This window comes from Quercus robur, chromosome 5, assembly GCF_932294415.1.
Source record: "Quercus robur chromosome 5, dhQueRobu3.1, whole genome shotgun sequence".
NCBI lineage: Eukaryota > Viridiplantae > Streptophyta > Magnoliopsida > Fagales > Fagaceae > Quercus > Quercus robur.
In genome coordinates, this window is record NC_065538.1 from 12956176 (window position 1) to 13079041 (window position 122866).

General features: G+C 34.5%; 3 protein-coding genes and 1 pseudogene across 30 annotated transcripts; all 4 read left to right on the forward strand.

Moving 5' to 3' along the window:
* Positions 1-5260: 5260 nt before the first annotated feature.
* On the forward strand, positions 5261-5787 carry LOC126729013 (probable histone H2A.3; annotated as a pseudogene).
* A 5340-nt stretch (positions 5788-11127) lies between these two features.
* On the forward strand, positions 11128-11649 carry LOC126727821 (uncharacterized). Its single transcript, XM_050433732.1, has one exon. The coding sequence runs from the start codon at positions 11128-11130 to the stop codon at positions 11647-11649; it is 522 nt and encodes a 173-aa protein (XP_050289689.1).
* A 17403-nt stretch (positions 11650-29052) lies between these two features.
* LOC126725191 (mannosylglycoprotein endo-beta-mannosidase-like) lies at positions 29053-97215 on the forward strand. 28 transcript variants are annotated; one of them, XR_007655347.1, is made up of 7 exons: positions 29053-29232; positions 30343-30401; positions 31412-31460; positions 31777-32007; positions 40189-40268; positions 40681-40760; positions 40958-43821. XR_007655347.1 is itself a non-coding variant. In XM_050429758.1 (6 exons), the coding sequence occupies exons 1-5, from the start codon at positions 29185-29187 to the stop codon at positions 40222-40224; spliced, it is 423 nt and encodes a 140-aa protein (XP_050285715.1). In that variant the 5' UTR covers positions 29053-29184; the 3' UTR covers positions 40225-40268; positions 96637-97215. The 28 variants fall into 28 exon arrangements, 20 of the variants coding, with proteins under 20 accessions (XP_050285715.1, XP_050285713.1, XP_050285699.1 ...); XR_007655349.1 differs by having other exon boundaries at positions 41353-43821; XR_007655351.1 differs by lacking the exons at positions 31412-31460; positions 31777-32007; positions 40189-40268; positions 40681-40760; positions 40958-43821 and adding exons at positions 82848-83974; positions 84062-84266; positions 85884-86545; positions 86659-86844; positions 96557-97210 and having other exon boundaries at positions 29053-30401.
* On the forward strand, positions 46640-48984 carry LOC126725193 (uncharacterized). Its single transcript, XM_050429760.1, has 3 exons — positions 46640-46920; positions 48048-48144; positions 48619-48984. Exons 1-3 carry the CDS (start codon positions 46712-46714, stop codon positions 48781-48783), a joined length of 471 nt encoding a protein of 156 aa, XP_050285717.1. The 5' UTR covers positions 46640-46711; the 3' UTR covers positions 48784-48984.
* Positions 97216-122866: the final 25651 nt, after the last annotated feature.

Sequence of the window (122866 nt, forward strand, 5' to 3'; positions counted from 1 at the left end):
TCAATAAATCTTAAATGATAAGTTATTGTTAGTTTTATTTTATTTTTTTAATTTTTTTTTATAGAGTTTCAATTTATAGTGTCTGTTTCTGATAACTATAATCTTTATCATCAGACCAAGACATGAATCGATTTTTAATGTAGAAGGGAATCAAACCCCAGTCGCTTGTTTAACCATTAAAAACTTTACTAATTAAGTTAACTGAAACTCACTTATTGGTTTTAATTTAAATTCATAACTTAAATTAGTTTTTTATCCACCTGTAACAGCAATAATAACCTGCTACTTAAAATTTGTTATAAAAATGTTGTAAAAATATTGTTAACAAAATATTTCTTTTATTATTATTATTATTATTATTATTATTGAGAATACCTTCTGTCCGGAGCCGGCAGAAAATTGTTTGTTTACGCCACCAATCAGGAGCTGCCACGTCAGAAATTTAATGAGGAAGCAGTACACTCTATAACGTAGGATTATAACCCAAACCCATCCAAAACATTCTTCTCAAAACCATGCAAAAAAACGCAGGTTTGGAATGGAAGAATGAAGAGAGATAACATCGGTACAAATTTCACTTGCAATGTGGCTTTTAAGATCTTCCCTGACCCCACTGCTCAGTGCTCACCTTTACCATCTTAGTCAGGGCCCAGGGACCTTTCCACTATTTAATTAATTGATAGTATCATTACTAATGTCTCTCTTGTTAAAGTAACTCCAAACCTACATTCACACAACAAATCTAGGGACACATCCAAGATTTCTGTAGAAAACTTTGGGGAAATAAAAACCCATGAAAATACCAAAGAGAAAAAAGCAAAATCCATATAAATCAACAAAACTCACACCAATATGAACATATTGATATCCAAAAAATAACCCAAACCCATCAAAATTTTGAAACCTAAATTTTAGGGAAAAAACTAATCAAACAATAAACAAAAATCAGCTCAAACCTTGAGGTTGGGTGCATCGGCGCCGGCTCAGAATGATGCCACGGCGGCTCCAATGGCGGAGTAGAGCTCCGATGGTTAGAGGAGAGAAGGAGATGGCTTGGTTAGGCATTGGTAAGGTATTCTCCAAGTCTGCTTCTGAATACGTGTTTGATAATTTTAGATGAGTTTGGGTTATAATCCTATATTATAGAGTGTACTGCTTCCTCATTAAATATCTGATGTGGTAGCTCTTGATTGGTGGCATAAACAAGCCATTTTCTGCCAACTCCGAACAGAAGGTATTCTCATTATTATTTAAGGGTTTGACACCAAAATGAAATGAAGAAGTTATTTTTGTTATTTCGACATGGATTGAGATCCTCTAGAGTTCCTAGGATACTCTACCATGTAGAGTTCTATTAATCTTAACCATTCATTTATAATAAAAGGTCCATATTTTTCCAAATCATTAATCCACTAACAAATCCTCTAAAATAATGGTTTAAAAAATAACTACTCATAAATGATAATTATTGCCTTACCTCTTTTACCTAAATCAGGTCTCTAAGAAAACGTGAAGTCATCTTCTCCTTCCCCTCTTCATTTTTCAATTTGTTCCACAAATCGTTTTGGTTGTTAATTTCAAAGCATAGGCTTGACTGAAATGGGACATAGAAAAATCGTATTTTATGATCCTAAGTGCCAATCATGTACTTGAAAAGAAAGAAATAAAAAACATGTATATGCTTAATTTTAATAAAATTTATAGAAGACTAAAAAAATTGGAATGAAAACTCAGGTATCTCTGCCATTCATACATCATGTATATATATATACACATATATGCTTCTTGGCCTATGTGCATAATAATCAATTTTCTAAATAAGCAAATTTCTTTTGCATTTAATGCTGCAATGTCATAGCCACTATTCGCATTTAAGGTAATAACTATCATTTATGAGCAGTTATTTTTTAAAATCATTATTTTGCTAGATTTGTTAGTGGATTAATGATATGGCAAAATCTAAACATTTTATTATAAATGAAAGGTTAAGATTAAAAGAACTCAACATGGTAGAGTACCCTAAGAACTCTAGAAGATCTCAATCCATTTCGACATATATAAAAGAAAAGATTAATTTAGTCCAGCATCGTCTATTGGAAAAGTGGAATACCTGCTTTTTAATTCAATAAAATACAAATATCCAATATCGCAAATTGCCAAATGGGCCTCTTGATTTGTGCCCATGATATTATTGAGATGGACAATAATCTTAAACCTAATCCTCCATTTTCCCAAAAGAAAACGATTTTTTTTATTTAAAAAAAAAAAATCAGAATCAATAAGGCACTAATGCAGGCAGGTACGACACCAATAGGTGATAATGCCTGAATTAAGTGGGATCTTATAATATTCAATATCAATCATTATATTCAATAAATAAATTAAACAATACTATGAGAAAAGCAATTTGGATTACTCCTTTTGTTTTTGTTGTTGCTTTCTTGGATACGTGGAAATCAGAAGAGAATCTAAGTGATTAAACAGTGTGGTGTCATGCTCATGCATGTTGCTTTACGTGACACCCAACTGCATTAGATGTATACGGCCCATTCAAGTTCACGGGGACATATATGGACCGTTTTCAACTTTGTATTAATTTGTGGTTGCTGTTCTCTTTATGGGACATTTCTTGCGGAAAGTGGAAACGTTCGGTCGAGGAAATTAAATGGGCAAAAACAATGAGCACACTCACACGGCTACACATTTCACATGTCCAAGTGTGTCACACACCATATTCGTGAGTGTCATAGTCATATGTTCTTTTTTTTTTTAGTGTCATATGTTCTAATTAGTAAAGTTTGCATGTTTTAGTATCTTATATATGTTCTATTAGTAGAGTTTCTCGAGTTAAATGAAGAATTTTAGTTCAAATTTCTGTCTACATTAAAAAGTAAACATTATCAAGCGAAAGTTAGAGGTTCAAATCTAATCTTATAAGACAAATCTAATCTAATTTTATATTATTTATTAAACTAGTCAAAAGTTCAATAAACTTTTCATATATAACAAATTTATGAACAAGGTTTATTTCATTTTTCCAAGTTTAATTAGAATGGATATTATAGGTTTAAATATTATTATATGGGACAAATCTAATTCAAACGTTAACTATCAAAATTTTTGTAAACTTTGAATACAGGCCAAATCTATTAAAAAGTTTTTTTTTTTTTGAGAAAAAATATATTAAAAAGTTAAAAGACGAATTTACAGAGAAAGTGTCTATTTCCTGTTTTAAATTAGATATGCCAAAATTAAAAGGGTAACTAGTGTCATATCGATGATATCATTTAAAATTTTAAATAATTTGATAATCTATATATTAGATCCATGAAATAAAATCTTAATTGCGATTGAAATGGACCCTTTCTACTTCTCCTTCCATATAACAATTTACACTTGGAAAAAAATTCAATGAACTATCATATGGAATGAAAAAAGAAAAAAAAAAAAATCAAATCAAATCAAATGGTTCTTTGTCGCTAATTTTCAGTATTTTAATTTCTTTCTTATGAATTTATCCCCTGATAGCCAAACGTATCTACTTGAGCAATTGGCTGGGTAATTTGTGGTCCAAGTCTCTATTTGATCAACTTTGATTTTAGCAAGTTGTAGCATAACATAACATTCTTGGTTACCTATATCATGAAAGGATCTGACTGTAAAATATGTTCCAAGTTCGGATCCTTGAGCTGATAAGATCATCACTATTACTTGACCTTTTCATATCCCGTTCCTAAAAAAATAAAAAATAAAAAAAACCAGGCACTAGTAGCCTTATATTTGTCCAAGCCATGTTAGGACCCATTTAATTAAATTGTTTAAATAGTCTAGTTTGGTCATAGGCATTTGCAAAAACTTAGCATTATTGGTTTAGGGATAGAAGAGGCAACATGCCACTACTTGACTTGCCCATATTACGTGGTAGGATAAAGTTTGAGTTCAGTGCCGCAAGTGTGTGTACTGGACCCATTATGATGATCATACGTAACTAAAAGTGAATAGATGTATATCATCATCACAATGAGCTGGACTACAACAAATCCTTAGTGGTACCATTCTAATTGAAGTTACTATATTATTTGGCAGTTTAATCAAAAGCTTGATTTTTAATAATTCTCTTCCTTCACACAAATGAGTTGGTTCCATGGTGGCCTAACTTGAACTAGACGAAATTCACCTCTATTTGGGCCAATAGGTAACTTGAAAAGTGGCTAAGACTTCACAGTCACACTCTTCCTTTGCTATTCCCAGCTGCAATATTCCATTGACAAGTATTTTAAACCAGCTAATGGATAGCCATAGACCATTTTCTTTATCTCTACACTCAAACAAGAGCACCGATGCTATTCTCTTTCGGTGGGTGCCCTGTTTGCACATGCTCCTCAGTTAACATATGAAATGAAAGGCCTATCTTGTGTGGACAAAAACAAGATAATTGGGCTTGCACCAAACTCTGTGCAAAACAAAAAGCAAGATTAAAAGGGCCGAAAAGAAGTGTGGAAAATGTGAGATTGAAAAGGAAGTTGGGTCGTACATGACACATCAAGCGTTTTAGTGGGTTCTCAAATCATGGCCATTTTGTACATCTTAGTCTTAACCCTTACCGAAGCTTCTAATTTTAGCATTATTGCACATAGTGGGCAAGCATCATATCATAGTTTAGCTTCTTCTTATTTTTGGGGTGGGAGGGGTTGGTATAAACATATATAAAATGAAGGCGAAACTACACTATTAGTCCCTGAAGTTTACCCAGTGTGCGTAATTGGTCCCTCAAGTTTGAAGCGAGCACAATTAGTCCCTTAAGTTTTAAAACTAAGTTGTATTGGTCTTTTTACTAACTGCTGTTAACGTGTTACTTACATGGCTAACGGAACAATGACTTTACATTTTTTTTAAATGATGTGGCATGTTTTTAATTAAAAAATAAATAAAATAAATAGTTTCCACATGAAATTGAAAAATCATATTTACTGGATTAAAAACAAATCTGATATTTTAAATTCCTATCAACAATCAATCCACCATCATCAAGCATAGCCACTGCATTGTAGGCGAAGGATTTGCTCCGGCGGCATCATTTTGGCTGGCCGGAATATCAGATTGAAGAAAGGATCTGAGATTGAAGAGAAGGATCTGAGAGCACCCCAACTCATCTTCTCTCACATTCCACACTATTCAAAGAAACTCACACACGCATCCAGTTCCCTCTCAAACCTTCTTCGATTCCCAAAAGTCCATTTTGTCTCTCTCGCTTTCTTCAATGGTCGGAAGAGGCAAATCTCTCGTCGCAAGCACCGCCAAGAAGAGCGCATCTCAGAGCAGCAAGGCCAGTCTCCAGTTCCCCGTCGGCGATATCACCCATTTCCTCAAAACTGGCAAGTACGTCGAACATGTCGACGGTGGCGCCCCTGTCTACCTCGCCGCCGTCCTCGAGTATCTCACCGCCAACGTCAGTTTACAGTTTTTGACAGTTACAAATTCTGTTACTTTCGTTTCTTTTAAAAGTAAAAGTTTACTTCTTTGTTATCGATTTTAAAAAGAAGTCTTGTGCGGTGAATTTTTCATTTTTTTTAGGTTTTGGAATTGGCTAGGAATGCAGCAAGAGACAACAAGAAGACACGCATAGTGCCACGTCATATCTAGTTGGCGGTGAGTAACGACGAGGAACTGAGTAAGCTTTTTGGGTCTGTGACCATCACAAACGGTGGCATTTTGCCCAACATTCACAACATGCTATTGCCTAAGAAAACCAACGCCGGTTCCAAAAGCGGCCCAATCGATGACTAGACCGAAGGAGCTTTCTCAAAGATCTATTTTTAATCTAGATTTGTTTTTAATCCGGTCAATATGATTTTTCAATTTCATCTAACGGGAAAACTTTTTTTTTTTAATTTTTAATTAAAAACATGTCACATCATTTAAAAAAATGCCAAGTCATTGTTCCGTTAGCCATGTAAGTAACACCGTTAACAACAGTTAGTAAAAGGACCAATACAACTCAGTTTTAAAACTTAAGGGACTAATTGTGCTCGCTTCAAACTTGAGGGACCAATTGCGCACACAGGGTAAACTTCAGGGACCAATAGTGTAGTTTCGCCTAAAATGAATGATATGACCTAGTTCTCTCTATGACTATATTAGTTAATTCTCAGATCCCAAACCCTAATACATTGGTTCTTCTTACCTTCTTCTCAAAAAAAAAAAAAAAAAAAAAAAAAAAACCAACTTTAGGCCCAAATAATCAAGCCCAAGATCTCTTATTAAAATTAAGGTAAAAATATCCATCTACCCATCACATTTAATTAAAAGAAGTGTTACTTGATTCTCAAAAAAAAAAAAAAAAAAAAAAGTGTTCTATAATATTTATACTACAAATTTTATGTGGTAAGTTGTTACTGATTCTAATTTGAACCCACTACTTAAATTATTTTTTTATCCACCAATAACAGTTAATAATAACTTGCTACTTAAAATTTGTTGTGAAAATATTGTGCACATTTCATCTTTTTAATTTAAATCCAAATTATTAAAACTATTTACAAACTTTCAACTTTGTATTTGTGGTTGATGTTTTCTCTATAGGGGTGAAGGTTTCTAGTGCCTTTTTACCCTGGATACAATACGATTCGGACACATATTTAGTTTTGGACACGTGACTACAGTTTAGTGTGCTCGGTGCAAAAAAGCACTAGACACAAGCCATATCCTTCTTTATGTGACATTTCTCGTGGAAACACTCCATCAAGGAAAATGAGTATAAACAATAATCACACGGGTAAACATGCCACACGTCCAAGTGTGTCACACTAAAACACGCCATATTCATGAGTTCATGTTTCAAATTTGATCCTATAAGAAAAATCTAATAAAATCTCGTCCTTTCTATTAAACTTATCAAAAGTTTTGTAAACTTTTCAATGTTTTCATATAGGACAAATTTATGAACAAGGGGTCATTTCATATATTCATGTTTGATTAGAGCGGATGTTAAAGGTTCAAATCTTATTATATGGGACAAATCTATTTCAAATCTTCCTATCAAAAGTTTGTTGAACTTCCTATATGGGACAAAGCTATTTAAAAGTTAAAAGACAAATTTACAAAAAGAGTCAATTTCATGTTTTAAATAAGATATTACAAATTTAAAAGGATATCTAGTGTCATATCAATGATATCATTTAAAAATTTAAATAATTTAACTTTTTATACTAGGTCAATGTAATAAAATCTTAACTAAAAAATAGACTCTTTCTACTTCATTCCACATTACACAATTTACACTTGAAAAAAAAATCCTATGAATAATATAGTATCAAATGGCCTATATATTAAAAATAATTAAATAAAAGAGTATCAAATGGTTCTAACTTCTACGTCGCTAATTTTCAGGATTTTAATTTCATTCTTATGAATCTTTCCCCTGGTAGCCAAACCTGTCTACTTGAACAATTGGCTGGGTTTGTGGTCCAAGTCTCCATTTGATCAACTTTGATTTTAGCAAGTCGTAGCATAACATAACAATTTTTGGTTACATATTTGAAAGGATGGTAGTGTAAAATACAATCCAAGTTCGGATCCTGGAGGTAATAAGATTATCAGCATCACTCGCCCTCTTTATCCCCTTTGTTTATTAAAAAAATACACATGATATTAGTATTCACTAGGCAGCCAATTTTTTTTTTTGATCATTTCTGTTTGCAAGAGGAGATGCTAGAAACTACTCAAGCCATGTTAGGTCCCATTTAAATTGTTTAAATAGTCAAGTTTGGTCATAGGCAATTGCCTAAACTTAGCATTGGTTTAGGGGGAGGGAAAGGCAACATTCCACTACTTGACTAGACCTATTAGTGGCAGGACAAAGCTTGGTTTCGTGCCTATAATGTATTTGACCTGTTGTGATGATTTCACGTGATTAAAAGTGAATACGTAGTTACAAATGAACACGTGTCATTATCACAATGCACTGAATTAGACCAAATACTTAATAATGCCATCCTAAATTGAAGTTAACTATGAGGGCGTTTGGATTCCAAGGAATCCTGCGTTCACGTTTTAGTGTTGCGTTTTCCTTTGTTTTTTTTTTTTTTTCTTTTTGTTTTTTCTTTTGCCCGCATTTGTTGACTTTGAGAGACAAAATATACTGTTATGAACGGTGTATGTACTGTTCATATAGTGTACATACACTGTTCACATATTAAAAAAATATTAAAAATAGGTCCCACGATACTATTTACACATTTAAAAATTATTTTGCTACAGTGTTTTCAGTTTTCAGTTTCAGCAACAATAAGTTCAATCCAAACGGACCCATCTTATCCAGTAATTTGATCAAAAACTTGATTTTAATAATTCTTTTCCTTCACACAAATGAGTTGGTGCCATGGTGGCCTAACTTGAGACGTCCTTCACCTCCATTTGGGCCAATAGGTAGCTTTAAAAGTTGGCTAAGACTTCACACTCTTCCCTTGCTATTCCCAGCTGCATTCCATTGAAAAGTTTTTTAGACCAGTTATTGCATATATAGCCAAAGACCATTTTCTTTGATCTCTACACTTAAACAAGAGCACCGAAGCTACTCTCTTTCAGTTGGGTGCCTTTGTTTGCACATGCACCTCAGTTAACATACGAAATGAAAGGCCTATTTTGTGTGGTCAAGATAATTGGGCTTGCACCAAACAGCAAGATTAAAAGGGCCTAAAAGAAGTGGGGGAAAATGTGAGATTGAAAAGGAAGTTGGGTCGTATATGACACATCAAGCATCTTAGTGGGTTCTCATATCATGGCTATTTTGTACATCTTACCGAAGCTTCTGATTTTTGCATTATTGCCCATAATGGGCAGGCATTGTATCATAATTCAGCCTTTTGGTATAAACGTGTGTGAAATGAATGATATTTCCTAGTTCTCTATCGGATTGAGATAAGGTTGAGATAAGGTTGAGATAAGGTGCAATACCTAAGTGGTAGGGTATTGCACCTGATGCAATTGGTGTGAGTGGCTGAGATATAAAATTATAAAGAGCAATTTTAAATTTCAACCATTTAATAAAAAAATAAAAATAAAAAGTAAAAAAATTAAGATTGATAAAAATAAAAAATAAAAAAATAGTGAGAGAGAGGGGATTAAGTACATGTTGCAATTGCATAAACCAATTGCATTGGATCTCAATCCTTCTCTATAGGACTATATTAGTTAATTCTCATACCCCAAATTTTAGCATTACTGCACATGTTGGGCAAGCATCATATTATAATTTAGCTTTTTTTGGTTGGTATTAAGGTGTGTGAAATGAAAGATATTACCTACTACTATATTAGTTAATTCTCAGATCCCAAACCTTGATAACTTGGCTCAAATATTTCAGTGGAAAAAAAAAACACCTTTAGGCCTAAATAATCAAGCCCAAACGATCAAAACTATTTACACACTTGCAAAGTTGTAAGAAATAAGAGTGTTTAAATATAAAGAAAAAAATAAAATAACATAGAAGGAGATAAGTAAAAAATTAACGATCTTGGATGACCCTTCTCCACAAAACAAAATTCTAAACCAATACTTCTTTGCTATTAAGAATTATGATTCATAAAGAACACTATACACACACACATTAGCCTTGAAATTATCTTTAAAACCACATTAGCTTATAGTATTACTAATATAAAAGTTTGGCTTCAAACTAGTTTGGAGTTATCTTACTCCAACTCTCCAACCCATGATATGGGTTTAAAAAAAAATCATTAATGTGTGCGGACTCCTCAATCACGACGAGAAGGACTGTACTCTATGGTCTGACAGCAGTAGAATTTTGCGCACTGAGGAGCAACAATACGGTGCGTGGTTACGTGCTCCCATCAACAATCTTCAACAGCCCAAAATGGCCACCGATAAACCTACTCCACAACTCAAACACCCCAGTGGACCACCACGACCCCCTCATCCCATGCCATCACCTACCATTGCCGGAATTGCAACGGCAACAAAACCCACTACTCCGATAACTCCTACTGTCCCAATACCTGCACCACCCACATCCGAGACCGAACCCGATATTCCGAAACACACCACAGCCCACCCCGATACGGACCCACCTACTTTTCCGCAGCAAATCACGCACACTGTCCCAACAAATACGAAAATCTTGGCTGACACAGATCTTTTTAACACCCATATCTTGGAAATTGATAGCGCCTTAAATATCTATCCTTTCTCATCTAAGTCAGCCCCACCACAAAAGGAAACTGCCCCATGTATGGACCACCCCATGATTTCTTCCCCTGACCATGCGCACAAAATCCCATTAACAATCCAGTCTTGTGACAGCCAACTTTTTGATACTCCAATCATGCACGTGCAAGATAATATGCACGTGCCCTTTCATGGGCCAAAAAAGAAGTTGGACCCAGCCCAAGGTACATGGAAAAGACTTGGGCCTCCACTTGTTGGATCAAAAATCAAACCTGAGGACAAAGTCATGAACCCAAATAATAACTCACCCTTGGCTAGACCAAAACGCAAGCCCGTGGAACAGTCCCATGCACATGCAACGTCCATTGACAAGAAGCAGAAACTTAAAGATGATCCACATACTTTGAAAATTTTTGAGATAGACAATTTAGGATCGGTGGTGGCTGCCTGGCAGCATCTCTGGGTCCAATGAGTGTATTAAGTTGGAACTATCAGAGGCTTAGGAACCTCCGAACAGTTAACGCTCTTAAGAGAGCATGGAAAAAAGAAGCTCCCATCTGTGTCTTCTTAATGGAGACAAAACTTTCCACGGATCAGTTGAATGCCAAGAAACAAAACTGGGACTACAATCAGGGTCTTGTGGTCTCTAATGAGGGTCAAAGTGGAGGCTTAGCTCTTCTGTGGAAACCGGGTACAAAGGTACATGTCAAAAATTTTTCACGTTGGTTTATTGATGCTCATGTGTTTTATGAAACAACAAGAATATGTTGGAGGTTGACAGGTTTTTACGGGCATCCCGAAACTAGCAAACGTGAGGAAACTTGGACTTTCCTTGAATCTCTCGGTCAAAAAAATCACCTTCCCTGGCTTTGCATCGGTGATTTCAATGAGATTACAAGCTAGTCTGAGAAAGCGAGTGGTTGCCTATGGCCAACATGCCAAATGGATCGTTTTCGCACTGCCATTCACCATTGTAGTTTCATTGACCTTGGATATGTTGGCTCTCCATTCACATGGTCCCGAAACCACCCTGTTGAAGGTCGTATTTATATCAGGCTGAACCGAGCCCTGGCTAACATGACCTGGAAGGCGCTCTTCCCCAATGCCATTGTCCATCATGTTTCAATGTCATCTTCGGACCACTCCATGCTTACCATCCGAATACAGTCCTCCAGACCTAGACAACCACAATCCCGACCTCTCTTCTGTTTTAAAGCCATGTGGCTTCAAGATCCACGATGTGCCGATATCGTCCAAAAAGCATGGCACGAAGGTCTCTACAAGCTGGGTGGTGATCCAATCACCAACTGTCATGCTAGCTGTCGTGACCGACTTACTACTTGGAATAAACATGATTTTGGTCACGTAGGGAATATGATTACAAAGCTGAACCAGAAGCTTCAAGTCCTTGAGATCATCCTATTAGCAACGATACTGAAATCCAAGAGGTACGAGCGTCTTTGAACCGATGGTTAGATGCTAAAAATACAATGTGGCACCAGCACTCGCGAAATTTGTGGATCACTAATGGTGATAGGAGCACTTCCTTCTTCCATCAGAAAGCATCAAACCGGAGAGATAGAAACTCCATTCGGGGCATTTGTGATGCAACGAGGCAATGGCAGGAGGATGATCACACTATGGAGAACATCATTCTAGATTATTTTGAGACCATCTTTTGCTCCAATGGGCCTACTGATACCTCAGTCCTGGTTGATGCAGTCCAACATGTGGTCACAAACGAGATGAACACCTTCCTCACCCAGACTTTCACAGCTGAAGAAGTCCACAAAGCTCTCAAGCAGATGCATCCCAAAAAATCTCCAGGTCCTGATGGTATGCCCCCTCTCTTTTATCAACACTTTTGGTCTCTTACTAGTGAATGTGTCACCAAAACTGTTTTGGATTTCTTGAACTTGGGTATTATTCCTCCAAATTTTAATGAAACACATATTGTTCTCATTCCAAAGACCAAAAATCCCACGAGAGTGACTCAATATAGACCGATAAGTCTCTGTAATGTTATTTCTAGACTCACCTCCAAAGTCATTGCAAATCGGCTGAAGCGCTTCCTGCCCCATATTGTAAGTGAAAACCAAAGTGCTTTCATGTCAGACCGCCTCATCACAGACAATATTATTGTTGCCTTTGAAACTATGCACCACCTTAATAAAAAAAAGGGGCGGTAAGATCGGTGAGATGGCCTTAAAGCTAGATATGAGCAAGGCCTTTGATCGTGTTGAATGGGGCTGCCTAGAGAAAATTATGCAGAAAATGGGTTTCAATGATAAATGGGTGAAACTAATTATAATGCAATGTATTACCTCTGTTACATATTCTGTCAGGATTAACGGGAAACCCCAAGGTCACATAATCCCATCTAGGGGTTTGAGACAAGGGGACCCTATTTCTCCTTTCTTGTTTCTTTTCTGTGCGTAGGGCCTCTCAGCTCTTCTAAACCGATTTGCAACTACTGGCCAACTTCGGGGTGTATCGACTTGCCCACTTGGACCGAGAATCTCTCATCTATTCTTTGCTGATGACAGCATTATTTTTTGCCAAGCAACACTAGAACAATGCAGCCATCTTGAGCATCTTTTAACTATTTATGAGCAAGCCTCAGGCCAATAGCTAAATAAGGAGCAGAAATACCCCATGGGATACACAAGAAGAGATAAAACGTCGCTTTGGAGCAGAGGTGATTAGACAGCATGAGACTTATTTGGGCCTGCCATCCTTAGTGGGCAAATCAAAAAAACACACCTTCAGAGCTTTGAAGGAAAAGCTAGACAACAAACTCTCGGGCTGGAAAGAAAAGCTGTTATCCTAAGTAGGTAAAGAAGTTCTCATCAAGGCAGTTGCACAGGCCATTCCCACATACACAATGAGTGTCTTCAAACTTCCAGACTCCCTTTATGATGAATTGGCTTGGTTGATTCGAATATTTTGTTGGGGCCAAAAAGAAGGTAAAAATAAAATGGCATGGCTGAGCTAGTACAGGATGTGCACACCAAAGGAAGAAAAGGGATTGGGTTTCCGGGACCTCAAGGCTTTCAACCTTGCTCTCTTAGCTAAACAAGGCTGGCGTTTACAGATGAACAGAAACTCATTGGTCCATAGAGTACTTAAAGCCCGCTATTTTCCAAATACAGATTTCCTACATGCGGAGTTAGGCACGAAACCATCGTTTGCATGGCGAAGCATTTTCACTACTCAGACTGTTGTGCAATTAGGCTACCGCTGGCAGGTAGGGGACAACAAGTCCATTGAAGTGTGGACAGATCGTTGGCTGCCAAGACCCTCCACCTTCCGTGTCCTCACACCCCCGACCTTACTGCCTGTAAATACTATAGTGGATTCTCTTATGGACCAAGAAAGTGGTGAGTGGAATCTAAACCTAATCAACCAGGTTTTCTTCCATGAAGATGCCACATCCATCCTAAGCATTCCTTTGAGCCGCCACAAGCCAAAGGACCGCATGATTTGGGCCTTCACTCCTAGGGGGCGTTTCATTGTCAACAGTGCATACAAAGTTGCAAGGACCATCACCCAACTTTCTACCTCAGCTGAGACATCTCAGAGTAATGAGCAAGCCCGGTTTTGGCGCCACATTTGGAATTTGCACATACCCAACAAGATAAAATTTTTTATGTAGAAAGCATGCAACAACAAACTTCCCACAAAAGCCAACCTCTACCATAGACGGGTTATTGACGACCCTACCTGTGAGGCTTGCACACTAGCACCAGAAACGATTGGACATTTATTTGGTGAGTGCAATGTTGCTAAGGAACTTTGGACCCTCTCGGACATACCACTAGAGAGAAATGGGATCATTCATAGGTCTTTCATGGACCTCATCTGGTATCTACTCTTCAAATAGCATATGGACACCACACTTATTGAATTGGTAATCACAATATCATGGAGTGCATGGTTCAACCGAAACAAAACCCGCCTGGGTGAAGCAAGACGAACTCCGCAAGAAATTCTAAGACGAGCTCGCTTTATATTACATGACTTCCAGCTTGCACACCTACGACCCACCCAGCTCAAAGAAGCCATGGATGGCCGTTGGGTCCTACCTGTGTTTCCCTGGTACAAGGTCAACGTAGATGCTACAGTCTTCTCTCAGCTTGGCATGATCGGCGTCGGTGTGATTATTAGAGACCACCTTGGATTTGTTGTCGCAGCCTTAAGTAAACGCCTCCCTCTCCCATTGGATCCTTTGGAGGCAGAAGCAAAGGCAATGGATGAAGCCACTGTTTTTGCATGGGACATAGGGGTTAGAGATGTCATTTTTGAGTCAGATTCCATGCTGGTTTGCCATGCTGGTTTGCTATGCTATGGAGAACCCCACGGACGTCCCGGTCTCTATCTCTACAGTGGTTTCAGGTTTTTGTTCAAGACTTCCTGTGTTCCGTACTTTCCAATCATCCCATGTGAGGCGACAAGGAAATAGACCAAGTCATACTTTAGCTGCTTTTGCGAAGAATATTGACTCTTTTGTAACTTGGATGGAAGAGTGTCCACCTTTCCTTGCATCTTCGGTTTCGCAAGATGCTATGTACTGTTTCGCTACTTAATAAAATGAGGGTATTTCTTATAAAAAAAAAACACTTTATTTTGTTCCTTAATTATGATAAGTACACTTTTGCACATGCATCTCCCTATTGATGAATAAATTAAATAACGCGTATAAATTCTCAAATCACTCTCTTATTTGTCATGTTAACTTTTGTTTGTGATTTTATCATTCTATCATTTTCACCACTATTTTAGCATATTCTCAATTTCATAAAAATGTGCAAAAATCCTCATTTCAAAAAATGTGCAAAAATCCTTCATCGCCATTGCCATCGTTCATCACCAAACTCATATAAGGAAATGCTAGCTGGGTATACCTCTAAACTCACCAATCTTTGCATTTCTCTCTTGATTTGGAAGTCTTGATTTTGGTTTGAAATGGTTAAACATAGAAACTTGGGATGTCTAGAACTGAAGGATGAGTTTCTGTACACCACACTACTACTTCCATCACTAAGATCAAGCAATTGGTCATATGAATCTATTAACAAGTATTGTATGTTATCTATTTGTTAAGGTCTGTTTGAAGGCCAAAAACATAAAGAAAAAAAGACAAGCCCGGAAGCTTTTGAGAAAAGAAAGAAGAAAAAAAGAAAAGAAGCCCAGATCAGGAGGTCGTGTTAGGACAAAGGCACGCAAGGCAGGAACCAGACCCTATGGCTCGGATGACAGCGATGTTGAAGGATCTGGAGCAAGAAGTTCGCCTTCTCAAAGAAGGTAGGACACAGGAAATTAGAGACAATGTTCCCCCTGTTAGTAACCAAGACAAAACTTAACCAGAAGGAGGGTCAGCAATGGGAGGGAGAACCAACCCCTAGTACTTAACACTGGCAGATGTCAGTGCCCTCCTGGAGCAAGAAAGGGAAAAACTTTCGGGGATCTCCAAGCAATTCTCTCGGGACCCCCCGTTCCCTCCAAAACTTCTTGACAAGCCATACCCCAAAGTTCCATCCTTTTGACGAAAGAAATAGAAGCGTTGTGGAACACATGAGTAGGTTCATTCACACTATGGGCCCCTACACATGAGACATAGAACTATGTCTAAGAGAATTTACTAAATCCTTAGTGGATAGAGCATACACTTGATACACCACGCTGAGACCTGGGTCCATTAAAACTTGGGATGAAATGATGAAGAAATTTTGTGCTAAGTATTACGCTGGTGAGGACAAGATCACTTTCCAAAACCTCCAGATGGTAAGGCAGAGGCCTGGGGAGGATCTCGTCCAGTTCATTAAAAGGTTTGAAGATGTGTCCCTAGATTGCTATGGGGACCACGAAGAAATAAAGCTCATAGAAACCTGTATATCCAACATGCTTTTCAATTATAGACTCAACCTCGAAAATCTATGTATCGCACAGTTTGCTGACCTGTTATAGAGAACTAAAAGGATAGCACAAACTATGAGGACAAAAAGGATGCCAGTATCCCAAGCCATGACAGCATCAGTGGGAGAGAAAAGGAAGAGGCCTGACAAGAAGATGTTCGAGGAACCACCAGTGATCCCATGTACAACTGAGGAGTTAAACCATATCCTGGACAAATAGATCGGAGATGGAGTTGTTAGGCCATTTATTGTGTCCAAGCCGCCAATTGAAGAAGAAAGGAAGAACCCTTTGTTTTGTAGGATCCATAATTATGTCAAGCATTCCACCAAGGATTACTGGACCCTCCGTAGACTCTTCCACAAAAAGCTGAGAGAAGGAACCTTAGAGCTCACTTAGAAAGAGCCAGAAGTGTAATGGAACCCCTTGCCTAACCACAAAGGGAAAGGGATGGTAGCGGTAGTAATCCATGGGAACCCAGCAGAAGCGGGAGAATCTGAAGGATCCTTCCATCCAAGCACAGTCAGGACCCTCCAGAAGAATCCCAAGTTCAGGTCATTATTCAACCAACTGGGATTTGGACCAGAAGTAAGAAAGGTGGCCACAGAGTCTTTCATGAGCATAGCAGCAGATTTGGGAATGGAATGTTTCACAGTAGAGTCACGTGCTAGTCGAGCTTTCCTGGAGACAACCAATGCAATAACTTTCATCGATGAGGACATAGAGGTTGAGCATCCAGACCACCGTAAGCCCCTTTATCTAGTAGCCACGATAAATGGTGTCCAAGTCAGAAAAGCATTGGTGGACACAGGGGCATCACTCAACCTCATAGCCTTGAGTACCCTAGAAGCCGTGGGCCTAGTTGATAGAAGGATCCTGGGGGCTCCCATGGAGATAATAGGATTTGGAGGGTCAGTGGAATCAACTGAAGGATACGTGCAGCTGGCCTTAAGAATAGGACCAATAGTGGCCTTGACAAGGTTTCATGTAATTAATGCAGAGGTATCCTACCATGTACTGTTGGGACGCCCATGGCTCCATAAACACCGCCTTATTCCGTCTATGTACCATCAGTGCATTAAAAGGAGATTGAACGGGAGGCCCGTGAGGATCCCTGCCAACCGTAATCCTTTCAGCTAGGGAGAAGTGAACTTTGCAGAAACAATATTTTACGATGAGCTAGAGCCAGATGATGAGAGCCCCACGCCAGGTACTATAGGAGCACCTATCTTGGAAGAAAAAGAAGGAGGAAAGGGCACCTGTGACCTGAGAAACCTTCTGGAAAGAAAAAGGAAAAAGAGGGAGCTCAGCTATTCAAGATCTTGAGAATTTGTGGTGGTGCGAGAACCCGGGGGAATGTTGATTTATCACTTGTGAAGGTGCGCAGGACCTGAATGCATCATGCAGAAAGGTCCCAGACCACCAGGTTGCATGATGGCTCAAGAAGAAATCTCAGAGGAACCAATCAAGGAAGCCTAGATTCAACCTGAGGAAGAATTAAAGGAAATAAATTTGGAAACCGAGCTGGGATCCCAGAAGCTTGTCTTTATTAGCAGTTAGCTGATGGCACAAGAAAGGGAACAATTGGTGGCCTTACTCCAGAAGTGCAGAGATGTGTTTGCATGGACCTATGATGAAATGCTTGATTTAGACCCGAAATTGGTGGTTCATTCTCTTAACGTGGACCCAGGAAGAAGACCAGTAGTTCAGCCGGCTAGGGTCTTTTACATCGAGGTAGAAGCTCAGATAATTTAAGAAGTCAAAAAGCTGCTAACGGCTGGTTTTATCAAACCCATCCAGCACCCCAAATGGCTTTCTAACATAGTACTTGTGAAAAAGAAAAATGGTCAAATTCGTTGCTGTGTGGACTTTCGCAACCTGAATAAGGCATGCCCAAAAGATGAGTACCTCTTGCCCAATATCGACCTCCTTCTAGATTCAGCTGCAGGAAGCTCTATGTTCTCATTTATGGATGGGTACAGTGGGTACAACCAAATTCGCATGGCTGCCAAAGATGCAAAGAAAATGGCATTTAGAATTCCAATCGGAAACTTTTATTACACTGTAATGCCTTTTGGCCTAAAAAATGCGAGGGCTACGTACCAGCGAATCATGACAGTTATCTTTCATGACATAATGCATGAGGAGATGGAAGATTACGTAGATGATATTGTGGTCAAATCAAAAACTAGGATAGGACACCTTCGAGTACTTTAGCAAGTTTTCAAAAGATGCAGGAAGTACAAACTGCGCATGAACCCTATGAAATGTGCCTTCGGGATGTCTGCTGGAAAGTTCCTTGGATTTCTGGTACATCACAAAGGCATAAGTGTAGATCCAACCAAAGCCACAGCCATTGCCACAATGAAAAGACCGACAACAGTGCGGGAACTCAAAAGCTTCCTAGGGAGGGTCTTCTATATTAGGAGATTTATGCCTGGGTTAGCTTCAGTTACAATGGGTTTATCCAAACTGTTGAAAAAGGGAACTGAGTTCAACTGGGGAACAAAACAACAGGAGGCCTTCTAAAGGATTCAACAGATCATGAATCATTTGCCCACCCTCCAAGCGCTAATGCGTGGGAGACTTTTGTTGCTATACTTAGCATCAAACTCCCAGGCAATAGGAGTCTTGCTAGCACATGAAGATGACTATGGGAACGAGCAACCTATTTATTACATAAGCAGAACACTCAAAGACGCCGAGACCAGGTACCCTAGAATAGAGAAAACCTACCTAGTAATTATCTACGCATCCTAGAGGTTGAAAAGGTATTTCTCAGCTCACCAGATCCTTTTGGTGACTAAGTCCCACCCCATAAAGGCACTCCTGCACCAGCCCCTTCTCACGGGAAGGATAGCACAATGACTAGTTTTGCTCTCTCAATATGACATAGGTATCAGGACCTCCAAGGCTGTCAAAAGACAAGCCATAGCAGATCTGCTAGCTCAGTTCCCAGGAAAGGAAAAAAGCCCACTAAGTGAAGAAATCCCAGGTGAGGTGGCAGTGGCAAAGATCCCAGGAAAGAAATGGACAATGAGATTCGATGGGTCAGCTACAACAACTTCAAATGGGGTAGGAGTCGTACGAAGCTGTAGGAATGGGGACACCCTACCCTTGTTTTTCAAGCTTGGGTTCTCTTGCTCTAATAATGCAACTAAATATGAGGCATACTTGACCGCACTGACTATAGCACTCAGTATAGGAGTAAAGCATATGAGAGTATTGGGAGACTCCAATCTTGTAGTTTCCCAGGTGAAAGGTGACTTTGCGCTAAGAGAACAAAGTTTAGCAGCCTACAAGACTTGGGTGCAAAGGCTGAAGCTGGAATTCCAGACCTTTAGCATAGAATACACTCAAAGAAGTGAAAACATGTTTGCTGATGCGCTCGCCACCTTGGGATCCCAAATACCATTCAAAGAAAGAGACACGTTGGTAAGGATAGGAAAGCAAAAACATTCTATCATAAGGATCCTCCAAGAGATGTACCCCGGAGAGTCCAAGCAGTGGGACTGGAGGAGTGAAGTCAAAGAAAAAATGAAAAAGGCAGGACTCGGAGGGAACATCAAAGAACTAAAGGATTACACTATGATAGAGGGGAATTGTACAAATGGCTGCCTGGAGGAATCCTATCCAGGTGTATCAACGAGAAGGAAGGAAAGTTGAGGCTTGAAGAACTACATAACCAAGCCTGTGGGATCGCAGAAAAGATCAGCCTATATAGAAGAATGCAACGCATGAGATACTATTGGCCAAATATGAACAAAGAGGCAGCAACTATACAAGAAAAATGTTAAAAGTGTCGGCTTGCGATAGATAAGGAAGAAAACTATGATGTGTTTGTTGCAGAAGATTGGAAAATTTCCTTCATAGAATACTTGGCTCAAGAGATCCTACCAACTAACAGGACACTAGCCCACTAGCTCAAGAAACTTGCAGACAGGTACTTCTTACAGAATGGGATCCTATTCAAAAGGGGATATAGTGGGGATCTCCTAAGATGCCTAAGGCCAAGGGAAGCTAGAGAAGTAGTCAAGGAAATCCATTCCGGTGATTATGGGAGTCACCCGGGAAAAAGAAGACTCTATAAACAGTTATTACTGTTGAGATATTACTGGCCAACGATGAAAAGGGATTCCGAGAAGCTAGTCAAAACCTGTCACGCCTGTCAAGTCCTTGGAGATGCGATCCATACTCACCCAAATGTGTTGCAGGATATGACGACACCATAACCTTTTCACACTTGGGGGCTCGTTCTCATATGGCCTATAAACCCTCCATCCAATGGTTACATATGGATCTTAGCAGCCATAGAGTACTTTACAAAATGGGTAGAGGCCATCCCTTTGAAAAAAGTCACTGGAGTAGAGAAGTAGTCAGGAAAGTCCATTCCGGTGATTATGGGAGTCACCCGGGAAAAAGAAGGCTCTATAAACAGTTATTATTGTTGGGATATTACTGGCCAACGATGAAAAGGGATTTCGAGAAGCTAGAGAAATAGTCAGGGAAGTCCATTCCGGTGATTGTGGGAGTCACCTGGTAAAAAGAAGGCTATATAAACAGTTATTACTGTTGGGATATTACTGGCCAACGATGAAAAGGGATTCCGAGAAGCTAGTCAAAACCTGCCACGCCTGTTAAGTCCTTGGAGATGCGATCCATACTCACCCAAATGTGTTGCAGGATATGATGACACCATGGCCTTTTCATACTTGGGGGCTCGATCTCATAGGGCCTATAAACCCTCCATCCAATGATTACATATGGATCTTAGTAGCCACAGAGTACTTTACAAAATGGGTAGAGGCCATCACTTTGAAAAAAGCCACTGGAGTAGCTGTAGCAAACTTCATTCGAGAACATATCATTACAAGGTTCGGGATCCCCAGAAAATTGATTAGAGACAACGGGACCCCGTTCATAAACAAAGACATGAATGGATTAACTGGGGCATATTACATCAAGCATAGAAGGTCTACCCCATACTACCTACAAGGAAACGGTCAAGCTGAGGCCACTAATAGGGTGATGCTAAAGATCCTTAAAAAGATGAAGCACGAGTATGGAGGGAAATAGAGTGACTATTTGGCAGATGTACTTTGGGCATGTAGGAGCTCTGTAAAAACAACCATGAGATTTTCGCCATTTTCCCTAGTCTATGGAACAGAAGTTATCAGTCCTATGGAATTAGTTTTTCCTACACCAAGAGTGGTCCTTGAAGAAAGCCAAGAAGAAACCGAGGACGCAAACAATGAAAGGAGATTGACAGATCTGGAAGGGGTAGAAGAAGAAAGAGAGCTAGTCAAGAAGAGAAGCCAGAGGTACCAATAAAGAATGACTAAAGCATATGCACAAGCAGTACACCCAAGAACTTTCACTAAAGGGCAACTGGTACTAAAGATGACAGAACACATAAGGAGTAACCTTTTAAGGCCCTCCAAATTTGCCCCAAAATGGGAAGGACCCTACATCATCAGGACAGCTCATGAAAGTGAGTATTACTACCTTATAAAAGAAGATGAGACAGTCTTGACAGAATCCATAAATGGGAAATGGTTGAAATAGTACTACGCATAAGAAAGAAGGGGTCTCAACACGCCAGGATCCTTTTGCCAACTCCACAACTCGCTAAGTGTTTTTCTTTTATCATTTCTTCACTTTTTTTATGAATTCTTGTCTAAATGATTTTGTTCAGGAACCTATGATAGAATGGCACTCTGTGGTCTGTACTATCTTTAATGACTTTTCCTATGTTCCTTAAATGATGACCTAATTCAATGAAGTTTTCTTTTTCCTTCAGCTTTGAGTCATAAATATTGCAAAGTCCAAGTTTGGATAGAATTGAGGAAGGATATTTGGGTCAAGACAAAAAAAAAATATAAATAACTTTTGACACATGACCCAGGATCTACCTCACAGATGATTTCAAATACCCCACAGATAGTTTCAAGTACATGGTCTAGGATCACAGGCAAAAGTAAGTGTCCAGGATACCTAGCCTAGCACTTGACAAAAAGGAGATCTATCAAGTTCATGAACTGGGACCATATCTATAAAAAAAAAAAATTATGAAAAAAAAAATGAGGGGATACCCAATGTACCCAGTTCAGTACTTGCGCAACAAAGCAACCACTGGGTACCTGATCCAGGACCTACAATAAGGCTTGTAGGAACCATGGCCCAGGACTCAGTAAGAAAAATAGAAAGGAGGGGAAATAAAAGCAATGTATCAAAGGGAAACAAGCAAATCCACATGCTATTAAGAAAAATTAGAAGCAGTCTTGAAACACAAACATTGAGAAATAGTTTTAAAACGCAAAGAAGTAGCCTTGAAACACAAACACAGATCTATGCAAAAAAAAAAAGTAGTGTTCAAGCAAAAGAAAAAAATAGAAACTTATACAACCTCAAATTGTTTATACACATCTAAAAAGGGAGAGGGGAAAAGCTAGGAAATGAGGCCGGCCAATAGGGAATCATTTGGAGAAATAGTAGGCACAGCTGAAGAAGAAAGAACTCTTTGCCTTTTGACCTTCAAATCTTGCAAAGCCTTGTGAGCACGAGCCAGAGCTTCCTCAGCAGCAGCAATCTTAGCATCTATACTCCTGGAAGCCTGCCTCTGGAATAGCACGCGGGCCAGTAGGCGCAAATGATCCAGCAAGAAGGACAGGTTGAACTTGGCCTCTAAAAGGTCCTGAACCACTCCCCTCCACTCCAAAAACTTTTCTTCAGTTAAGGAGTCTACAGAAGAATCTCTCAAAGAAATCAGCACAGCACACAACAATTCCATCAAGATGTTACCCAGAAAAACACCTCCCCTAAAACCACTGGTAAAGTCTCCATGACTCTTGAGCAACCTCCCATCTAATTCTGCTTTAGCAAGGAGCGAGGTAAAATCTTCTGCACAAATTAGAAACAAATTAGGGGACAACGGATCTCCTTGACAAAGACCTCTAGAAGGCATGATATTCCTATAAGCTTTTCCATTGATCCGAACTGAAAAGGAAGGTGTAGAAACACATTTAAGAAATTAGGCTAACCGCTTTTAACCGTGTATTTAAAAATAAAATAAAAAGCCAACTGAAGAAAATTGTGCCTAAAACAATGAGTTTTGGCTTACTAAATTTGACTAAACAAAAAAAAAAAAAAAAAAAAAAAAAAAAAAAAGAAGCCCAGGAACACAACAAAATATCACACAGAAAAGAAGTTTAGGAATATAACAAAATGTCACAACATTTTCGTAATATTTTTTATTTCCAGCTGTGGTAGGTCCTAGTTTGATATTTTATTATTTAATTTTTACGTACACAGCATTTTTATAAAAAATTTTAGGTAAAAAATTATTACTGGTTTTAAAATTATGCATTAAAAAAAAAAAAGAACAAACAAAAAGACAATACAAGAAAATTGTGCGTGAAACGTACAGTGAATTTTGGCTCACCCAATTTGATTATATATACTAAAAAAGAAGTCCAAGAATACAACAAAATATTAAAACATTTTCACAATACTTTTATTTTTAGGATCCGAATAGATATATTTTTATTTTATTTGAGAGAAATGCTACATCCATAACATTTTTAGAACAAATTATAAATGACAAGTTGTTATTGGTTTTAAATTGAACCCACTACTGATATCACTTTTTTATCCTTCAAAAATATTTTGCCACATAAAATTTGTTACAAAATTATTGTGAAAATGTTGTGGACATAACATTTCTTTTTATGTTATTTTATTTTGATTTATAAGGAACTAAGATCTTGCGATTGTGAAAATACTGTGACAAGAAGAAGATGTTATAACATTTTTATAATACATTTTTTTTTTAGTTGTGATTGGTCTTAGTCTGTTATTTTATTATTTTATTTTGACTTTTAAAAAATTGACACCTCAATAATGATGAAAATATTGTAAAAATTTGTTGCGTCAGTGTAATTGTGTATGTACATATAATATTTAAAAGTACAAGCAAAACCAGTCGTATTGTGAAAAAAAAGGGCCATTGAACAGTACAAATTGTCAATAATTGTGAAAATATTGTAAAAATTTGTTAAGTCAGTGTAACTGTACATACACATATAAATATTTAAAAGAAAAGACAAAAAGCAGCACAACCAAAACTGGAGTACTGTGGTTTGTGGAAAAAAAAAAAAAAGCCTAATGAACAATGTTGTAAATTTGTTGCGAAAAATGTTGTAGATGTAACACTTCTTTTTTCATAATACCTTCAGTTTTAGTTGTGGATGATTCTAGTATGATATTTTATTTTAACCTATAAAGAATTAACATATCAACAATTGTAAAAATATTGTAACAATTTATTGTGTTAACTAACAGCTTTATATAAATTAAAAAAAAAAAAAAAAAAGAGTGGACAAGATGATATTACACTGAAGAAAAAAAAAGAAAAGAAAGCGGCAAGGTTGAAACCAAAACACTGTAGCTATAGTGCCAATTGAACAAACCAAATTTGTACTGTAGCAGCGGTTCAAAACTTAAAAAAAAAAAAAAAAAAAAAAAAAAAAAAAAAAAGAAGAAGATAAAGGGACTCAATAAATCAAATGTGTACTATAGGGTCATTGGTGCTTACATTATTGCAGTCCAGCATTTTTTTATTTTTTTGATGAGCTTTAATCCTTAAACTTTAATGTATCTCACAAATTAATCATTATGTCTATTGCCATCTATTGTCGTATGCCCAATAAAGTTATACTTAAGAGTTATGAACAATTTTATGGAAATGTTAAAGTTTAAGGACTAAAATGACAAAAACAATTTTCTCAAAAGAAAAAAGAAGACAAATAAAACTTTAGAAATGAAAATGATATTTCATGTAAACTTAAAGGCTGAAAATTGTGTTTTAACAAAAAAAAAAAAAAAAATGATGATAAATAAATAAACATATGTGTTGTCAAGAGTTAGTATCTCATCTCCTTCAAAATTTTGAAGAAAAAACCTAATATGAAATATATTGATTAAAAAAGAGGGAAGCTCACATATGCATATCCAATAATAGGAAATTACGCACCTTTTTATTTTTCGACTGAACAAGAAACTACCTTAAAATAAAATTTAAAAAAAAAAAAAAAAAAAAAACCTTAACCTCTTGTTTCTCAATTTGCTCTTGTTTTCCTAATGATTAGGAAAAATATTTTGTTTACTAAATGATTTTGGCCGATAAAATTCAAAAAGCATAAGAATTAAAAAAAATTATATTAAAAAGTCTCTTTTTTCCTCCCTTAGAATAACCAATATGTCACGGGCCAACCATATATTATTTTTGTTTTTTAATTTTTTTTTTTGAACTCTTTGGATAAATTAAATTCTTGGGGACTAGCTAGTTGTAAATTGTTATTTTTGGAGACCAATAAGAATTTTTTGTTTTTTTTTTTTTTTGGAGTTCTTGGGGAGTAGTTGACCACTCTACCTTGTAACCTAATTAGTTAGCACTTCTTGTGTTTCTGATGAAACCATTCAGGGTTCAAATTCTTTGATTCTAACTATTAAAGTATTAAAAAAATTTATAAGAAGAAAAGTAAAAAATGGAGGAGGGTATTAATTTGTTAGGCATCCCTTAGCATCGTTACAACTAAGCAATTCTTAAAAATGATCACTCACATAATTTTGTGTGTCACGGTCTAAATATATAAAGTGTAATGCCATATTAGTTCTTGATGTATGAAATATGAACATTTTTATATAATTTTTTAGAAGTCAATTATATTTTTATTATTAGTCTATTGGAATTTTTTTTGAGGAAGGGATTTTATTTTAGACTTATTAATTAATTAAATTATTAGTATTTAATTTAATTTAATTTAATTTTCTAGAGTAAGAATTAAATAATTAGGCTTCAGCCCAAGTCAATTAGGATTAGAGTTTATTCATTACTAGTGTGGGTTGCACGTGCAAGGCACGTGCTAGCCCTTTAGTGAGAAAATTAATATAGATTCTTTTTGTTGAAGAAGTATGAAGTCATGTACTGAAATTTAAAATAGCTATTTGAATATCTATGTACTATGACAATTTCTTAGAACTTATTTACTAAATGTAATATCTACTCACCAAAAAATGCTACAAAGAATGATAATGAATGTTATCATCTTTCTACAATATTTAAATTTTTGCAATGAATGATAATATATGCTACAATTTTTTTTAAAGATCTTCATTAAATTAAATATTTGCAATCATCTACAATGAAGATTTTGTTATTCATATTTCATTCTTTATTATCTTATTTTATGAGTCTAACTACGATGTTTAGCTTACTTATTTTTAATGAATACTCTTTTAAGCAGGAAAATAAATTAAAAAAATAACAAAATAACAAAAAAAATATGTCATTAAAGTTTCTATTAGATGAAATTATAAGTGTAGAAGATTTAAACCTAATAAATTAGTGTTCTCTAGGTAACAAATAGAACACCATATATCATCATTCTAACTTTCCAAGCATGACTACCAGTCTACCAAATAAAATTCAAAATACACAAAGAAATTTTTTGGGACATTAAAATTTAGTAGGAGTATATTAGACATTGCACAATGGAATATTTTAGGAATTATAAGATTTTGTTAGGGTATAACTAAGAGATAAATAATAGGGGTGTATGCTCATTTACAAAATATAAATGATGAAATTATTCAATTTTAGTTTAAGAAGGGAATGCAACTACCCCGAACATAAAGGAGGAAAGTGTTACTTCGTCAATTTGTGTGTGTGTTATGTGTGTGTAAAACAATATGTGTGTGTGTGCGCTTTTATTTTTATTTTTTTAAAAAAGCTTGAAAAAAAAATCAACCTAAAAAAATTATGAATTAAATAATGAATTTTAGTTCAACAGATTGAATAAACCAAAAAAGAAGTCTAGAAATACAACAAAAAGTCATGATATTTTTACAAAACCTTTATTTTTAGTTATGGTGGGTCCTAGTCTGATATTTTATTATTTTATTTTAGAGTAATGTTACGTCCACAATATTTTCATAATAAATTTTAGGTGGTAAATTGCTACTGGTTTTAAATTAGGCTAACCACTTTTACCTGTGCATTTAAAAATAAAATAAAAGGTCAACTGAAGAAAATTGTGCTTAAAACAATGAGTTTTGGCTTACTAAATTTGACTAAACAAAAAAAGAAGTTTAGGAACACAACAAAATGTCACACAAAAAAGAAGCTTAGGAATATAACAATATGTCACAACATTTTCGTAATATTTTTTATTTACAGTTGTGGTAGGTCCCAGTTTGATATTTTATTATTTAATTTTTACGTTCACAGCATTTTCACAACAAATTTTAGGTCAAAAATTATTACTGGTTTTAAAATTATGCATTAAAAAAAAAAAACAAACAAAAAGACAATACAAGAAAATTGTGCGTGAAACGTACAGTGAATTTTGTCTCACCCAATTTGATTATATATACTAAAAAAGAAGTCTAAGAATACAACAAAATATTAAAACATTTTCACAATACTTTTGTTTTTAGGATCCGAATAGATATATTTTTATTTTATTTGAGAGAAATGCTATATCCATAACATTTTTAGAACAAATTATAAATGAAAAGTTGTTATTGGTTTTAAATTGAACCCATTATTGATATCATTTTTTTATCCTTCAAAAATATCTTGCCACATAAAATTTGTTACAAAATTATTGTGAAAATGTTGTGGACATAGCATTTCTTTTTATGTTATTTTATTTTGATCTATAAGGAACTGAGATCTCGCAGTTGTGAAAATATTGTGACAAGAAGAAGATGTTATAACATTTTCATAATACATTTATTTTTAGTTGTGATTGGTCTTAGTATGTTATTTTATTATTTTATTTTGACATTTAAAAAATTGACACCTCAATAATGATGAAAATATTGTAAAAATTTGTTGCGTCAGTGTAATTGTATATGTACATATAATATTTAAAAGTACAAGCAAAACCAGTGTATTGTGAAAAAAAAAAAAAAAGGCCAACGAACAGTGCAAATTGTCAATAATTGTGAAAATATTGTAAGAATTTGTTAAGTCAATGTAACTGTACATACATATATAAATATTTAAAAGAAAAGGCAAAAACAGCACAACTAAAACTGGCGTACTGTGGTTTGTGGGAAAAAAAAAAAAAAAAAAAAGTCTAATGAACAATGTTGTGAAAGTGTTGCGAAAAATGTTATAGATATAACACTTCTTTTTTCATAATACCTTCAGTTTTAGTTGTGGATGATTCTAGTATGATATTTTATTTTAACCTATAAAGAATTAACATATCAACAACTGTAAAAATATTGTGACAATTTATTGTGTTAACTAACAGTTTTATATAAAAAAAAAAAAAAAAAAAAAGAGTGGACAGGACGATATTACACCGAAGAAAAAAAAGAAAGAAAAGAAAGCAGCAATAGTAAAGGTTAAAACCAAAGCACTGTCGCTACAGTGTAAATTGAACAAACCAAATTCGCACGGTAACAACAGTTCAAAACTTAAAAAAAAAAAAAAAAAAAAAAAAAAAAAAAAAAAAAAAAAAAAAAAAAAAAAAAAAAAGAAAGAAAGTGAAAGGACTCAATAAATCAAATGTTTACTGTAAGGAAATTGGTGCTTTTTATATAGCTAATAGATAGACTACATAATATAATAAATACATTATTGCAGTCCAGTGAGGAAAAATTTAATACTTTGCAAGGAGTGGGGGCAGCGATTAAACAATATTGCAAAAATACGAAAGCGACACATATCACTGTCTTGAAGCAACAAAACGACACAGTGTCTGAACCTAACAGTGAAAGCGGCAAATTGAAAATATAGTTGTTTTTTTTTAACACAACGACAAGTTTTTATTTTATTTTTAAAGACGCTCATTCCACGTGGCATTCTTGGCCCCATCTCCTGTTTTTATATTACCAAAAATACCCTTACACCCTTTCCCTTCTCTCTCACACCCTCATACACCGACAAAGACTCAAAAAGAATCACTCGCACATTGACTCCCTCTCTCTCCCACTTCTGAGTGAGTCATGACTCGGTCGGCTTAAATGGCGAGTACAGGGAAGACTCGGTTCGACTCGGGCTGATTCGCAGCGATGTCCACGGAGGTTAGCCCTTTGGGTAAACGCCGTCGTTCCCGGAACGTAAATTTATCTTTCACCCCCTTCTCTTCAATCTTATTTTCCTTTATTAATTTAACATTATGCAATCGCTTGTCAATTTTGAGCTTCCAAAGCTTAACTCATACATCTTGCGTCATATTTTACTTGCTCTCCCCGCTCGTCTATTGTTTATTTATGCCTCTATTTATTATAATTTTTTTGTTTTATAACATCCACTATTTATGGCTCTGTTGATCATACTTGTAATTTGTGTTCAATAACATCCACTATCATTTATAGACACAAAGGTTGGCAAGTGTTGTATCTGTATACAATCATGGTTATGTAATAGCTGTTAAGGGAATTTTGGGGCGGAAAAAGAAAAATGAAAGTTGAATTTTTCAATTAGTGAGGGCTAATGGTGATTTGATTGACAGTGTTTTGGCAACCTTGGTAGAGAACAAAGTTGTTCCTGATCCTTTCTATGGGCTGCAAAATGAGAGACAATTATAGATATTGCTGATTCTGGGAGAGAGTATTACACATTCTGGTTTTTTTTTTTTTTTTTTTTTTTTTTTTTTTTTTTTACAACTTTTCAGAGTAAGCTGGTATGCAATTCGTGACATAAGACATAAAATATGATCTTGAGATTTTATACTTCTTGAAATTATTTTTCATGCTAATATTTAAGAAATTGTAAGATTTTCCTTTGGTTGCATTCCCTATAAATTTCACTTGATAGTGTTTTTTCCTCTCAACCTTGTGTGAAATTTGTCCGTACTTGGGTAGTTGGTCACTGTTATTGGGTCAGATTTTAACGACAAGATGGTCTGAAAATGGGCACAAAAAGCTCGTGCCAAAGGGGATGTATCGGAAGCATTCTCTTGATGTCACTGATATTCTGCATCCTGATGGTCAAACTTGCTTGCCTTTCTTGTTCGTCTTCCTGTGAGAATTCCCCATAAGGGGGGGCCAAGGTGGTGACCATGAGGTTTATGGCTAAATCCAAAACCTATTTAATTTATATATTATTTTATTTTAGAATTACATTTATGATTTTGGATCCCATGCGAGTGGAGTGATGGAGTAAAAATCTAAATTTTGACATGCTTGTAATACATACAATTTTACAATAATTTGTTTTCATGCTAGATTGGAAAAAATGTTGCCACACAATACGTTCTGGGTTGGGATTGGATGGCTCCTATAAGGTGACTATGTTTGTTACCTTTGATCGTGGTTAATTTTTTTCCATAATGATATTGTTATCTCTAGTTTCTTGTTGGAAATGAGAGGCAGTAGATGCGTATTGATAAGAAATTATTTGAAATTTCCTATCAGAACCAAAACGAGACAGGTTTCTACAGATATTTGAAACATATTTTAAGTGAATAGAGTCAGTGTGATAAATTGTTGAGAGATCAGTTATAAAGTGGAGAATTATTCGGTTGAAAATGGGTCACAGGTATAAGAATAATTCTTATGTAGTTTTTTTTTTGATAAATAATGCAATTCTTATTGATATAAAAAATAGGGTTGCCCAAGTATACATGGAATATACAATAGTGGACCATACAATCAATTATACTAAGTACATGAATCTATCAAATCAATAACAGAACATAAAGATAGACTAGGCAAACTGACATCCAATCCAACAAAGTTCTAAAGATAATGAATTTTAAGGGACACAAAATCTTGTTAACTGAGTTTGACTTGGAAGAACAAAATATAGACATACAATATACAGTGGATTCATCAAATACCGATAATGTTTTATCCTTCAAAATTCTAAGCTTTTTTTCATTTTATAGATCCTTATATGAGTGGATATCAGCTGCAGGACAGTTTTACATTTCTAATTTAGATGCTTGATCTTTGTAATTTTCATTAATAATTGTTGTTGCATGTCTTGCATACTTCCCTTGTAAATGGGTTGCGCCTCTGCTATTTAATGAATTATTTACTGATAAAAAAAAAAGAGTTTTGAAGGGGAAAGTCACACGATGCCGGAACTTCTATATGCATCCTCCCAGGATAAAGGAAGGGAAATTCTACTTATATTCACTTCTTATTGTGTCTTTTGTAGTTAAGAATGTATTTTTGTCCTATTGTAACCTATCCATATGTTCTCTAGACAGTTGAATGAACCATATACTTATACAATATGTCAAAGAACAATAATTCTCTTTCTAAGTACTTGACATTTGTACGATTACAGGGATAGAAACACTGGCATATGGTATGAGGTGTTTGTATCAATAACTGGGGTGAGCTGTATTGCATAAGTTCCTTCCTTAACAATAGATATGTGATAAAATATCATGTTAATGATATTTGGAACTTTTAAATGAATGCACTAGTGTAAACATTAGTATTACCCTCATAAGTTGTACATATCCATGGTTTCGAAATATTTAGTGTAGATTTCTTCTGTAGTTCCTTATTAATTTCTATTTGTGGTCATGCAATTCTTTCTAAATTAGAATTTCAATATATAATGGTGCTTTTGTTCCGTTGGGAGAATTGTTCTATGCTTATTGTAATCAGATAATTCAGATACTGATGCTTTATTATTTGATGCAGCCAGTGAAAATAATTGATCTGCAATTGGTTTCATCGTTTTTTGACGATTACAAGAGGGTGTATTTGCATGCTACAACAAAGTTAGAAAATAGACGTGCCTGGGTTGCTGAGTGTTCTTTGAATATCCAAGTAACAATGGGAGTTGAGGGAAACGTTTCTTTAGTAGAGCATCTTCAGACTCTACACTTGTCATTCCCTGCTGGATCACATATGCAATATATGTTTCCTAAGGTCAGTGATAGCATTCATTCTTATGAGAATTTTGAGAAGAATAGTCTTCTTTCAGCTTGCCTCTTTCTTAAGCAATTCAAAATTTAAGATACTCTTCTTTTACTAAGAAGTCACTAACCATTAAGAGCAAACTTCATAGTATCTCTAGCACAATATTAGGTCTTTGCCCCATTGGATTGCCCCCACATGGAAAATCAAAAAACAAGATTAGACCGGCTTGTGGCTAAAGTTAAGGAACTAGGCTATGTGAGCTATCTACGTCCTTCCCAATTGAGGTGAAGAAGGCTTGTCAACTTATTCTAGCATCTTATGCAACCTTTAATATATATCATACAAGTCTGATTATTAATAACTCTGTCTCTTTTGGTGTTAATACATTCATCCTAATGCTTATGACACTAGGTATACCCTCTCTCTTTTACTCAAGTACTTGTTCTTCTTTTTTCAGCTAGAGGATTGCTTTTGTTTCTACTCATTAAATATGCTCTTAGGTCTTATCCATTTGATGAATAGAATTTACTGTGGTGATGGTGGTTCACCTTGTTATTTATATATATATATATAGAGAGAGAGAGAGAGAGAGAGGTGTTCAAGTTACACTTGGTGTAGCTCCACAAGAGTTACACCTTTTTATAGCCATTGGTTTTCGTAAGATTCAAGGGTGAAAAAGACACCACTTAACCTGTCATTAATATAGAGTTATTAGTTGCCACATTAGCTAACTTTCCTAAAAAAACCCACCCACATTCATTGCACCTAACACAATCTTTTTCCTTTAAAAAAAAAAAAAAATTTAATGAAGGAAAATGATATTTTCATAATATTTTTCATACTTCCATAACTATGTCTCACATATTGAATTTCTCGTAGATTTTGCGATTGAGAGAGGTTATTACACAAATAATAAAAAGAAATTAGAAAATTAGTAATTATTTAGTAATCCATTAATGATGACCCCCCCCCCCCCCCCCCCCCTCCCCAAGACTGTCTCTGATCATAACAGTATCAGTTAGTCAATCTGATTCTATGGAATTTGTAACATGGGATCCTTACTAAGGCAGAGCACTTTTGCACATTTAATATTGCATGTCCATGTAGTAAATCGTGTAAAGAAATAAAGGAAGTAAGAGAGAAATTTATCAAAATTAAACACAGAATCACATCATCAACAAAGTCTTGACCAAGTAACAATTATTAGCTACAAGGAGGTAAGACTAAGCTCCATTGAAGGAGAGTATGAAAGAAAAAGGACTTTATATCAAGGATTGACTATTCGAGAATTCTTCCTGTTCCTTACTTAGAAAAGTATTTCTCGCTAGTGTCCGGGGACGTAATTCCCATTAAGATCACTTTTAAGGTCCCTCCAAGTGTCACGTCTCAAGTTTCGCTTCATGGCTGGAATTACCATGACTGTCCATTGAGCTGGGTAAAGAATACACTTTTAATGTTGTTTGCAACCTTGTGGAAGTATAAAATCTATGAAGGTTAAGTTTTACAGAGGAAATCATTATCACAAGTTCCCGGAATGCTGGAAATAAATTTCCAACTTTTACATACTTAATTTTCCAACTTTCACCAGTGATACCAGTAATGAAGCAGCTAAATAAATTGAGAGAACCTTCTATATTTTTGCCAATGTTATTTAGTTTTTCTTAGGTGAAATACCTACAAATTTTTAATATATGGTGTTGACTCCGTGTGTAAGTAATTTGCAGAGATGGACCTTTTCGTCATTTGCTTGCTTTTTATGTGTGTGCTTTCTCATTACTTTATGTCTTGATTAAGGGAGTGATGGAATGAAACAAAGATACAGAAATGAAGGGTGTTTATTCAATTAAAAAAAGGGTAAGGGATGAGTGAAAGAAATGCATATGAATTTAGTTTGTTTAGCAAATTGGCAATTGGACTTTGAATTTGGATGCTTTGAAATCTCAAGTATAAAATTCTATAGAATTTTTGAATTGTCCTTTTTTGTTAACATAAACAATAGGAATCAATATTATAAATTTCAAAAGTAAAATTTTGAGTAAATTCCAACTCAAAATTCATCATCTAAATGTAACACGAGATAAAATTTAATTTATGTATAACCCAGATAGAGATGCATAAAGAAATCTCATAAAAGAATGAGAAAAATTTAATGTTAGTATGGACATGTTTGGAAACACAAAAGAAAAAGAGAGAAAAAAAAAAAAAAAAAAAAAAAAAAGAAGAGGAAAAGAAATAGGAAATGCTACTATGTAGATTTAACTCCAAGTTGGCAAGGAAGCATAATGCCTTGCTTGCTTCTTTTGTTCCTTCTTTCTTTTGTGTTGGAGAAAGTATTTCTTATTTGACACAATGACATGATAATCTATTGAGTTGGACAAGGTATATCTTCTTTGGTACAATGACTTGATAATCCTATATATAGTAGAAGTTATAAAGGGTTTACATATGAACTTAGCCTTAAAAAATTCAATACAGAAAATAACTTGGAAGCTTCCCAAGGTGTGTTTTGAAGCCAAAATTGGATTCCTCTTGTTGTAAGTTTTGATAGTTGCTTACATTAATTTTTTTGATGAACCTTGCTTAGGTAAATTTGTTCATATGTATGTGTGTTTTTGTATTGATATTCATAAACAACGGTTACTTTGCTTACTTAAAATTTGTCACTATATTTTTATGAGGTATATTACTCTAAATGGTTTGGTTTATATTACATTTGATGCAATTTTGATAAATAGTATATATCACTCAACTTTTTTATATAAATCATTATTTTCTTGAATCACGTTTTTATTTAATATCTGTTACAGGTTAATTACACAAAATTTCAAAACAATTAGTTGCCATTTATTGTTAAATTTATAAGGTAGCCGTTTACTATATTTAAGAATGCAAAAAACTATAGTCACTCTTCATAGATTAGTGAGCTTTTCATTTCTAATCACCTTGATATTCAAAAAGATCACCTTAATATTTGGTAAGCATGATAGTTGGAGAAAGAAATTTAGTCTAACAAAGGGATTAACAAACTATTATTATGGAAAAAAAGTACTGAGGATTATAACTTCAGTAAAAGTTACCAAAAAGTCTAACTTAAACCAATCTCTATCAAATATTTGTTTTGTCCTTTATTAGTACTAAAAAAGTTTACATTCGTTCTCAAACATTACCAAAACATTTTTCCACCCTATTTATCACATGTGGGGAAGAGAGGAGTTAAACATAAATTCTTTTCATGAAGAACATCTACCAGTACGACTAAGCTAAAAAAACTCTTGACTAAATATTAATATACATAAATGTTAAGAGAGTGATAGACTCGACATTAACAAATAAAAAAATATTTGTTAAATGAAAAAAACCATCACGGTGTATTTTATATATATTATATTTGGATTAACATAACCAAGCTCGCATGAGGTTTACGTAAAGCTCTAAAAGGCTTTGCTCTTTTATTTTTGTATCCCCATACAACCTTTATGATGTTCAGTTTTTTCAATAAAAGTATTATTACTTGTCAAAAAAAAAACAAAATCTCCCAGAGATTTTGTTGGATTCGCTTTTGTTGTTATGAGCTTTAATGGGTAACCTTGGTTAAGTAAAAGCTTGCATAAAGAAATTACAAAATATAAATATGAAGGCAAACTTAGTTGCATTATTTACTTATATATTGAATAAAGGTAAACATAGATATGTGTTAGATGATTTTAAATAAGTGATAACGATTGACATAATCAAGTGAAAAAAAAAAAGTAAAAAACAAATTATTATTTTTCTAATAACAAGAATGGAGGATCAATTAGAAACATAGTTTTAATTTTTGTTGTGCAAACATTCTTACAATTTTATTTCTAACTTTTAGATGCATTCTGTTTATTTTTAAAAAAATCATGCACTCTCTCTGTTTCTTTTTTGCTCTCTCTCGCTCTCTCTCTGATTTATATTTATATTTGGATTCACCATTGCTACGTATTATTATGCCCTTTTTCTTATTATTTTATAAACAATAAATTTGATGATATGTTTATCACTGTTATTGTCACTTTGCATGTCATACAAATAAAGACGATAGATGGAGCAGCAACAGCAGCAGCTTCTACATTTTATCCATCCTAAGCATCCCTTGGTCTTCAATCCAAACGATAGAAGTAGACGTTCTTGTTGGGGGTGTGATGAACAAGTATTTGGACCTAGTTACAGTTGTAAAGAATGTGGAGGGATTTGGGTTCATCATAAATCATGTGCAGAACTACCTCTTGGGTTGCACCATCCCTTGCACCCAATCCATCCTCTTATTCTCTTTTCTCCACTATTATGGGCATATAATGGTGAGGACAAACAACTTTACAAATGCGAACTCTGCAAAGAAGATCGTGAGGAATACACTTATCGGTGTTCCCATTGCGACTTCAACCTTCACATCACATGCGCTTCTTTAGCACCCACCACCATGGAACCTGAATTCCACCACCACCCGTTGACCCCCATTTGGAAGTGGATCACTTTCACTTGTGACCTTTGTGGTGTAGAAGACAAAGGTATGCCCTATTTGTGTAATTCATGTGGTTTCTGGATTCATAGAAGATGTCCTCTTTTCCCACGTAAAGTCAAAGATGTGCATCACAATCACCTCCTCCACCTCACCCATTCTTCTCTTGAATTCCATCAATCCGACTCCCGATTATGTCAAATCTGTGGTCAAGAGGTGGACACATGCTATGGGTTTTACTATTGCTCTAGATGTGATTTTGCTGCCCACCTTAATTGTGCTATGGGAAACAAGGAGAACATAAATTTGCAAGAATTTGAAGATGAGGATGAAGTTTTAGAGCTTAGTGAATCGGTTGACTCAACTTACAAAGTCAAAAAATACAATAAGAGGGAGGGTGGAATTCAAATAGCTGCAGAAATCAAACACTTTAGTCATGAGCATGACTTAATGCTCACCGAGAAGCTTCTAAATAACCAAAAATGCGATGGGTGTGTAAGAGCCATTCTCCCTCCGTTTTATAGTTGCGTAAAGTGTGGTTTCTTTCTTCATGAATCTTGTGCTAATTTACCAAAAAAAAAGCGACACCCACTTCATCAACACCCACTATCCCTGCTCCCAATGAAACCAAGTAAGGATTTTAGGTGTTATGCTTGTCATCGTAGATGCAATGGCTTCACCTATTGGTGTGAGACATGCCGTTTTAGACTTGATGTTCAATGTAGTATGATCTCAGAAATCCTTATCCACCCTGGTCATGATCACAGACTTATTCTCTCTAGTGGTGAATCTTCCCAAAATTGCAGTTGTTGTGATTCTAGAACTAACCCAATATTCTGTTGTACCACTTGTGTATTTGCTTTGGACTTCAAATGTGCTACACTACCACATTCTACAAGATACAAACAACATGAGCATCCCTTCGCTCTCAGTTATAGAGCTGAAGATAACTCTGGTAAATATTATTGTGATATTTGTGAAGAAGAACGAGACTCAAAGTATTGGTTTTACTATTGTGAGGATTGCAGTTATCCTGCTCATCCAAAATGTATTATTGGGAAATACCCAAATTACAAGTTTGGAGGTACTTACAAATTTGACTGTCACTCACACCCTCTTACTTTCATTGAGGAAACTAAAGACTGCTCTCGATGTAACGAATGTAATGATTCTTGTGAAAAGTTGATCTATCAATGTGCTCAGTGTAATTTCTACATCCACAAGAGTTGTTTATAAAAAGGACAAATGTGTTTTTATTTTATACTAGATGTAGTCCATGTAAGTTTTTTGGTGTGTGGAATTCATCAAATGACAATGCAGTAATTCTTTTCAATGCTCTTTCTTGGCATCATGGTTCAAATACAATGTAAATACATTGTACCAACTGAAGCTTGTTTGTGTGTGGTTGTACCTTGCCTTGTCCACTTCTGTTAGAAACAATAAGCTTGTTGATAATAGAAATTTTCAGTTTTCGATGTTTTATGGTAGTACATTGTTTTGCAATGGAACTTTGATTTCAGTATGGAACATAAAGTTCAGGGTTGATGAACAAATACTGGAAATAAAAGGCAAACTTTTGGTATCTTTTATCAGCTGTGTATGACTAGTTTTCCCTCTATTTTCTATTTCTATGCAATTCCGATTGCATTCATTTTTCTTGAGCTCACATTAATTGTCTATGTCTTCTTCTGCATTAGGTGAGCATCCCTTATTTTGAAAAGGGAAATGAGCAATTAGAATCAAAACATGAATGCAAAGATTCAATAGCATTTTAAGTTATCATAGATTTACATGTTTATCAACATCTTTTATGTCATTAGTTTTAATCACTAATATTATTACTATGATTGTTATTTCTATGAAAGCTCAATTATGCATGATTTAATTATCATTGATGGTGAGGTACTTTTCTTTTGTGTTTTCTCAACATAAATTTTATACATCATCTTAGTAAGAATATTGGCCTAGTATTTTAATATGAAGGCACAACATGTACTTTGTAAATGTTGATGTTAAGAACATGGTGATTTGGGAGCAACAATTGTTAATAACATGGCTGGTTGAGTTATATAGTTTAATTGAATTTCCTCCAAGTCCAAGGTAATCTTTAAAACCTTTTTGGGCAATGAGATTACAAATCTTGTCTAATAAATTTAGGGCTTAGTTTAGAAAATGTTGGTCAGGCCTTTCTTGGTTTGAAGGATCTCATTGTTACATAATACTTCTAAAATTTCAAGGAGAAATAATTTTCTGTGACTTACCTGTGTACTTGTGTTCGAAAAGTCATGCTTTTGGTTCTTTTCCCTTAATTTTTAAGCATTCTAATACTGTCCCATTGTCTTATTATTATTATTATTTTAGTAATGTTATAATATGCCTGTTCTGATCATTTAAGTCAGACCTCTTTTTCACTGCCTAATTCTTATGTTATTTGGTTTTAGTCTCTTGATTATTGTGCAATTAACATAACCATTATTTGCCACCACGAGACTGAATACTTGGCATCTCTTGAGCTTCTTTGTATCGCTATTTTTGTTGTTAAATAAGTTAAGGTACTATTTTCTCCCCTCAAATTCAAAGTTGGGTTAGGTTGTTGTGCTTTTGCTTTCCACACAAATGAGTTCCAAGCCTCTTCATTCTGAAAATCCACCTTGACATTTACATTGGTTTTCATTTGCTTGCACACTTCCAAAGTTTATAGATTTCGTTATTGGTTTTGGAATCCCACATAGTTTAGAAAATTAAAAGGAGATGCAATAATTCCAATCAAGAGTGTTAGTCCCACATTGGTAAGAAAAGAAACAGGAAGATGATATAGTCCCTATACATTGAGTGGTGGTGTAGTTTTTGTTTTGTGCTTGTAGGAGTTTGATATCAAAGATTTGTCTTGTGTTTAGTGTGAGAGGTTTGGTTGTCATCCTGTTTTAAGTAATTTTGCATTAGCAATTGCTATATTCTAGGGATAAAATTTATATACAATACCTTAGGTGCATTACATTAGGTTCTCTATATATTATTTGCAGTATCCTTTTTTAATTTTAATTTTTAATTACTTCTACAATACTTGTCACTACTGATTAGTGATTATACCTACTGATTGTTTTGGGGCTAAAAATATGTGCTGATATTATCAAACTACATCCAATTACAGATTATTGAGAGGTAAACCCGTTGCTATGTTTCTTGAATTTTAGCAGTGATGTGCTAAGCTATGCTTATTTTTTTTCATTTTAATTTATTCTTCCTTTTTCCTTTGCCCAAGCTATATCCATTCAGTTGTTGATTAGGGATGATTAATTGTTGCTTGGTACAAGTACTCAAGCATTCTAACAAAACTGCCAACTTTCTGAACAGTTATTAATAATATATTGTTCTTTACTTTTGATAATGTATCTGGGTATACTGTATCCAGTATTAACTAAATTTTACTAGCCCAGTATCTGGGTATACTGTATCCAGTATTAACTAAATTTTACTAGCCCAGTATCTGGGTATACTGTATCCAGTATTAACTAAATTTTACTAGCCCAGCTCGCACACAAATAAATATATCATAATAATTGAGTAAAATGACTTTCTATGAATCATAATCATTTCACTTGGGAACTTAATGATGTAATCTATATATACTTTATTATTTATCTATTGTTTATTTCATTGTACATTTTTTCTTTTATTCTTACTATTGAGGTTCCATTTTGTAGATAATGTTTAGATCCATTCGAAAAACTCGAGTGTGAAGCATTTGATATCTTTGTTAATGAGGTTCTCTGTGTTGGCAAAGGTACTGCTGCATTAATTTTATTCTAGAATATACTTGATGGATCCATTCTTACCATATTGCTTGCACACACCTACCCTTGGTCATTATCATGTGCACAATGTACTCTTTTGCTATTCTAGCTATTTCTAAAGATCATAAGCTACTCCCTCTATTGATTATTCATATTTGGTAAACTTAGAAATGCTTGTTCAATCATATGACCATACTCTAGAATATTTAATAATAAAAAATTACTACATCAAGGGATTATCAAACCTTTTGGGATGAGTGTACAACCATATTTGTGAAAATCACTTTACAAAAATAATTTTCCATTTGATGGTTATCATTTAAATTATTTTTCCAATCAAAATATGATATCTTTTGTTTTTCCTCTCTCGATCATCTATGCATTTTTCAAATCATCTGCAAGGTGTCCGTATTCACGTGTAAAAAGGGCCCCTCATGCCTTCTCATTTGCTTCTACTGGAAGTGCTTGGGTGTCTTCTCAAGGTTGGTTAATTCTCTTATTTTTCCATTCCTTGTGAGCTTGTATGTTGTTAGAGTATTCGTTCTAGGCCCACTTCCCCAATACCTTATGCTATATGTAATCAATTGTACTATCACACTACCAGCTGTACTATACTTATGTACCTCTATACTTTCCTAATAAGGTTGAGAGCTTATATAAAGGTTGCTCTTGTGAATAGTGCCAAGGCAGCTCATGGTTGAACTATATCGTCTCAAACAAGAGCCAGGGCAATCTATTGATGATTTTTTTTTCCACACATGCAATATCTGTGGGATCAAATTTCACTATATGAACCAACATGGATTATGCATGCAATGCCCAAAATTTTGTGAATATCAGGATCAATTGAAAAAGTTTTCTCCTTTGCCTTCAATTGAAAAAGTTTTCAAGGAGCTTGTATAAGAGGTAACGTTTACAAGTCTTACTATCTCGGCCTTGTAACACAATCTTGGCCACATCATCCCTTGATCTGCCTTCAACATCTGCAATTCGTTAGAATGAGCACTATGATTGCTTTGGCTCTCAACGATTTAACTCTAAATATGATCATTCTCACTTCTGCACCTTCTGTAGGATATTGTTGAAAGCATGCCCGTGTCACTCGATCCTTAGCTTACATGGCCAACATCAACAGCATATTGTTGCTTCCTCCAACCCCATCACCCAACACAAGTACTTTTGGCAAGTTTTCCAACTCATGTTTACATTAATGGCAATTGACCTAAAGACTCTTATCAATAACATTTTGTTCCGTAAGGTGCATTCTCTTCTATTTTTTATGTTGCACTAGGTAAACACTCATTTTGATATCTTGACCTTGCTTGCTACACTCATATTACACCTGATTCTACCTCTTGTACCATACAAACCCATACTTTTCGTATGCCTATCAATCACATTGCCAGTGGCTCTACTATGACCATTATAGGCATTGTTACTACTACTCAGTTATCTATTTCAAATGTTTATCTTATGCCTAAATTTTCATTAAATTTCTTATATATTTGGCCAATTGTGTGAGCTAGGGCTTCAAATAGGATTTTATTCTATTGGCTGTGTTGTACATAATCCTCAGATAGCATAGACCATTGGGACAAAATGTAAAGTTGGATGGCTTTTCTTCTTACATCTTCACACAATTCTCTTTGTTACATACACTCACATAGCATCACCTCTTTGGAGTTGTGGTATTCACGACTAGGTCATGCTTCTCTATCTTGGGTCCAAACTTTAGTGTCTAAGGGCATATTAGATTAGGTCTCTTTTTGATCCTTTAATTGTATCTCATCCTATCTTGGAAAATGATAGGCTTTGCCTTTAATAAAAGTGAGTCTTCTATTTCTGCGCCGTTCAAGCTCATTCACTCTAATGTATGCAGATAATCTCTTATTCCTGCTATAGGGGGAATTTGTCAATTTTCTTGATGACTTTTCAAGTTCACATGGATCTTTTTTTATTAAAATTTTTTTGAGATACTTAATATTTATCTTGAGTTTACTAAAATGATTGAAGGTTCTCAAAATCCATCAAAATCTACTGATTTGAAAATGTCCTATAGGACAAACATCATGACTTCCTTAGTATTTTCAAATTATATAGAATCATTTCTTATACATCTTATTGAAGAATTTCACAGAAAAAGGGTCAAGTAAAATGTAAACTTTGATATATTTTGTTGTTCAGACTCTCATTCCTTTTGCATATGTTATTGCATCTTTCTCAGGCAAAACTATACCTTCTGTTATCCATAGAGGGCAATAAATTTTTGGCTTTAATAATATAGCCACTTTACAGGATGGTGTTAAGGATATTTTAGAAAAACAAAATAGAAGAATTTGAAAAAAGGCACAAGTTGCCAGTTTGGCTTTCTATTCATAAAATAAATAAATAAAAATTATTAAAAAAAAAAAAAAAGGTTTCCAGTTTGGTAGTTCCAATGGTATTATAACAACTATTAACATGAATTTGATCCAATAATATTAATTAAATTTCAGTTTTAAAACATCTGTGCATATGATTAGGTCATGGTGAAGACTACCAAATTCAGTAGGGCAGTGCCCAAAAAGTTGTATCCATTACGTTACACCTTCACAGAGAATTATCTTAGAGGAGCTACTAGACAGGTAGATAGTCATATCTCTTACCTTCCTGGAAATCATTGTTGACTGTTGTAGGTGCAAAAATTGATTCAAATGAACCATATAGAATCACTTCACCTTAGCCACACTTGTGAAAGAAATGGAGGGAGCATGTGTTCTTGACTTCAATTGATTGGTGTATAACCTGCATTCTCTTGCTCCATATCTATTACCGCCAAAAGACCAGGATAAACATGCATTGGTTTGTGCTATGAATAACTTTGATGTGATCACATATCATTGACACATACTATCTTACAATTTTGGGATATACCTTATAGCTTCTAACTATAATTTGTATTTCTAGTTTATTTGATATCTTAGTATCTTGAGCACGACTTATAACTCATCAGTTGAGGCAGAATTACTCTTTTCTCTTATAGTTAAAGCCAAGTTTGAGAACAATTGGTACCTAAAGCCGAAGAAGCAACTCGAAACTTCAACCCAACATGTTGATTGGTTTTAACATTTGGATGGTGATGTTTGTATGCTAGTTCAAACTCATGTGGCTAATCGCACCCAGATTATTGGAGAAAATGGAAGCTGATATTGCTTATAGATGCTTCCAATCATCTATGTGAATACTGAATGTTGGTGATGTCAATTTAACTCATCATCTATTTGACTTGCTGCTTGGAGGTGCCTTCTTGTAAAGTGCATGTACATTGAAAAACAATCCTGGGAAATAATTATTCTGCTAAGGAGACGTGTAAAATCCTTTTTCTTCCCCCCACTCCCCACCCCTGGGCATGCGAGGAAGTGGGGGGGGGGGGGGGGTGTGGTTGATTAGATTTATGTCAATGACATATGTATGTAGTTAGAAGTTTACATTTCATTATTGTAATTGTTATAGAATCTATCATATTTTTCTAAAGGAAGTTCAGTAAGTAAAAATTTGTTGTTATATCAATTGATTATGCACTTATGCTCCATGAAATAGTTCTTTGCTTGCAAAACGTACCTTTTCATAGTAGTAGTTGTCCTTACTTATCAAAAAAAAAAGTAGTTGTCCTTAGAATCTCTTTCCTTGTTGTAAGTTGCCGTGCATGTCAAGGTGCTAAATGATTAGGAAAAATATTTTTGTTTACTAAATGATTTTAGTTGATAAAATTCAAAAAGCATAAGAATTAAAATAAAATAAAAATTTATATAAAAAAGTCTTCCTCCCCGGCGTTAGAATGACCATATGTCATGGGCCAACCATCTAATTTTTTTTTTTTGACCTCTTTGGATAAAATAAATTCTTGGGGAGAAGTTGTAAATTGTGATTTTTGTAACCAATAAGATTTTTTTTTTCTTTTTTTGGTGCAGTTCTTGGGGAGTAGTTAGCCTCTTTGTCTTGTAGCTTAACCAATCGATACTTCTTAATGCTTCTAATAGATCCATATAGGCTTCAAAGCCTCCAACTCCAACTATCAAATTATTCCCAAAAAAAAGAGTTCAAAATGGAAGAGGGAGTTAATTGGTTAAAGCTAGGGCATTATAAAATATTTTGAAGGGGATAGTGGTGGTAGTTAGGGGCTTAGGTCCGGGCGCCAAGGCCCTATTGGTCTAGTCATCCCTTAGCATCATCACAACAAAGCAATTCTTTAAAATGGTCACTCACATAATTAAGTGAATTACCATATAATACCATACTAGTTCTTGATGTATGAAATAAGAATAATATTATATAATTTTTTAGAAGTAAATTATATTTTTACTATAAGTCTATTGGAATTTTTTTTTTTTTTTTTTTTGAGGAACAGATTTTATTTTAGACTTATTAATTAAATAAATTATTTTATTTTATTTTATTTTCTAGAGTAAGAATTCAATAATTAGGTTGCGGCCCAGGTCAATTAGGATTAGAGTTTATTCATAATAGTCTATATATAAATACATTATTGTAGTCCAGTGAGGACAAGTTTATAGTTGATTATTTCATGCAATCTTAGATACTCATTCTTAGGTTTTTATTTTTATTATTAATTTATCTTCACTTGGTGTTAATTCCAAACCGATCTAAGTGCTAATTCCTAGATGTATTTTATTTTTTTCTTTGCAAAGTCCTTTTTGAAAATAATTTTTGATGCATCATTTCTTCATTTGAATCTTGGAAAGCATAAGCTAAAAAGATGCGTAACATTATTTGAATGTACTAATAAACAAGGTCATGTTCCGGTGCCTTTAGTTTCTTAAATAAACAAGGTCATGCTAAAAGTATGCTTAAAGACAAACATTCATTCCCCGTGGCTGGCCTGGCCCCACCTCCTTTTTTATATATTACCAAAAATACCCTTACTCCCTTTCCCTTCTCTCCCTCACACACCCTCATACACCAACAAGCACACAAAGAATCACACACAGTCACTCCCTCTCTCTTCTGAGCGAGTCATGACTTGGTCGGTTTAAATGGCAAGTACAGGGGAGACTGAGCTCGGCTTGAGCTGGCTCATATCGAGGTCAACAGAGGTTAGCCTGAGTGGGACCCACCACCTCCCATTTGGTTAAACATCATCGTTCCCGGAATGTAAGAGGGTGTTTGGTACCATAACTTAAACAATAGTTTTCAGTTTTTAAACAATATTATACGTATTTCTATACACTTTTTCACCCACATGTATTTCCAAAAAATATAAACAACGTTACTACAACAACATTACCAAACGAGCCCTGGGTATTCGAGTAAGTGTTTTTATTGCCTGGAGTTCATTTTTTCACCCAAATTTGGCATTAATTTTATAGTGTTTGGATTCTAGTGATGCTTGTAATTAATTTGCAAAAGTTTAGTCTTGATATTTCATTGAAATTCATTAAATTTTGTAAATTCTACCAATAGAAACAAAAAATGTGTATGCTTAAACTTTAAAAAAAAATAAAATAAAATTAGTTAATGGGTTGAATTGGTTAAACTTAATTTTGTTTTGTAACTAGTGTTCAGTCACCTGCAATGCGAAATGTATGTTGGTAATTTTTGAAATATGAAGCCTCGCATATTGTTGTGTGACTAAAAAATTAGATGATATTTATGGCTCTGTTGATCATACTTTTAATTTGTGTTCAATAACATCCACTTTCATTTATAGAAACAAAGGTTTGGCAGGTGTTGTATCTGTATATACTCGTGTTATAGCTGTGTAGGGAATTTTGGGGCAGAAAAAGAAAAATGAAAGTTGTATTTTTTTCAATTAGTCAGGGCTAATGGTGATTTAATTGACAGTGTTTTGGCAATCTTGGAAGAGAACAAAGTTGTTCCTTGCACAACATGAAGAACAAGCAAAAAGAGGAAGAGGTTAAGTTTAAATAGCCCGTTTGGTTCCACTTTTTGAGCCCAAAAAGGGCGTTTTCAAAAAAGCCACACTAACTTGCGCGTTTGGTAAGCTCAAAACGCAGCTTTTTTATAAAAGTTGCGTTTTGAACTTTTATAATTTACTGAGGACAAAACGCGGAAGATTTATGGACCCTCAGGGGTCCATAAATCAAAACGCGCTATGCGCGTTTACAATATTACCGTTGCAATAATCAAAAAGACCGAAATACCCAGCTATTTCTCTCACGCCCCTCATCTCTCATCTCTGCTCTCCCTTCGCATTTGACGCCTCCATCTCTTCTCTCCGTAAGTCTCTCTACTCTCTGTCTTTTTTCTTTGTCTTCCTTTTCTTCTTCCGCTTCATCTTCCTCTTCTTCTTCTTTCTTTCTTTCTTTCTTTCTTTCTTTCTGGTTCTTCCTCTCCGTAAGTCTTTCTGTAGTTTTGGATTGTGGTTTGTTTTATGGGTAATGATTTTTCTGTGTGTTCTTTGGGTTGATTTCTCATGGGTATGGGTTGTTTTGATTTGGACCGAACCTGGGTTGATTCTCATGGGTCTGATTTGGGTTGTTTTGGTTTTGATTTTTCTGTTCTTTGGTTGATTTCTCATGGATCTGGGTTTGATTTCTCTGTTCTTTGGTTGATTTCTCACTTTTGGTGTGTGGGTTTTGATTTCTCAGGTACCAAAAACACTGATCTGCTACCAAAAACCAAGTACCAACACTGATCTGAAATTTTTTTTTTTTTTTTTTTTACCGAGTGTGGGAAAAAAAATTTCGGATCTTGCTATGAATGGGTATTGTTCCTTTACTTGTTTTGTTATTTTTTTTTGCTGATTGGAATATATAATGAAGTGTTTAGTTAGTAAAAATATATAATGAAGTGTTTAACACTGATCTGAATTTTTTATTTTTTATTTTTTTTTTACCGAGTGTGCTATTTTAATATATAATGAAGTGTTTAATGAGTATAGTTTGTGAATCTGAAATAGCCGAGATTAATCTTAGCTAGCTTCTAGCATGTGTAATTTGACTTCTTGTTATACACTAATGAGCTTAATAAGTACCATCTTCAATCTTCAGTGTATGTCTGCTAGGCTTGCATACTACAATACAGGTACATGGTGCATGAAACACAACGTTTACTTTATGGTTATGGACATGGTTTTCAGAACATTCTAGGCTTGTTAGGATAATGAAAGAGAGACCTTTATAGACTTGTCTTTTCTAGATTTCCACCTAAATGATGGCGACATTGTCTTCCTAGAATTGAACAATTACCTTGTCTTATGGAACATGTGGACAAGCCATCAAACTACAAAAATGGACATCGTCTTCTGTATTTCTGCTTTTGCCTATTTTTGCTTACACAACTTTTAGTTTATCTTGTATCTTTGATAACTCTTTCTTTGCATTCATAGTTTTATTCCGCTGATTGAAACAGATGGATATATAAAATTGATTGAAACAGATGAATCTTGTCTAGGTCTTGGTATTTAGAATTGATTGAGCCCAAAACCTAATGTGATGATTGTCCCATGGACCAAGTGTAACTATCTGCATTTCTGAGTTTTACTGATCAAAGTGGATGTTTTGAGTTTTTTTACCATAACTATGTCAAGTTTTGGCACGTATCCAAACAAAAAGAAAGAAAAGTGTTGGTACGTTACAATTATGCCGCTGAACTTTTTATCAATTGGCATCTTCTCCCTCAGAAGTACATGCTGTGATTGTGGATTCAAAACCCTCTTGCATGTGTGACTTACTAATAGAGAAAAAACATGTTTCATTAAAATTATGGCTTGCCTTTTACTCCATGATCCTCTTAATCTCTCTTTACAGAAATAATGCAGAGGAGGCATTACAGAAATTGAATGGCACAGTAATTGGCAAGCAAACTGTGCGTCTTTCTTGGGGTCGCAATCCAGCAAATAAACAGGTACTCGGCAGAATCTCACCCCCCACTCCCTCTCCCTTTCCCCCAAAAGGAAAAAAAAAAAATTACACCATCACTCCATTTTCACTGCATCTACTTTTGGGTTTGGAAAAGAGCTTTTTCGAGGATCTAATGGACAATTCAGATTTCACTATGCACTTAGCTTTGACAGAGCTGTTTGAAGTCATCCCTAGCTGTTGGAAACTTGGAAGGGTCATTGATCAGTTTTGCATGAATGATTGTTCATTTAAATTCTGAACACATCCATTGCTACCTGCTTTCTCAGGAAGTATATAATGATAATCTTTAATGGTGGATCCATAGAATCCAATTCAGAACTAGAAATGCTTACAGCAGCTTTAAAACTTATCTCCAATGACCTGCTAAAACAATTGATCTTTTTAATTTTATTTGCCTATAAATTCTGATTTGTTGTGAGCTTGTTTTTCTTAATTGGTTCTTTTTGGGGTTTGGCAGTTTAGAGCAGATTATGGCAACCAATGGAGTGGGGCATACTATGGAGGGCAGCTTTATGATGGTTATGGATATGCTTTGCCACCACCTCATGACCCAAGCATGTATGCTGCACCATTTGCTGCATATGGAGCTTACCCCATTTATGGAAACCAACAAGTGAGCTGAAGGAACTGCACGAGTAGTTCTAGAAATTTGACAATATCACGCTTAACTGGGCGAAATTTCTTCATTTCTCTGTAAGTTGAGTGGCTCTATAGAATTCTTAAGAAAATCCCTCCAAATGTGGAGTGGAACTGAATTTTGACAGACTGAACTAATTTTGTAGGGATTTGACTAATGATTTATTTACAAATCACTGGACTGAAATTCCATTTGGGGGGATAATAATTAGTAGTTGTTTTTATTTTTTTATTTTTTTTTTATATAATATCCTGTAGTACAATTTAAACTTGGGTTATTGGTATGTATTTTATCATCTTTTTTACATTTTTGTGTTGTACAATTTAAACTTAGATTATTGAAATGTATTTTATATGTTTTTACATTTTTATGTAGTACAATTTAAACTTAGATTGTTGGTGTATATTTTATTATCTTTTTACATTTTTATTTTGTGCTTCATGTTGATGGAAATTATTTAGATTTAATTAATATTATTATTATTATTGTTTAGTAAGTATATGAAATAGATGATTTAATAAGTATGAAATAAACTCACATCCACAAAAAAAAAAAAAAAAAAGTTTGAAATAAATTCCCTTATATATACATTGTCCTTTTTGGTCATTTACCCCTCAAAAAGCCACTTTTAATAGTTTTTACCAAACACTCAGTTTTTTCATTATGCACTTTTTAACAGCTTTTACCAAACACTCAGCTTTTTGAAACTCCACTTTTTCATTATGCACTTTTTCAAAAAGCTGAACCAAACTCACCCAAAGAAGGCCATGTTTCAAACTTTTGAGTGTCACATAGGTGTGCCTTGTGATGGGCAGTATATAAAAATACACAAGAGAATAAAGAAAGCAAAGAGCTTTTGGCTTTTCTTAGCGATAGTTTGCCCTTCGATTCTCTGTTTATTGAAAGTTGTCGTGCATGTCAAGGTGCTGTAGGTGCCAAGATCTGTTTCTTGTACCAAGTGAAGTGTAACTTTTACGGCAATAGTTTGACTCAGGAACTTTAGGGTTATTTGGTAACGTTGTTCTAGTAATATTTGTATTTTTTGGAAATATTTGTGGGTGAAAAGTATATGAAAATAGGTGTAATATTATTTAAAAACTGATAGTTTTTAGTAATGCTTTCGGTATATGATTACCAAGATAGCCATCTAAATGTAGAACATTTCACTATTAATATTTTAGTAGTCGCTGTTACAATTAATTACTTTGTCTTTCAAAATTTTAGTCCCTAAACTTTAATGTTTCTTGCAAATTGATCATTCTATTTATTGCCATCTATCGAATGCTCAATAAAGTTATCATTATGACAAACTTTATGGAAATTTTAAAGTTTAAGGATTAAAATGACAAAAACAATTTTATCAAAAAAGAAAAAGAAAAACAAAGGACAAAAACAAAATTTAGGAATGAAAATGGCATTCACCTAAACTTAAAGGATTGGATGTAATTAATATTTTAGCCAAAAGAAATGAAAGAAATGAAATGATTGAAATGAATTATAAAGAAAATGTTGATAAATAAAAAGATGTGTGCTTCATACTTTTTTATTTTTTTATTTTATTGAGATTGTTACAATATGCTACTAACTCCACAATTCGAATTATTTCCCTTAGACCCATAAGCACTTTATGCATGAAGATGTGTCAATTAAGTTTCAAGACTCTAAACACGTATGTTTCATACTTAATATCATCTTCTTCAAAATTTTGGGAAAAAATGAATATTATATATATTGTATATTTAAGGAAGCACACATATGCATGTCCAAGAGTAGGAGATGACCTTAAAATAGAAATAACATAATAATTTTAACTAAACATCCTTTAGCTTTTATTTCTTAATTTTCCTTTAATCTAATTATTAGTAAAAGATTCCTTGTTTACTAAATGATTAAAGAGGCATAAAACAGAAACAAAAAGGAAAAAAAAAAAAGTTATATGACGCTTTTTTTTTTTTTTTTTTTCGTTGAGAAAGACCAAATGTCATGGCCAACCATTTATTCTATCTTATTATTATTAATATTGCTTTTTTTGTCCTCTTTGGGTACATGCACTTTGTAAAAGGTTACTCAATGCACTAGTGCACCTGAAAGTGCACCTACTGTTACTAAAAGTCTAGTCCCTCTCAGGTACAGTTTCGTTCTCGAACTTACTCTACTTAATAGGCCGGAAGAGAGAGATATTCAGAAAACTCGATTTCCTGTCTTGTCTTAAGAACCTGACTCAAAAGAGAAAAGAAAAACCAAACTAAAATAAAAGAGATATCACTTTTGACGATTGAACTGCACTGTTATATCCAAATTGGAACTAGATTTGAACGTCTTTGGATCCTACTTAGAGCCGGCTTTCACTCCACTTTCACTTTCATATTAGGAGCGTCGACTTGTGCACTTGCAATATGGAATTTCACTTTTCGGAATCCTTGCTCCTGGCCTATTGGTTGATGATAGGGTTCCTATTGGTCCTGTTCGTAGAGTTCCTACCCTTGGCTTTGGTTCCATTCTTGTCTTGCATGCCAGCAAGTATTCTGGAAAGAATGACTCGGTTTCATGTCATGTAGTTACTATAGCTCCTCTCACCTTTCTAGCCTGCCTTGTGTTACTCGGAATGATCCATTTTTGGGGTAGGAGTAATTTTGGAAGACCAAACTTTTGCGTGTGCGTGAGAGACGGGGGGACGAGGAGGAGGAGGGAGTTAAGGCCGTTATAAAAACTTCCTTGACAGTCATCCCTTATCAATTCACTACCAGCTTTTTATTTTTGAAAATTAATCATTCAAATATACTACCAAAGGATACTTTTGAACCTTTAAGTTTAAGGGCTCAAACATTTTATCTTATTTGTAACATAATATGTGGTCACCATAATAACTTGGAGCTGCTTCTAAGTAGCTTTTAGTCTTTTACGAAGACACTTGCCACACGTTACAAAATGCTGCAGTGTAGGGTCTTAAGTTTGGAAAAATATTGTGTTACATTCATTCACATTCACTGTTTCACTCACATCCATAATTTATGTGGAAATTGCCATATTTTAACTTATAAAAGTGGATATGAAAATTGAAAAAGAAGTGAATTAGTGGATGTGTGAGAATCAAAATCTTTTAAGTTTTATTACTTAACATAACCAAAATAACTTTCAAGTTTTAACAATAAAATGAAAACCTCAATAACTTCATCATTTTCTTTAATAAATATATTTAGTAAACACAATTTGCTATTTGTCACCTAAAAAGAAGTTAGGATGAAAGACCATAATGAATAGGGAGAAAAAGGACCTTCCGTTTGTGCTACTAATTTAAAGGAAGACTGGGTATTGAAGTTTCTAAAATAAAGCATGACCTAAAAAGAATGCTTAAAATCAATTGAAAGTACAAAATAAACATGGTCAAGTTTAATTCAGGGCCTTTACCACTCTAATAGTTACTCCATTACTAGCTAACAAAGCATAATTATGGAACTCCATTTCTTATTCATGTATTGCACGTTTTTTATTTAGATCTTACCTATTCAGCAAGAATGAACTTGTCATAAGAAATATGCACAATTACAATCATGATATATGTTACAAGAAGAAAAACAATCTTGCCTAAGTTCACAACTTTACACAACAAACACAAAAATATGGAAAATCTGCATATAAATGACAAGCACCTGGAGCATTTTAGCTTGCTGCAGAAACAACAAGAAACCCAATGAACAAAGCCACCAAGGAGTTACCCAAATTGAAATTTGCAATCAAAGAAGCTGCACTGGAGAAGTTTCCGGTTGATGTGTTAGTGCACAATACAACCACCATCCAGTTATCCTCAGAGCCAATCCCAGTCCCGGTGTAGTTTGAATCCTTCAGATATTTTGCATATTGAGGTGTTGTATAATTAGAAAGCACCAAAAATGGGTCTAATCTGGGCACACAGACAGGCAATATGACCCTTTGAACTGTGTGATTCTCTTTAATGTCACAGCTGTTGGGGATTTTACCAAATTAAGGAGTAAGAGCATTAGCATTGGGAAATGCTAATGCCAAATCTAAAGGAAATTTAACATTTTCAACTTCAAAACAATCTGCATCAGGGAATGGCAAACAGCACTATTGCAAATTTTTTTGCAATAGTGCTACAGTGCAATTCTATGTTTAGAATTGCACTGTAGCAAGTATTGTATCAAAAATAATATATTTTATGTGTTTCCCCCTAAAACTTCTCTCTCATGAATTCATTCTGCACGGGCTCTCCTCTCTCTCTATTCATTCTCTATTTCTCATCTGCTCTCTCCTCATCTCTGAAGCTTCATCTCCGAAATGTCTATGTGACCATTTCCGAAATTTCTGGACCCATCTCCATCTCTATCTCCGAAATTTCTCACCCGATTCACCCTCACCCATCTCCATCGCTGACCCTCACCCATTCACCGATTCACCCTCACCCTCACCTCACCCGATCACCGATTCACCCTCACCCTAACCTCACCCATTCACCGATTCACCCTCACCCATTCACCTTCACCGATTCATCCTCACCCATCTCCATCTCTGAAGCTTCACCCTCACCCATTCACCGATTCACCCTCACCTCACCCATTCACCCTCACCGATTCACCCTCACCCTCACCCATCTTAACCGATTCACCCTCACCCATTCTCAAGGGTTTTTAGGTTTGGGTTCAGATTTTGCAAAAACGAAGCTCCGTCGGTGTTGGGGGATTCAGCTCCATCGGTGTTAGTGCTGACTGTAAGGTGGGTTTTGATCAATGTAGAGTTTTTGTGTTTGTGTTTCTTTTCTCTCTCTGCAAGAAAAAGAGGGATTCAGCTTGTGTTTGTGTTTGGGTTTTGATAAAAGAATTGTTGTTGATGTTTGCAGAGTTTTTGTTGTTGATTTAGCATCTTTGAGACCGTAAGATCGAGTTCATCTTCAGAAAGTTTGCTCGGTTCATCTTCAATTACTAGTAAGTATCTCTCTCTATCTATTTCTCTCCCTTCTCTCTTTTCTCTTTGTTTCTGTAGCCCTCTGTAAAACCGTTCTTTGATAAGCCTTTTTTTTTTCCTCCTGTGTAATACATGACTAGTTTAGTAATATTAAACCAAAATTTTGCATCTAGGCACACATAAAAGTGAAAACAGAATTTTAGTAAAAGAAAAGAATGAAAATCCAGTCCATTTTCCAATTTGGTCTCTAGATTTTCAAAATTAGCAATCAAATTCTAAGTCCATGTTCCAATTTGATCAATAAAGTTTCCCTTACTTTCCAGTTCGATCTTTGGAAGTTTCAAGTGTTGTAAAACGAATACATCTTTTTTCCTTCTCACATCCTCAAATTTTCCAACATTTTCTTGTCAGCCACATATGGAATTGAAAATTATTTAGCAAATTTAAGTTCAAAGAGTGAAAAAAATATATTTTTTTCTTTTTAAATTTCACATAAATTCAATGTGGTAATAGTGAGTCATCATGGTGGTTGCTTGGCATTTTTAATCCACCTAGACTACTAGAATGTAATTTTTTTTGGCCACATAAACTTTTTTTTTTTAAAAAAAATTTATTATTATAAACATACATAATCACAATGATGCTGGGAGCATCAAAACCAAATTCATTTGAGATTTTGTTTCTAAATTTGAAATTATTTGGTTTTAATGCTCCCTACATCACACAACACTTAGTGTCGAAATTAACATGTGGACCAAATTGTATCGTCTAAACTTTTTATATGATTGCTATATTTGAAAATCCAATAACTAAATTAGAAAATGGAGCAAATTTGAAGGACCCAAAGTGATGTTTTGCCCAAAGATAAACTTTCAATACAGAGCATGGCTAAATATGCTTACAATTCTGTCAAACAGTTCCCCTCCTGTCACATATTCTAAGACCATGTAAATCTTGGTTTTGCTTGCCAACACCTGCATAGTTGTTGTGATAATGCATTAGCAAGAGAACATAACCAATGCTTACTAGGTACTTAATTAATATAATCATGGGAATATAGGTGTATTGCATAAAGTATTATGACAGAGATTTAAAGGTCGTAAATTCATTATTCATGGGCAAACTCTATGTGATTAATTGTTGGTGCCATATGGCTTGGTCTCAGCTCTATAACGTGATCACCAAGAAATCCATTCATAGCATAAGTGAAAGGAATAGTCAACAGGAAAACTACTAAACATTGTGGTCCAAATATTCTTCTAAACTAATCAATTTTATGTTCCTCAAATAGCATATACAAGGCAAAGCATGTGGCTGTATTTCTATTAGGTCCGATTTTATTCATGACATGCCAAGCAAGTCCAGCAAAAAGTTAAGCATTAATATTTGGCTGTGTACAGGGCTAGTATTTTTGTCATAGGATATTACTGTAGTATACTTGAAATATGTTGATTAGGAGCTGTCAATATATATTGTTTTGATTAGGAGTTGTCAACATATATTGTAGGATATTGCTATATATGAGAAGTTGTCACCAAAATATTATGATTAGCTTATACTAATTGTAAAGACACAAATAAGAATTGACTTCATATACTAACTATTTTAAGTTCCCTATTTAAAAGGGATGGTTAGGCAAGAAGACTATGACCAATATGGTGATTTCTTACAAGCTGATTCTGATTTTGTGGAACCATTTTTAAGTGGGTCTCAAAATCCTTCAATGCCCATCCAGTCTTTACCGGAAGTTGAAATTGTCACCTCTAAACGTGGTGCCAACTTCAGTGTAGATGAGGACCTCCTCCTCATCGCTGCATGGCTTAACATTGGCATGGATGCTGTGCATGGTACTGACCAAAAGAGTGACAAATTTTGGACAAAAATTTGGGAATTTTTTTGCGCGAACAATACTTACGGAACCACACGTTCTAGTACCTCCCTATCAAGTCGATGGGGAAATATTAATAGGGAGACAAGTAGGTTTGCTGGGTTCATGGCTAAAGTTGAAGCTCGAGATAAATGTGGTACAACTAACGAGGACAAGGTATAAATTATATTACAATGATGTCACAATATTAATTTCCTTTATAATTTCAAGACTCTAATTATTTTATTTTTAAAAAAAAACTTTAGTTTAAAGAGGCAAAGGAACTATATAAAGCTACACCAAATCCAACATCCGGCAAATACCTAGCTTTTGCTTATGAACATTGTTGGGTTGTGTTGAAGAACCAACCAAAGTGGAGTATACTTAAGGAAAGATCAAAAAGGCTCCCTCAAACTCCAAGTTCAATCAATCAAGTTGATAGTAATGACGATGACACAGTGGTACTAGAGAGACCAATTGGTAGAAAAGCCGAAAAGGCTAAGCGAAAGAGGCCAGATGGTGATAAGGGTTTTGATGATTATTTGGCCAAAAAATTGCAGTATATTCAGGCATCACATGAACAAGACAAAGAGGCTCTTCGCATCAAAGCGGAAAAGCTTCGTCTTAAAACTATTAGGGAGGAGGGAAGAATAATAACCATGGATACAAGTGGCATGAATGACAAAGAAAGACTTTATTTTGAAAATCTCAAGGATCAAATCCTTGCAAGACAAGTTGGAGTTGACCCAAGGAACATGTAGATGTCTTGTTGTAACTTTATTTTGGTAGTAAATTATATTAGGGTTGGGTTTGGCATATGTAGATGCCATTTTGTAAGTAACCTTATTTTGGTAGTGGCTTATTTTAAGCGTAGGTTTGGAACATGTAGGTGATGTATTGTTCCAACTTGATCAATTTGCAGTAGATTGTGCCACTTATGTAATCACATCATTTTTGTTTATATGAAAAACTTATGTATTTTCTATGTTTGATATCATATCTTCTACCAATTGGTTGTTCCAACTTTAAGTTTGTTTTCAGTTTTATACTTCTGTTTAATTTTTTCTGATAGTTATTTGCCTGCTGGTATCTATTTTAAGTTTGTTTAATTCTGTTTTAAGGGTGTTTCTTTGGCTGTTTATGATAGTTAAGTTTGCTGGCTGTTTATGTGGCTGTTTTACTGCTGTTTGTGTGGCTGTTTGGTGAGATTAGAAGCATTATGTCATGTACCACTTAATTATTTTTTTGGTGTGGCTGTTTGAAAGGGAAGGGGAATTCGTCATGGTTTTCAGCTTTCACACTTTCACACCAGCTGACACTTTCACGCTTTCACACTTTCACACTAGCTATGTCATGTACCACTTTCACACCAGCATTATTCTATTTGTTGGAGCCATGCAATTGAGAGAAACAGGACCAACATTGGAAACCTTACCTCCAACTAAAAGATTGATTAGAAAGTGGGTCCACAACTTTGATCTCTTTACACACTTATATTCTTTTACTTTTTGTTTGGGTTTGTTTCTTAAGGACTAGTAGAGATCATAGATGCTGGCAATGTTAACATGAATTTTATAAGTCATATGAATCTTATGAGTTATTCCACCTTCTTTCCTGTTTATAACCATCTTAGTAAATAAGATAGAGAAGAATGGAGACTTTTCCTTTTGGGCATTTTGCGTTAGACCATTTTTTCTTAGCAAGAGAATAATGTTGTGGACTTGTTGAGGCCTTAGTTCTTGTTTGTTAATGTTATATGCTGAAGGCTACTTGGAAGTTTTTGAATTTTGGAACTTAGTAATGTCACAGGGCAAAAAACGCAATGTGATCATGAGCCAAAATTTTGATGAATTTGATATTGACTTATTGACAGGGCAATATTCCACTGGAAAAGCCTCCCCTGCTACTTAGAGTGTACAATAGATTATGACTTGTTGGCTTAGTCAAGTGTTATGTTTGTGTTGTTGTTTACTTTTCTGCTGCAGAAATGACTGCCCTGTGTAAATGAAATGTGTTTATTACAACTACTTAAATAAATAAAAAAAGTTTAATTAGTTTTCAAATCATAGAGCCCCAACAGTTTACACCTATTTAAGCCAACATTTCGTGTAATCAATATTTGTTATTGTTTTAATGGTTATATTATGTTAAGCTTTAAAAAGTGATATTGTGGTCCTTTCATTGATACCTATGTTTCGTAAAAGCTCTTGTTGATTAAAGTGATAATCCATTTCTATTTTAATAAAATTCCTTTTTAGTTCGGCCTGAAGTTTGTGTCTAATGAGTTGTATTTGACGCTTAAAGCTATAACACACTTTGGAAAAGGTTTGCTAAGTCACATGAACTTTGTTTAAAGATCTCTAACGATGCCTTGATGCCTTTGTCTTTGTCTGAGGAGGTAATAGTTATCACCAGCAAGTTGTATAAAAATGGAAACTTCTGAGCTTTCAGTTACTTGCTAAGGTGTTTTAGCCCAATAAAGAGAACTGGTCCACCTGTTTTTGATTCATATTGTAGTAAGTGGTTGTGGATTGTCCATCCAAAAACTTAACTAAGCCTTATCCTTAATAGATACCCTTTGAGCTCATCTTAACAAATTAAGTGATGAGTGGGCATTAAGTGATTCACATAGGTGTCCCTTCCTTCATCCAAAATAAGTGATTATGCTGATTTTCTAATATAACTGTTGTAGCTTTTATGGTTAAGTGGCTGTTTAAGTGGCTGTTTAGGTGGCTGTCCACAAAAAGGTAAATTCAAGTGTTTAATGTGGCTGTTTTATGTCTGTTTCAGTGGCAGAATTTGTCAAAATCTGTTATGGGGCTGTTTTAAGTATGTTTTAAGCTATTTAAGTGTGTGTAATTTTTCTTGAAGTTTGTCTATGTGGCTGTTTTATGTCTGTTTCAGTGGCAGAATTAGTAAAAATCTATTATGGGGCTGTTTTAAGTATGTTTTAAGCTATTTAAGTGAGATAATTTCCTGTTCAATAATGGTGATAAATTCCTAACATTGTTGTCTTGAAGGTTGTCTCTATGGGTCGCTCTCTTTTCAAAAAGTTGCTTTTTGACGACTCAGACGAGGATGAGATAATGAGGCGAATTCTTAAGGGTTCAACTAAACAACGTAAACGTCGTCGGTATATCGAACGTGATCGTTTGGCAGGCCATAAAAGACTTTATCTCGACTACTTTTCCGACACACCAGTGTATCCTCCTAATTTATTTCGGAGGAGATTTCGGATGAGTCGGAATCTTTTTCTTTGTATTCAGCATGAGGTAGAGGCATATGAATCTTACTTTATCCAAAAAAGAGATAATGCCCAAAAATGGGGTTTATCTTCTCTTCAAAAGATAACAGCTGCACTTAGGATGCTTGCGTATGGAGTTACAGCTGATTTTATGGATGAGTATGTGTGAATTGGAGAATCCACTGCAATGAAAAGTCTGAAAAAATTTGTTAAAGCGGTGGTTGATATTTTCTCCAAGGAATACTTGAGGTCTCCAAACAACGAAGACATTGCTAGACTTTTAGCCAATGGGGAAAGACGTGGATTTCCAGGGATGCTAGGGAGCATTGATTGCATGCATGGAAATGGAAAAATTGTCCGGTTGCATGGAAAGGTCAGTACTCTGGTCACATTCGTGAGCCAACCATTGGTTTGGAAGCAGTAGCATCATTTGATCTTTGGATATGGCATGCATTTTTTGGGTTACCTGGGTCAAATAATGACATTAATGTATTAGAACGGTCTCCTATATTTTCTGAGCTCGAACAAGGACGTGCTCCTGTAGTTAATTATTCAATCAATGGCCATGAGTATACAATGGGATACTACCTTGCCGATGGCATATATCCGAAGTGGTCAACATTCGTTAAAACAATTCCATCTCCACGAGGACACAAAAACAAATTATTTGCAAAAGTCCAAGAGGCGAATAGGAAAGATGTAGAGCGTGCATTTGGAGTGCTTCAAGCAAGATTTGCAATTGTGCGTGGATCTGCAAGATTTTTCCATAGTGAAACGTTTCAAGACATCATGAAAGCGTGTGTAATTCTTCATAACATGATCGTTGAGGATGAACGAGATGTAAATGAAGCGGTGGAATTAGATTATGAGCAAGTTAATGACAATCCTATTATACAACTGTCACGAGAGAACACAAATACATTTATGGAGTTCATTGAAACCCATCAATGTATTCGAAACCATAAAAATCATTTTCAACTCCAATTAGACCTCATTGAGCATTTATGGCAATTACAAGGGGAGTTGTAGGAATTTAGTAAGTGTGTGAGTTATGCGTGTGGTGCTTTATTGTAATTTGATATATGTATGAATCTTCTAAAGACAACATTGATAGTTATGTATGTGGATTGTATCTATATATATGTATGTGGATTTTTGGCAAGTTGCATGTATATATATGTATGTGAATTTAGGTTGAGTATATTGATATTTGGCAAATTCTTTCTATAAAGAAAAATTGGCAGGTTCTATATGTGTGTGTGTGGATCATTGACAGGTTCTATATGTGTGTGTGTGGATCAGAAAAATTGGCAGGTTCTATATGTGTGTGTATGTATTTGGCAGGTTGAATTTGACAGGTTCTATATGTGTGTGTGGATCAGAAAAATTGGCAAGTTCTATATGTGTGTGTATGTATTTGACAGGTTCTATATGTGTGTGTGGATCAGAAAAATTGGCAGGTTCTATGTGTGTGCATGTATTTGGCAGCTTGTTTGGAATAGTTGTTGAATTTGACAAAAAAAAAAAAAACGTTTGCTGGAAAGAAATGATGAAGGCTAGGGAAAGATATTTGATATGTTATTTGGAATAGACGTTGAATTTGACCCAAAAAAAAAAATGGTTTGCTGGAAAGAAATTATATAAAGGCCAAGAAAGAAATGTGATTGCTGGAAATCTCAGAATTGTACTGTTGAAAAAAATTGGCTGTTGGAACTTGGAAAGCCCAGGAAAGAAATTGGCAGTTGGAAAGAAAGTGACCGTTGGAATCACCAAAATCTGAAAAAAAAATTGACAGTTGAAAGAAATAATAAAGTAAGTTTAAAAAAATAATATTTTAATACAAATAGAAGTTTGGGATGTGGAAGTATTGTAAAATAAGATGGTATAAATGATAAAGTGGTTTTTAGAATTGTAAAATAGAATAGCATTAGCATTTTCCAATGCTAATGCTCTAATTATGAAAGACCAAATAAACACATCAAGTGAATAGAAATTAGTGATTGACTTGAAGGCACAATTGAATGTTAATTATCCTTAGACAATATTTGTCCCCATACATAAGTTGCCAAAGAGTTTCTACAAACTTGTCCACAAGATACAACTAAGTTTATTGGGTTCTACAAATAGTAATTTTGGAGAATACCTATAGAATTTTTTGTGTTTCTTTGTAACTTACTATTTTGGAGAATACAAATTTCTCTATTTTTCAAGTGAACATAGGCCTCTATTTATATCCATTGGGTTATAATCCTTCAAAAGGTATGTATGGAGAGTTATAATTTTCACTAAGACCGTTCACAAGGCTTGAAACATTCTCAAGCTTTCAGAATAGTCACTTGAAAATTCTGCAGAAAATTTTGTTTTGCGATTTTCGATTGGTCGAGAATTACTTTTGATCGATCAAGTGTTCTTTTTGATTGGTCAAATAGGAATCGAGCAGCGATTGAGCCAGGTAGATTGTCCAAGATTTTTTCTTTACCATTTCGATCGATCGAGCCAAAGCTTCGACCAATCGAAATTCCTGGAACTTGAATTTTCACAAAGAAAATTCCAAAATTCGAATTTTCACTTTATTCATTTTACAAATGAATACTCTTCAACCTTATATCATTATTACAACCTATTCTTGTATATACTTATTTATACAACAATCTCCTACTAGGTTGTAATAATATATGTCTCACTTGATTGATATTTTATCATGCATAATGGAAGGTGTCTTTAACTTAAACCTCCCCTTAGTGTAATTGCTCAAGAAATCAACAGAGTTAATGGTGGCTTGGTGCTTAAACCAAAACCCTTATGTGATGAAATCGGAAACAACACACACATGAGAACATCCACAACACATTTAGAAATACATGTTGTTAGCACTATTATGGCCTTGTGCTCTTCTCGGTTTAGTGAACATGTACAAGAGAAAACCCTTTTACTCTTATTAGAAGCGGCACCACTTCTATGTTCACAAAGGTGAAGTTTCGTCTTATGTCCCTGTTACACAGACATTTATGATTTATGAACTTCATTAAGAATTTAAAACTCATCCTCTATTTCATCGTAACAGTCTGCACTAATCCATCCTGAATGAGACACAAATTTAGTGCTCTTACTAACCACATATCAATAGCTTGTTGTTACCCTTTAAACCTCTTAGATATAATCAATTCGAGGTTGGGTTCCCACTATTGGTGATTCTCTTAAAAGAAGGGTTTTAGTTTCATTCCAATGGATGTTATCCTTACCAAGTCTCGAGACACACTTTGGTAAAGAACCTATTTTATATATAGAATTACGTAGGCAATGGACTAGTCCAACCACATTTGACTTGCCTTACGTATTCTTGTCTTAGACTTTTAAGTCTAAGTTCACTTTGCATACAACTCATGTATACCACACGCAATGTAGTTTCATAATTACAGTACAAGGAATGACTTACTATGGTCGTGGCCATGACACTTTATAAAAGCCTTAGCCATTTTCCTTTTTTGCCCGTTACCATCAATGCTTTCAATTTAATTCTATAGTAGATTAAGAAATACACCTTATTTCTATAATGCTTACACATATCACCCCCACATGTAGTGATTATCTAACTAGACATAGATATTATCACTCACATCAATAATAGAATTAAACTTTGAATATTCTATAAAATAGATATTCATTACAATTAATTACTTTCTAGTGATCAACCTTAAGTTTTAGAAACTTTGAAAGTCTACATACTGTGAAGGCAATGTCTAGTTTTGTTCCATACATGATACGCAACATGTACTTCATACACTAGCAAACTTGAGTTGTGCATCCACCCTTCTAGTAATCTCTTTACTAAGTATTGGAATTAAAGTGCCTTTGCCTCTTTAAAGATAATAAAATCTAAGAAGCAAGTTCTCAATACTAATCTCAACATAATGAGATATCACAATTCCCAATAGAATGAGAAAATATTAATCTCAACACAATGAGATTACTCAAATCTCAACAAAATGGGATAACATAAATCCCAAAATGAGATTATTATAGTGCACATCTCCACTATATTTCCTTACTTGATTCTCATTCATAAAAGACATTCATTTAATTATTTAAGGAAGTACAAACCCACAGACCTTTCAGGTAAACTTCCTTACCAAGATCATTGTTTAAGAAAGTTATTACACATCTATATGATGCATACTCAAATTATATGTGGAAACACAATCCAATAATTCATCATTGATCCTTGAAAGTTCAATTAATGAACTCACTTGTACTCTCTTTATTTCACAAAGAGATACTTTCAAATAGGATCACCATATGTACTTGTTTAAATTTGAGATATCTACGACACATGGTAGAATTTAATCTCAATGAATTTAACATCCCTAGATGTTAATTCTCAATATCTTTAACAAGCACATCTTTGATGCACAAAAGCATCTTTATAAGTCCATGACTCTTTTAAGGTTTATACCCCCACACTTTCTTGGATATCATAATTCCACAATTTGAGTTTCTAAACCCCACATTTAGAGTTTTCAACCATTCCAAAATTCACATTAATACACACATTGTAATTACATATATCAAAATGTAATAATTAGACATAGTGAATTTCTTAAAAATTATATGAATGGTTCAAAAGATATCAAACTAATAACATAAATAGTTACTAGTGCATAGATATCAAACACCTATCTTTTCCCTTTGTGTTAAACCTCTTACTACTAACCTTAAACCAAAAGATTTTATATTTTATTCTAATACCCACTCACAACTAATTGGTTTTGAAACTAGAGGTAGATCCACTAAGACCCAATTATTATTAAATAATATCGAGTCTATCTCATCATTAATAGCTTTTACAATAGAAAACTACATCTTTTACAAGCATAAAGCTTTCTCAAACTTTAGGATCACTTCCCTCAAAGAGTATTATGAGTATTTAATTAGGACTACACTTATATTACCTTCAATAAGGTAAACAAGAGCTTCATATGAAATAAAATCTGGATTAAGATCCCATTTATTTCTTACACTTTGATTCCACCTTTATTCACTTGGTGAACCACATTTAAATCTTTAATATCACTTAATGTGATATTTAAGATTTGAGTCATTTACTTGTGTTTAAGTAGGTATCGAGGTATCCTTGAAATTATCTTTGAATTTAAACTCAATAAATTCAATATCTTTTAATTTCACTCTTATAGTAGACATTAAGTCTAATAAACTACATACCCTCGAATTTACTCAAAAACCTACATATACACTTTATATATAACTCTTTGACTAATTAGTCTTCTTTGATCTATCATTTTATAAAAGGTCAAACACCCCCAGAGTTTAAAATGATAAGCATTTGGTCACATTCTCATTTCATAACACATATGAAATTCCTTTGAGATGAAACTCTATTATGCACATAGCATACACTAAGCAAAGCTTCTTCCCATTGATCAGATAGGAACTTAGCTGATTGCACTCAAGTTTATGGCATTTACCATATCAAATAGAGTTCTTTCTATTGACCAAATCATTTTATTAGAGTGTATAAGGGACTGCATTTTGGTGTATTATGACATGTTCCTCACAAAGAAGAATATACACTTAGAAATATTCACCATTTCTAGTTAATACACAATTCAACACAAATCATCATGCTTATATAAATAATATCATGCTATGACATAAACTTCAAAATTTTGAAATTTAAATATCCATTCTAGCATGCCACAAATCAAAAATCAACAATATAAGCACAATCAAAACATATTGCTAAATAACACTCAATTTGAACATGTCATTAGTAACATATTCATTGCCTACTAATGTCCAATACTTGAACAAAACCATTCTTAAATAACAAATTGGCTTCTCTTGATATCAGGTATGTGAAAAACATAGCATTGGTTAAGAGAACTTCTTGCCAAAACTCAATTTCACTTCAACAATGCACTTTCCATGAATTTTTTCTCTATTGTTGATGCCCACAAGCATCTCTAGTTCTATGGAAGACTCCTTGTAAGTCTTTAAATATGCCTTGTTGTTGCACACATGCTAAATTGTATCCGAATCAAATCACCAATGGGAAGGATTTATAATTACAACCATATGAAGTACATTGATCATATTATTACATACATCACTCACTATAGCAATAATGTCCTTAATAACAATTGTTTCATTGGCATTTCCATCTTCATCCTTCTTATACTTTAAGAATTTACATTATCAAAAGTAATGACCTTTCTTTCCACAAAGGAAACATGACATACTCGTCATCGTTGGGATTCTTGGAGTTGTTCTTTTAAAACCATTCACACTCTTATTCACATTCAAGTGTTTATTGATCTTACTAGAACTTCAAATTTTAACATTGTTCACATTCACTTTAGAATTGGTGTTAATTACACCCCTAACCCGACATTCTTCTTCAATTCAGTGATGTTGTTCTCTGAATTGATCTAAAGTGAGATATTCTAACATGCTATTTAATGTTTTCACATAGTTTAGAAAATCACTTAGGAAAATGTTCACATACTCTATTACTTTAAAAGTTTAAATTCTCATCCTTTAGATTTTCTACTTCACTTTATAACATTTAAACATGTCAAAAGTTCATTCTTATTTCTCAATTCAAATAAATTCACAACACATGCAAATATTCTAACAAAGAAACTCATCAATCAATTTGAAATTCAAATTGCCAATGAACAAGAAATTTGTATCTTCAATGTTCAAACTATGAAAATGGCTTTTACTGCATTCACAATGTGAAAGAATCATCACCTTGTCTTGCCAACAAAGAAACTTGTTTCTTTAAGCCTTGTTCCATTGAATCTTCATTATGATTAGGCGTAAATGCTCTTTTCATCCCTACATTTTGGGGTCATTTCTATTTTGGTCCCTACATTTCTATTTTACCACTTTTAGTCCTTAATCCAATTAACGCTTGTTATTTTAGTCCTTTCTGTCACTCAACTAACAGAAAAAGCTGATGTGGCAAACGGAGTGCACTGTTGACACAGTAAATGCTGACGTAGCGAATAAAATAATAATAATAAAATTATTTATTATTTAATAAATACCACATCAGCATAAAATAATAATAAATGTCATCCATGTCAGTTTAGAATTTTAAATTTTAATTGATCAATTTAAAAAAAAAAAAACAGAATTAAAAATAAAAAACACATGAATTTGGATCTACTATCCTCTTCATCAAGAACACAAAAGAGCACAACCCAGAAAAAATCATACAAACCCAGAATATCAAACACAAAGAATACAAGAAAATCAAACTCAAAAAAATCATAAATGAATATTGTACAAAACAAAAACCAAACTGACTGTAAGACCAAATGTACAAAATTAACTGACTACCCAAATTAAGAAACTTCACAAAAAATGAAAAAACCCAGCAATCCTTAACCATTTGAAATTACATTAAAACACACACACACACACACACACAAACTCAAACTACAAACAGAATATACAAAGTTTAGGATTATTGTAAAAAAATTTCAAAATTTTGAAAAAAAAAAAACCAAGTAAGGCTCAAGATCGGATCTTTTCTCGTCCACCGCAATGACTTGCACTGTCGAAACCGGACCCACCTCGTCTTTTTCTAGTCTGGGTCGGTCCTCAACAAAATTTTCAACGCCATCGCTCTCTTTATCGAACACGAACCCGTTAGGCTGAACGGTCTCGAGCTCTTCACCGAGTTCAAATACTACCCAATCGGAGCCTCCACAGTACTCTTCTTCTTTTCCGTTGAATCCAGCGACCAAGCTGCCAAGGCGGTCCGGGAAGGCTCGGCAGGCTTTGTCAGGAACAGGAAGCGGAAGCTTGAGCTTGCCTTTGAGCATGGTGGTGATAGTTGGTGAGTTGGGAGTGAGTCAAGGGAGGTGAATCGGGCGAGTTGAGTTGGTGGGTGTGTGATAATATTCCATTGAAGTTGGGAAGAAAAGAAGAGTGTGTTGGTTTTTCTTGCCTAATCCAATCCTAAAAAAATGTGGATTGATTTTGTTTTGTACAATATTCATTTATGATTTTTCTAGTTTGATTTTCTTGTGTTCTTTGTGTTTGATATTATGGGTTTGTATGATTTTTTCTGGGTTGTGCTCTTCTGTGTTCTTGATGAAGGGGATGTTAGATCCAAATTCATGTGTTTTTTATTTTTAATTCTGTTTTTTATTTTTTTTTAAATTGATCAATTAAAATTTAAAATTCTAAATTGACATGGATGGCATTTATTATTATTTTATTATTATTTTATGCTGACGTGGCATTTATTAAATAAGAAATAATTTATTATTATTATTTTATTCGCCACGTCAATATTTACTGTGTCAACAGTGCACTCCGTTTGCCACATCAGCTTTTTCTGTTAGTTGAGTGACGGAAAGGACTAAAATAACAAGCGTTAATTGGATTAAGGACTAAAAGTGGTAAAATAGAAATGTAGGGACCAAAATAGAAATGACCCCAAAATGTAGGGACGAAAAGAGCATTTACGCCTTATGATTAATCATCATTTGAAGACCTCTTCAAATCCAAGCCAATTGCTATTTCTCCAAACCATGGTTCAACTTCTTCAAACTTATACCATCATTTACTCCTTGTCTTGTAACAAATATTGTCTAAGATTGTTGGGGATTTTACCAAATTAAGAAGTAATTATGAAAGAACAAATAAACACATCAAGTAAATAGAAATTAGTGATTGACTTGGAGGTACAATTGAATGTTATCCTTAGACAATATTTGTCCCCATACACAAGTTGCTAAAGGGTTTCTACAAACTTGTTCCCAGGATACAACCAAGTTTATTGGGTTCTACAAACAGCAATTTTGAAGAATACCCACAGGATTTCTTGTGTTTCTTTGTAACTTTCTATTTTTCAAGTGAACATAGGCCTCTATTTATACCTGAAAGTTCAAAAACGTGTACAAAACACTTTTGAACGTTTAGACCCCCAAAAATTAACTTAACCAACACAAGCAATATGTTAAACAACAAGTGTGCGGAAACTTAACATATGCTATAATGTGAAATTGGTTAAATACTATCTAAGCCATAACATAATAAAATCACAGCAGATAATATAAAGGCAAAGATAGAGAGGAAGGAAGATGCAAACACAAAGACAACACGCGATGTGTTATCGAAGAGGAAACCGAAGACTTCGGCGAAAAACCTCTCCGCAGCCCTCCAAGCGGTAATCAATCCACTAGAAAATACAGTTGGGATACAAGGACAGCAATAGACCCTCCAAGCCTAATCTACCCAGTGCACCTAAGCCCTCCAAGCTTCTTGCTCCAACGAGGTTGCGCCGAACCTTTTTCTTTTCTAGCTTCCCGGATTCCGCTACTACACCGTAGCATCAACCAATAAAAATTGGCTCCTTCCTAACTGCTTCCCAGAACTCCAAACGTCTGTCTCACAGAGATGATGATGGTGAGAACCAGGTTTGGTATAATGCCTCTCAAGGATTTGACAATGGAGAGGAAGAGAGTGAGGGAATTTGAAGAGGCTCTAAGGTATAGATTGTGTGTGAAACAATCTTGTTTTTCTTTAGGGTTTCTCTCTCAAAATTCTCTCTGGAAGCTCTCTTTCAATCGTGGGTTAAAGGGGTATTTATACTGGAGAGGAGAGGAATGTGAAACGTCAGGTTTTGGCAAAACAGGGGTGGCTCGCGGCTTGACCTCGCGGCTTGACCAAGTCGCGAGATCCAGTCGCGAGTTAACCGTATGGCCAGTTGTCCTGTTTTGTCCTGTAGTGCTCTAGCTAGCATGACTGTTCATCTTCCAGCATGCTTGGCACGTGTGCAGCTTCTGGCGGCTTGCAGCCGCGAGTCCACCCGCGAGTCCCAGCCGCGACTCTCTGTTTTCTTGCACACTCTTGAGCAATCTTCACTCTATCTCACTCACTACCCTTACAACAAACCCACCTAAATACAGGGTTACTAAATGCTGAATTACAAGCAAATTTGGCACGGAATAAAGCCAATTAGATGGTTGAATAAATTCAACCTTACAATCTCCCCCTTTGGCTATTCCGTGACAAAACCCTAAAACAGACTCTAGACTTAACATGTGAGTTGGGAACAGTTGAACAAAACTCACTCACACCTAACTCTAGAAGCTGTGAAGCACTTGAATCATATGAACATAAGCTCCTGAAACACAACAATACACCATGATCATTGTAAGCAGAAAATTATAAATGCATATGAAACAGGCAATATGAGATCAAGCAAAGATGGAGTTAATATACAAACCATGGCTTGATCAACCAAGTGAATACCACAAGGTAGTGATCACAGTGCTCATTCACACTTGGAATGAACACAAGGACATACAAGTTAACAAGCACAAGGCAAGACACTTGTATGCTCAACACTCAACCAATGCATAGCACACAAGACATATGCATCTAGGAACAATCCTACAAGGGCACAAGAGTGACAGTACATAAACCAAAATGCAGAACATTTAGATTAAGGTACTGATTTCAACATAGCATAAAGGCTGCACTTAAGCAAGGTACATACCAAAAAGCCTACAAACTATACATAAAACATTAACCCTAAAAGCTTACAAAAGCACATGGGTACAAACAAATAACTTCCTGAAAAACATCATCAAAATATATTAAAGTTTAAACCAAGAGTGTTAAGAGGTAGGAACATCTATACACCAAAACACAGTGTATCAAAACCATAAAAACCATAAGTTTAGAAGATAAGACTAAAAACAAAAGTATGACAAAAGTATGTGTGTACTCCCCCTATTACTATGCACACTTCCCTTTGAACTTTTCTCCCCCTTACTGAATGCTCTCCCCCTTTTTGTCACGAATAGCTAAAGACTCTCGTCCAACTTTCGTTGAATCTCATCTAGCTGATTCTCCATAGTCTCGAGGCGCATTTGGACATGGTTGTTTGTGGAGTAGAGAAGTGCCACAAGCTCGTCAACGCGTTTCTGAATATGCTCAAGTACACTGCCAACTCTGTCAGTATGAGAAGCAGTTTGTGCTTGCGGAATACCAGCCGGTGAAGCTTCAGGAACAGCACGTGATGCAGATGTGGTATGTGCAGGTGTCTCTAAGTCAGGGGCAGATGAAGTAACCGGAGAGATGTGAGCACTTCTTGGTGATTTAGAGGAGTGACTTCGGCTTGCTTGAAGAGTGAACAAGGAAATGGGACGTTGACGAGTCAACATTTTACCATCTGCAGGAGGAATAATGCCTGCACTAAGAATGAGTTTCATGACGAGACTGCAAAATGGAATGATTCCTCGAGCTGTAGATCGACACGCGGTCTTCCTCAAGTTGTAGTAGATGTGAGCACATATATCAATGGGGGCTCCTGTAATGAGGTCACACAGAAATATAGCTCTCCCAAGATTGATGAATGTAGTGTTGGACAGTGGGTAGAGATTGGTGAACATGATCAACTTCAGTGTGGTCAGCTCAGGTGCAAACTTTGCGGTGCTGATGGAAGTTCCTGCACTGGATACCTCATGATCGTGTCCTAGGATTTGTAAAATTTCTCCAACCTCTGGATTTCGTTCATCATAGGGAGTTAAATTCACATTCGGAGGTCTGGTGATGCCGAGAAGATCTGCGATGGAGTTTGGGTTAACACAAAACTCTGTTCCTCTGACCCAGAAAATGAGGTGAGGTCCAAGATCAGTTGCATTGGAGAAGCATTCTTTGACCAGCTCATCCATTGGATCATTAAAGTTTCCGAACAAGTTTGCCCAGTCTCGTTTCTCAAAGATTCGAGGGATGAAAGTAGTCCCTAAGGTGTTGAACTCTACTACCCGTTCCACTATAGTTGTTGACTTGTCAAACACATTTGAGTAGGCGTGTGAGTTAAGGGGAACTCTGAATCTATCCTCATTGGGATCTTGAGATGCCTGAGATGATAGACGAGTCCTTTTAGCAACTGGTGTTGCTGGTTCGTCAGCAACAATGTCTTTACCCCTGGAAGATCGACGAGACATCTGTAAGAGAACAGGCCAACAGAAAAGAACCAAACAACAATACCCCACAAGATGATTGTCAACAAGGTTCAGTGTAAATAATATTTCAATATATAAACACAAACTGAAGATAGTGCAAACCCAACCAGAACTTTCAACAAAACACAGAAGCACAAACGAATACGTGCATCAAACTTGGTGATAGTGCACCAAAACATAGGTAGACAGCACAACAGACAAAACTTTCATTTAGACAGGTTAACATGACCATGATATGCAAAAAGATATAGCATTTGAACATTTAGAGCAGATAACATAATTCACTCCATCAGAGACATGAACAAAGGGGAAAATATTTCAACATGAAGAAACCAAACATCCACACTGGAGCACGTGGTTGAGAGACATATATTATGTTATCATAGCAACTCAGTGACCACAACCAAACACCAACATCAATATTCAGGCAAGTGTAATGAGTAAGTCAAATAGACACCAAACCCATTTCAGAAAAGATTCTCAGATTCAATAATAGGCAAAAATCAGAACAATGAAAAACACATTGTGACTGCTCAGCATGAAAACAGGTGAGAACAATATCAAACACGACACTCCATACCCATTACACAAAGAGATAAGTATAACAAATACAATACCAGTCCAAACAGTAACAGAAATATGCAGGAAAAAGAAAATGAGATTGAGAAAGCAAAAACCCATACCTTTTCTTGATGATTTGGATAAGGAATGAAGCACCAATGAGGTTTGAAAAATGGATTCACGAAGTGTTTGGAAGGAAAAAAAATTTTAAAGAGAAGATGAACAGTTACAAAAGTTCGAGGGAAAAACTGAAAGAGGTTTAAAAACTGCTCTTGTTTCTGCAAAACACGCGATTTTCGCGACTTGAATAAGTCGCCACACAGTCGCCAGATCAAGCCGCCAAAGCACTCAAGAACAAAATTTTGAAAAATTTTTCTAAGTGTTTTTCGCGACTGGAAGGTCTACCCGCGAGTGAGTCGCGAGCTAAGCCGCGAAAATCTCTGAGTGAACCTCGCGACTGGACCTTCCACTCGCGAACAAGTCGCCAAAAATGACCAGCGAAGATGCGACTGAGGCTCGCGACTTGACATACCCGCGACTGAGCCGCCAAAACAGGGCAAAACTGTATTTTTGAAATTTTCAGATTTTTCAAACAAAATACTTTCCAAAAACACCTAAAACACTCAAAAATCTTTTTGTGCTTGAATTAACAAAGATTGAGCATGTGAAAACACATTTTATCAAGTACAATCACACAAATGAATATGGCATTTATTGAACATAAACTTGTGTGTTGTGTGTGGATATCAACAATGAGATAGTCATTTGTCTAATGTGAAGCTTCAATGATCAATTCAACCAAGGCATACACAATTAGCACTAGATCATGTGACCCATCTCAATTATAGAAATATGTATATATGACCTCCCACACAACTTGACAACATAACTTGGAGCTTTTCATTTGACTCCACTTTCAATCATAACATCTGATCTTTTTGATCTTTTGAGGCAATCATCTCTCATTGTGAGAGGGATATATAACATTTCTCTTTGAAGAACAGGCCTTTGGCCTTTTTGAATGAACATTCACTTTAACATAAGGTCGCTTACCCTTTTTCCTAGTCAAATACTAGAATGTGCGACAGGCTTTTGCAGCTCAATATCTCTTTTCATTTGGAGATTTACATTTGGTGAGCTCTTTTTAGCAAAACAAAAATAAAAAGTGGGAAGATATATAGACACAAGTCTATGCATGACTCAAGATCAACATAACCATTCACTAATCATTCATGACAAGTTTGAAGATCTATTTACAACAATCACATAGATTTCAAGATTTTTCCCACAGTGATATGAGTGCATGAAAACAAGCAATGCTCGAAAATGCACAAAGCCATTAGCACAAAGGTACAAGGCAAAACAAGTTTTGAGACAAAACTCAACAAAGTCAATCAAGCTTTTTGATTTTCTAATTTTTATGTGATTTTTGGATTTTTGACACAAGAAACAAAAAGAATGATAAAACAAAATTAAGAAATATTCACAAGAGAATAATCAAACAACCAAAATAAAAAACAACAAGCATACCAAACAAACATAGTCACAAAGCATAGGAAGTATTAATGCATGGTCATGTTGTAATGCTTATGCATGAGTACCCCTTTTCACCCACACGTCACTTGCGTTTGGGGTGATTTCCTTAAAGGATTGGGTACGAGAGTTAGGGTTTTCAAACCTTCGTGAGAAGCTTTCCAAGCAGTTGGTGAATGCACCAATCATCTTCATCACGTTCATCATTCCGGGATCTTCATTTTGATCTCTAGATTGATCACCTGCCCAAATTCTCCTATCATTTCTGGGTCCTCCTGACCTTTGAGGAGTTGCACTGTTCTTTGCTCTCAGCTTTTGGCAATTTGGTCGAGTGTGCCCTTGAAGTCCGCAATAATGGCACACATACGTTCCTCTAGGACCTCTTTGTGGTCGTGGACGTGACTTGGCACGAGATTCAGACCTGCCCACAGACTGATTATGATGATTCAGCATCCGTTGGTCCACCACATTCTTCTTCTCCTCCACCTCGAGCTTCACACCAGTAAGGTCAGCTACAACTGGATCTTTGGCCTTTACAAACTTCACTTCTTTAGTGACATTTCCAGATGAACTACTTCCTCCGGTATATCCCAGTCCGGATTTGTCTGAAAAGCTCTTTTGAGATGATATAACATCATCTAGCTTCTTGGTGGTGACCCTCTCTATTTTTGCATTTGCTTGCACAACCTCATTCTCAAGAAATCTCACTTTAGTGTAAGTTTCGGACAGCTCACCATTCAGTGTTTCAATCTCGCATTTGGCCTCCCTATATCGAATTAGGAGACTTTTGTAGTCCTCCTCAGCCTTCTTCATTTTTCTCACAGCAGCCTTGGCCACCCTTGTGTACTCACCCGATTTCTCCAAGAGTGAGTTATAATTCTCTTGAAGAGTTGTTGTGCTTTCTTCTTCTTCAGCTTCTGATTCTTCAACAATTCCTAGTGAGTCATCATCACTATGTTCTCCAAGGTCTTGAACAAGATGTTCTCCAAGGTCTTGAACAAGCAAATTCAACTCATCCGAAGACTCAACATGAGCAATAGTCATGAAAGCTGAATATTTCCCCTCTCCATCACAGCTCTCTTCAGATTCTGAGTCAGACAAGTCTGAGTCACTCAAGGTCGTGGCATACACTTTGCCTTTCGATTTCAAATAATTCGGACATTCCTTCTTAAAGTGTCCGTGCCCGTTACATTCAAAACAAGTGACACCTTGTGTGGATTGGGATTCTTTTCCATCTTTCTTTTTGAAATCCCTCTTCTCCCTTCCAGAATTTTGGAATTTTCTTTTATCATCAAATTTGCCATTATTTTTGAATTTCAAAAACTTTCTGAAATTTTTGACATGGTAGGCTACATCTTTGTCAACCACATCTTCTCCCGATGAGTCTTGATCTTCCACCTTCTCATTAATGGTCTTTAGAGCAAGGGATTTACTCTTCCGTTGATTTGGCAGCGACATCTCATAAGTCTGCAGAGAACCAACCAGCTCCTGTACCTTGATGTCGTCAAGATCCTTGCTCTCTTCAATGGCTGTCACTTTAGCACGAAAACTTTCCGGCAATGATCGAAGGATCTTCCTTACAATCTTTGAGTCCTCCGTTTTCTCCCCCAAGTTAAACTTACTGACAACCACCTCATTTAGCTTCCCATAGAAAGAGTCAAAAGACTCATCCTCACTCATTTTAAGCTCCTCAAACCGAGTGGTCAGCATTTGTAACTTGGTGTCTTTCACTTTCTTCGTGCCTTCATAAGTTGTTTCCAGAATCTCCCATGCATCTTTGGCAATGGTAATGTGAGAAATCTTGTGAAATTCATCTGGAGACACACCACAGAAAATAGCATTTAGTGCTTTACTGTTAGCATTAGATGCAGCAAGTGCTGCCTTATCCCATGTGGATTTGGCTGCCTCAGGTTTGGTCCAACCCATCTCAACAGCATCCCAAACGGATTCATCAATAGAACACAAAAAGGCTCTCATACGGACCTTCCAAAAAGCATAATTACTACCATCAAAATATGGAGGTGCATTTAGGGATTTAGACCTATCCAACTCAAAAAAAGGGAGTCAAGGATCACACAATGGTAATGAAACCAACAGCAGTGTACCCGCTCTGATACCAATTGAAAGTTCAAAAACGTGTACAAAACACTTTTGAACGTTTAGACCCCCAAAAATTAACTTAACCAACACAAGCAATATGTTAAACAACAAGTGTGCGGAAACTTAACATATGCTATAATGTGAAATTGGTTAAATACTATCTAAGCCATAACATAATAAAATCACAGCAGATAATATAAAGGCAAAGATAGAGAGGAAGGAAGATGCAAACACAAAGACAACACGCGATGTGTTATCGAAGAGGAAACCGAAGACCTCGGCGAAAAACCTCTCCGCCGCCCTCCAAGCGGTAATCAATCCACTAGAAAATACAGTTGGGATACAAGGACAGCAATAGACCCTCCAAGCCTAATCTACCCAGTGCACCTAAGCCCTCCAAGCTTCTTGCTCCAACGAGGTTGCGCCGAACCTTTTTCTTTTCTAGCTTCCCGGATTCCGCTACTACACCGTAGCATCAACCAATAAAGATTGGCTCCTTCCTAACTGCTTCCCAGAACTCCAAACGTCTGTCTCACAGAGATGATGATGGTGAGAACCAGGTTTGGTATAATGCCTCTCAAGGATTTGACAATGGAGAGGAAGAGAGTGAGGGAATTTGAAGAGGCTCTAAGGTATAGATTGTGTGTGAAACAATCTTGTTTTTCTTTAGGGTTTCTCTCTCAAAATTCTCTCTGGAAGCTCTCTTTCAATCGTGGGTTAAAGGGGTATTTATACTGGAGAGGAGAGGAATGTGAAACGTCAGGTTTTGGCAAAACAGGGGTGGCTCGCGGCTTGACCTCGCGGCTTGACCAAGTCGCGAGATCCAGTCGCGAGTTAACCGTATGGCCAGTTGTCCTGTTTTGTCCTGTAGTGCTCCAGCTAGCATGACTGTTCATCTTCTAGCATGCTTGGCACGTGTGCAGCTTCTGGCGGCTTGCAGCCGCGAGTCCACCCGCGAGTCCCAGCCGCGACTCTCTGTTTTCTTGCACACTCTTGAGCAATCTTCACTCTATCTCACTCACTACCCTTACAACAAACCCACCTAAATATAGGGTTACTAAATGCTGAATTACAAGCAAATTTGGCATGGAATAAAGCCAATTAGATGGTTGAATAAATTCAACCTTACAATACCCATTGGGTTATAACCCTTCAAAAGGTATGTATGGAGAGTTATAATTTTCATTAAAACCGTTCACAAGGTTTGAAACATTCTCAATCTTTTAGAACAGTCACTAAAACTGTTCACAAGGTAGATTGTCCAGGATTTTTTCTTTACCATTTTGATTGATCGAGCCAAAGCTTCAATCGATCAAAATTCCTAGAACTTGAATTTTCACAAAGAAAATTCCAGAATTCGAATTTTCACTTTATTCATTTTACAAATGATTACTCTCCAACCTTATATCATTATTACAACCTATTCTTGTATATACTTATATATACAACAACAGCCATCCAGGAGATTGTCATATTCAGTGACATTAGGCTTAGTGCCTGGAGTAGAGCTATAGTGAAAGGCGTTTTTACAAGTCTCGTTCTTTAATTGGCTTGCAATATTATTAGCTAGGTAAGCTGCATTTTTGTTCTCAGTGAAGTTGGGGAGATTTAGTGGCATCCTATAAAGATTAAGGTCCTCCAAGAGATATTTTTCAGCTGTATTTGTGAAGATGTAAAAGTTGCATTAGTTTGAAGATTAAGTAAATAATGCACCAAAGTTAACCTATTTAGCAGTAGTCTTCTCTATGTTCTACAACTAGCTACCAATGTTAATTGATAATTTTATACTTTGATGGAATTAAGCGGTGAAGCAGGGAGTTTGAGATTTTTGCAATCAAGGTTTATAATATGCCCTTGTTGGAGCTTGAGAACAAAATGCTAGTCTATCCTTTGTCAGTTCCTTAAAATTTTTTATCTTAACAGGATAGTAAAGGTATAGAGAAAAGAAAAAGAAAAAAGAAAGATTATTTAGCACCAAATACCAGTTACTCATCAACATATGAAATGGTTAGTGTATACAATTTATCTTATACAGGCTATCCTATTCTACAGCAAAATACTTTAAGCACTGTTCCAATAACTTTGTCATACTTTACATGATTTTACAAAAGGTTGCCGCCTGATGGCTCTGGCTGGATTTTGTTTGATTAAGTTCACAAAAACTAGTTTAGCAACTTAATGAAATGCTGTAAGAATCCTATGTAATCCTAAATACACAGGGCCCATTGATTGGAATTGAGCACATGCCTGTTCCAAAACTTTGTTTCTCCTACAACTCAAACTGAAAATCAAAATGAATTTTATGTTTCAAGTCGAGGAACTAATTAATTGAAGTCATGATTTCAGTTAAAAACATGCGCGTGTGTAATAACTATTGCTAAAAAAGTGAGAGAGAAATGAATTACCATATGGCATGCGTGTACACGCACATATATATAGAAAGGGAGAGTGAGAGAGAGAGAGAGAGTACCATCACAAACACACGATGCTTTTCCTAGCAAAACATGAAGAACAAGATAAAAGAGGGAGGGTTTAAGTTTAAAGAAGGCCATGTTTCAAACTTGAGTGTCATAGCAGTACATAAAAATAGAAAAGAGAAAAAAGAATGCAAGAGCTTTTTGCTTTTCTTAGCCATAATTGTCCTTTGAATATCTTTCCTTGTTGTAAGTTGCCGTGCATGTCAAGGTGTTCTAGGTGCCATCTCTGTTTCTTGTACCAAAGTGAAGTGTGACTTTTATGGCAACATTTTGACTTAGGAACCTTAAATGTGGTGTTTATTGATAGTCTTGGTAATGCTTTCAGTAAATGGTTATGAGGATAGCCATCCAAATGCAAAATTTTAGTCACTTTTACAGTTACTTTGTCTTTCAAAATTTTAATCCTTAAACTTTTTTTTTTTTTTTTTTTTGATGAGCTTTAATCCTTAAACTTTAATGTATCTCACAAATTAATCATTATGTCTATTGCCATCTATTTTCTTATGCCCAATAAAGTTATACTTAAGAGTTATGAACAATTTTATGGAAATGTTAAAGTTTAAGGACTAAAATGACAAAAACAATTTTCTCAAAAGAAAAAAGAAGACAAATAAAACTTTAGAAATGAAAATGATATTTCATGTAAACTTAAAGGCTGAAAATTGTGTTTTAACAAAAAAAAAAAATGATGATAAATAAATAAACATGTGTTGTCAAGAGTTAGCATCTCATCTCCTTCAAAATTTTGAAGAAAAAACCTAATATGAAATATATTGATTAAAAAAGAGGGAAGCTCACATATGCATATCCAATAATAGGAAATTACACACCTTTTTATTTTTCGACTGAACAAGAAACTACCTTAAAATAAAATTAAAAAAAAAAAAAAACCTTAACCTCTTGTTTCTCAATTTGCTCTTGTTTTCCTAATGATTAGGAAAAATATTTTGTTTACTAAATGATTTTGGCCAGTAAAATTCAAAAAGCATAAGAATTAAAAAAAAATTATATTAAAAAGTCTCTTTTTTCCTCCCTTAGAATGACCAATATGTCATGGGCCAACCATATATTATTTTTGTTTTTTAATTTTTTTTTGGAACTCTATGGATAAATTAAATTCTTGGGGACTAGCTAGTTGTAAATTGTTATTTTTGGAGACCAATAAGAATTTTTTGTTTTTTTTGTTTTTGGAGTTCTTGGGGAGTAGTTGACCACTCTGTCTTGTAACCTAATTAGTTAGCACTTCTTGTGTTTCTGATGGAACCATTCAGGGTTCAAATTCTTTGATTCTAACTATTAAAGTATTAAAAAAATTTATAAGAAGAAAAGTAAAAAATGGAGGAGGGTATTAATTTGTTAGGCATCCCTTAGCATCGTTACAACTAAGCAATTCTTAAAAATGATCACTCACATAATTTTGTGTATCACGGTCTAAATATAAAAGTGTAATGCCATATTAGTTCTTGATGTATGAAATATGAACATTTTTATATAATTTTTTAGAAGTCAATTATATTTTTATTATTAGTCTATTGGAATTTTTTTTTTTGAGGAAGGGATTTTATTTTAGACTTATTAATTAATTAAATTATTAGTATTTAATTAAATTTAATTTTCTAGAGTAAGAATTAAATAATTAGGCTTCAACCCAAGTCAATTAGGATTAGAGTTTATTCATTACTAGTGTGGGTTGCACGTGCAAGGCACGTGCTATCCCTTTAGTGATAAAATTAATATAGATTCTTTTTGTTGAAGAAGTATGAAGTCATTTACTGAAATTTAAAATAGCTATTTGAATATCTATGTACTATGACAATTTCTTAGAACTTATTTACTAAATGTAATATCTACTCACCAAAAAATGCTACAAAGAATGATAATGAATGTCATCATCTTTCTACAATATTTAAATTTTCGCAATGAATGATAATATATGCTACAATTTTTTTGAAGATCTTCATTAAATTAAATATTTGCAATCATCTACAATGAAGATTTTGTTATTCATATTTCATTCTTTATTATCTTATTTTATGAGTCTAACTACGATGTTTAGCTTACTTATTTTTAATGAATACTCTTTTAAGCAGGAAAATAAATTAAAAAATAACAAAATAACAAAAAACATATGTCATTAAAGTTTATATTAGATGAAATTATAAGCGTAGAAGATTTAAACCTAATAAATTAGTGTTCTCTAGGTAACAAATAGAACACCATATATCATCATTCTAACTTTCCAAGCATGACAAGCAGTCTATCAAATAAAATTCAAAATACACAAAGAAATTTTATGGGACATTAAAATTTAGTAGGAGTATATTAGACATTGCACAATGGAATATTTTAGGAATTATAAGATTTTGTTAGGGTATAACTAAGAGATAAAAAATAGGGGTGTATGCTCATTTACAAAATATAAATGATGAAATTATTCAATTTTAGTTTAAGGAGGGAATGCAACTACCCCGAACATAAAGGGGGAAAGTGTTACTTCGTCAATTTGTGTGTGTTATGTGTGTGTGTGTGCGCTTTTATTTTTATTTTTTAAAAAAACTTGAAAAAAAAAATCAACCTAAAAAAATTATGCATTAAATAATGAATTTTAGTTCAACAAATTGAATAAACCAAAAAAGAAGTCTAGAAATACAACAAAAAGTCATGATATTTTTACAAAACCTTTAGTTTTAGCTATGGTGGGTCCTAGTCTGATATTTTATTATTTTATTTTAGAGTAATGTTACGTCCACAATATTTTCATAATAAATCTTAAGTGGTAAATTGCTACTGGTTTTAAATTAGGCTAACCACTTTTAGCTGTGCATTTAAAAAAAAAAAAAAAAAAGCCAACTGAAGAAAATTGTGCTTAAAACAATGAGTTTTGGCTTACTAAATTTGACTAAACAAAAAAAGAAGTTTAGGAACATAACAAAATGTCACACAAAAAAGAAGTTTAGGAATATAACAATATTTTTGTAATATTTTTTATTTACAGTTGTGGTAGGTCCCAGTTTGATATTTTATTATTTAATTTTTACGTTCACAGCATTTTCACAACAAATCTTAGGTAAAAAATTATTACTGGTTTTAGAATTATGCATTAAAAAAAACAAAAAACAAAAAGACAATACAAGAAAATTGTGCGTGAAACATACAGTGAATTTTGTCTCACTTAATTTGATTATATATACTAAAAAAGAAGTCTAAGAATACAACAAAATATTAAAACATTTTCACAATACTTTTGTTTTTAGGATCCGAATAGATATACTTTTATGTTATTTGAGAGAAATGCTATATCCATAACATTTTTAGAACAAATTATAAATGACAAGTTGTTATTGGTTTTAAATTGAACCCATTATTGATATCACTTTTTTATCCTTCAAAAATATCTTGCCACATAAAATTTGTTACAAAATTATTGTGAAAATGTTGTGGACATAGCATTTCTTTTTATGTTATTTTATTTTGATCTATAAGGAACTGAGACCTCGCGATTGTGAAAATATTGTGACAAGAAGAAGATGTTATAACATTTTCATAATACATTCATTTTTAGTTGTGATTGGTCTTAGTATGTTATTTTATTATTTTATTTTGATCTTTAAAAAATTGACACCTCAATAATGATGAAAATATTGTAAAAATTTGTTGTGTCAGTGTAATTATGTATGTACATATAATATTTAAAAGTACAAGCAAAACCAATGTATTGTGAAAAAAAAGGGGCCAATGAACCGTGCAAATTGTCAATAATTGTGAAAATATTGTAAGAATTTGTTAAGTCAATGTAACTGTACATACATATATAAATATTTAAAAGAAAAGGCAAAAACAGCACAACTAAAACTGGCGTACTGTGGTTTGTGGGGAAAAAAAAAAAAAAAAAGCTTAATGAACAATGTTGTGAAAGTGTTGCGAAAAATGTTATAGATATAATACTTCTTTTTTTATAATACCTTCAGTTTTAGTTGTGGATGATTCTAGTATGATATTTTATTTTAACTTATAAAGAATTAACATATCAACAATTGTAAAAATATTGTGACAATTTATTGTGTTAACTAACAGTTTTACATATAAAAAAAAAAAAAAAAAAAAAGAGTGGACAGGACAATATTACACCGAAGAAAAAAAGAAAAGAAAAGAAAGCACCGGAAAAAAAAAGAAGGAAAAGAAAGCAGCAATAGTGCAGGTTAAAACCAAAGCACTGTCGTTACAGTGCCAATTGAACAAACCAAATTGGCACGGTAACAACGGTTCAAAAAAAAAAAAAAAAAAAAAAAAAAAGTAAAAGGACTCAATAAATCAAATGTTTTTTTTTTTTTTGGCCAAAAGGAAAATAAATCAAATGTTTACTGTAAGGACATTGGTGCTTTTTTTTGTTTGGAAGCTGACATTGGTGCTTTTTATATAGCTAGTAGATAGACTACATAATATAATAAATACATTATTATTGCAGTCCAGTGAGGAAAAATTTAATACTTTGCTAGGAGTGGGGCACCGATTAAACAATATTGCAAAAATACGAAAGCGACACATATCACTGTCTTGAAGTAACAAAACGACACATTGTCTGAACCTAACAGTGAAAGCGGCAAATTGAAAATGTAGTTGTTTTTTTTTTAACACAACGACAAGTTTTTTTTTAAAGACACTCATTTCACGTGGCATTCTTGGCCCCAACTCCTGTTTTTATATTACCAAAAATACCCTTACACCCTTTCCCTTCTCTCTCACAACCTCATACACCGACACACAGTCGCTCTATCGCTCTCAAATCAACGTAAGCCTTGTCTGCTCTGTAAGATTGAGCTCTGAGTCAAATTTGCGTATTTGAGTAAGTGTTTTTATTCCCTGGAGTTCATTTTTTTACAATATTTCGCATTAATTTTACAGTGTTTGGATTCTGTATCCTAATGGTCAAAACTTGCTTGCCTTTCTCGTTCATCCACCAGATCCTCCTGGGAGAAGGGGCAAGGTGGTGACCATGAGGTTTATAGCTAAATCCAAAACCTATTTAATTTATATATTAATATTAATTTATTTTAGAATTACATTTATGATTTTGGATCCCATGTGAGTGGAGTGATGGAGTAAAAATCTAAATTTTGATATGCTTGGAATACATGCAATTTTACAATAATTTGTTTTCATGCTAGATTGGAAAAGATGTTGCCTCACAATACGTTCTGGGTTGGGACTATGTTTGTTACCTTTGATCATGGTTAATTTTTTTCCATAACGATATTGTTATCTCTAGTTTCTTGTTGGAAAATGAGAGACAGTAGATGCATATTGATAAGAAATTATTTGAAATTTCCTGTCAGAACCAAAATGAGACAGGTTTCTACAGATATTTGAAACATATTTTTAGTGAATAGTGTCAGTGTTATAAATCATTTGGAGATCAGTTATACAGTGGAGATAGTATATGGGACAGATTTTTAATTTTATTTGTGTAATAACCTCCCTCAATAGCAAAATCTACCATAAATTCAATGTGTGAGAGATAGTATGGAAGTATGAACAATATTATGAAAATATCATTTTCCTTTATTATTAAAAAAAAAGGGAAAATGATTAAGTATTAGGAACGTTGAATGGATGGGTTTTTTTTAAAGGAAAATTAGCTAATGTGGCAATTAATAACTCTATATTAATGATATGTTAAGTGGATTTTTTTTCACCCTTAGATGTTATGAAAATCAATGGTTATGAAAAGGTGTAACTTGAATCCATCTCATATATATCTATACACACACATATATGCATATCTGTCAACCACCAGATTTTTGCTAGAGCACGTCATAAAGCTGAACTTTTTTTTTTTTGGGTAAAAAGCTGAACTATTTCTGGCCTCTGCAGTTTTCCTTGTTAGTCTGTGTGTAGACTAGACTGAATTTGCAACCTATTGTACATATAGGTAATGAATTTCCTTCTCGATTCATTTCATTGATATTGTACATTACCATTAAAGAAATGTGAAAGCATAAAAGACCCCCTCCTCCCCCAAGTTAATAAATTGCATACTGCGCCCAAGGAATATAGCCTTCATTACTTATTTGTGCCTTGAATTATCCAAAATGGTATCTAGAGATGTGAAATTTCTGATTACTGAGCATTTGGAGCATCCGATTATTATAAATTCAAATATCCTCAATTCTCATTAGGAGGTCAAACCAAGGACCTATGGAAGTCGGGGTAGCCCCGTCCCCATGGGCATTTTTATCTAGTTTTAGGCTCTCAATACTTCTGTTATAGGTTATGATGGAATGAATTTGCAGCTTTTCTTCTACAATCCTGACCTATGGCGGCCAAACAGTATGGGAAAACAGTCCTTGTACAATGTTCATATTACTGTTGATATAAAGGGATATGGATAATTTGATGCTTGGAGCCATCTATTTGGCTTCCGAAAAATTGAGAGCCATATTGATAGTGCCACAGGTGGAAGGTATTGCTTTATATGCCTTTTAGAACATTTTACATAGGCTTTTATTTTGATATTATGATATGTAGTCTATAAAATTTTGATTTACAGGTTGTTCAAGGTCAACGGACAGCCTATCATTATCCATGGTGGTAATTGGATATTGTTAGATGGGTTACTACGTCTTTCAAAGGAACGTTACGAAACCGACATCAAGTTTCATGCTGATATGCGTTTTAATATGATTCGCTGTTGGGGTGGTGGATTGGCTGAGAGGACAAAATTTTATCATTATTGTGATATTTATGGACTTCTGGTGATCTCTCTCTCTCTCTCTCTCCCTCTCCTATTTGTGTGTGTGTTTTGAGTGTGATCAATTATAGAGGGTATATACAAAATAGAAATAGAAATATTGAATGAACAATCACACAGGGAACATAGAGATAGAGACTTACATGGTTCAGATTTAGACATATGTCCAATGGCGGGCATTGAGATGAAAAATTTACTAAAAAGGGTGACTACAATAGTTGCACAAAACAAAATCCTATATACACCCAATGAGCTCTTTCTTACTAATACAAATATTATGGCTACAAAGTCGGTTTGGCGACTTTTTGTGGAGACTACGTAACCAAGTAGGACTAGGCAGTACTATTTGCTTTCTCGTACAGAATATGAAGATGAAAAGCAAACCATACTAAAGTCAGCAACTGTTTTTAGTGGACATGTAAGAGTTGAGTTCCACATCAAGAGAAAACTTAAGGAAAGTTAGAAGTTGATGGACGTAGTTGGGTCTAAACCATTTGGCTTAAGCTGTTTGAGTGGCACCCCAATATATATCAATAGGTACCTCAATATATATCTATAGGCTCTTGTTGGAACCTAGGGACACTTCTCATCCCAAAAAATTGGTATTAGAGTTATGGTTCAACTTTTGGTTCGAAATTTTAAATGTTTGTTATCTATTAATTTTTTTTTTTTTTTTTTTTTTTGAATGAGTGTCTTGGTGTTGATGTGGTTGGTATGAATTTGGTTATTGCTGCATTTGATGCAACTCTTGTATGCACACTTTGGATTTGCTAATGACTCACACGCAGTGGGAAGCTAGGATGATGTGGTAGAGGCTCAAATGGGAGGGGGAGGTCTATTGTGAGTGCATGTGTGAGGGTTGAGTCGCATATAGAGAAAAAGTAAAGAAAATGAAGAGTTGATATATATAGTAATTTCTCAGGTCAGCTACATGGATTATTACTACCATCATTATCATTTGACCTTGATCTCTATTTCAGGTTATACACTCTTTAGAAAATTGTTTATTTTATCTTTTCTGACTGCCTCTGCCTTAGACCTCATATATTTCTAGCCCCCTCTTGTTCTCGAATGCTTTGAAATATAAATAAAGAACTCTTTACTAGTCAGCTTAGTGGTTTTTGTCTACATAATTAAAAATTGTCTTAATCAAATTTTCTATATCTTCTCCTCAAAGTTACGTCTAGATTTTAGTGAATACATTCATTCTGTATTCTATCTGTTATTGTCATTATCAATGATTTAACTAAATTATTTAGGATAATGGCTTTGTTGAGTTCAGTTGTATTTTTTAATTGCCATTAACATATTTCAGCATCTTTTTTCTTAAAAAATTTATTTGACATTGTCTGCTGTTTGGTATATTGCAGTAGGAGCCTTTGGTACTTTTAATTTTGGTACATTTGGTTATTTAGTAACTGAAGCTTTAAAATTGTTCCAACCAGAGTGAATTTTGCATTGCATTATTTTGAGCGATTTATCCTCTTGAGACCCAGGCCTGTCTACAGGGTTATATATGGCTCAAGGCTAACCAATCCTAAGGATTCCAATATTCTAAGTTATTTCAGTATTAAATTACTCTAGTATAACTTGGTCCATATGGCTGATTTGATTTTTGTAGGTGTGGCAAGAGTTTTGGAGTACTGAAGAGATTGAAATGGTGACCCGGTATCAAATCCAAATGGTCCCCTTGATCATGATCTTCTCTTGCTATGTGCAAGAGACACTGTCAAGCTTCTAAGGAACCATCCAAGTCTTGCTCTTTCGGTAGGTGAAAATGAGCAAGTTCCACCAGATGACATCAACAAAGATTTGGAAAATGTCCTGAGACTAAATCCTTATTTCAAGAACTCCAATGAAATCATCAAATCTTCTGAAGATTTATCTGCAGTGTCAAAAGATCCTAGCCAATATTTCAATGGTACACGTGTTTACATCCAAGGACCTTTGTGGGATGGATTTGCAAATGTAAGGGGGCTTCATTGATGGCCCTTATGAAATCCGAAATCCCGAAGCAATTTTTAAGAATGATTTTTACAGCCATGGATTCAATCCTGAGGTTGATTCTGTCAGGATGGCTGTTGCATATACTATCAGAGCAAGAATGTCTCAAGAAGGTTGGCAGATTCCGTTGTTTAAGCAACTTCCTAGTGGGTACACAGAAGAAGTTCCAACCCCATATGGGAATAACATAAATACATTCCCTATTCAAAGCCAAAAAAAAGTGTTGATCAGATTGAACTTTGTGGAACCCCAAAGGATCTTGATGATTTTTGTTTAGAGGTAAATCAAAATTTTCTATAGCTATTCTAGACGCCTTTGTTTTTTTTTTTTTTTGGTGCTGATCTAACTTGAAATGATCATCAAGCTTAACTGGCTAACTACATTCAATTTAGAGTTCTGTTGGAGGGCCAGACTTCCCGTAAATACGCTAGTCCTGATTTGGAAGGCACATAACCCTTGGACTGGTCTTAGTGGTCAGTAATGATCATCTTTTACACCAAATGGCAGGATTCTATGGCTGTCACTGTGCTGCAGAATCAATCCATGTCCTGCTGAATCTGGCTACATATTTTATAGAGGTAATTATTAAACTTGTAAGAGTTATAATTTATGAGTTTGGATTGGATTTTGAAATTTAATGAATATTTAATATCTGATGAATTGTTTTCATAGAACACGTATTGAGCCTGAATAATGTTTTGAATTCAATAAATAAAATTGATCTATATTTTTTGACATAACAAAATAAAACGTTAATAAAAAAAAAATCTAGCAAAAATGCTCATAGCTGATTTTCTTTTTGTTTTTGTATGTGTGGGTTGACAAGACCAGGGGGTGGTTGAAATGCTTAAATTTGTGTTTCTTAAACCAAATAATATTTCAAAAGGGTGCACATATGAAACTATTGCATTTTACTCAAAGACATTCTTCGTACTTGATGCTATTTAAAATGATCCCATCCAGAGATGGTATGTAACATCACAATTGTTTTCTGAATCTACCATCAGCAAGTTGTCAATACTACGTCTGAGGAACTTTCTAACATAGCTATTGAAGCCTTGGTCTAGGATCTAGAAGGTACATTTCCATACTACAAAGTTTTTGAAAATCTCTATGCTCCGGCCAAAAAACCAGTACCCATAGTTGAGAGGAAGTATCCAAAGTCTAAAAACCTAAAGCTGGTCTACTTCCTTCTCAAACTCTACCACACATCAGACTAAGCTATTCTATCTAGGAAATTTTACTGGTTGCATCAATTCGGTGGAGATTACAAGCTGCTGGAGCCATACAGGACGAAAAAAAATAACTCTCAAGATTTACATCCAAGGTTTTCATCAAAGGGTTCACTTATGAAATTGAAATGCATGTTGAAAATGTGGCCAAGAAAGCTGGCTCTAAAAGTTTAACCTATATGAACAAATAAAGTAAGAACTTTTTATTAAAGAATAGCCAACCCAAGTGCACCGTAAATGTATTACAGTGGCAAAAATTTAGGACCCAAATTACAATGATCAACTAGAATGGGAAGAGATAAAGAAGAGCAAGAAGGTAAGATTACGCTCCATTCAAGAAGAGTATGAAAGAAAAAGGACTTTATATCAAGGATCGACTGTTCGAGAATTCTTCCTGTTCGTTACTCAGACAACTATTTCTTGTTGGTGTCCGGCTACGTTATTCCCATTAAGATCACTTTTAAGGTCCTTCCAGGTGTCACGCCTTGAGTTTCACTTCATGGCTAGAATTACCATGACAGTCCATTAAGCTGGATAAAGAATACTCTTTTAATTTTGTTTGAAACCTGTGGAAGTATAAAATCTATTGAGGTCAAGTTTTACAGAGGAAATCATTATCACAAGTTCCTGGATTTCTTGGAAATAAATTTCCAACTTTTACATACTTAATTGTCCTTTTTTGCACTGAGAAACATTTTTTACTTAAAGTTTCACCAGTGATACCAGGAAAGAAGCAGCTAAATAAATTGAGAGAACCTTTTATATTTCTGCCAATGTTATTTAGTTCTTAGATGAAATACCTTCAAATTTTTAGTATATGGTGTTGTCTCCGTGTGTAAATAATTTGCTGAGATGGACCTTTTTATCATTTGCTTGCTTTTCATGTGTGTGCTTTCTTATTACTTTATGTCTTGATCAAGGGAGTGATGGAATGAGAGAAAGATGCAGGGAGGAAGGGTGTTTATTCAATTAAAAAAAAGGGTAAGGGATGAGTGAAAGAAATGCATATGAATTTAGTTCGTTTAGCAAACTGAAAATTGGACTTTGAATTTGGATGCTTTGTAATCTAAAGTATAAAATTCTATATAATTTTTGAATTGTCCTTTTTTGTTAACATAAACAATAGAAATCAATATTATAAATTTCAAAGGTAAAATTTTGAGTAAATTCCAACTCAAAAATCATCATCTAAATGTAATACAAGAGATAAAATTTCATTTATGTATAACCTAGAAAGAGATGCATAGAGAAATCTCATCAATGAATGAGAAAAATTAATGTTAGTATGGACATGTTTGGAAAAAAAAAAATTAAAAAAAATAAATAAATAAAAAAAAAGAGGAAAAGAAATAGGAAATGTTACTAAGAAGATTTAACTTCAAGTTGACAAGGAAGCATAAATGCCTTGCTTGCTTCTTTTGTTCCTTCTTTCTTTTATTTTCTTTTGTGTTGGAGGAAGGATTTCTTCTTTGATACAATAACATGATAATCTATTGAGTTGGATAAGGAATATTTTCTTTGGCACAATGGCTTGATAATTCTATATATATATAGTAGAAGTTATAAATGGTTTTCATATGAACTTACCCTTAAAAAATTCGATACAAAAAATAACTTGGAAGCTTCTCAAGGTGTGTTTTGAAGCCAAAATTGGATTCTTCTTGTTGTAAGTTTTTATAGTTGCCTATATAAATTTGTTCATATGTATGTGTGTTTTTGTATTGTTATTCATAAACAATAGTTTCTTTGCTTACTTAAAATTTGTTATATAAATGTTAAATGTAGTAAGATTATATTGCACTTGTTGCTATATTTTTATGAGATATATTACTGTAAATGGTTTGGTTTATGTTACATTTGATGTAATTTTGATAAATAGTGTATCACTCAACTTTTTCTTATGAATCATAATTTTCTTGAATCAAGTTTTTATTTTCTTGAATCACGTTTTTATTCAATATCTATTACAGGTCAATCACTCACAAAATTTTAAAATAATTAGTTGTGCGCTATATTTAAGAATGCAAGCAATTATAATCGCCCTTCATAGATTAGTGAGCTTTTCATGACTAATCACCTTGATATTCAAAAAGAACAATAGATCAACTTAATATTTGATAAGCATGATAATAGGAGAAAGAAAATTAGTCTAACAATGGGATTAACAAACTATTATTATGGAAAAAAAAAAAAAAGTATTGAGGAATATAACTTCAGTAAAAGTTACTGAACAGTCTAACTCGAACCAATTTTATCAAATATTTGTTTTGTCCTTTATTAGTACTAAAATAGTTTACATTTGTTCTCAAACGTTACCAAACATTTTTCCACCCTATTCATCACGTGGGGAAGAGAGGGGTTGAACATAAATTCTTTTCAAGAAGAACATCTACCAGTACCATCGACTACTGAGCTAAAAAAATTCTTGGCAAAATATTAAATATACACAAATGTTAAGGAGTGATAGACTTAACATTAAATATATATATATATATATATATATATATATATATATTTGTTAAATGAAAAAACATCATCATGTTGCATTTTTCATTGTATAACCATGCCACCTTTACTACTAAACTTTCTCCTGTAGATTTTGTTGTTATGAGTTGTAATGGATAACCTAGGTTAAGTAAAAGCTTGCATAAAGAAGTAACAATGTATAAATATGAAGGCAAACTTAGTTGCACTATTTACTTATATATTGAATAAAGGCAAACATAGATATGTGTTCAGATGATTTTAAATAAATGACAACGATTAATTTAAACAAGAATAAAAAGGTAAAAAAAACAAATTATATTTTTCTAATAACAAGAATGGAGGATCAATTAAAAACATAGTTTGAATTTCTGTTGTCCAAACATTCTTACTATTTTATTTTGAACTTTGAGATGCATTCCGTTTATTTTTTGAAGAATCACATTTATTTTTAATGGAATCAAGTAAAGTAATTCCTTCATCTTTTTTTTTTTTTTTTTTTTTTTTTTTTTTTTTTTTGTGAGAATGAAGTAATTCCTATTTACACAATACTTTTATGCTTTCCCCCAAAAAAAAAAAAAAAAAAAAATTCACTTTAATTTTTAATGAAAATCAATAAAAAGAATTCCAATCAATACAGAAGTTTTTACGCCTTTCACTGTTCACATTAAAAAATAAAAAATACCCAGTACCCAACAAAAATAAATAGCCACGGGCCACACCTAACTGACCCAAGCCCAAGGCCTTTAATTTAAAGAACATTCACGATCAAACTCCAGCAGACCTGTTGTGCTGAGTCACGCCCAAATCCCTCTTTTTATTCATTTTTTTACTTTTTTACATTTAGAGCCATAAAAAACAAAATTGCTGCTATATATATTATATTCAACTCAAAAAAGTAGCAATTCTCATTACGCACTCTCTGTTTATTTTTATTTAGATTCACCCATGCCCCAGCCCTTTCTTTCTTTCTTTCTACGTATTATTAATATTTATGCCCTTTTTCTGATTATTATTTATTTTATTTTTATAAACAATAAAGAAATTTGATGATGATGATGATGATATGTCTGTGATTGTGACTGTCACTTTGCATGTCGTCATACAATTAAATAAAGAAGATAGATTAGATGGGGCAGCAGCAGCAGCAGCAACTTCAACATTTTATCCATCCGAACCATCCCTTGCTCTTCAATCCAGATGACAGACGTGGATATTCTTGTTGGGGGTGCGACGAATCAGTTTATGGTCCTAGCTACAGCTGCAAAGAATGTGGTGTGGGGTACAGTCATCATAAATCATGTGCGGAACTACCCCTTAAGTTGCACCATCCCTTGCACCCAATCCATCCTCTTATTCTCTTTCCCCCATGGAGATACCGGGAAAATTACAAATGCGAACTTTGCAAAGCATATAAAGCTGAATACACTTATCGGTGTTCCCGTTGCGACTTCAACCTTCACATCACATGCGCTTCTTTAGCGCCCACCACCATGGAACCTGAATTCCACCACCACCCATTGACCTCCGTTTGGAAGTGGATCACCTTCACTGGCGACATTTGCGGCAAAAAAGACGAAAGTACACCCTATTTGTGTAATACATGCGGTTTCTGGATTCATGGAAGATGTTCTCTTTTCCCACGCAAAGTCAAAGTTGTGCATCACAAGCACCTCCTCCACCTCATCCATTCTTCTCTTGAATTCCATCAATCCGACTCTCGATTTTGTCAAATCTGTGTTCAAGAGGTGGACACATGCTACGGGCTTTACTATTGCTCCAGATGTGATTTTGTTGCCCACTTAAATTGTGCTATGGGAAACAAGGAGAACATAAATTTGCAAGAATTTAAAGATGAGGATGAAGTTTCAGAGCTCAATGAATTGGTTGACTCAACTTACAAAGTCAAAAAATACAATATGAGGGAGGGTGGAATTCAAATAGCTGTAGAAATCAAACACTTCAGTCATGAGCATGACTTAATGCTTACCGAGCAGCTTCTAAAAACCCAAAAATGCGATGGGTGCGTAAGAGCCATTGTCCCTCCGTTTTATAGTTGCATAAAGTGTAGCTTCTTTCTTCATGAATTTTGTGCTAATTTACCAAAAAAAAAGCAACACCCACTTCATCAACACCAACCATCCCTGCTCCCAATGAAACCAAGTAAGGATTTTAGGTGTTATGCCTGTCATCATAAATGCAATGGCTTCACCTATTTGTGTGAGACATGCCGTTTTAGACTTGATGTTCAATGTAGTATGATCTCAGAAATCCTTAACCCCCCTGGTCATGATCACACACTTATTCTCTCTGGTGTTGAATCTTCTCAGAATTGCAGCTGTTGTGATTCTAGAACTTACCCAATATTCCGTTGTACCACTTGTGCATTTGCTTTGGACTTAAGATGTGCTACACTACCACATTCTATAAGATACAAACAACATGAGCATCCCTTTGCTCTCAGTTATAGAGTTGAAGATAACTCTGGTGAATATTATCGTGATATATGTGAAGAAAAACGAGACTCAAAATATTGGTTTTACTACTGTGAGGATTGCAGTTATCTTGCTCATCCAAAATGTATTATTGGGAAATACCCAAATTATAAGTTTGGAGGTACTTACACATTTGACTGTCACTCACACCCTCTTACTTTCATTGAGGAAACTAAGGACCAGCCTCGATGTAACAAATGTAATGATACTTGTGAAAAGTTGATCTATCAATGTTCTCACTGTAATTTCTACATCCACAAGAGTTGTTTATAAAAAGGACAAATGTGTTTTTATTTTATACTAGATGTAGTCCACGTAAGTTTTGGTGCATGGAATTCATCAAATGACATTGCAGTAATTCTTTTCAATGCTCTTTCTTGGCATCATGGTTCAAATACAATGTAAATACATTGTACCAACTCATGCTTGTTTGTGTCTGGTTGGACCCTGCCTTGTCCACTTTTGTTAGAAACAATAAGCTTGCTGATAATAGGACTTTTCAATTTTCAATGTTTTATGGTATTACATTGTTTAGAAATGGAAGTTGGATTTCAGTGTGGAACATAAAGTTCAGGTTTGATGAACAAATACTGGAAATAAAAGGCAAGCTTCCGGTATCTCTTATCGGCTGTGTATGACTACTTTTCCCTATATTTTCTATTTCTATGCAATTCCAATTGCATTCATTTTCTTGAGCTCACATTAATTGTCTGTCTTCTTCTTCTGCATTAGGTGAGCATCCATTATTTTGAAGAGGGAAATGAGCAATTAGAGTCAAAACATGAATGCAAAAATCCAATATCTTTTTAAGTTATTATAGATTTACATGTTTACACTACAAAAAAAAGGGTCTATAGTTGCGTTTAAAAAACGCGGCTATAGACCCTAAAAACGCGGCTATAGGGTAGAGTCGCGTTTCCTATAGCTGCGTTTACAAATGCAGCCTAAGCAATGTAGCAATAGGGCTATAGTTGCATTTTTGTAACCACGGCTAAAGATCTGCCCAATAGCCGCGTTTCTTAACCGCGGCTATAGGATTCGGGCCTATAGCCGCGTTTTTAAAAAAATGCGGCTACAGACCAGCTTTAATCTAAAATTCAAATATAAAAAATTCAAAATTAAACACAAATCCAAAAAATTCAAAATCAAACACAAATCCAGAAAATTCAAAATCAAATACAACATACTCACAATACAAACACACCCAGAAAATTCTAAATCAAATATAACATACTCACAATACAAACACATGCACCCAGAAAATTCAAAATCAAACACAAACCCAGAAAATTAAAAATCAAACACAACATACTCACAATACAAACACACCCAGAAAATTCAAAATCAAACACAACGTGCTCCAAAATATAACAACACAAACCCATGAATCTCCTCTCATTCAACAAAACCAACCCAAATCTAACACTAATTCCATTTAGGAAAACAAAAGCACAAGCCTAGAAATACAAAAGAACACAAACTTGTGAAAAAAAAAAATGAAGAAGAAAGAGTTACCCAGATGTGAAGAAGGAAGAAAGAAAAAAAAAAAAAAAAAAAAAGAAAGAACGAATAACCTGAAGAATGAAGAAAGAAAGGGAAAAGAAAGAAAAGATGAGTATGTGGGGGTAGGTGGGAAAGTGGGGGTGTAGGTGGGAAAGAAGGTGTACGTGGGAAGCTTTAGGATTTTTTTTTTTTTTTTTTTTTTTAAGTGCTACCTATAGCCGCGTTTTTAAATCGCAGAAACACAGCTACAGGTTACCCATAGACGCGTTTTTTAAAAACGCGGCTATAAGTCAGCCTTTAAAAAATTTATACCACAGGACCTATAGCTGCATTTTTCAGGAGTCAAAATGCAGCTAAAGGTGACTTATAGCCGCGTTTTTAAATCACAAAACACAACTACAAGTTACCATAGCTGCCTTTTTCAAAAACGCAGCTATAGGTCACCTTTAAAATCATATATACAGCTGGACTTATAGCCGCTTTTTAAAACATGAAAAACGCAGCTACTGGTTACCTATAGTCGTGTTTTTCAAAAACGTGGCTACAAATCCACCTTAAAAAATTATTTGATTGGACCTATAGCTGCGTTTTTTAAAACGTGGCTGTAGCTTATCTTTAGTTGCGTTTCAACTTAGCTATAGTGGCGCTTTTTCAAAACGCGGCTATAGGTCAGCCTCAAATTCTAAATTATTCGACTGGACCTATAGTCGCGTTTTAAAAACGCAGCTATAGGTTAGTTATAGCCGCATTTCCCTATAGCCCGTGTTTTTTGTAGTGTTATCAACATCTTTTATGTCATTAATTTTAGTCATTGATATACTTACTATTACTGTTAATTTTATGAAAGCTCAATTATGCATGATTCAATTATCATTGATGGTGAGGTTCTTTTCTTTTTTGTTTTGTCAACATAAATTTAGTAAGAATATTGGCCCGGTATTTTAATATAAAGGCACAACATGTACTTTGTAAATGTTGATGTTAAGAACATGGTGATTTGGGAGCAACAATTGTTAATAACATGGCTGGTTGAGTTATATAGTTTAATTGAATGTACTCCAAGTTCAAGGTAATCTTTAAAACTTTTTGGGCAAAGAGACTACAAATCTTGTCTAATAAGTTCAGGGTTTAGTTTGGAAAATGTTGGTCAGGCCTTTCCTGGTTTGAAGGATCTCATTGTTACATAATACTTTTAAAATTTCAAGGAAAAATCATTTTCTGTGACTTACTTGTGTACTTGTGTTCAAAAAGTCATGCTTTTAGTTCTTTTCCCTTAATTTTTAAGCATTCTAGTACTGTCCTATTGTGTTATTATTATATTTTTAGTAATGTTGTGATATGCTTGTTCTGATCATCTAAGTTAGTTCTCTTTTTCATTGCCTAATTCTTATGTTATTTGGTTTTAGTCTCCTGATTACTGTGCAATTAACATAACCATTATTTGCCACCATGGGACTGAATATTTGGGGTCTCTTGAGCTTCTTTATATTCCTCTTTTTGTTGTTAAATGATTTAAGGTACTATTTTCTCCCCTCAAATTTAAAGTTAGGTTAGGTTGTTGTGCTTCTGCTTTCCACACAAATGAGTTCCAAGCCTCTTCATTCTAAAAATCCACCCTGACATTTACGTTGGTTTTCATTTGCTTGCACACTTCCAAAGTTTTTAGATTTCGTTATTGGTTTTGGAATCCCACATAGTTTAGAAAATTAAAAGGAGATGCAATAATTCCTATTGAGAGTGTTAGTCCCACATTGGTAAGAAAAGAAACAGGGGACGAATAGTCCCTATACATTGGGTGGTGGTGTAGTTTTTGTTTTGTGCTCGTAGGAGTTTGATATCAAAGATTTGTCTTGTCTTTAGTGTGAGAGATTTGTGAGACGTTGGTTGTCATCCTGTTTTAAGTAATTTTGCATTAGCAATTGCTATATTCTATGGATAAAATTTATATACAATATCTTAGGTGCATTACATTAGGTTCTCTTTATGTTATTTGCAGTATACTTTTTTAATTTTACTTCTACAATACTTGTCACTACTGATTAGTGATTATACCTATTGATTGTTTTGGGGCTAAATAAATGTGCTGATATTATCAAACTATAGCCGATCACAGATTATTGAGAGGTATACCTGTTGCTATGTTTCTTGAATTTTAGTAGTGATGTGCTAAGCTGTGCTTACTTTTTCATTTTAATTTATTCTTCCTTTTTCCTTTGCCTAAGCTATATCCATTCAGTTGTTGATTAGGAATGATTAATTGTTGTTTGGTACAAGTACTCAAGCATTCTAACAAAATTGCCAACTTTCTGAACAGTTATTAATAATATATTGTTCTTTACTTTTGATAATGTATCTGGGTATATTGTATCCAGTATTAACTGAATCTTACTAGCTTAGCTCGCATTCAAATAAATATATCATAATAATTGAGTAAAATGACTTTCTATGAATCATAATCATTTCACTTGGGAACTTAATGATGTAATGTATATGTATATGTACTTTATTATTTATCTGTGGTTTCTTTCATTGTACAATTTTTCTTTTATTCTTACTATTGAGGTTCCATTTTGTAGGGAATGTTTAGATCCATTCGAAAAACTAGGGTGTGAAGCATTTGATATCTTTGTTATTGAGGTTCTTTGTGTTGGCAAAGGTACTGCTGCATTAATTTTATTCTAGAATATACTTGATGGATCCATTCTTACCATATTGCTTGCACACACCTACCCTTGGTCATTATCATGTGCACAAAGTACTTTTTTGCTATTCTACCTATTTCTGCAGGTCATAAGCTACTCCCTCTGTTGATTATTCATATTTGGTAAACTTAGAAATGCTTGTTCAATCATATTACCATACTCTAAAAACTTTTATAATTAAACAATTACTACATCAAGGGATTATCAACCTTTTGGGATGAGTGTACAACCATATTTGTGAAAATCACTTTACAAAAATAATTTTCCATTTGATGGTTTTGATTTAAATTATTTTTCCAATCAAGATGTGATATCTTTTGTTTTTCCTCTCTCGCTCATCTATGCAATTTTCGAATCATCTGCAGTGTGTCCAAATTAGAATTAATAACAGTTTACTATATTAGATTTGTTTTGAAATTATTTTGAAAATATATTGTGAATGTAGTAGCACTATTATTTTTGTTGAAGCCAAATTTTTATAATTATCAAGTTAGGGTGTTCAAAATTTTTATTAGGATAGTCACAATAGGTTAATTTAGTATATAATATTTTTTTAGCAAGTGTATATGTATACATTTTTCTGCAACTCACCTGTGACCATCCTGGCTTGCATGTAGAGCTGCCACTGCTGGCAGATGATGAGATAGGCAACAAGGTTGAATCTTGGTGCACCTAGCTCCTAGAGATGCTTATCATGGTGCACGAAGACACTCTAGAGCATGTTGCACTGCTTTTCTAGTTTTCTCATAAAGCCGTCGTTCCAACCCACGAAGTAAACAGAGAAAAACAAGAACCACCAAAGCAATATAAGTGAACCATCTAAGTGGAATGGGAAAAACTATAGATGCTAGTAACGTCACAAGTGCAGCTGAGAGATCGCTGATGTGACCGCAAACAAGCACATATACAATAAAGAAGCAAGAAGGAAATGGAAGCGTATATGGTTGTAGGATGAGTTTAAACTCTTGTTCAATTACTTCAATTGTATAAAGGAGACAAAGCCCGGGATCATAGATGCAAAGATGGCACGTCGTGTGGTAGTTTGGTGGAGATGTGATGGTAGAGACATTCCAAAAGGTTGCTGCTATATTGTGATTTGTGAGTGCACGACAAAACATAAAAGAGAGAATATATTGAACAAAAATGAAGTTATTATGGCCAGTGAGAAAGAGAGTGAGATATGGGGCCATATATAACCTTTTTTTTTTTTGAGAAAAAGGTAAGCGAAATTTTATTAAAGAAAAACAAACGAACTACAACGCAAAAACAAAAAAACTAACTCAAGGAAGATCTGACTGGAAAACACCATCCACGTCATCGGGTAATTCTTCTACCCAAACCTCAAAATCTGCAGATAGAACTGCTTTTTTAGCTAAGCTATGAGCTAATCTATTCCCCTCCCGCCTAACATGTTGAAACTCACAGCTTCTTAAGACAGCTCCCAGACGCTTTGTCTCATCCACAATGTGACCAAATAACAGAGGACAAAGACCACTTCGACGCAAGGCCTGAATAACTGCCAGGAAATCACCTTCAACAATGACACTAAATAAACTCATTTCCCCGGCGAAGACCACAGCCCTTCGCGCCGCCAGAGCTTCAGCCATCTCTACTGACTGCACCTGACCCAAATTCTGTCTAAGAGCCGCGATAACTTGACCATAATTATCCCGGCAAACCACTCCGATACCAGTCAGTCCTGAATCCTCACAAAACGCAGCATCAAAATTAACTTTGAAGCAGTCCACTGGCGGAGGAGACCAGCGCACCCTGTGCTGAGGAATAGGCGCGCCACACTCCTGAGAATTCACGCTCCAAAATTCATCCACCAATCGCTGGGCGTTGTCACCAAGTTCATGCAGCTTCCACGTTGATTGGTATTCCTTTAACCGGTTGCGACGCTGCCATATGCACCATGCCACAGTAGCGAACAACGCTACCTTCCTAGCTGGCCCAGCACTGAAGACTTCCTCCAATAAGTCACAGAACGTCCGACATTTCTTCTGCACCAGTGAACGAAACTCCAGGAGCGACATCCATACCGACCTCGCCTGATCGCACAGCCATAAACAATGAATTATCGACTCCGTGTGATCTCCACAGCCATCACACTCTCCTCCAACAGGGATGTGCCGAGCCTGTAAATTTTGTTTTGTGGGCAAAGCATCCTTCGCAGCATGCCAAATAAAGTGTCGAATCTTCGAAGGCACCTTCATCTTCCAAATTTTCTTCCAAACCAACCCGTTACTACCCAAAACTGATGAACTTGGTTGAAGATTTGATTCGGCTAAAACCAGCAAGCGGTAAGCACTCCGCACACTATAATCCCCATCATTCGTCAACGGCCAAACTAAAGTATCCTCTGCCTCAGCTTCACACACCTGTATCCTTCGCACCAAATTTGCCTCCCATGGAATCAAACAATTCTCAAGGCGACCCGGGTCCCAAACTCGAGTATCCGGATAGAACAGATCACACACCCGATGCACTGATAAATCAACTCTTGGGGAGATGATCTTGCTGTGATTAAGGTCAGGCAGCCACCTATGTCGCCACACATCAATTAGCTTCCCATCACCAACCCTCCAAATAGCCCCTTTATCAATGACTTCTCGTGCTTGTAGAATACTCCAGAGCGTGTTGCACTGCTTTCCTCATTTTCTCATAAAACCGTCGTTCCAACCAACGAAGTAAACAGAGAAAAACACGAAGCAAAACGAACACCAAAGCAATATAAGTGAACCATCTAAGTGGAATGGGAAAAACTATAGATGCTAGCAACGTCACTACAAGTGCAGCTGAGAGATCGCAGATGTGACCGCAAACAAGCACATATATATTATCAACTGAGTGATTGAGTTTGGCTTCAACTATAGATGAGATAAAATAGAGAAGCAAGGTGGACATGGAAGCGTATATGGTTATGGGATGAGTATCACAAGGATTAATTAAACCCTTGTTCAAATACTTCAATTGTATGAAGGACATAAATAGAGGGATCATAGATGCAAAGATGGCATGTCGTGTGGCAGTGGGGAGTGGCCTAGGCAATGAGCTTCTTTGGTGGAGATGTGATGGTAGAGACATTCCAAAAGGTTGCTGCTATATTGTGATTTGTGTGAGTGCACAACACATGGAAGAGAGAATATATTGAACTAAAATGAAGTTAGCATGGCCAGTGAGAAAGAGACTGAGATATGGGGCCATATATAAACCTGACCGTTGAATATTCACGTGAAAATGAATTGGAAAAATATAAAATTAGTAATTACGTAATGATGATAGAGAAATTAAACAAAAATTATATTATCAAGCTTTACACACTGAACTAATCACAAAAAAATAATCTATCATTTGCATTTTTTCATGATAATATTTATTTATTATATTAATGAAGTGAAACTAATCACATGTTTTTTTATTTATAATTGAAATAGAAAACTGCTCAAGCCAAATTTAATTGTATATATGTTTGATAGTATACCATCACTCCAAGGGTGCATGATAGTATACCAATCACATTCAATAAGCCTTTTTTTTTTTTTTTTTTTAAGAGAAACATTTAGTAAGCCTTTTATTGTAAACTTTGCAATAGTTTTAACACCTTTCTTAATTATAACATGTATGTAGTGTTTCATCAATTTCTTGAAGTTTGCTTCTTGATTGTTAATTATAAAGTTTAAAATAAAAGTCTTGCTATATATATATATATATATATATATATATATATATATATAAAGGATCCAGTTAATGTGTGCCGTAAGGGCACACATTAACAAATCCAGTTTTGGAAAAGTTTTATTGAGAATTGAAAAAGTTGTCAAAACTTTTTCAATTTTCGATAAACTTTTTCCTAAATTAGTTTACTATTGTGTGCCCTTAGGGCACACATTAGTAAAATCCATATATAAATTCTCTTTTTATAACTGATTAAGAATCTTGTAACTATGTTATGATATTTTAATAAAGACATTTAGGATTCAAATTATCATTTCCTTATTGAAACTACCAAAATATCAAAAAATGAATTCCTTTTATAGATAATTATTGAATTCAAGAAAGAACTTTAGGTGGCCTTCTTAGTGTGTATAGAAGAACTTATTTGTACGGGTGTATTTAATTAAATTCTTTAAGCCTAAGAACATTTTAAAAAGATAATATATTAAAACTGTACATGTGTTAAAAATAAAAATAAAAATAAATACATCCAAAAGGAACCTTAACCCTGGTTGGACAACGTGTAGGATCCCGTGAAAGGGATGGACATGAGTTTGAATTTACTTTCATAGTAAGGAGCTGGGCCCGATATTAATTTGGATAACAGAACACGCCCTCTCATAGAACTGCAGCTTTAATTATTATTACTTAAAATATTTTTATTTATTATTTATTAGTTTTTTTCTTAACTCTTTTCAATTATTTTATTTGACAATGATGTTTTCCAATTCTAAAACTGGTTTATTTTATTTTATTTTATTTTTATTATTATTTAAATGTACGTCCTTTCTACCAAATAGACCAGATTATTTGGAGTCTGTCTTCACCTCTTGAACATTTGGAATTTAAATTAAAATGTTACCTAAAAGGAATGGTATGGCAGCAGCTAATTAGACGGTCAAAGGTTTCTGGCCAATATCATAGGAAACGTATCCCAAAAGGTATTAATCGTCAAGCTAATTATTATTTTAAGGCTTTTGTTAATTGTGCATCAGAATATTTTAATGGTTCTCACTGCATTGTAATTTTACAAAAACAAATAAATAAATTTTTTTTAATGGGCAAAATTTAGGTACAATATTTATGTACTGTTTCTTAGATTTCCTTCTTAAGATTAGTCATGTGGCTGTATTTAGCTAAAAATATACTTCCATTTCATAAAAGAAAAACAACATTAATTAGTAGAATCTTAAGATGGAAATCTATGGAACATCACCTATATACTGTACCTTAATTTTTTCTTTCTTTGATAGACTTTTGTCCTTGTTTTCCAACAAAAGCTAATCAATCAAATTAAAAAATTATACCTTAAATTTTAGAGTTTAAAGGATACTTCCAATCTAGATAAAGTTGAGATATAAATAATGAATCATATTATTGTTGATTGTTGTGGATCCAACCCCAAACAAAAATCCTTTCTCCAACTACTATTATTTTCCTAAAAAAAAAAAAAAAACTACTACTCTTATAAAAAAATATGTATGATGTTGATTGTTATCTTCCATATCATTGCTTTAAGCCTATGTCACAGAAGTCTTGCCCTATATTATTACAAACCCTAAAACTAATATAACCTAGCCTTTTCACATTTGTGTGCATACGCTGCGTTTATATGTATCCAATCCTTCCAGCGCTGGCTTTAGGACTACGTCACTGAAGTCTTGCCCTATATTGTAAAAAGCCCTAAAGCTAATATAACCTTTGTGTGCATGCCTTGCATGTATAATTAGTATTACATCTTTGCAGCGACGTCACTGAAGTCTTTGCCCCCACAGGCAGAGACGGAACTGTTAGATATTTTTATAAAAAATATTATATTTATTTTAATACTCATTTATGTGTATTAATTATCCCTTAATATCAGATAAGTTGATTGCTAAAATTTAAAATTCAAATATAATTCAAAATTTGAATAACTTTTGTCAATGGTAATCAGGAAATTTATGAACATTAACGTGATATTAGTACCATAGTTGCCAACATATTTGGTTTTATTACATATATATATATATATATATATATATATACTTTTCATTCTAAATGTTTTGTATTCAAACGTTCTTATTTGAATATGACATAATAACTATATGGAAGATATTTCAGCACTTAAATGTACAGCTATTACTGAATTATTTTATGTTATAATAAGTTACCCTATATACACAAGCGTTTACTATTTGGATTAAGGAAAGTCAAAAAGAAATGGCAATATTTGTGCATATTTGAAATTGTATTACATGGTTTGGCTTTTAATCTTCAGCCACTTTATGGGACATTTAATGTCATAGCATCATGAGCCTTTCTTTTTGTTCTCAACGTACAAAAGTTTGGCAAAGACAACCCTTGAGTCTTGATATCCGGTCTACATTATATTATATTATATTATATATATATATTTATATATATATATATATATATATATATAAAGAAAGCTATTGATTATATATATATTAATTTCAGTAACTTTTTTATACTATTTAATTGATATCAAACCCTTTTGATTCTTTGGCTATGGACAAGTTATAGGTCCTGCTATATATATATATATATGGAAAGAAATAAAAATCATAGAGACACATTATTTTTGAATTACAAAGCTACAAACTTTTCAAAAACAAATTTTTATTATCCTAAACACTTACCATCTATTGTTTCTTACTTCTCACAAAAATATTTTATCTTTTACAAAATTTCTGGAAAAAGAAAGTACTATAGAGAGCTTATATCCTACGAGCAGTGTAGGCTTGCAAGGATAATCAACAAAGGTGGCTAGGCTATTGTATCTTGGGGACAACGTGTAAAAACTATTTGTCTAACTACATCGGATATACCATAGACGGCACGATTTGTTTCAAGACAGTGACTTGGTCCACACCTCATCTCTGCCACTTCTTTGGTAAAATCAAATTGTATAATTTCCAAGGAAAATTCAGGTATTATCTCTCCTTTATTTCCAACAGGAACTACACTTGGGTTGGGGCGGAGGGGGGGGGGGGGGCATGGCTCCCCTCAAGTTTTGAAAAATTAACTAGTAGTATGTATAGGCTATACAAAAATTCTAACTTTTGACCCGAAATGGTATATACTTGCCCCCCTCCCCACATATTTTTACAAATTGACCCATGAAATTTCCCAAATTGCTTTAATCAAACCATCCCTTTGCTGCGTTGCCCCAAAAATATCAAGAAAATCTATTAGACAAACCAACAAAAGAATTCATAAACCTGAATAATTAGAAAAACCTTTAGACAATCACAAATCCAGTATAGAAAAAAAAATACCAACAAGATAAGTACAAATGACAAATCCTTAGCAAAACAATCATTTAGTGCAGCACCACCACCATCATCTTCTTCTCTGGCTGGTTGTATCTTTGCTGCTTTCTTCTTCTTCTATTTTTTATTTATTTATTTTTTTAATAACTTCACAACCTTTAAACTTTAGTGCATGCCTTCTCTCTATTTTGTAAAATGATGATTGACAAAGGCAGCTTGGAGATTGTGGCAAAGATGGCTACAACTCATTGTGGTTCTTGTGGCCAACATATAGTTACGTGCACTTAATTGTTTCTTTTGTTTTTTTGGTCTGATCATATAGTATATACTACTTTATATTCATAAAGACATCTTAAAATGAATGTAGTAGTATACTACCTTATATCCATTAATTTTGTTGTAACTTTATTGTGTTAATAAATTACTAATAATAATATTGACTTTGCCTTGTGGGTGTTTTTTATTTTATTTTATTTTATTTTATTTTATTTTAAATTTTAAACTAAAGAAATAAATATTGGAAAGAAAAATAAAAAAATATTAATTTTTATATAGGTTAAAGATTCTTGACTTTGCAAGTCAAAAAATAATTTGAATTGTTACATAGGATAAATTCCTAAAAATTAATATTAGAATACATCCACAAATATGATATTATGATGTGTATGCATTTTTTGGTCTGCTAAAATCAATACTTGCGAAACTTTTTTTTGGTTATGCTTGTCTTCCCCCCCCCCCCCCCCCCCTCTCCCCTGGTTCAAATCCTAGTTACGTCCCTGCTTAAGGCCACGTCACTTAAGCCTTTGTCTCCTACTAAAAAAATTCTTAAGCTCTTACAAGGAAAGTAACAAAATAATATATATGCCTCTGTGTGTGTTTTGGCAATTTCTCCTCCACCCCAAAATGTCACCTCATCAAAACTAGATATCAATAGAAATTGAGCTTCCTAAGAGCCTTGTAGGTTGTAACTCAAACTAATGGTCACTTTTTAGTATGTCCAAGATATCTAGAGTTCAAATCTCACATACCTTATTGTAACTATTGAATTACTAAAAACAAAACAAATTATTGAATTATCAAAAAAGAGAAAGAAATAGAGTTGAATTGAATATTTTAATCTTTCTTTCACATTGCTTTACTTAAACTAAAGCAAAACTCTTTCTTGTAAAAAATATATTTTTTAATCTCTTTTGTTAATAATTTATACTTGAATCATAATAATATTCTTGATACAAAACTATCTTGGTTTCTTTAGTATTAGTTCATCGAATTATATGTTTAATCACTTAGGTAATTCTATTATTAAGTGATGTTATAAAGTTGCCTTAATGATAAATTTGGTTATATTGTTTTACTCTTCAACATTTATTTTGTTCTTGTTATATTAATATATTATATTATATTATGTTGTAGATAGCATCTCTTTTATTTGTCAATATTTTTTTTTGGATAAACAAGATAATTACAAAAACTAGAAATTAACAAATCTGTTACAACACATAGAAGTTTTGTCAAAAGCCAAAAGTCATTCCACCACATTATCTGTCAATATTATCTAAAGATAAATGACTACTCAATTTAAATATGAGATAGGGAATTTGTTAATTCGAAAAAATGAAAAATAACTTTCTAGCAAAAAAATTGTTTATTGGAAATGTGTTAATTAAGTTCATTCAGCTTTTAAGGGAATTTAATTCTAAATGACTTGGTTAATCCCAATTATTGGATTAAAAAAATAACCTTCATTCTACTAATAATCTAATTAATTAATATATTTTAAATAAAATATGAAATATGAAATACAATTGACTTCTTTAATTAAATAAAACTATATTAAAACCAAATATTTCTTTGCACTTATCGCATTCCAGGTTAAAGCTTAGACAATCTTTCTGGTTATAAAGAAGGAACTTTTCTTAAAATATTGCTTGGACTATAGATTATAATATTGGATATATGAATATCCCTTCCTTAATTTCGCAGACTATATGTTTGGTTCACTCTAGGAGAAAGACAATGTTAGACTTTTTTCAATTGCAATATTTGTAAATTATCACCGCGCACTCTTGACGTGACAGTCACTTCATAAGTATAAGAATTTGTGGAGTGTGAGGGCCACGGGCCGGGGTTCAAATCTCCAAGAGAAAACTCCACACATATATACATTTAGATTAGACAAATAGACAACCAGTGCTAGCTCAATTGTTAGGAAAATAGACAACCATCTAAGCCCCCCCACAATGAAAAAAAGACATTAAATTTTTACCAACAGAGATATTTCTATACTAATGGAACTATTAATTAAGTCCCAAATATTCACCAATAAATAAATAATAGTTTTTTTTTTATCAAATACAATCAGTTAGAGGAAAATATTTTCATTAGATGTGGCTGTTCGTTTTTCTTATTTTTACAATGTAGAACTAACTTAATCAACCACACAAAAATAGGGATGACAATTTTGCCCCGCCCTGCTTGATCTGCCCTTCCCTACTTCGCCCCAGGCAAGTTTTCCCCACCCTGTAAAGGTGGTGGAGCGAGGATGGGGAGAGATTTTAGCCCCGCACCACAAGGCGGCGTAGGGAAGGGTTTAGACTTTTTAGACCCAACCCGCCACATCCCAGCCCCGCTCCGCCCTGTATTGATAAGAGTTAAATTGTAAATTTTTTATATCCTAAAACCCTACTATTTAAACAAACATATCATCAGCTTATTTTATTCTACCCAACAAGGCTTTCTACCTCTCTTTTTTTTCTTTTCTTTTTTCCTCTAGCAAGGTTGGAAATAAGTTACCAATTTTAACATTTTCTTATGTCTTTATTATAAACAAATTTATGCACTATTGAATCATTGATTTTGAATTATGAGATTTTTGTTTTTGTTGTAATATTGTCTTGTTAAACACTTTAATAATATTATTCAATTTTTGCTAAAAATTAGTTTGATTTGATAGAATAAATTTATTTGTAATTTCAAGAATATTTTTATTAACGAAATAGGTTTTATTAAAAATAATTGTAATAGTTGTGGACAAATTAACAAGAAGTAGGGTTTTACGGGGTAGGGCGGAGCTTCGTGGGGCCTCAAGGAGCGGGGATGGGGCAAGAATATTTTTCCCGTCATGTGGAGCTAACGGGACTGGAATGGAATAAGACAAAACCAGATAGGGTGAGGGCAAAGACCCCATCCTTCAGACCCGCCCCGCCCCACCCCACTGTCATCCCTATCAGTGACAGATAAAAAGGAAGTTATTAGAAATTAGAAAATGTGGTTTTTTTTTTTTTTTTGGATAAGTTTTTACACTAAACACAGGGGATTGGGGAAAGGGGGAAAATATGGCTTTGAGAAGTAATCCAATTACTGACTTATAGATAACCTCATTAGGCTGCGCTTTCAGATATTGGGTTGGACCTGATCCAACTCAGACTATGAGCATAATTGGGTTGGAGGTAACCATTTTGTGGTAGGGTTGCACCAGGCCCAGACCTGATCCCAGTCATTATGAACTGGGTCTAAGTGGTGTTGCCTATTGTAATGATCAAAAACATGCATCAGAAGGAGCCCAAAAAGAAACTAATATAGTAGACCATACGTATGTACACATATTTTGTTGCTACTTTTAGGAAATTAGGAAAATCAGGAAAATAGTAATATTCTACATCCACAAACTTTTTTACAACATTTTGATAAACTGTTAATGTGACAAATTGTTAATGGTTTTTCATTTGGGCTTACCACTTATATAACTTTTTTATTTACTAAAAGTCACTCACTATGTCAACATTTTGTAAAATATTAGTCATTGATCCCGTGATCAAGAGGAAGCAATTGGTGGAATGTGTGAGATTAGGATAACTACATGAAAATTAATACAATGTGTCCTATGAACTCATGTTTGTTATCGATCATCCATGCAAAACGTCCATATATATAGTAGCCAGGGTAGAGTGAAGAAACTAGACTAAGCAAGAAATACTTATCAAGTCTGAATAAAGGTCTGAAGCCCACAAGAGAGTTGGTCTGAATAAAGATTTATATAGTAAAATTTGTAGTCTAGTTTCTTATCTAAGTATATAATAATGTACCCATCATCATAAAGTCTTCCTGAAAAATTGATTTCCGATCTTAATCTATCTCCTCATTTTTGTGCATCAATTGTTATACACACGCTGCTACCTCACTGATAGTCCTCTCATTTTTACTGCACCGCCACGTAGTCATGTCACACAATCAAATAAATGAACACAAAATTAAATTCTACGCCACCCTTAAGATTTTAGATGTACTAAACTTTCATTGCCACTAAACACTTAGAGAATATGATTCTCACTTTCAAAAGAAAATCCTGTACTTCAAAAGTTCTGATCAAATGCTGCATATATATAAGAGTTATTGATAGAATCATAGATCAAAAGCAAATCTAGTACTTGACAAATGCTAATTAATTAACCTGTATTCTCTAAGCAAGAATGGTGAAATATTGGTCTGGATTGTTGGATTAACCATAGGTAGGAGTAAAAATCTGAACCTGACTCTGAGTACAATCAAATCGTTAACCCCTTTCAGTGTTATCTCGTTCTATTCCTACATTTGTGACAGTTTGCCAATACTAGGCCATATGAATCTTGTAGGAAAATATGGCTAAATGAACAAGTTTGATTCAACAATACAAACCCTAAAAATTTAGCAATGACAAAAATAAATAGATGGAGTTAGAAAAATCTCACAAACTATAGAATCACGCAAAATGCGTTATCTTTAAAGGTTGATTCATGCCACCCGGAGTAGAACTCAGTGTGAATGACTCTTTTGACCGAACAACCCCCAAGATTAGACTATATAGTGATTTCTTCAAGTTGATCACACACTCAAGCAAGAAGAACTAAGAACAACCTTAATTTGCCTTTCCTTAAAACTAAAAATTGATGCTGAAATTTTTAGTGGAGATGAGCAAAAAAGAATAGAGCAAAACAGAGGGATACAGCTGGAGAAGATGAGAAAAATATAGGTGTTGAATAGTGTGAGTTGTAGGGTTTATAAGCTAATTGATATGAGGGCTGATGGGCTGCACCAACAGTTATTGTGCATGCCAACAAGCAGCACATTAAATGCCCCAATGGGCAGAACCAAATTGGGCTAGAGCAAAAGAAAGGGAAAAGGAATGAGGCCCAAGAGAGATTGAGACAAGCTTAAGTCCAACCCAAGCCCAACTCTAACCCTTAGCCCATTATCTTTTAATCTATCACTTAAGTGGTGCTATGGTTTATAAACCTACATGTTTAACCAATGTGGGACACAAGCATAGTTTAATAGTTTGAAACACACATACTTCAACAATCCCCCACATGTTACAAACACTAAACTAGGAAAGACAATAAACTCAAGAAAGCATGCATCAGTATGGTACCCTAAGGTTTTAACCATACTTAGGGTAAATAAGTAGGAACTACTAGACAATGGTAGAGTTAGACTTTTTTAACCAAGCTATTAGATAACCAAACTTACCACCCACATACCTTTCTTTACCAAGGTTGTTCCATAAGCGGGTTGGCACCTTATATAGGCCATGCGCCATTGGGTTTCATGAAAGCTCTAAAGACCTACCCAAGTCTCATAGGAAGCAGCACAACTTCCACTCCCACATAGGTGGCATCCATCAATAGTGAGTGCAGTACACCCTATCCCAACAGGTAGGGACTATGGATCCATTAAGAGTTAGAGCTCAACCTCCAACAATCTGCAACTTAGCACTGTCTCACACCATAGGGATGGACTCATCACTAATCTCCTCAATGAGATAGCAGAATACATAATAACTGACAGTGCCCATATGGACCACAAATGATCTCTACCCATTTAACCCCTTGCATGGAATCACCCATCATATAGGTTGGGCATTGGCCATAGTGTCACAAATTGGGTATCAGTCCTATCCCCCTTGATGTCTCACTCACTAGCCTTCTTGCTAGTGGCTTGGTCAAAGGATCGGCCAAATTCCTTTCTGGCCTCACAAAGTCCAAGGACATTACACCATTATCAATGAGCTACCTCACAATATTGTGCCTCCATCGGATATGTCGACTTTTCCCATTATAGATTTTGTTCTTAACACATGCTATGGCAGGCTGGCAATCACAATGTATGCAAATAAAGGCAATAGAGTTAGTATACAATGGTATATCAATTAACAAACTCCTAAGCCACTCAGCTTCGGACCCAGCCTTTTCTAAGGCTACTAACTCTGATTCCATGGTGAATCTCGCTATGCAAGTTTGCTTGGATGATTTCCAAGAGACAGCCCCTTCAGCTAGTGTGAACACATATCCACTAGTGGGCTTTACCTCATCTGTATCAAAAATCCAATTAACATCACAATATCCTTCTAATATAGCAGGATAACCACAATATGGCAAACCATAATCAAAAGTACCTTTTAAATATCTTAACAATCTTGATATTTCATCCCAATGTTCAATACTAGGATTATTAGTATATCTACTCAATCTACCAACAGCATATGCAATATCAGGACGAGTACAGTTTGTCAAAAACATCAAACTACCAATGATTCATGCATATTTATCTTGTGAAACACTATTACCACGATTTTAAACAAGTGCACCTTTGAGTCAAAAAGAGTAGACATAGGTGACATATCAAAGTGTTCAAACTCTTTAAGAATTTTCTTTACATAGTGAGATTGTGATAGTGTAATGCAATTATTATCCCTGAGGATCTTGATGCCCAAGATTATATTTGGCTCACCCAAATCTTTCATATCAAAAATAGAGGCAAGAAAGTGTTTAGCATCATGCACAATATCAAGGCTAGTTCCAATTATAAGCAAGTCATCAACATATAAACATAAAATAACACCTTCATTAGTAATAAACTTGCTCTATATGCATTTATCGACACCATTAATTACATACCAATGTGTAAGCATGATATTATCAAATTTTTTATGCCATTGTTTAGGTGCTTATTTTAAACCATATAAAGATTTAACCAACTTACAAACTTTATGTTCTTGTCCAAAAATTACATAACCCTTGGGTTGCTCCATATAAATTTCTTCTTCTAAATCACCATTTAGAAAAGCAATTTTAACATCCATTTGATGTACTACAAGTTTGTAAATACAAGCAATGACAAATAAAATTCTAATAGATGCAATTCTAGTAACTGGAGAATAAGTATCAAAATAATCCACATTATGTTTTTGCTTATAGCCCTTGGCTACTAAGCAAGCTTTAAACTTATCAATTGTACTATCCGGTTTTAATTTCCTTTTAAACACCCATTTGCAACCAATAGGTTTTACCTTGGGTGGAAGCTCAACTAATTCCCAAGTATGATTAGACATAATAGATTCTAATTCATTATTAATTGCTTTCAACCAAAAAGGTGTATCTACAGATTTAATTGCATCATAGTAACTTACAGGTTCATCTTTAACAACATAGGCAAGGAAATCGTTACTATAATCCTTTTCCTTCCTAGCTCGCTTGCTCCTTCTTATTTCTTACACATCATCAACAAAGTCATTAGAAATTTCAATAGAATCATGCAATATTTTTTCCTTCTTTTTCAAAGGAAACACATGCTCAAAGAATATGGCATTTTCGGATTCAATAATAGTGTATGATTCTAATATATCACTTTTGATGACAAGAAATCTATAGCATGAACTATTGCAAGCATAACTAATAAACACACAATCACATGTTCTAGAACTAAGCTTTCTCCTTTTAGGCTCGGGTAGCATGTCCTTAGCCAAACACCCCCACACTTTGAGGTATTCCAAGTTAGGCTTACGTCCTTCCCAAAGTTCATAAGGAGTTTTACCAGTTTTCTTATGAGGTATCTTATTTTGAATATGGCAAGCCGAAAGGATGGCCTTCCCCCACATATTGGAAGATAGCCTGGAACTAACAAGCATAGCATTCATCATCTCTTTAAGAGTTCTATTTTTTCTTTCGGCTATTCCATTAGATTCCGGTGAATAAGGTGGAGTTACCTCATGTATTATGCCATTTTGTTCACAAAATTCCTTAAAAGGATTAGACTCATATTCACCACCTCTATCGATTCTAAGTCTTTTAATCCTTTTACTCTTTTGATTCTCAACTTCACTTTTATACTTTATAAACATCTCCAAAACTTCATCCTTGGTTCTTAGTAAATAAAGTTTAGTGAATCTAGAGTGGTCATCAACAAAGATCACATAAAATCTTTTACCACCTCTAGTCATGGTGTGTTTTAAGTCACCCAAGTCACTATGTACCAATCCAAGAAGCTCAATTTCTCTTGTTATAGATTTATAAGGTTTCTTGGTGATTTTAGTTTCGGCACAAATTTCACATTTGTCCATATTAGCTTCACGTAGTGAGTTAATAATTCCACATTCTTTCATTTTCTTTATATAGCCAAGATTAACATGTCCAAGTCTACCATGCCATACATCAATGGAATCAACTAAGTAAGCACAAGAAGATGAACATTTTTCATTAATAATTTGATCAACATTAAGTACAAAGAGACCTTCATCATCATAGTCCTTACCAACAAAGACTTCATTCTTAGTTAAAGTAACTATGCTACCATCAAATAAAACTTTAATACCGGCCTTACCAAGCAAATGTACCGAAATGAGATTGTATCGAAAGTGAGGTACATGAAGGACATTATTAAGTGAAAGAGTTTTACCGGAAGTTAGCTTCAAGAGTACCTTCCCTTTACCACTCACCGGCACAGACCTATTGTCCCCAACATAGACACATTCGGTGCCTTCCGTCATACGAGTGTAGGAAATAAACTCCTCTTTGAATGCACCAATGTGTCTTGTGCAAGCCGAGTCAACTACCCAACCCTTCTCTTTTGTCACCAAGTGTGCTTCACACACCACGGCCGCAATGATCTCTTCATTTTGCACCACATTTGCCTTATTTGATGTAGAGCCTTTGTTGTTGTTCTTATTGTTGTTGAAGTTGCCCCTCGCCTTACATGTTGCCACATAATGACTTACTTTGCCACAAATAAAACAATTACCTTTTTCTTTTGGATTTGAGGATTTGGACCATTTTTATTATGAAATTTTCCTTTTCCCTTGAAATCATGTTTCTTATTATGTTGTGGAGGTCTAGAGGGTCCTCCCTCTACAACATTAGCCTTGGAAGTAAATTCCTTAACTCTAGAAACCTTTTCCAACATCTATTTGTTTCTTCAATTTGAATATCAACGATGGTTTGTTGAAGATTCAAATAGGTTCTATGGTGGCTATACCGGTGTTTATACTCTTTCCAAGAGCCTGGCAACTTAAACACTAGGCCAAGAGCCACAAACCTCTCGGGTAAAACATCACCCTCTTTAGCTAGGTCAGATACTAATTTTTGAAAATCTTCAATTTGGCTAGAAACACTTTTTTCCTCAACCATTTGAAAAGACATAAATTTAGCCGTAACAAACTTTTTTGCACCCTCATCCTCAAACCCATAATGACCATTAAGTTCATCCCATAAATCTTTAGCACAAGTAAAATGACAATAATTATCAAACAACTTGTTAGATAAACCACACGTAATAGTATGAACACACAATTTATTTCTTTTTTCCCACTTTGCTATATTTTTAGGATCTTCTTCAAATTTAGGCTCATAAAGAACCTGGTCAATTTTGGTAAATTCCAAGATAGGCAAAACCCTTTCTTTCCAACATTTAAAATTATTTCCATCAAAAGCCTCAAGCTTTGTAATTTCCGAAATGACCTTAAGAGAATCAACCACTTGTTTTATCATTTTTAAAACACAAATATCAACCTTTAAAATTGTAGGAAAATATGACTAAATGAACAAGTTTGATTCAACAATACAAACCCTAAAAATTTAGCAATGACAAAAATAAATAGATAGAGTTAGAAAGATCTCATAAACTATAGAATCATGCAAAATGCGTTGTCTTGAAAGGTTGATTTGTACTACCCGGATTAGAACTCGGTGTGAATGGCTCTTTTGACTGAACAACCCCCCAAGATTAAACTATAGTGATTTCTTCAAGTTGATCATACACTCAAGCAAAAAGAACTAAGAACAACCTTAATTTGCCTTTCCTTAAAACTAAAAATTGAAGCTGAAATTTAGTGGAGATGAGCAAAAAAGAATAGAGCAAAACAAAGGGATATGGCTGGAGAAGATGAGAAAAATATGTGTTGAATAGTGTGAATTGTAGGGTTTATAAGCTAATTGATGTGAGGGCTGATGGGCTGCACCAATGGTTACTGTGCATGCCAACGGGTAGCACATTAAATGCCCCAACGGGCTGCTTGTTTAATACCCAACGGGCAGAACCAAATTGAGCTAAAGCAAAAGAAAGGGAAAAGGAATGAGGCCCAAGAGAGATTGAGACAAGCTTAAGTCCAACCCAAGCCCAACTCTAACCCTTAGCCCATTGTCTTTCAATCTACCACTTAAGTGGTGCTATGGTTTATAAACCTACATGAGAACTCATTTCTAACCAATGTGGGACATAAGCATAGTTTAAGAATTTGAAACACACATACTCCAACAAATCTCACACATATTCTAACCTCCAATAGACTCTAACCTTCACCAAAGTCGGGGTAGAGGCCTTAAGAAGCAATGGGGGAAGCTAAGCTATTTGCTATACTATAATAGCATAGCTTAATGATTAAAACAAACCTCAATGCTAGGTCACAAGAAGTGGATAGCAGGGAAAAACAATCATAATCAATTAATATGACAATGAATAAACATTTGCTTGTAAGGGTTTTGAACTACTTGTCTGTGTAGGAAATTAGAAGGCTCCAGGTCTCTACCTATGAAGCACGGGTGCATTTCTAGATTCAGGTGCGGGTGCGGGACTTGGCAATTTTTGAAAAAGTATGGTATGGGTGCGGTGGGGTGTGGCGATTAAAAAATTATTAAAAATATTTTTATTTATATTTTCTATATATTTTTACTATTAAAATATTCTTAAAAAACACATTACTATGCCTTGATTCACAAAACAAAGAAAGAAGAAGGCAAGAAACACAAAACAAAAAAGAAAACACAAAAGAAGCAACAAATATTCAGAATAAAATTGAGGAAGGACAGATTTAGGATGTTTGGGCCTCATTTAAAGCTGATTTTGGCTGTTCCGGCATGATTCAAGGCTAATTTCAACCTGTTTCAGTCACCAGTCGATACGACCCGATTCGGCTGATACGGCTTGATTTTGGCTGAATCGTCCCAGTTCGGTGCAAACAAAAGCTGAGTCGGCATGAATCAAGCTAAGTCAACGCGAATCCGTGAAAAAAAAAAAAAAAAAAAAAAAAAAAAAAAAAAAAAGCTTAGACACAGCACCAACATGTGGGCAGCCGCGTTAGACGCCGCACCCCGCGTCGAGCCGCGTCGGACTCCGGTGCGGCACCCTCCCAACCACGTCTGTGCTTCGTAGGTCTCTACTCTTCAATGTGATTGATGAGTTACTTAGTGGAAGTAGCAGGGACGGAGCCATTGTTTGGTCCCCAAATTTTGAAAAAAAAGAAAAAGAAAAAAGAGGAGTATATATATTACTTATATATTTGAGCAATTTTGCCCATATAAAATTAGACTTGCCGCCCTCAACAAAATATTTGACCCCTTTAAACAAAATGAAAAAGACCAAGAAACATTTACAAATCTAAAATCCCAAACAAAACAAATTAGTAAACCCAAAAAATTAGCCCAACAACATAGACTAATAAAAAAGCTAAAGAAATTTGAGCACAATTAGCCAATTTACCAAAATATTAGCCCAGCCCTTAAAAATTTTGAAACAAAACCAATTTGATCTCAAATCATTCCATCAAATTCCCCCTCTCCCCCCCCCCCCCCCAAAAAAAAAAAAAAAAAAAAAAACCCTAACCTAGAGAGAGACACTAGTATTGAGAAGTGAGGTAGAGGGAGTGAAGGCTAAGACCAAAATGCTGCAGTACCACACAGCTCGTCGGTACCAAATTTGCTTTTGAGAGAGACCAAATCGCTCTCTCATCTTTGCTGAGGCTGAGGCTGAGGCTGAGCATATTTTCTCTTATTCTCTGTAACTCTCTTTCTCTCTTTAACTTTATTTTTTGTGGTTGCAAAATGAAGTTTCACTATTTCTATTACTTTAACTCTCTTTTATGCAAAAGGCTTGAAACTGAATTGGCACCTCCCCATGTATAAAGCGTTTGAGGGTTCAGGAGAAAAATAGTTCGAACTACGGGGTTAGCAGCATGTTGTAATTATTTCTAAAAAAAAAAAAACTCTTTTACTTTTTGGAGTTTGTACCCATGTACTAGGTGTTTTTTATTTTTATATTTTTTATGAACCACCCATGTGCTGATTGGGTGATTTTGTTTTTTATAACATATACGCACTGATTGGGTGAATTTGTTTTTTTTTTTTTGTTTTTATAACATATGCCTGTATGAATAAAGGAGCAACAGTATCAATAAAAAAAAAATTTTGCCGTCTATAATTCTAGCTATTTATATAAATTCTTGCTATACAAAATTGTGTCAAATATAGATTTTTTAACTGAGAGTAACAAATGATGCAATATAGATAAATAATTAATGGTTTTGCTTTTTTTTTTTTTTTTTTTTTTTTTTTTTTTTTTTAAGTTGAGATGGTTTGAAATTTTAATTGTTGATATTTAATAAAGTTGGTTGATTGCAGTGTTGTGCTATGCATGGTGTCATTTTTTAAGAACAATTTTATGTAAAGGAACAATTTTATATATGAATTCAATTATAAATGATTTCTAAGATTTAAAAAAACTGTTCAGTCCCTTTTTCATAAATGATTATATTGTTAATATTTAATACTAAATGGATTATATTTGGAGTTTTATAATGATTTATTTTTTATTTTTTATTTTTTATATTTTGTCCCCCTAACTTGAACTCTTGGCTCCATCCCTAGGAAGTAGAATGGCTTTTCTCTGTATTATTAATATGCCAACATTAAAAGTAAATATAGACAGCAAAATTAAAGTATATACCAATAGCAATGCAAGTAGATCGAAAACACATTATCCATGCCAGTTTATAGATTTAAAAAAAATAGATATATGAAAAACATAAACAAAGATATCTGAGTAGAAGATCCCAATGGCAACATGTTTTAGATAATGAAGCAAGAATATCCAGTACAGGTAGGCCAAGAAAAATTAGTATGAGAATGTGATATACGATGCAGCAACAGAACTCACCAACTTAAATAACTTAGACCAGTGAAGGAAATTACAAAAAGACACCCACAAAATGATGCATGATGAGTACCACTCACTCTATAAAGAAAGAAGTAGAAGGGCAAAGTTATAAGAGTTCATGAACCAAAAAGAAATGCAGATGAAGAAATTATATAGAGATAGAGAGAATGAGAATATCCAAAGCTTATGTAACAATGTGAAAGAAGAAAGTTGTCAATTGCCTTTGGGCTAGGACTAGGAGTAGGACCCAAGAAATCACGAGGATTCACATGATCCTGATACTTTGAATGTGTAGCAAATACCAAGGCAGGGATAATTTGAATTGCAATTATGCTATACATAACTCAATCTATTAGTCTAATTTCTCAACATGTTTCTAAACAAAGTTCACAACTACGGAGATGTGATAAGTGTTAATGGTATATAATAAAATGATCTACCTGAACATATTTTGCAGCTAACAATTACCATAGCAAAAATGGTTACAATAAGATCTTGCCATGTAACATAAGCCATAATTCCTACTGTAGTTAGAAACTCAGTACCAGCTGACACTACAAATATAGTGGAGGAAGGTATATTGTAATCCAAAATACTCAATATCTGATGAAGCATGCAAGAAAAACAATAAGATGAATGTGCATAATGAGTACTGTTTCTGATTATAAAATACCCTTTCAGGGGTACATAATATAATATAGTTTTTAATTTTTTACTTATTTTTGAGAAATAAATAATCTTATTCAATCGATTAGTCTAATTCCATATATAAATGCCCATGCTGCATTGGGAAGTGGAATCTAGACTACCACCATAAGGACCTTCTCTGACATGCTTCTAGTGTTGGTATATCAATAAGGGAATCAAGGTGAAAGCAAGGCACATAGCGTTTGGAATAAAACCAAATTCCTAGAACCTATGAGATTCAAAAAAATAGAGAAGAATTGTGAAATTTACGTGATTCGACAATGTGCCTACGTCCACAGAATTGCAGTGATTTCACTATTTAAGAAAATTATAAATGTTGTAGTACAATTTTCTCAATACATAAAACCCTAATTTGGAGTGATAAATAAACTCTCCCAAGCCTCTGTTCTATGGACAAAGCATTTAAAATTGCAACGCTTCTAAGTCAGTTGGGGTCATAAACTGGATGAAACACAAACCAAGCTCAACACAGCCCAACACTAACTTAGGAGAGATATATAAGAAGGCATCTTTATGGGCAGGGTCATTCAAAACCTGCCAAGAATCTGAATGTGCCCTATGCATGATGGTGATCAGAAGTCTGAGTTTACTAGGAGGCATTGTGATGTGCAGTGTAATTTAGAACCTGCCAATATATATGGATGTCCCCCGTGCCTGATGATGATTGGAAGTTTATGCATTTTGTGGAAACACATGATGGATGAAAGGGAGAAAATGCAAGTATGCTCAAATTTTCACATATGTTGCTTTGATTTGTATGTTTTTCAACTAGCATGCATTGCAATATAGCTTACTTTTTGTTTAAATTTATGTTGTAAGAAAGAAAAATGGTGCATCAAAATGCACACAATCATTTCGCGCAGATATTCTTAGACCATTAAAAGAGTACTAGACGCAAAGATAGGAGCAGCTTGGAAAGGAACTACAGCAACGTGAGATACAAAATGAAACTCAAGTTAGGTATGATTTGTTTTAATTGATTGAATGAAATTGAAAAGCAATTCATGAAACTCCCTTCTCTCAGTTTCGCTCTGAGCCTCACGTTGTTGCAATTGCTTCTCATGCTGCTTATGTCTTTTTATCTATTCTTCTAAACCATGGGTACTCTTCTCATGCTCTGAGTAGATCTGTACAAAATAATAACTGTGCAACATTCTTCTTACTTATAACATAAATTAAGTTATTGAAAAGCATGGTAAGTGAAAAACATCAAAGTAACATCACTTCAGTAAAAATATGAAAATTTGGGCATACCCGCGTTGAAAGACTTAATTATTTTCTCCCTTTCCGGCATCATGCATTTCCACTTATGCACAAACTTCTGATCCCCATCTAGCATGGGGAACATTCAGATTTAGGCAGTTTTTAAAGACCTCACTAATATCTTCTTCTGAATTGGAGGACATTTCAAGCCTGAACAACAAAAATCAATTGTCAAATTCAAGTTCCTTTCATTATTCTACCTTCCCTAAACAACAATGCAATTAAGATTAAAAAATATAATGGGAAACACAATAAAATTCTGAAGAAGGATAGTAATCCTAATCCTTAGGTCAATGATATATTTCCATAGGTGATAAGTCATCAAAGAAGGAAAGCCGCATGAAGACTTATGCGAACGCAAAACAAAATAAAGATGAAAAAGTAAAATAAAAATAAAAAGAGGAGTCTTCAACCTGACGGAAAAGAAAGAGGAGACCAGCCAGAAGGGAGGGACTGTCCTTTCTAGAAAAAAAAAAATGACAATGAGGATGGAATTCAGATTGGGGTATCAACTATTTGATTAAGTTGGATTTAATGGTCCATAATGTGTATGGTAATGGTAATGTCGAAAAACTAGGAATCACCACAAAAAATGTAACGTAATAATAAATGAGGAGTCCTAGTATTTATAGACCCTTGATATTTATAAACTCTTTTGTGTCTCTTGGGAAAAGATATGTCTGTTTACTAAGAGTTGTATCTTATCTAAGATACAATCAAGGAAGTCAATATAGTATCTGAGGTCATTTCAATTTAGTTATAGGAATGATATATTTTGGTATCGATTAATACGGTTGTACCGTTTTGGAGTTACTACAAAATAATATATATATATATATATATTCATTAATGTTTAAAATAAATAAATTTAGTATCCTTTTAATAATTTTTTACTACTATATTTTTTGTTATTACTTATATACTAATTAAGCTTATAAGTTATAAGTAGTAGATAAGAAAAAAAAAAATTTACAAAATGATGCTATGGTGATGTGTTTGGGTAGGGAAGTTATTAGTGAGGAAATATTTTCTTTTTTGACAAAGGCGAAAAAAAATTAAATAATATAAAAACTATGGCTTCGAATCAATGAATCAAGAAACAATAAATATGAGCTTGTTTGGATATTATGAAAACTAAGTGATATTACTCAGTTTTCATGATCCATCATTCAAACTGAGTGGGTCCCATAGATGACCATCTGTTTGGCTTAGTTTTGGATCACTGTTTTCATTACTCAAATACTCAAAATTTTGGATATGGATGATGAAAAATGAAAACAGGATTTTGGTGTTTTCAAAAGTTGAAAACTGAAACTCAGTGGCAAATGTGGTAAATAAGATGACGTTGTGGGCCCCTTACCTGTGCGTTGTCACATCGTTCGTCAGGCTGGGTTATTACCGTTGTAACTCCCCTGTTTCATTTCATTTCTCCCCTAAATTTTCAGCAAAACTTTTCCCTCTTCTCACTTCCCTCTCTCAGCCTCCTCCTACATCAGAGTCAGGCCTTTTTTTATTTTCACTCTTTATGCACATGCTTCTTATATATTGTATGCAATCTTTTATTTCTGTTTCACACTAAGATGCCGTGATGAGTTTTTTTTTTTTAAGTATTTCAAAAATACAGGTTGTCAAAGTCTTCTTACCATAAACTCTCTTCTTGCAAAATTTTTCAAGAGTTTGTGTTAGAATAGATTTTATTGTATTCAACAAGTGAGTATGAGTTGAGTGATTTATGACTTCTCTCATATGTTCATTTGTTTGTTATGGTTTTGTCACGAATTACCAAAGGGAGAGATTGTTAGGACATATGTGAATCATGTTAGGAACATATGTCAATATAGAATTGGCTAATCCTTTGACAAAACGCATTTTACTTGTAATTGGGTAGATCTAGGATGTGTTTAATACTTCAAAAAATAAGGTTTCAAGTTTAAGTGTTAAAATCATGCAAATCTATCTAGGAATCAAGTGAAGAAGTGCTGAATTTTAAAACTCGATAGCTAATATCTATCGAGGTTAAAAAGCTGTTTCAGCCCAATGCTCGACAGTTGCTTGATAGATAGGTTACTGTTGAGGTTCATGAAAATCAGTTTTTCAGATCTAATTTCACTTCAATCCGTGAATAGATGTTTGGGCTTTCTTTTCTCACAACTCTAAACATATATAAGGATTGTTTTAAGGGCCGTCACAACTGATGCAACTTAATGCACAAGTTTTTTTACAAGCATATTGTGAACCGGAGACATATACCCTAGTTCATCTTTCTATTCAAGAAACTGCTATGTTTGTACATTGTAGGGTTTTGTAACCAAGGAGTCTCGTGATCTTCATCGTGTTGATGAACTGAAGAACTTTGCAGCCAACATTTTTCTCAAGTTGGTGAGTAAGCCACATACTAGGATCCGCACATCAAATTTGTTAGTCATATACTGGGAGCCGTGCATTGAAAGGAGAGATTGTCACTACTGAACAAGTCCAATTAGTTATTGGAATAAGGGTTCAACTGTAGGTTAGTATAAGATACTGGGATTCCTTTACTTATAACCGCTTGTTGTGATAATAGTGAATTCTCGAGAGTGGTGACCTTAAAATCACCTGATGGGATTTTTACCGTGTAAGTTTTTTTAATTCGTAAATAAATCACCGTGTCAATTTATTTTCTACTGCATTTTAACTTAGTTGGTGATTTGTTTGTGCTACCACCCTTATTGCATGCTAATTGAATTAATTAATTAACTTGACTAATTAATTGGTTAATTCATCACAAAGGGGTCAATACATTCTTGACCTATTAATGACAAAAAAGTGGAAAAATGGGCGGGTTATTGAAAATTTTATGGTTATTATGGTATTTTTATTTTGCTGCATATGTCCAATTTTTAGTGGGTAGTCTCACTAAACAAGTTGCTGACATGGAAAGAGTGTCCCATATAATAACTTCTCAGTGAATTAATGATATTGAAGAGGAAAAAAAAATCCCTTGTGGACCCAGCTACTTCTTATCTACTATTTTTGGTAAAGAACGAATTGCATTAACGAAAACTAAAGAGGAGCAGTAGGTTCAGGGATAGCCCTGTTACAATACATTCCAACCTTGTCCAAGCTTATAAGCTCAAGAAGACCCACAGGCTGGTCTTGGTACAAAATAAAACTACTAGCTTGCATTGCACCTGTCCTAGCTAAAAAATAAGCACAATAATTTGCTTCATGATAGCAATGCCTGATCCGGACTTGGGCTAATTGGGAAATCAACTGCTTGCAATCATCAACAATAGGCATAACAATCCGATTAGCAAATGAAGAATTACTAACAACATCAACAATAGCTTTCGCATCAATCTGAATATCAACAACAAGTAAATGCATATTATGACATAGGTTAAGGCCGTCGTGAAGAGCCCAAAGCTCCACTATAAAACTGGTAGTGACCCCGATGCTCCTAGAAAATCCCCCTAGCCAATCTCCATGCTCATTCCGAATGATTCCACCGTAGCCAACTAGTCCCGGGTTTCCTAAGGCTGGTCCATCAATGTTTAGTTGAACCCAGCCAGGCGAAGGCTTCTCCCATCTGATCTGTATTAGTTTTCTGCTACCCGAAAGGCTGGGATTTAAGACATAATGCAGAAATTCAAGCGCAAGGAAAGTAGCTTCACTATGAACATCATACCGAATGTGTTGACCTCTAAACAAAGCATTATTTCTTTGTTTCAACATCAACCAAATGACAAAAGGAAAGACAATTCTCCATGGTGGCTGATTGTTCACTCTACAAGTATTATCTTTGCAATTTTTTTCAAGCTAAATGTGGAGGTTACCCTCAAAAAAGTTGATGTTTGAAAAAACTCCCAACCTATTCCCATTAGCTTTGGCTATCTCACAGTCCCTAAGTCTATGAAGGATTGTCTCAGCTTCCCCTTGACAAAGAGGGCATCTATCTGACTCGCTAAGGTGCCTTTTCACAAGGCATTCCCCCACGCCAATGCTA

Coding starts and splice junctions, on each gene's coding strand:
- LOC126727821 (XM_050433732.1), top strand. CDS start 11,128: ATGGATCGTTTTCGCACTGCCATTCACCATTGTAGTTTCATTGACCTT.
- LOC126725191 (XM_050429739.1), top strand. CDS start 36,068: ATGGAGCAGCAACAGCAGCAGCTTCTACATTTTATCCATCCTAAGCAT. Junction 37,569..92,598: donor CCCAAATTACAAGTTTGGAG/GTACTTACAAAT, acceptor ATAAGTTTGGAG/GTACTTACACATTTGACTGT.
- LOC126725193 (XM_050429760.1), top strand. CDS start 46,712: ATGGGTATGGGTTGTTTTGATTTGGACCGAACCTGGGTTGATTCTCAT. Junction 46,921..48,047: donor GATCTGCTACCAAAAACCAA/GTACCAACACTG, acceptor CTCTCTTTACAG/AAATAATGCAGAGGAGGCAT. Junction 48,145..48,618: donor GCAATCCAGCAAATAAACAG/GTACTCGGCAGA, acceptor GGGGTTTGGCAG/TTTAGAGCAGATTATGGCAA.